Raw genomic sequence first — 144,179 nt, 5'->3', positions numbered from 1 at the left:
TAAATTCTCTTTTTTCATGTAACATGTTCATAGATTCTGGGGATGAGACTGTGGACATCTTTGGGGGAAAAGCCTTTTGCCTACCATTACATTCTATGGAGTTTCTTCAGTTTGAATAATTCTATATTCATAGGAAATCTAAACTTGATGGCAAATATTTTCTATCCTTAAACCAGTTGATTCATGATTTTTAAGAAACAAAGAGAAAATGCATTAACACAAAGTTTATAAATTTGCATATTTTATGTGTTTAGAATTCTGTGTATTTACTATTCAGGAAAAAAAAAACACCTGGATGTTTTTACCTTGGTACATGAATGTGTGTGACCATACACACACACACACACACACACACACACTCACACACACATCCCTTCCCTTTATCTTCTCATCATTAGGAAGATAAAGAAATAAAGAAGCACGTCTCCTTTTAAGAAAAAAACAACTCTGTTTACAACACCGGGCTTGTCCCATTAGAACTGTAAATCTAATTCAAAATTTTCCCTTCATTTCTTTGTTAAACACCAGTGCAGATAGGATTTTCAGTACTGTGAGGAACCTGTGAGTGAAACAGATTGAGTTTTGAATCCACAAAAAGTCATTTTTGCCTTTACCTTTGACTTATTTAGAAACTATGGACCAAGAAACTGAAGTCTGGTTGAGTTACAACAAAGGTGTTACTACTGTGAGAGAGCATTACAGTAACCAAGTTATAGTCACAGTTCCAATGTCACAGTTCTTGCATTATAGCTATAATGTTACAGCTCACAGATTACAACAAAGCTCCAAGACTGCAATTTCAAATAAGACAAATTCAAAAAGCACTTCAATTGTATGCCTTAGGAACTGGGCAGGGGCATTCTTGCCTAGGCAAAAGACACTGGGCTAGTCCTTACTCAGGTTCACTTTATGCAAATAAAGTTTCCACCAGTGCAGTTCTGAATGGTGGAAAGTTGGTCAAGAGATGATTTCAATCCTGGGAGTGGCTTGCCAGCCAAGTTTCAGGATCATCTGAGGCTGACATTCCCTAATATCTGAGGTGCCTGGATGTGCTCAGGCTGTAAGATCAACAGTCTCCCAACTTAGTTTGGTTTTTATCTAGACTCAGGATGCTCAGTTTTCTTTTTTTTTTTTTTTAAGTAAATATAGTATATTCTTTAAGTGTCAAAAAAAGAAAGGGCCCCTGATGTAATGCAAAATGTGAATTATAGCACAAATATCACCTAACTCCCCATAGCTCATACACATACATATGTATGTGTATATAGATACATATATATTAATTTATATAAATTTTTGTCAAGATTACCTAAATTTATATTTAAACCTCCTGGCAAGCATAACTATCAGCTGGCTCTCCTCAATGCTCTTCTAATCTCTGAGTACAGTTCAGCTGCTTGAGTCTGTCTATTGCTGGCGAGGATCATGCCAAGGAAGTGGACTTGATTCCTTTTTCTCCAGTTAAAAAATAGGAGAAATAGGGCCTCCCCGGTGGCGCAGCAGTTGAGTGCTGGGTTGCGAAGCTGCCCACAGCCTCTGCAGCACTGGTTCGATCCCCAGCTGCTCCCTGGTCACCGGGCGAGGGTCCCACATGGCGCACAGCCTAGGTGAGTATGCTAGTTTCACTTACATATATTGTGAAATAATTCCCACAACAGGTTTGGCTCATATCCACCTTTTTTTATTCTTCTCTTAGATATTTTATTTCTTTGTTATCATAAATGCAGCCTCTCTTTTCTTTATTTTCTTACCATTAATTTTTGGACAGTATTTTATTTCTCCCCTCAAGTATAGTTCTCATACCATAGTACCCACGGTCAACCCCACAGTCTGTTGTGCTCTTCCCTCCATCTTGTCTTACAGATACAATAAAAAGAAAAGTGGTGGTGGGAATCGCCTCAGGATGAGAATTCTTAGAATTATTGTCTTTACAACTTATGTATATACACGCAGCAGGATTAGTGACAGCATGTTAGAATTCCATCCCTAGTACTTACTCATCTCATAACTGGAAGTTTGTACCTTTTGATCATTTTTCTACAATTCTCCCTCCCCCACTCTCTACCTCTGAGAACCACATCTAATGTTTTTTCTATGATGTTTGGCCAATCTATAAGGCTGCCTTTCTCAGAGGATCTCCATTTAAAAAAAAAAAAATGCCCTCTACCTCAGAACCATAATTTAAAACAAATAGTCCAAGTCAAAGGGAAGAAGACTTGAAGTGCTATTTTGTTTGCTTTTCAGAAGGAAATGAGCATAACAGAATTAGGCACTATTCATATTAGTCAAAAACTGGCTGAAAAAAAGCTGTGTGGTGATTCCTCAATCTGCTAAACATGGAGCTTCCCTATGATCCAGCAATTCCATTCCTAGATATTTACCCAAAGGACACAGAAACATTAATTCGAAAGGGCACCTGAACCCTTATGTTTATAGCAGCACTATTTACAATAGCTAAGCTACGGAAACAACCCAAATGCCCAAAAATAGATGACTGGATCAAGAAGATGTGGTACATAGACACAATGAAATATTACTCAGCAATCAAAAAAGATAAACTCATGCCATTTGCAGCAACACGGATGGAGCTGGAAGGGTGAATTATAGCACAAATATCACAAAATTCAGCAAAATAAGCCAGAAAGAAAAAGAAAAATACCAGATGGTCTCACTCATAGCAGGAATTTAGAAAACCTAAATAAGGGACCAAGAAAAAGACTAATTATAATAAAGTAAAAATCAAAATCAACAAGCAACTATAAACCAAAGACACAATACAGGGCAGGGAGGAGGAAGTAGGATCAAAACAAGGGTGGTGGGAATTGTATGGGGACTATAACCAAGAAGAAAATGCATACATTGGGCCTCCCCTGGTGGCTCAGTGGTTGGGTGCTGGGTTGCAAGGCTGCCTGCAGCCTCTGCAGCACCAGTTCAATCCCTAGCCGCTGGGCGAGGGTCCCACATGGTACGCAGACCTTTCCTGCTGTGCCCGCTGCACCCCTCAGCAGTGTACTTTGTCAGTCTGCCTGCTCTGCTCTCCCCTCTGGCTCTGGTGAATTCTCTCACCCTCCTGCGCTTCTGACTGTGCCTAGTGCTTGTATAAATAAATAAATAAATCTTAAAGAAAAAAAAAAGAACTTGGGCCTCCCCCGTGGCACAGCGATTGAGTGCTGGGTTGTGAAGCTGCCTGCAGACTGTGCAGCGCCGGTTCGATTCCCGGCCACCGGGGGAGGGTCCCACATGGCTCGCAGACCTCTCCTGCCGCCTGCTGCTCCCCTCAGCAGTGTACTTCGTCAGTCTGCCTGTTCTGTTCTCCGCTCTGGCTCTGGTGAATTCTCTCACCCTCCCGCGCTTCTGACTGTACCCAGTGCTTGTATAAATAAATAAATAAATAAATAAATCTTTAAAAAAAAATCTTTTAAAAAAAAGAAAATGCACACATTGTGCAAAAATGAAAAATTATGTAAAAAATATATAAGATTAAAGAAATAATAATAATAAAAATTTAAAAACTGGCTAAAAGTCATTAACGGTGAAATTAATGATAAATTCTGGTATATTCATGAAATATGCAAAATATACGCTATGTACACTATCTATGTAAACAAATAAAAAATGGCCAAATATCTGCAATAGTCAAGGATACAAATATAATATTGGGAAAATAAAGAACACACACACACACACACACAAAAAAAATCCCTACAAATCTGATTGTAAAACTCAGGCTCTGAGAGAGGAAAGGGGAGAAGGAGCACAATGGACTATGGTGGAGAACAATGGGTGCCTTGGTGGTGGGTGTGGTAACATAAACCTGAAGAGGTAGGGTGCTGTATTTCTGAATCATATACAGTGTTTTAAACCAATGTTGCCTTAATTAAAAAAAAAAGAATTAAAATAAGAGAAGTAAAAAAGGAATATATGCTATAAAATTCTACTTCTACCAATCTCAAAACCATTCAATGACAATAGAATTCATAATGGCATCTGCCTCTGAAGGAGATGATGCGTGGGAGGGGATATGAGGTATGTTTCTGGGAAGGTGGTCATTCCTTGATCTTGAGGTGATTCCCAGTGTGTGTTCTCTCTAGATAAGTGAATCAATTATACACCTGTGAATTGGCCATTTTTCCATGTTACATTTCAATTTAAAAGTTTTCTTTGAAAAAAAATTACCTGAAAGAATGCCAAACCACTAAAGCAAATTCATTTTCTTTCTGTGATTTAAGTAGTTTCTTAGGCTCATTAGAATGTGACATTGGTTGAACAAATTTCCTACATAAAATTAAGATGTAGTTATTCATTCATCCATCAAAGATGTATTTAGTGCCTACTATTATACGCAGTCAGATGTAGCAATGAAATACACCCAACTCCTTACTTTCATAGAGCCAATATTCTGAAAAGGAAGGGAAAAATTTCTTGCTCTACTTACCTTACAATAGCTAAGGGAGGTCATGATAAGCTCCTGCTATTCAAATGTGATTTGTATACCCACAATATTATCACTGCTTGGGAATTTGTCAGAAAGGCAAAGTCAGAACCCACCCTAGACCTACTGAATTAGCATCCTTTAAATTAGTCAAACTTTAAAGTTTAACAAGCACTGCTATAGTATTCTGTGAATCATAAAATGCTGTCAAATGTAGGCTATTATTATTATTTGACATGCTTACCAGGAAACTGCCACAACCCTGCTTTATAGATACATTCCTATACCAGCAAATAAGGGATATGAGGGTGAAAAAACTCAAGTCTACTCCCAGCTTAAAAGCTGTTCTTCCCAGAATAGAACAGAATAGAATAGAAATGTTACCTTGAAGTGTTTTCTTCTGCTATTGGTTCTTTAACTCAGCCTCAATCCTCCAAGTCAATGATCCCTACATCAAAAGCCCTTCTGATTAAAATGCTATTGATGAAATTTATTGCTGAGTTTTTCAATTGGTTCAACACCATTTCCTGGTTATTCAACAGCGAGCACAGGAAGAGTTCTTTGCTAAGGCAACAACATGCTGAACAATACAGATTTTAGATTTCTGGAGTTATATTGGTAAGCTGGTGTGTCCCAGACTCATTTTGTGTCTTTCATCTCCTGGCTAGGAGAGTTAAGGAATTTTTTTTGGCAGGCTATTTGATGGATCTCTTGCTAGACTTGTTCCAACAGTGTTTTTGTGGAAATGCGAGCTTATGAAGCAGTTGATTGCTAGGAGAGGATGTTGTTCTGGGAATAGGGATTAATCAGGCCTTCAACGCTCTTATTAGAGAAAAAATACTTGTTGAAATTGTTGCTACATAATCATCAGACAAAATTTAATGTGCTACAGATTATTCAGCTATCATATTAAAATGCAGTTGGGATTAATTAAGTCTAGGGTAGAGCCAATAATTCCTCATTTCCCATATGCTCGTAGTTGATGCTGATGCCGCTGGTTCCCAGGTTTCACTATGAGCGGTAAGATCCCTTCCTACAGGAACCACGCAGTAATAATGAAACACTAGGCTCCTCCAACATACACAACAGAGTATTCTGATAAAAACTGAAGTTACCAAAGTCAGAGAACCCCAAGATTCTCAGAACCGGTCTCTTCAAAAAGCCCCACTTTTGCATGAGGAGTATTTTGAGCTAAGAGCAGTGAAATCCCTTGAGGCTGAGAAGAAGCTTCTGCCCTCCCCTAAGTCCTTCTCTAATCAAAGAGAACCTCATGTTCTAAGCTTTTCCCCTTTCCTAATCAGAGAAGCAATCACTGCTTCCCCTTTTATTCAATTGTAAGTTTATCAATGAACATGTCTTCCCTATTTAAGAAGTTCATCTTTGCTCTCAGAATAAGGATAAAGTGACCTCTCCCCCCCCACCCAATCCCCCGCCTCACACCAGGTCCCTAAAGGCAGGATAAATATCTCTCATCAGCTTACTATTATTTAGAATTGAAGACCATGTTATTTCTCCATATGTATTATATTAAAATTTGGTCTTCTGTCTGATGTTAATTTAGAACTCATGTGGGATGGGTGAATTTTTCTGTACCCCAACAAACCAAGGTGAGTTCTTTACTGACTCTTTAAGAATTTAGAAATTAAAAAATCCATATTAAAACCTTAAGTATACATTCAGCATAAATTATTTATATAAAAACAGTAAGGAATTGCATTAAAATATTAGGATTTGGTGAGATTTCTTTGCTTCTGTTTTCTAAATTTTTGTAAATAAATGTCAATTTTATAAGATGAAAACAATAAATACCAGTTTTTAAAATATATTTTTTTCAAACTATCCTAATTTCATGCTAAATACTCTGACTACTGAGTTTAGTTCCTGACTTTTCCATAAATATCATGAAGTGTAACATTTTCTCCCTACTTCTTTTCTCCACCTCCCCAACACAGGGCTAACAAGAGGTCAAGTTTATAATGGACTCTAAATGTGTCCAACATTACATTTTCTTTTTTTTAAAGATTTATTTATTTATACATACAAGAGCTGGGGTACAGGCCAGAGATGCGGGGAGAGAGGATTCACCAGAGACAGAGTGGGGAACAGAACAGGCAGACTGACTGAAATACACTGCTGAGGGGAGCAGCAGGCAAGTCAGGAGAGGTCTGCTGCACCATATGGGTTGCCCCCAACATTACATTTTCTAAGGTAAAGAATTACTTTTTTGGAAGGATGGAGCACAATGGACTATGATGGACTATGGGTGATTTGGTGGGTGCATTATGAAGGTGAAGGGGGTTTCCTAATAATACCTCAATTTAAAAGGGTTTTTTTTTAAAGAATTATTTTTTCAGTTTAACTATCTTAAATGGTAACAACTACACATAGTTTCGTTAATAGTAAATAACTGCTACTCTTTAAGAGCCTTTTATAATGAAAAAGCCTTCTTTAGAAAAATTTGGGCTTCCCAGAAGCACTTCATGAATATCGTCTTTGATAAGTTTATGATTATCTTAAAGCAAATGAAAAACAAAAACTGGTTCATTTTCAAAGTCTTGAGACAAAAAAGAAAATTAGTTAAACACAGATCATTGTTGATGATTTCCTTCTACGACCAAGTAGAAGAAAAACCACAAGTATGACTAAGCCATCTGATCAGATCTTGTTCCCTTAAGCCACTCCCTTACGTCACCTCTAAAGCTTAATGTTTTTTGAGCACTTACTATGTGCCAGGGACTATATTCAACATATTAGATGGAGTATCTCATTTCACCTTCACAACCTATTTTCATTATTTTACGTGTGAGAAAACATTAGAAAAAGTAACTTGTCTGCAGATATACAGTAAGGGAAGACAAGGAAAGAAGAGACTGCAAGGCTTGTGTCTCAGTGACACATTCTAGAAATAAATGAGCATATCAAGAATACAGTATTTACCAAATCTTCTTAGAATTTATATTCTAATTTTCTAAGCTCATAACTAATTTCCAATTTATTCATTAACTGTTTTCAATTATACTCATTCACTTGTTGTGTAACTAGTAATTAACTGTAACTTATTCACTGGAAACTCCAAAGACTCATCTATTTTCCTAAATTAAATTTCTATATAGAATCTTACAATTTTCTCAATTTAAAATAAAAATTGAGTAGAAATTGTAGGGTAATGCTAAAAATCAGACTTTTCTGCCCTCCCGCCATCAGGATAGATGAGGGGACCCTGTGATCCTGAATGCATGCCTGATGGCGGGCACCTGAAGTGGGTACACCTGCGCTAAGACTGTGCTTTTTAAGGGCGGCGTCACAGGGACGCAAGAAGCCGAGAAAGCAGCAGCAGAAGCCAAAGAGAAGCTGAGAACGCTAGACAGCCCAGATAGAGTGAAGATTTGCTGGGGGCTGGGAGGACTGCCAGCCTCCCAGCCCCCCAGACCCCCTGCCTGCCACATACCCGCTGAACTCCAATAAAAGACCTGCAAAAACCCACTGAGGACTCTGACTCCTCCAGGACTCTGACTCCTCCTTTACCCGGTCTGCATGGGATCAGAAAACCTGCACTGTGGTTCTTCCTGCCTTTACAAAATATTCAAAGAAGAAAGGGTGCTACTATTGCTTATCTCAATATCATCACCATCCGCATTCTACATATCTGGTTTTCCATTCCATTCCATATTATAATTTCCATTCCATATTATAATTTCCATTCCATATTATAATTTTTCTCATTTGTCTTATCCTTAAAATGTAAGTTCATTTTGGGTGGAGATAAGCCTTTTCACTTGAAAATAATAAAGCTTCAGAATAAAAGACCAGAAGAAAAAAATACCCTCAGTAGCAGTTGTTTCTGGGTTGCTGGGAGTATGGATAATTTTCATTTTTTCTATATTTTCCAAATTTTCCACACTAACTAGAGGATTATGCTTGTGACTAGGGGAAATTATTCTTTTAAATCACTTTAACCATCCTTGTCTAGAACAGTAAATGCTAATTTCTACCAAACTTCTCACCATACTGAAAAATATTAGAAATGACACCTGTGATAAACAGAAGTAAAAGTCTTACAGTAAATCCAAGGCAAGAGTCGCACATGTTAGAGGTCTTAGTGAGAGGGGAGCCAAAGCAACTGAGAGAAAGAAGTGTTTGAAGCAAAACATTTTAGCAACCTCACCATAGCTCCCGTATCCAAATGACCCAAGTTCATAAACTGGCAGATGGTTTTCCACAAGTTCAAGTAATAAAACCTTACTGTGCCCCATGTGAGAACTGCAGGACACCTGTAGGGTAAGGTAAAAAGTATCAGGCTTTTCTGCCATCCCACCATTAGGATTGATGATGGATCCTTGCAGTCCTGAATGCATGCCTGATGGCGGGCACCTGGAGTGGGGTGTGGGCATAGGTAGATGGGATTCACCTGGGCTAAGACTGGGCCTATAAAGGCAGCATCACAGGGACGCCAGCAGAGAAACAGGAGAGCAGAGAACAAACAGAAGAACCACAAGGGCAGCAGAGAACCAGCGCAGCAGAGCAGAGACCACCAGAGAACACGGGAGAGCCCAGATAGAATGAAGACTTGCTGGGTACACCCCTGCCTGCTGTGTACCCGGTAAAATCCCAATAAAAGCCTGAAAAGCCATTGAGGGCTCCAGGACTTCTCCTTTGCCCTGTCTGCTCGGGTCATAGAAAACCTGCCTTGTGTCATCCTGCCCTTACAACACCCAATAACGACACGACTCTGTCACTGGGTGATAGAGATGCTGGGGCCATTTGTAGTCCAGAGATACTTTTCTAGGTGGTGTGATACTTCTGAAGTTTTGCCCGTGTACCACAGTGTTTTAAGCAAACACTGATAATAAAAGGTACTAAAACTAAGCAGTTGAAGAAAAATCTTTTTCTTTCCATCTCAGGGAAACTTGGAAACTAGAACAACTTGGGTTTTTTTAACAAGGATTTATTCCTCTAGTAGTATTATTTTTAAATAGGTAGAAATCATTGCTGTCAGCTTCCCTATGCTCTAGTTATTGCCTTCTGACATAAGCAATTAACTAGTGACATCACAGTGCATTGTTTGGGGTGTATTTATCATCCAAGTGTTGCTGAGAGGACAGATGATTGAGAAAATGACAGAGTAAAAGCTGAAATCTCTTCCTGTGTGTGAGTCAGAGGAAATCGCTACCATCTTCACAGGCCCCTGAGGGAGCACTCTGTGAACTGCAAAGCACAGGGGCAGATCCCCAGCTGTCCCTGCAGAGCTATCCTGAGATGGCTGCTTTGAGAAAGCTTCTGCTCCCAGAAAGGCTGCTTAGAGAGCGGTTGAGCGCTGGGTTGCGAAGCTGTCCGCAGCCACTGCAGCACAGGTTCCATCCCGGCCAGCCAGTGAGAATCCCACATGGTGCACAGACCTCTCCTGCCGCCCGCTGCTCCCCTCAGCAGTGTACTTTGGTCCTTCTGCCTGCTCTGCTCCCCGCTCTGGCTCCGGTGAATTCTCTCACCCTCCCGCGCTTCTGACTATACCCAGTGCTTGTATAAATAAATTAATTAATTTTTTAAAAAATTTAAAAAAAAAAAGGCTGCTCAGAGGCGGAGCCAGGCCACAAGGCAGAAATTGCTGTTGATAGACAAAGGAAACAGAGGGCCAGTGCACCCTGAGATGAGGCTCTCTAAGGAGTAGTAAAATCTTCTCTAATACCTCTGGGAGGTGGGATGGAATTACAATTTGATGGAAGCTCTTCTTTATTTTTTTTTAAAGATTTATTTATTTATGCATACAAACTGGGGTACAGGCCAGAGGTGCGGGGGTGAGAGGATTCACCAGAGACAGAGTGGGAACAGAACAGGCAGACTGACTAAAATACACTGCTGAGGGAGCAGCAGGCAAGACAGAAGAGGTCTGCCTCGCCATGTGGGAATCTCCCTGCCCTGGCAGGGATTGAACTCATGCTGTAGAGTCTGTGGATTGCTTCATAGTGCAGTGCTTAACCTCTTGTGCCACCAGGGAGGCCCGGAAGCTCTTCTTTAATCCCTTCTGGAAATAAAGTTCCCTCTGAGCCAGACTCTTAAAAAGGTAGCTCAGTGAATCCTTAAAAGATAACCATTAAAAGCGTGATGTCAAGATTTATAGACTGAATGATTGGATCCAAACGCCACTTGAAACAGTGATTCGACAGTTTCTTAACTCTCTCAATCTCAGCTACCTCATCTGTGAAATAAATAATGGTACGTAACTCATAGAAATGTTATTTAAACAGATTAAATGAGAAAATGTTAATGAAGTACACAGTGCCTAGAAAATGGTATTTCTAATACCTAATAGATAGCTATTTCTAGTTACTAATTTGTGTGTGTGTACATTTGAGATGACAGGTAGGTGGGAAGGAAGGAAGCAAGCAAGCAAGCAAGCAAGCAAGCGAGCCCCTATGTATCTAATGACAAAGAAAAATGAGAGGCATTATGGTTTGAGTTTTGGACTTATTGAAAGTAATTAATAGCATGTGGAATGTTTTCTTATGAGTCCAAAATATGAGCCCCCAATAATTAGTCTGAGTAATCATGTATCCATGATAAAATTATCTCTGTTCTAAGTCAGTGTTTTTTCAAACTCACAGAGAGTCAATTTAAGTAAAATACTGGGCAAGTTTCCATCTATTAAATAAATTGCACAGAACAGAGTTTAACAGGCAAAGGAAAAAGGTTTTTATTTAAGACTATTGAAAAAGGGATCAAGTTAACTTGCTTAGAAACAAAGAAGCAATTTTTATTTTATTGATTGACGATTGGTTTACAATACTACTTACTATTTAGGAGCATATCTTCATGCATCAATAAACTTATGTAAACCCCACACTCACTACCAAAGTTCTTGCACAGTTCACCACTAAGTTAAACCTCTCCACCCATCCTACCACTCCCATTTCCTTTGCCTCTAGTAACCACCTTTTTTTTCTCAGTCAGTTATTTTTGCTGTGTTTCCTTTGTTCATTTGCTTTATTTACATTCCACATAGACTGAAATTATCCTCTATTTGTCTTTCTGTTTTTTACTTCATTTGCTTATCATCACCTCAAATAACATCCATGTTGCCACAAATGACAATATTTCATCTTACTTTTGTATATGAGAGTAGTAATCCATTGAGTATAAATACCCCATTTTCTTCATACTGTCATCCATCAATGGAAATTTAGGTTGTTTCCATGTCTTGGCTGCTGTGAATAGTGCTGCTAAAAACATGGAGCTGCATATATATTTTCAAATAAATGTTTTTATATTCTTTGGACAAACAACTATAAATGGAATTGCTGGATCATATGTAGTTCTATTTTTAATTTTAGGGGGAATCTCCTACTGTTTTCCATAGAGTTTGTACCAAATTTAAATTCTCACCAATAGTGAACAAAATTTCCTTTTCTCCATACCTCACCAAGATCTGTTTCTTGTCTTTTTGACATAGACCATCCTTCAGGTAGTAGTTGATAATGTGGTCTTGATTTGCATTTCTCTAATAATAAGACATCCTGATTTTTTTTTCATGTGCTAATGACCATCTGTATATCTTCTTTGCAGAAATGTTTATTCAGATTTTCTGCCCATTTTTTGATTGGGTTGCTTGGCTTTTTGTTGTTATTGTTGAACTGCATGACTTTTTATATACTTTGGATATTAACCCCTTATTGGATGTTTTATGTACAAATATCTTCTTTCAATCAGTACACTGCCTTCTTTTTGTGGTGATTTCTACCAATGCACAGAGTTTTGTAGTTTGATGTGGTCCCATCATTTGTTTTTTATTTTTATTTCCTTTGACGTTGGAGTAGAAATCCCCAAAGGCATTTCTGAGGCCAGTGTCATAGAGTGTATTGCTTATGTTTGCTTCTAAAAAAATTATGGTGTCAGGTCTTACACAACTCACGTCCAAGTCTTTAATCTATTTTGAATTAATTTTTGTGAGTTATTAACAGTGTTTAAACAGTTATTTAGTTTCATTCTTTTGTTTGTGGCTATCCAGTTTTCAAACACCATTTGTTGAAGAGACTTTCCTTACTCCATTACATGTTCTTAGCAACTTTGTCTCTCTATATAAACACATACACATATATGCCATTGGTTTGTGTATCTGTTTTTATTTCAAAACCATACTGCTTTTAGTATTCTCACTTTTAGTATAGTTGGAAGTTCAAGAGCATGATACCTTATTTTTCTTCTTATTTCTCAAAATTACTTTGACTATTCAAGGTCTTTTGTGGCTTCATACAATTTTGTATTATTTGTTCTAGTTCCTTGACAAATATCATTGGAGTTTTTATAGGGATTGCATTGAATCTGTATATTGCTTTAGGTAAGATGGTCATTTTAACAAGTAATCTAAATTAGAAAAGAAATAAAACTATCACTATTTACAAATGACATGAAAATATACATAGAAACCCCTTAAAGTCCACAAGAAAACTACCAAAAACTATGAGTACAGTAAAGTACAGGATACAAAATCCATATACAAAAATCTATTGCATCCAACAATCAGAAAAACAAAATTTCAAAAATAATCCTACTTATGATCACATCAAAAAAAGGAGAAATACCTGGAAATAAGCTTAACAAAGGAGGTAGAAGGCCTCCTTCGTGGAACAAAGAATTAAGTCTCAGCACTGGGAAGCTATCACCAGCCACTGCAGCATGAGTTCAATCCCCGGCCAGGGAATTAACCCACATACTCAGGGTGTCCTTTCCCCCTAACAAGGGGACCTCTCCTGTCTCGCCTGCTACTCCCCTCACCAGCGCATTTTAGCCAATCTGTCTCTGTTCTGCTCCCCACTCTGTCTCTCATCCCCCATACCTCTGGCCTACCTCCCAGCTCTTGTGTGCATAAATAAATAAAATAAATCTTTTAAAAAATCGTTAAAAGAAATAAATGACACAAAGGAATGGAAAGACATCTGTGCTCATGGACTAGAAGAATTAACATGTTTTTTTTTTTAAAGATGGAGAGTTTTTAAGTGCTGGGGTGAGCAAATGGAAAAATACTAAAGGATGTTAAGAGGGAGATGGGTCACTGATTAGGCCATCTGTGTTTGCTAACTGACACATCGATGATCAGCTCAGGCTCCGTCCCCCGCCCTCCCCACAGAGACTGGGAGATATGGTGCTATCTTTCTTTTTTTTTTTTTTAAATAATATTTTTTTTTAAGATTTATTTATTTATTTATACAAGCACTGGGTACAGTCAGAAGCGCGGGAGGGTGAGATAATTCACCAGAGCCAGAGTGGGGAGCAGAGCAGGCAGAAGGACCGAAGTCCACTGCTGAGGGGAGCAGCGGGCAGCAGGAGAGGTCTGCGCGCCATGTGGGACCCTCCTCTGGTGGCTGGGGAGCAGCCGGGGATCGAACCGGCGCTGCAGAGGCTGCAGGCAGCTTCCCAACCCAGCACTCAACTGCTGCACCACTGGGGAGGCCATGGTGCTATCTTTCTTTTTTTTTTTTTTTTTTTTTTTAAATGTTTTTTTTTTTTTTAAAGATTTATTTATTTATTTATACAAGCACTGGGTACAGTCAGAAGCACGGGAGGGTGAGAGAATTCACCAGAGACAAAGCGGGGAGCAGAGCAGGCAGACGGACTGAAGTACACTGCTGAGGGGAGCAGCGGGCGGCAGGAGAGGTCTGCGCGCCATATGGGACCCTCCTCCAGTGGCCCGGGAGCAGCCGGATATCGAACCGGCGCTGCAGAGGCTGTGGGCAACTTCGCAACCCAGTGCTCAACCGCTGCGCCACCCGGGAGGCCCGGTGGTGCTATCTTTCTTGATAATTACATTTCAAAGGGTAACTCCAGGGCCTCCCTGGTGGCGCAGCGGTTGAGCGCTGGGTTGCGGAGCTGCCTGCAGCCTCTGCAGTGCCGGTTCGATTCCCGGCTGCTCCCCGGCCACCGGAGGAGGGTCCCACATGGTGTGCAGACCTTTCCTGCCGCCCACTGCTCCCCTCAGCAGTGTACTTCGGTCCTTCTGCCTGCTCTGCTCCCCGCTCTGGCTCTGGTGAATTCTCTCACCCTCCCGCGCTTCTGACTGTGCCCAGTGCTTGTATAAACAAAAACAAAGGAACAAGCAAATAAATAAATAAATAAAACATGCCTCTATTTAAAAAAAAAAAAACAATCAAAGGGTAACTCCCAGGTCCTTGAAAAAGATGTACTGGATGATAGAACAGATAAGAGACTAGGAAAAGATTACTATCTCCAAGGAGCAATGAAAGAACTCTAAACTGCAATTTTTCTAAAGTAAATGCTCTAAGAAAAGGATGGTCAGTGATCTGTTGCCAGGAAGAAGCCTGTCTAAAGTTTAGTCAAGCCAAGGGAAACATTAAGGCCTTTTGGGTCCTATTCCCAGTTTAACATGATCAGTCTTGATTCATTCAAGAAAGGGAGTCACCTAAGGCACATTTCCCTGTGCTATCTTGTGCCATGTGTCCAAAACTAGATCACCACCCACATTTGTGACAGTCTGTCTCCTTTCTTATCTGCCTGTACATTCCCACCATTTGAGTCATTTCTATGTCAGACAACAAAGGTGGGTGTACAGATTGGAGGGGGTCACTGTTACAATACTGGCATGATTCGAGGGCAGCAGTGAAGACCCTACTTGCATCTCTATGAGCCCTGCTGTCAGGGCAAGGCCCTCAGCAAAACTGTGAGGAGACAAAGGTTCTCCAGCTTCACCTTTTTTCTCCAGCATCCCTTGCTGTCTCAGACACCCTGCACTCCCAGAATTGTTCCTCTATTTTTCTTTCCTCCCCCAAAAACTTGCACCCGATTTTTATACTAAAATGTAAAAAGGCTGCCTAAAAAATTACAGGAAGCCAGAATGCTTGCATACTAGCCAAATCTTCAACTAAATGGAATCTATTATTCTAATCTACAGTGGGTTGGAATTTTAGAGCACATTCCCCTGGATGCTGAAACTAGTCCCTCCCACAAAAGAAACAAAGGGCAGAAAAGCCCCAGTGGGGGCCCAGGCAGCTCTCCCAACCTATTCCAAGGCCTGGACAGCCCTCAAGCAGCCCAGTGCCAGGTCAGGTGCCAGGTCATGGGGGAGATTGGAGTTCTGGAGATGAGTGTGGAAGGACAGCAAAAGAATATGTCTAACAAGAGTAAAGTCGTAAAGGTCAATGTTTCTTCCTTATTACTCTTTCCTCAGATGAGTTCTAGAGCTGAAAAAATAGGGGGCCCAAACAAAAAGAACACTGCTGTTCAACTTTTTCCCTCAAGCATCAATAAATCTTCTGACCTCAAAGCTATTTTGTGAGAGGGAATTTACCTTAGTCCAAATACCACAACAATTACGTTTATATCTACTCCTGCCAGCAATGGCAGTTTTAATGTCCACCCCCAGGATATGGCTTAACATAGGTGGTTAATAAATGTAAGGAAGGGAGAAAGTGTCCGGTATATAAAAGTATTATATATATACTAGCTAGCTGCTGTTGTTGTTGTTGTTGTTGTTGTTATACCACAGACTTGATTGTCAGGAATCTTTGGTAAAGTCAGAATAAAAATGTATCCCAGTTATAGCTGCTAGGTCCACACTATAAAACAGAGGAACTCAGTAAATTTTCATAAAGGAACATAAATTCTGTTCTTAATAGAGACTTAAGATAGGAGAATGGCATATTTCTAGGGACAGATTCCCTAAGAATGCTGGTCTTGGTATTTGTCAGCCCCAGAAGACAACTTATTGTGGTTACCTCTACCCAACACCATAGATACACATAGGATTTGGATGGAAGAGTTCCAGATTCTGATGTTATCTTTTAAGGTATTTCTTGTAAGAAATTCATTAATAAAAGGAACATAAAGTTCCATGATCCTTGAGGGACAGTCCCCCTTGATTCTTGTCAGCATCCCTGAAAGCTAGATTTATTACACAACACTGAGATCCCGGAATAGCAGTTCTGCTTCCTGGGGAAAGCCACCTCCCAAAAATCATAATAGAACTGTTGATACTTAAGGGTAATTTGATGCTAAAAGCATCACAGCAGGGTGGTTTTATTCTTTCTTAAAAGAGAACAGTGCAGTAAAGATAGTTTGTGTTTATGCCTGACCAAAATCTTTCACTTCCTCTCACAGAAGAGAAACAGATGTTTAGGGCAGGGTTGGGGACAAAAGTGGCGGAGATGAAGGAAATAAGCAAAATAAAGTCATAGGTCAATTTCATCTTTAAAACATCGGTCAATTCTTGTTCTCTCCTGAAGGTGCTTAAAACTTCAATACAGAAAAATCTCTTCCTCTTCATTCACACATTGTTTCTGTCCTACATACTTCATTTTTACTTTAAAGGCACGAATATAATCACAGCCATTTTTTCCCAACAAACGGTGCTAAAACAATTAAATATCAATGAGTACACTTAGTCCCTTACTTCATACCATACTAAAGGTTAACTCAAAATGAGTCAGGGCCCTCCCTGGTGGCACAAGGGGTTAAGACGCAGCCTAAGATGCTGTCCGCAGCCTCTGCAGCATGGGTTTAATTCCCAGCCAGGGAGCAACCCACATGGTGCAACAGACCTTTCCTGACTCACCCGCTGTTTCCCCTCAGCAGTGTATCTCAGTTGATCCAACTGTTCTGTTCCCCACTCTGTCTCTGGTGAACCCTCTCACCCCCGCACTTCTGGCCTATACCCTGGTTCTTGTGTGCCTAAACAAATCTTGAAAAAAAAAAAAAAATGAGTCAGGCCTCACATGGCCTACTGAATGGAAGAGCTAAAGCTATACAACATTTAATAGAAAACCTATGACACTTTGGGTTAGAAAAAGTCTTCTTAGATATAACATCAATAGCAAGATCCATAAAAGAAAAAAAACTGATAAATTGTATTTTACCAAAATTTAAAAGTGTTGTACTTCATAAGATACCATTAAAAAAATAAAAAATATATCTGATAAAAGACATGCAGAATATATTAAAAAAAACACTTGTAATTCAACAATAGGGCAAATGACCCAATTTAAAAATAAACAAAATGTTTTAATAAACATTTCACTAAAAAATGATATATGAATGGTCAATAAGCACATGTAAAAATACTTAATGTCATTTGTCATTAGGCAAATCCAAATTAAAGTTGCAATGACATAATCACACCATAGCTACTAAAATAGCTATAATACTTTTGGCAAACAATAGCAATTGTTAGTGAGGACTAGAGGAACTAGAACCCTCATACCTTGTTGGTGCAACATATAAAATGGTACCACTACTTTGGAAACACTTTGACAGTGTCTTTAAATATTAAATATAAATTAACCATAAGATCCAGCAATTCTACTCAGAGGTGTCTACACAAGAAAAATAAAAACATTCATCCACACAAACACTAGTTTGAGAATGTTCAGGGCAGTATTATTCACAATAGACAAAACCTGAAAACAATACAAACACCCATCAACTGGTGAATGGATAAACACAGCAGTGTATCCACATAATGGAATATTACTCAGCAATAGAAAGGGGATGATATACTGATATATGCTACAACATGAATGAAACTTTACAAATTTTATGTTTAGTGAAAGTCAATCACAAAGGCAAATCTATAGATTTGGGGAGGGGAGGGATCTTTTTCAGATGATAAATATATTCTAAAATAGGGTTGTATTGATAGCAGCACAACTCTCTATCTTTACTTAAAAAATATTGAATTGTACAGTTTGAATAACTGGTTTTTATGATAAATTATATCTCAATACATTTTTTAAAAAGAATACACAAACCAAATTAAAAAGCCCAGCAAGTATTAATATAAAAAATATATTAGATTTTTAAAAAATGAGTTTAAAACTGATCTTCTTAAGAGCCAAGCAGAAGCAAATTCAGACATATGGATAGTTAGGTAACTAGAGTCAGTTTTATGCTCTTGCCCAGTTTATGACTTTAACAGACTGGACTAAAAGCAACCATATAAGGAAATAAGAGTTTTCGTAGCAAAGCAGCTTTGGATCTGTCCTCAAGTACAGTGAAGTACAGGGAAGCTCTACATTTCTGCCCCTTTAACTCAAAAAAGATATTCTTGGCCTGCAGGATTTCTAGGAGAGAAGCAGACAACCATCTGTACCTGCCACTTATGAAATTTAATGTAGCTGCTATAGAGTCATTAATTTGAAGCAGAACTGAGCTCCATGGCTTGGTGTTGGGTCCCAAATACACACTACTGCCCTAATATCTCTTAATCATAACTATACTTAACTGTTCATTAACCCAGTGTAGCTCTGCTTCACAGAACCCATTCTGAAAAGGGCATGCTTTGCCATGTGCAGCAACATGGTTGGAGCTGGAAGGGCTTATACTAAGTGAAACAAGCCAGAAAAATATAAAAATCGGATGGGGTCACATACACATGGAATACAGAAAAAACAAACAAAGGATCAAGCAAAGACAAACTCTAAAAACCAACCTGTGAAAACTGACCATTGATTTTTGGCTTTCATTCCTCTTTGGGAAGAGGAGTGAGGGGGTGAGCACAGGAGGATCAGGGAGGCAGGGCAGAACAGATGGACTATGGTAGAGGACCAGGTGCTTTGGCAGTGCGAGAACTACAGTGACTACTACACCTGGGGGGAAAGAAAACCTATGCTGTCAAAAAAAAAAACCCAAAAAAACTAGCAAGGATATAAAATAATGATACTTCAATAATAATAACAAATAAAGAAATAAATACCCTCCAACTGGAGGGAAAAATATTCAAAGAAATTGTGACTGAATTTGAGAAATAAATAATATAACAATGGCAGAAATAAATATAACTAAAAGTAAATAAATAAATAAATAAAAATAGGGCCTCCCTGGTAGTGCAGGCGGTTGAGCACAGCACTGTGAAGCTGTCTGCAGCCTCTGCAGCGTCAGTTCGATCCCAGCCAGCCGGGGAGAATCCCACATGGTGAGGCAGACCTCTCCTGTCGCACCTGCTGCTCCCCTCAGCAGTGTATTTCGTCAGTCTGCCTGTTCTGTTCCCTGCTCTGTCTCTGGTGAATCCTCTCACCCTCCATCACATCTGGCCTGTACCCTGGTTCTTGTATAAAAATAAATAAATCTTAAAAAAAATAAATAAATAAATATAGAAGTAAATAAATAAGTAAAATTGGCATTCTTGACACTGAATTGTTCCTCCTGATAGAAACAAACCATTCCGTGTTGAGCAACCTATGGTTTCATTAAGAAGAAAGCTAACATTGTATCTGTTCCATACTATATTTTGAGCTCATCTTTTAAGTCTTTGGCACATCTATCCCAGGCTTGAACTTTAATGTTATTTAAAAAAAATGCTAAACTCTTTGTTCCATTTTAGGACTCTCTGAGATGTAAGTCAAGCATCTTAAAACTTCAGTCCACATTTGCCTTCATTAATCTCCTCAGCCAACAGGAATCTCACTGTTACTGATCTCACCCAAGCCACTAAAAATTCCTCTGTTGCTCAATGTAAGAGACATTGCAGTTATATTGTGGGGCTGCTCCTCCCACCAGTCCTGGTGACCAGGCTGAACTCCTTGAAGCGTCCTCATCCTTCACCTTCCAGAACTATCCTGGTTTTCTTCCTTCCTGAGGCTGAGCCCTCCTCAGATGCCAACAGCTATTGCCATTTTCCCTCCGCCCAAGTTACCTCTTTAACTTTTACCCAGAATGTAGCACAATGTTAATATTGAGTTAACCTCAATTTTATCAACAATTTTATCAACAACCTCAATATTATCAACAATACTTGATATACTGTTTCAAACAACGCAGTGGTTCCCAGCCCTGGCTACTTATTAAGTTCATCAGGAAATTTTACAGGGCAAGCAATACCCAAACTAGTAGGATTTATGATTTAGTTGGTTGTAGGTGAGCTCCAGGCAACAGAATTCTCCAAACGCTTCAGTAACTTTGCCACCCCATATTAGGACTATAGGAACTGGAAATTTGCAAAATGCATAACTGTCATTTTAGAACCTAACCCTGCTGTTAGATTTTAGGTGGAACTTTAGAATTCTGAGACAACTTTGAGGATCTCCTTAAAATTTTAAAAGTTGTTTAAAATCAGTTCATCCACAGTCATGCAGATACACATTCCCAGATTACACTTACATTCAGTCAGCCCAGAGCCCAAGGCACGAATCAAGTGACAGATTTTGTTGAACAAGTGGCCCTGGTGTTGCAAGCATAGGAGAGTTTTCTTCCCCTCCCTTCTGAGTCTGCCAGGATTCTTGGGAGTGCCTCACCTGCCCCACCCTCCCATGAGTTTCCAAGAACCAACAGGCCCAAACTGTTCCAGAAGCTCTGGCCTCCCCTGTCCCTTGTGCCTTGGGGGTGCAGTCTATGAATGCTTGGCTCACTGAGGCCTGCTGAGGGAGGTGGCTCTCACAGGGATGGCATGACCAGAGAAGAACATTCACACAGAGGCAGTTTTGTTTCAGGTATTTAATTATTTGACTGTAGCTGTGGTTTTTGAGGGTTTCAGGTGAAGAGGTAGAAAAGGAGTTGGTCAAAACAGGTCTATAAGGGTAGAAACAAAACCACCATAAAAAGCTGTGAGAGCCAACCACACAAAGAAATAATTCCATCCACCCAGCCCACCTTTTCCTCTTAAACTTTGCTGCACCACATCCACCGCCCACCACTTATTCTAGAGGAGGAAGAAAGGTCACAAAGAGAGATAATATTTCAAAACTATATCTTGAAATGTGACCAACCTATTATTGTAAGATAATCTAGACAATCATTTTAGTAGCAAGGGGACTAAGCCCTTTAAGTCCAAGCAGTAATGGAGAAAATTCTGGGAATCTCGTGTTGCCAGGATATTTGGGAGGATGTTCCCTCTCTGCCAGATCCTGTAGAGCCTCACCAGAAAGGGAGAAAAATATCTGCCAAAGTTTAATGCTTGGAAACTTGGACCTTAATCCAAAACTCAAAAAGCAAGAGAGAGAAAAGGTAGTACTTCTGTATTTCAGTGGCCAGTTATATATAAGGAAAGGATATCTTGAAAAAATGGGCTGTGTTTTGTGTTCCACATTGGGAGTGGCTTAAGAGTCAATAATTTATGCTACTATTGGTAACAATTAGAGTCATACATTTAACTGGAATGCATTAGAGGAATGGATTAAAGAGAAAGAAAGGCAAGGGGCAAAGAAAGGACACAGCAACTATTTGCAAAAGGCAGCAAATTCCATCAAAGAGTGATGCTTGTTAACATATGGCATTGGCTGTTTGCCACAAGCGAGGCTGCTGTGCTCGTGATATCAGCCATGTTTGTCCCCCTTCTCTACTATGAGAAAAAGGTAAAAGTTGCTTTGTGCAGGAGAGTGAACTATGAATAGTGGTTGACCACTATGGGAGATTTCAGTTCTTATTTTCAGAAGGGCAGCCTGAGAAGGTGCTGAGATCCTTTTGCTCTGTAAGTCCACAGTCAAAGCAACTGCTGCTGACAGCACCAGAAAGATCAAGTTAGAGCTATTAAGATCCTTTCAAACCAGATTGTTAAATGACGGCATCAACAAAGATTATTGAATTTGTCTTTCTACCCTCAGTAAACAGTAAACCTACCACATTTAAGTCTTGCTTCTTTGTGCTGACTTAACTTTTCAATATAAAATAAGTTCACTGACAAAGTTTCAGGATCTATGAATTATGTAGACAGAGATAGGTTTTCTGAATAAGAGAACTGATTTCTAGAGATCTAGATTAAAGAGAACTAGATTAAAAAGAAAGCTAAAGAGGGCCTCTCCGGTGGTGCAGCGGTTGAGCGCTGGGTTGCGAAGCTGCCCGCAGCCTCTGTGGTGCCGGTTCGACCCCTGGCTACTCCCCGGCCACCAGAGGAGGGTCCCACATGGCGCACAGACCTCTCCTGCCGCCCGCTGCTCCCCTCAGCAGTGTACTTTGGTCCTTCTACCTGCTCTGCTCCCTGCTCTGGCTCTGGTGAATTCTCTCACCCTCCTGCGCTTCTGACTGTCCCCCAGTGCTTGTATAAATAAATAAATAAATCTTTAAAAAAAGAAAGAAAGAAAGCTACAGAATGGAGTCATCCAAATAGGAAAATTAAATAGAAAAATAAATATGAAACTATAGAAAAATCCAGAACCCCATCGAAAACTTCCTTTCTCCCTAATAATGACCAAGGGACCTCCTTCATAAAGAACCAGAGTGCCCCAACATTCTACTTGAGTAATCCCTACTTGACTCATTTTCCCCCAAGGGTAGGGAGGGCAAAATTAGAGTAAGGTGTTTGTTCGGTTTCAGCCACACTTTTAAACTTACCTAGCTCACACTCTGTGTGGGTTTTATAGTCAGCTGCCTCTCCTTGGTGATTAATGGAACTCCACTGAAACTCCTGTTCTCTCCTCCTCCCACTTGGGGCGAGTACCAGTGATTCTCAGGCTAGAGCTGAAAGGCCAGTCTGAAGAAGGCTTATGTGATGAAAGTTGACAAGGTCATGAAGAATAGACACCATGCTCACAGTGGGATCCCAGAATAAGTACTCAGAGACCTGAAGAGCAACAGAACGCTAACACCCTTATCGGATCTATTCTTAGAGCAAACAAGGACTCCAAATTTTACCCTCTCTATACTTGCTGTGGACCACAACTCACCCTGCACACATCCTTGGGTATTTCTACAAACTGATCCTGGTTCTTCCTTGACTGACTCGTTTTGGGGGGGTCCAAATATACATTCCCTCATATATACAAAGTTATGTGAATAAAATTCAAAGCCCTCCAAAAGCCTCCAGTCCTTGCCTCTTTCTCCAGTCTCATTTCCCACAAACTCTTGCAAATAATTCAACACAAAACTCCATTTTATATTTCTGCTTTTTCTTCTTTCCAATATTTGATCACCTGATGAATCCATACTATCTAAATATGTTGTCAATCCTGTATTTTTCCTGAGTTAGAGTAATAAGGGACCCATTACCCCATCTGTGAATAGTCATGAGAAACTGGCAGGATCTTCTTGTTCTGATGTTGCCATATGCAACAACTCTCCTACACTCCTCTAGATATCAATTTTTGTGGAGAATTAATAAAGCAACCTCTCTCCAAACTATTGTGATTAGTCCTCTTTTATACAGAGACTAGATGATGGAGGAAGACTTATGGTAGTGCTCCAAGGAGAAGACAGTTCTTTAGAAGGTTCTAGATAGCAAAGAACACAATACTGTTGCATTTGATCCTTGTATCCATGCAAAAACATAACCACAAATCCTGTCTGTCCTGTCCATTCTGTTCCCTAAATATCTTTCAGAGGTGACCCAGACTTCTATTTCCTTTCTTCCTCTGCCTTAGTGCAGTCCTTCAATCCTCACCTGGGTTTTCATATTAGAATCTTTACCAAATAGCTAGATAGCCTTCATCTTGTTTTGCTTTATCCTCCCTCTCCAAGCCCCTCCAAAGTTCATTCCCCACTGCTCCAGACCTTTCCAAATGACAATCCAATCCTGTTACCTCTGTGATTTCATTAATTTGGAGATTCTCTCCATCTACACAAAGCCCAGCGTCCTCTGCATAGTACACAATGCTCTGCCCCTCTCTCTAACAACGTTACCCTCTAGATCTCGAATTTTTGAAAATGACTAATGATATATAATACTTTCCCATACATTTTATACCTTCCCCTTTGGAATGCCCTTTTGAACTTTGTCTATTTGGTGACACTTATTTTGTGCTTTGATAAATATGTCTATTTGTCTTATGACCTATGGAGCTGTCCTCCATCACCCAGATGCAGAATTGATTACTCTCTCTTCTGAGTCACAAATTAACCCTGTACTTCTGAAACAGAATTTTTTGAGTGCTTTGAGATAACTTCATTATGTCACTGGCTCCTCTAGCAAGCTGTGAACTCCACAAGAACAAGAAAGCCATCCTATGGATGTTTGCATATTCATTACTTGCACAATGCATTCTTGTTAACCTATATATCATTGTTCAATAGGTGAATGAGTGAATAAATGAAGGGGTGGGGAAGAATATATGTCTGTTATTATCCCATTTAACAGACAAAACTGGGCTAGATGATAATCTTACAAAACTGAAAGCATGTAAACAAAAAACTTAGAATCTAGTACTTAAATTACAAAATAGAAGGCAACACAATTCTAAGGCAGCTCAGAGAAATTAATTTACAATTGGGTAGATACGGGAATTGTCACTGTATAGATCATGAAGGACAAGTAGGAACTCAGCAAGAATGAAAAGGGCCACATTTTAAAACTTTTCTAAAATGAAGGGATAATAAACAAAAATCAAAGAAAATAAGGAGGAAAGGCTAATCCATAAAGAATGATATTGGCAGGGCCTCCCCGCTGGCGCAGCGGTTGAGCACTGGGTTGCGAAGCTGCCCGCGGCCTCGGAGGCGCCGGTTCGATTCCCGGCTGCTCCCCAGCCACCGGAGGGAGGGTCCCACACGGCACGCAGACCTCTCCTGCTGCCCGCTGCTCCCCTCAGCAGTGTACTTTAGTCCTGCTGCCTGCTCTGCTCCCGGCTCTGGCTCTGGTGAATTCTCTCACCCTCCCGCACTTCTGACTGTACCCAGTGCATGTATAAACAAAAACAAACAAACAAATAAATAAATAAAACATGCCTCTAAAAAAAAAAAAAAAGAATGATATTGGCAAAGTTGGTAAGTATTGAAGGAAGGTGTAGGGTCAGGAATGGGCCACAGTGCAGGTTTTCTGATCCAGCAGACCGGATAAAGGAGGAGTCAGAGTCCTCAGTGGCTTTTGCAGGTCTTTTATTGGGATTACCAGGCACATGACAGGCAGGAGCACATGGCAGTCCTCCCAGCCCCCAGCAAATCCTCACTCTATCTGGGCTCTCTGGCATTCTCTCTGCTTCTCTTCTTCTTCTCTCGGCTTCTGCTGGCGTCCCCGCCACGCCGCCCTTAGAAACCCAGCCTCTCAGCCCAGGTGTACCCACTTCAGGTGCCCGCCATCAGGCCTGCATTCAGGACCACAGGGTTCCCTCATCTATCCTAATGGTTGGAGGGCAGAAAAGCCTGATACTTTCACCTTACCCTACAGAAGGTAAAGTAATTCACATAACCAAAGTTAATGGAAGTATCATAAGAAATAATTCTATAGAGCTAGTTCAAGTTTAATCAGGCAGGACCTTAACTTTTGACTCTACCTGAGAAGATTTTAGAATCAGAAAATCACTTAACCAGGCACAGTTTTTAAAAGTTGCATCTCGTAGTTTTTTACAAAAGAAATTGGAGCAATAAGATATGGGACTCTTCAGGTAGGCTATTCTCAGCTTATTTTAGCACAATTTATGTTACTCAGTCTGGTCATCCACCTCACTTGACTTCAAATGACTTTCAACTGTTTTAAAAATCAATTCTACTCTAACGATTAAAACCTAATACACTTGAAGGTAGAAAAAACAAAGGTTCCCAAAAAGTTAAATCCCCAAAACTTGAAAACGGCAGTAAAGTAGAAATATACAGTCCTTTTGATGGGTACAGCCTGCACTGGCATACACAAATTCAGTATTATGTTTGGCAAAAAGATTTATGTCATATTACTTTATAATCAATAATGGATATGTATATAAAGTATACAATGTATATAAAGTGTGTGTGAATCTGTATAGAAAGGCACATATATACATATATATACATACATATATATCAGATAGAGATAAGAGTAAAAGAAGAGGAAAGTAATGTGTTGAATGTGAAAGCTTTCATAGCTCTCCATTGGCAACTAGCAGCTCTTATATTTCAGATAAAAGTATCTGCCATTTGGTTACCAACCAAAACCAAAGTAATGGCTTTCACTTGCAAAATAATCATAAAACACCATAGAACTTGCCTTTTCCCTCATCACCTGCCTAGCCCAATTCTATTAATGTAAAGCATGAATTTCAGTTGTAATAAATACTGATACCGGAATTGTCAGGCCTAGTTTCCCAGCCAGGAACAGATCCCAGGCTGCAGGGGCATCGCAGAGCCCCAGCCACTAGACCCCCATAGGTTGGTGTCTCACGAAGCCACCGCAGGAACTTCGCAGACTCTCAGGCAAGCAAGCGAGAAGAGGCAGGTTTGTTTAGAAAGAAAAAGTTTATTGAGGAGAAAAAGAACAGAAATAAAGTGGGACTCCCAGGCCAGGAAACCAGGCCTGGGAGGGGCAAGGAAGCCAAAATGGAGTTGTATCTCAGGGAATATATACCTTTTTTCCCTCATTATTCTAAAGCTCCACCAGTCTCTTTGTGATTGGTTAGTTCTCATCTGTCTCACTTAATTTGCTACTGAGTGGGGGATCTTCACATTCCTTATCTAACAGCTTTCTCTTTCCCCATTTGTTACATCTTTATCTTTATGGCTCAGTCCTCTGGATGGGCATCCCTGCATTGAAGTTAAACAGCTGCCCTTCTAAGTTGTCCATAAATTAAACCATTCTCCATTTCTCTAGTCTCTACCTCCCTTTATCACCTGAAGAAAACCAGGTGACCATCATTAACAATATTGTCCGTGGTTCTGGGATGTTTGTGCTTCCTAGTGGAATTGGTTACATTCCCTTGGTTGTCCTTATCTCTGAAGCCTCCCTAAATTCTTCAGAGGTCCCCTTCCTGCACTGTCCCTAAAACTGCATAATTCCTAGCTTGCCCTGTGTCTCAATACTATGGGGGGAAAGTAAATGTGTTATAAATAGAATATTATATTTTATACATACCTGTATAATGTTGTGTTTATATGTATGTATTTGTAGGTATTTATACATCCATGTTAATGTTGCTATTATTCATATCCAGGCTTTTTCTATGACAAAAAAGTGAACAATATTTACCAGTCTTTCAGGATCAAAAAGTTTAAATAATTTATGTAGCCAAAGCTGCAGCTCCGTAGGCTTCAGTCTAAGTGTCCTATATTGTTTCTCTAGAACTGAGGAAAATCAGCAGTGGAAAAGTACAACTCTTTAAATAGTACCTTATTACTTAAAATTTGTCTCATTATCACAACAGGGAACAGGTAGAATGGCCTTTGTTTTTCCAACCATTTTTTATCATGAGTTGCTCAGCAAGATTCTAGAACAGCCTTCAGGGAATCTCGCTGTCAAAATTGTAGACTCATGTGAATTGTAGTCTCCTAATTATTCAAATCGTTTGCTTTCAGTAATGCAAATATCCTTTTTTGTATTAAATAACACATTTCCTGCTTCTTTTTTTTCATACTCAGCAGTTTCTTAACTACAAGACAGTTTCCCTTTTCTGACTGCCCTAACATACACGTCCAGCAACACAAGAGATGCCATAAAGCACTGTCCTAATTAAAACAATGCCTGGAATCAAGACCTAAAATACCAATGACTGGACTCACCAGTCAATAGGAGCATTTCCTCTGCAAAGGAGATGATGTTGTACAAAAGATAAAGGAGAGGATTATTAAAGATAAGATGAACCATGTCACGATCTGATATTAGCTTTGCCACTTCTCCTGACCGCAATTTCTTCATTCTCCAAATTGAGATAACCTGCCCACACAGGGTTATTGGGAGGAGTAAACTAAACCATGCATGCAAAATCAGTTTGTAAAGAGGTTTATATGTTATTGTTATCATGGCGAGAAGTTACCAACTCAGGATACCTCTTCCAATTAAACCTACACAGGGCGGGCCTCCCCTGGTGGCGCAGGCAGTGGTTGAGCACAGGGCTGTAAAGCTGTCCCCAGCCTCTGCAGCACCGGTTGCATCCCTGCCAGCTGAGGAGCAGCCCACATGGTGCGGCAGACCTCTCCAGTCTCACCCGCTGCTTCTCCTCAGCAGTGTATTTCAGTCAGTCTGCCTGTTCTGTTCCCCGCTCTGTCTCTGGTGAATCCTCTCACCCTCCCGCATAGCTGGCCTGTACACCAGTTCGAATAAATAAATCTTTAAAAATATATAAATAGGGCCTCCCCGGTGGTGCAGCGGTTGAGCGCTGGGTTGTGAAGCTGCCCACAGCCTCTGCAGCGCTGGTTCGATCCCCGGCCGCCGAGCAAGGGTCCCACATGGCGCGCAGACCTCTCCTGCCGCCCGCTGCTCCCCTCAGCAGTGTACTTCGGTCCTTCTGCCTGCTCTGCTCTCTGCTCTGGCTCTGGTGAATTCTCTGGCCCTCCTGCGCTTCTGACTGTACCCAGCGCTTGTATAGATGATAGAGAGAGAGAGATCTACATAGGGCAGGAGAGCAAGAGAGGAGCTTGCCAAATTGTGGAGAGAGTTGGGGCCAGAAGGATGAAAGTAAGACTTCAGAAAAGAGTTCAGGGGAAGCAATAACTGTCCTGCCACACAGAGGTGAAGGAAATGAAACAAGCTAAAGGTACTTACTAATGTCACCAAGGCTGAAGTCAAGGGCTGTTACCGCGCATCCCCTGGAGGCAGGGCCGGTGAGGATGAATGGCCGCAGGTGAAATACGGACAAAGTATGGTGGGGGTGGAGACTGATAGGAATTACGAGGAACTGCAGAAGCAGCCCCCAGGGCTCAGCTTTTTTCAGGGCTTCAGCATCCTGGGCGCAGCCATTTCTGCCCCCGCCATGCACATGTCCCAGAGGCTGCCGCGGCCTCCGAAGGCCTTGGAGCAGCGTCCAGCAGCCAACCCCAGAGAAGGAAAGTTCAGAAGCTTTGCAGGTCGTGAGCAACTGAAACTGTTCCCAGCTTTGCTGCTCATATAGCCTGGAGGGGACCGTGAGACCCAGAGCAGACGCCTGGCTGAGCCGCACGTGAGTTTGCGTCACTTGTTGAGCATTTGGCCGCTGCAGCTGCTGCTTCCAAATTCGTGTGCCTGGCGCTGGGGACACTGCTCGGCAGCTCTGGCGAGCATCTCCTGTGGTGTCTTCTGCTGTGGTCCTCATACTTGCATCCCGTTTGGCTGCCAAGTGCTCCAGGCCCGCAGCGCAGGAGGAAGCCATCTTGGCCACCTTTTGCTTACTTCAAAGCGCTGGATGCTGCTTTGGGTGAGATAAATGGCGACTTGTGGCCTCGGTGACTCTTTGTTTTCCTTTGTTTCTTAAATAATCCCATTATTTTTTTTGTTCCCTGAATCTGAGCGGTCTTGTAATTTTGCATGGTGAAGAACCCAGACAGTTATGGGTAAACTATTAGGCAGTGTCCTGAGCCATTTTATTTATTTTTTTTAATTTTTTTTAATAGAGGCATGCTTTTTATTTATTTATTTGTTTGTTTGTTTGTTTGTTTTGTTTTTATACAAGCACTGGGTACAGTCAGAAGCGGGAGGGTGGGAGAATTCACCAGAGCCAGAGCGGGGAGCAGAGCAGGCAGAAGGACGGAAGTACACTGCTGAGGGGAGCAGCGGGCGGCAGGAGAGGTCTGCGCGCCATGTGGGACCCTCCTCCGGTGGCCGGGGAGCAGCCGGGGATCGAACCGGCGCTGCAGAGGCCGCGGGCAGCTTCGCAACCCAGCGCTCAACCGCTGCGACACCGGGGAGGCCCTCCTGAGCCATTTTAGTGCTCCTTATTGCCCGGCTTTGTAACAGGGGGGTCCCCAGGGAAAGGGGAGGTTCCTGGTTTCCTGCCCCACCCAAGGGAGGGTGGAGCTGAGCAGGGAGGAGGAGAAGCTGGAAAGGGGACTGGAGGAGGAAGCAGAATGGAGAGCGAGGAGACCTGGAGGAGGCACATGGAGCAGGAGGCTTGTGAAGAAGCTGCACTTGCTTCTCAGCCTGGACTTGAACCAGGGACCTTGGGGACATAGAAAAAGGAGATACTTGAAACAGATGTGGGTGAGAGACCCCTGAGGAGGTTAATAATGGCAGCATTTATCATGATTTTTGCTCTTTTCCTTCCAGACTTATCTGGCCATTTCTGACCCTTTGTTATGTGTCACCATCAGGAGGTGCCTTGGACTTGGGGCAAACTTTTGGGCCTCAGTGGTCCTGCTTTGGTCCAACCCTGTTTGGCTGGGCAGTTATTCACAAGAGCATGGGTAACTTTGGGTGCTTGATTTAAAACTTTCTTTTTCTTGTCTTTGTTGCACATCAATTTTATTATTGTTCCTTTTCATTAAAGGTCTTACACACTAGAGTATGTTTTGTGTTGATGCGGTGAGTGGCAGGACCTATTTAGAGTAGGCAGATTTGGGGGTTCTGGGGTGCCCCTCACCCTACCCTGTAGCAGTATTGTAACAGGGTGGTCCCCAGGAAAGGGGGGGGTTCCCTGGGGACCACCCTGTTACAATATCACTAAGTGTTAATTTGCAGAAAAGATAAGATTTGGGTCTGGGTAACTCTCATGCCCATCTCTGACAATGCAGTTGCCTCTTTTTCTTAATATACCTGTCCTTTTAAAATCTAAACAAAAAAAAAGATTTAGGTCTGCATGTTTTAAAGTATTATCCTGTTCTGTCAACATGAAGCCATATATTCCAGAGGATACAGTGAATCAAAATAAAGGAATTCACAAAACTAAACTAAGGTGAACCCTAGAAATATGACCATGGAACTGAGGCTACTAGAAAGGGAGGAAAAAGTAGATTGGGGGGTGGGAACAAATCAGGGAGGGGGCCCAGTGATCTATGGAGAAGCACGGTGGGTGCTTTGGTGGTGAGTGTGGTGGATTAACATGCATCTGGAAAGGTGACTTGACTCCCTGAATCGTATATACTATTGTAAACCAATGGTACCTCAATGAAAAAGATAATTCCAGAATGCTGAATCTAATACCTCTAAGTTTCCTTCTTCCTTATAGTCCATAAGTCTCTGATTTGATTTTTGTGCCATTTGTTTATCAAATCTAAATGTAATTTTATCTTATTATGTTAAGAATAGTACAATTTCTACCAATTCCTTCACTCCCAGAAGTGAGGATATAGTTGATAGAAAATTGTTTTGTCAGTTTCATGAACTACAGTAATCCCCTGTCCTGGGAACAGGTAACATTCAGGTTATTAAGATATGCTGAATCTTTTCTGCAGCCTGACACAAGGCTTAGGTTTGTTGTACCCTCCCCTTCCCCCCACCCTTTTAATTCTGCAGGATCAAAATAGCATGTGGGAAATGGTTGCTTAAAAGCTCTCTCTGGAAAGTTCATGCTAGTCAACCATATTATGTAAGTTAGTCATTATTCAACCACCACCCCTCCACTAGACACCACTAATTAATTCCAGAGCTTAAACAGCAGAAAGGTGCTTTTAAAAACCTAAGACGTAACCTGCCTGTTAGAGACCTGAAGCAAACCTGTTGAATTGAACCAACCTTTTGTAATTCAACTCATAGCAGAAAACAGGTTAAAAGACAGTATGTCCATAAGTCTTTGCCTCTTTAAGCAGCTATGCATCTTTTATCCTTGCTCTGCCTCTACCCTCCTTGTACAAACACCATGTCCAAACTTTAGGTTGGCACCACCCTCACAACCATGGTGTAAGTCAGAGCGGGAAGATGCAGTGATGCAAGCTCAGTCCACCCCACCACACAGAGCAGTGCTCCTCAACTCATTTCACAAACGTAACTTAAATTCTGCTGTAATAAGCAAGCATTCCACTGAACAGCACCATGACGCCTTCTCGAGTGCTACCTTTGCTCTCTGCTCATATGTGTTTGCCACATGATCAAATGGACTTCCAGACATTGAAAATAGATGAGGTTTGAGACAGAAAAATCCCAGTTGGAGGAACCTGTTTTTATCTAGGTGTACTGGTTTGTCAACAAATTCAGAATGCTGGTAGTTCCTTTCAGAATGATCATTTTACTCTGTTCAGCTGCAACACTCCAAGGAAAGAGAAGGGTTTGTTCTTCTTTTTAACTTCCCAGGTTCCACTCAAACCAGAATGACCAGGGGTAGAAACCAGGGATGTCTGTTTTAACAAACTGCCTAGCTGATCTTAGGAAAATACAAGTTTGAGAAGCATCCCTGAAGCCTAAATTGGTGATAGAACAATTTGGAATCACAGTGTCAAACACTTTCTTTAAAACTTAGATCTTTTCGGGCCTCCCAGGTGGCGCAGCGGTTGAGCGCTGGGTTGCGAAGCTGCCCGCAGCCTCGAAGCTGCCCCCGCAGCCTCTGCAGCGTCGGTTCAATCCCCGGCTGCTCCCCGGCCACCGGAGGAGGGTCCCACATGGCGCGCAGACCTCTCCTGCCGCCCGCTGCCTGCCTCAGCAGTGTACTTCGGTCCTTCTGCCTGCTCTGCTCCCTGCTCTGGCTCTGGTGAATTCTCTCACCCTCCCGCGCTTCTGACTGTACCCAGTGCTTGTATAAATAAAATAAATAAACCTTAAAAAAAAAAAAAAAAACTTAGATCTTTTCTAGAATATATGACTGTCCTAAGAGATGACAGTTTCCTTTCCAAAGAGTTCCAAGCTTATACTAGCAAGCTTTCAACAAGGAGGAGGCAGACCCCACCCAGACCCTAACTCCAGCCTTAAGGAGATGAAGACAAATCTAGAGATTGTGTCCTCCCTTCCCTCCCCGGACCTCCCGCCACACTCCTGATAAACCCCTGGCTTGTCACAAATGTGGTTGCTTCATACTAAGAATCATATTCTATGTTAGGGTTTTGTGTTGTTTTTTTTTTTTTTTTCAGAATGAAATGACATAATTAGAATATTTTTAGGAGATTTGATGTCTTCACTATCACAAGGAAAGATTACCTCTCCACTTACATGGCAAATGTGTTGAATCCAAACCCCTTGGTACTAAGATCACTGGGGTGAAAGTCCATAAGATTAATATGACACTGAACACAACTGATAAAGAGTTAAATGACTTTGTGTCCTGGAGCCTGAGATAGCCAGAGAGAGCTTTGACTTCTCTGAGCCTCAATAGAGAGGAAGTTCAAAGCCAGTTAGCCACTAATGGGAAATTCATGTTCACTTTCAACATCCCCTGTTTTTCCCTTTTTACTTCCACAGTTGCAAGTTGAGTTTCTATACGCAAGCAGACAACCGCCAGTAAGACCAGTTGAAACAATGCCAACTGGCCAAAACAACACACAGATAGATACATGGTAAGTGGCTGATAGAGGTCTCATGAAAACTTCAAATGGACACATAAAATAGGATCATTAACTTTTCATGAAATGGGAGCACACCTGATTTCTAGGACACAAAAATATTGATAAATTTTTTAAAGATTTATTAAAATTGGTAAAGCACTCAGGTAATAATACAGTAAAAATGTTATGCATTTATGCATTCAAAAAATATTTATTGAGGGGGTCTCCCTGGTGGTGCAGGGGTTAAATACAGCGCTATCAAGCTATCAGCAGCCACTGCAGCATGATTTCGATCCCACACTGGCCAGGGAACTACCCACATGGCGCAGCAAACCTCTCCTGCCTCGCCCGCTGCTTCCCTCAGTAGTGGATTTCAGTAGATCTGCTCTACTCTTCTGCTCCCCACTCTGTCTCTGGTGGATCCTCACCACCCGCACCTCTGGCTTGCACCCCAGTTCTTGTATGCTTAAATAAATAAATCTTTTTTTTTTAATATTCATTTTTATTTATACAAGAGCTGGGATACAGGCCAGAGTTGCAGGAGGGTGAGAGAATTCACCAGAGACAGAGCTGGGAGCAGAACAGGCAGATGGACTGATTCCCGGCCGGCCAGGGAAAATCCCACATGACGAGACAGGAGAGGTCTGCCTCGCCATGTGGGATTCTCCCTGGCCGGCCGGGAATCGAACTGGTGCTGCGGAGGTCGCGACAGCCCCACAGCGTGGCGCTGAACCCGCTGCGCCACCGGGAAAGCCCAAATAAAGAAATCTAAAAATATATTTATGAGCACTTAGTGTATAGCAGACATTGAGGAGTCAAAGATGAATAAGAACTAGACTCAGCCTCAAAGAGCTTGCTTTGCTACTAGTAAGTGAGAGACAAATGTGTGACCATAGATTTGCAATAAGGAATTACAGGTATTATGGCAAGTAGGTAGATAGGTAACTGTGGAGACCAAATAGGAACTATTCAAATGGCCTTGGGGAAGAAGGCAAGCAATTGCTGGGTTGCCTAATAATAAGTCAGTATTCACTGAACAGATAAAGTCAGGGAAGACTCTCAGGGTAGCATGAACAGAAATATTAAGGCATAAAAATGTACAATACATTTGGGAAATACAGAAAAATTTGGGAAACTGGAACACCATTGAATTCAAGGGACATGACCCAATGAGGGTGATTCTGATATAAACACATAGAGTTGTATACTAAAGCAATGAATTTTATTGTATGTTATTTATTTTTAAATAGGAAAGGCAGCAACAGCCCTTCTGTCCCACTGTGACTATATATATGAGTGTGTCTGTTCGCCAACCTTCTCCCTTTGCAAAGCAACAGAGGCAGCTCTCCTCCCAAGGCTGGCCGTCTGTGGCGAGGCAGGCCTCTCTTTTAGCAAACCTGTCTCAGGACAGCTCTTTCTACCCACTTGTGCCTGTGCAAGTGTCTTTTACTCGCCTCTCCCTTTTTATAATAAACCTGACCTTTTGGATATAAAAAAAAAAAAATAGGCAAAAAAACCAGCAACCCTCAATGACAAAATCATTCATAGCCATCTATGAAGGCTGTTTACTCGTGGATTTTCATTCACTCAGCAAATAAGCCCTGAGTGCACCCTCCATGCCAGAAACCGCTGCTGAATACATGGAGGGAAACAGGCTCTATGGGATTCCCGGTCTAGTGGGGAAAATCCATCAAAGTAAATACTTGGTGTAAATTCAATTACAATTATGAGTTAAAAATAATAATAGTAACCCGTTATGAAAGCCTATAACAGGCGTCCCTGAAATAGTAATATTGAAACTAAGCCCTGAAAGATAAGTTGAAGTTGATTGAAAGTGAGGAGGGGCAGTTAAGAGGAAGGACAGAAATTGGGAAGACTCTGAGGCAGGAACTCTCACATCCTAACAGACGTAGCTGTGTTCCAGTATAGCCTTGTGAACTTGACCACTCACTCACACATTGACATATTTTCTCTCTCTGTAAGACCCTATGTAATGCTATATAACATTTCTACAATGCAAATTTGCAAAAACTTTCCTATAGGTTTCCCATATTTACTACTTATCACATGTCACCTCAAAAAAATGATTTAACCTACTCTACTTCAATTTTTTCATTTGTATATAAGATTATTAATCAGTAGTTAATATTAAAGTACTAATTAGTTATTGCTTGAATATAGCTACTACAAAGAGTAAATTGGTTAGTAAACATAAAGAACTATTAAAGAACAGTACTAGAATATTACCTATTCAACAATAATACTAAGGTAGTAGTAGTATTCTATTATGTTTAAAGACCCAGTTTCTGTTACTTATAAAATGCTATTAGATTCAATTTTTAGAAATAGTATAGAGAAACTATACTTTATTCCTCTATACTCATTTCTGTGAATGGAGCCAGTATCCTAAGGCACAGGATGGTATTCATGACTATTAACAATGCTTTTCAGCCCAAAAAAGAAGCTTTGGGACCCCTTCTGGCTAACTCCATTCCTATTTGCCTCATTTAATCCTTAAAAGCACACCTTGCAAACTTTCACTTCCAGACATGATGGAGTAACTGATATTGTACTAGCCCTTCTGACACAGTAAATAAAATTGGAGATAATACATGAGGTAAGTGTTTTTAAGCGCTGGGCAACAACAAAAAATAAAACACAAAATTGCAATCACTGAAATGGAAAGATTAATAAATTCAGCTCTATGATATCTCTGGATCACCATCTGGCACTATTACCCAGCCAGGAATTAGCAAGCTAGAATCCAACAAAAGAGAGCACAGTGGTCCTGCTGAACTGAAGAAGCAGAAAACAGAGCTCAGGAAAGCTGAAACAGTCAGAATCTTTAGGGCAACGCACCAGAAAGTAAAGAAGGTATGCTGGGGATAAAGAAAAGGGAGAGTCTCATGTTGTGCAGAAGTTTCCATATGAGTCCTTGACTCAAAGCTAAGACACACAAGTTCCTGGTAATACTACCTGAAACCTGTAGTAAATACAAATAGCAGTTGCTATAGAGGCAAGAGAAGACTAGAGATAGTAGATATCAAACAGTCTGAATGGACATTGAAGTTCTGGCCAAGTCAGAGTGGCAAAACCTTGTTATCAACTTATTAACACAGCACACTTGTAACCAAGATACCAGAAAGATTAGAACCATGCCCTAGGTTAATGTCCACTCTAGACCCACCCTAACAAAGTCTAAAACCAAACCTTTAAAATATCTGCACAGAAGAGAAAATTTGGAAGTTAAGATCTGCCAAGAGAGAAGGACTTGGGAAACATTGAAATGTCCGAAGACATACTCCAGCAAAGCATACAGACAAGTCTATAGAAGTGCAGGTAGTAAACCAGTAAATGAGCTGTCTAATAAAAGAAAATGTAACACTTCAAAGGAAGATAACAAAAGCCCAGAGTCTATATAACACGTCAACAATATACAATTTAAAAAAATTACTAGGCATGAAAAAATAGGCAAATGTGATTCATAGTCAAGTGGAAGGTACCAGGCCCAACATTACTGAGGTGGTAGATTTAGAAGACAAAGACTTTAAAACAGCTACTAAAAATATGGTTCAAAGAATTAAATGTGTGTGTGTGTACTTATGCACGAAGAGTTAAGAAAATATGGACTTAGAAAAAGATAGTAAATCTTAACAGAGATTAACGGTGAACTACAGAAAGAGCTATAGGGAAACTAGAACTGAAAACTACAAAGACAAAAACAATTCACAGTAGATCATAGATGAAAGAAGAAAGTCAGTATAGAAAGACATGTATAGAAATTATGCAAAGTGCAAATTATACATGTACAAATTATACATGTATACAAAGACATGTATAGAAATTACCCAAACTAGTGAAAGAGGAAAGATAGATTGAGGAAAAATAAGCAGATTTTTAGAGACCTATCAGACAATAGTAATGATCTAGATAGGTGTAATTAGAGAACCAGAAAAAGAAGGTAAGAAATGGGACAAAACTGATTTTCTTAATGACAGAAAGGCAAGTCATAGAGAAATTTTATAATACATATATCTAACAAAATATATGCAGAATATTTTTAAAAACTCTTACAACTCAATAATGATAATGCAATCTACTTATTTTAATGGGGAAAACACTTGAATAGATACTCCATGAAAGAAGATATATGAATGGCTAATAAGCACAAGAAGAAGAATTCATCAGAAATTACAAATTAAAGCTACAAAATAGTACCATTATACATCCATTTAAAAAAACTAGTATTTAAAAAAATTGGCAATACCAAATATTGAAAAAGGTGAAGAACAGTTGGCTCTCTTATGCATTGCTATTGGGAATGAAAAATGGTACAACTACTTTAGAAAATAGCTTGACAATTTCTTTTAAACATACACTTACCATCTGAGCCAGCTACTATATGCCTAGATATTTACCAAAATGGAGTACAAACATATCCACACAAAGACTGTTCATAGCAACTTCATATAAACAAAGATTAACTTCAAAGAGGGACTGTAGGAAGGAACTTTCTGGGGTGATGAAAATGCTCTCTCTTGATTGTGGGGATAGTTACATGGGTATATGGGTTTATTGAACTATATAATTAAAATGTATGAATTTTATTGTATGTAAATGATACCTCACAGAGTTGATTTTTAAAAGAACACTTGTCTAATGACCCTTCAAATTATAGGACTTACCTTCATCATCATCATCTGGTAGTGAGTAATTCAGCAATAAATTTTATAAGGAATGAGTTCTTTATGAATCACACACAGGCACCCAAGTGAACAGCTAATCATTCATTTGTGTTAAATGTGCGTGACTGAAGAAACAGCTGCCCGTTAAGCTGAGTCTGCCCATCAGCTCAATTCTAGGCTGCAGAAGAAATTGTGACTTTAGTTCTCATTTTCCTAAGCACTCTCAGTAACTATTTGTTGGCAGTTCTTGAAGTAAGTGTCCACATTTGTTTCATAAACTAGTTTTACCATGTGGTATCTTAACTAACACAAAGCTTAAGGGTGTACATTTGCTACAAAATCTGTCCCAGTCTCTCATAGTAGAAGCAAATGCTTAGAGCCTGACTACAGAGCAAACCAGTGCTACTGCTCATCACAAAAACTGTCCTAATCTCCTTCGAGGACCCTCTTACAGACATTTTTGAAAACAGACCATAAAGAATCTAGACTTTCCTATCTTAATAACTTCCAGCTATCAGATAAATACTTGGGAGATAAATACTTGCAGTGGAAAATTGATGGACAAGAACTGGCAATGATCACAAATGCTAAGACAAGTCCCTCTATTTGTTGGAAAAGTTTCCTTACTGATTTAGAGCCTTAAGAATAGCAGGGTGCTGGCTTCAGCAGCACACATACTAAAACTGGAGTGATAAAGATTAGCATGCTCCAGTATAAAGATAACACGTGAATTATGAAGCAGTCTGTACTTTTATATGTGGAATCTTAAAAAACTAAAACTCAGAGAAGAAAACCAGCTACTGCATGCCTACTACAAGAGGCTAGGGGTGGAAGAGTAATTGAGTGAATGTCAAAAGGTACAAACTTCCAGCTATAAGATAAATACTTAGGAGGTAAAGCACAACATGGTCACTATAGTTAACACTGCTATATTTAAAAGTTGTTAAGAGTAGATTTGAAAAGCTCTTATCACAATGAAAACAAAAATTTTTGTAACTTCATGGATCATGGATGTTAACTCAATATTGGGAAGTATATTTATTTCAGGTCATTATGCAGCATGATTCCCTTATACAGTGCTGTGTATCAAGCATATCTCAATAAAACTGAAAAAATAGCAAAAAAAATGCATAAGATGTAACTGAGCTCAAACCCTGTATGATGTTATATTAGTTTTCTATCACTACACAACAATTACCACAAACTTAGTGGCTTAAACCACCACCATTTATTATCTCAGAGTTCGCCAGCTCAGAAGTCTGGGTGGACATAGCTGTATTCTTTGCATGGGGTATCACAAAGCTGTGTTGGGCTTTTATCAGGTGGCTCTGGAGAAGAATCCACTTCCAAGCTTATTCAGTTTGTTTGCAAAATTCAGTTTTTTGGGGCATGTGCGTCTTAGGATTCTATTTTCTTTCTGGCTATCCAGGAATTACCTCCATTCCTTGGATCATGACTTTTTTTTTTTAAAGATTCTATTTATTTTTATACAAGAACCGGGGTAAAAGCCAGATGCACGGGAGGGTGAGAGGATTTACCAGAGACAGAGCAGGGAACAGAACAGGCAGATTGACCGAAGTACACTGCTGAGGGGAGCAGCTGGCAAGTCAGGAGAGATCTGATGCACCATGTGGGATTCTTGCCAGCCGGCCATGATCGAACCCGTACTGCAGAGGCTGCAGACAGCTTCACAGTGCGGTGCTCAACCAACTGCGCCACAAGGAAGGCCCTGGATCATGACTCTTGCCCCCCATTTTTCAAAGTCAGTAAGTTAAATTCCTCTCAGGCTTAGAGTCTCCCTGACTTCCTCGTCTGTAAACTGAAAACTCTCTATTTTATTCCCTCCTCTCCCAAAACTCTCTATTTTTAAATAGTTCATGTGATTTGTTCAGGTACACCTTAATAGTCTCCCTAGCTTAAGTTCAACTAGTAGAAGCTTTAACTACATCTGAAAAATTACTTTTGTCTCACAACATAATCACAGGAGCACACCGGGGGTAGAGATCTTAGAATTCTACCTGCTACACTGATACTAGATTCTGTTCAGCATCACTAACATTATTTGTATCCCAAGATAGACTATCTACCAGACATTTTTTATTTGTCTTTAAAAATAAGTGCTACACTCTGGTTTCTCTTTAAACCATATATATACTTTGCCTTTTAAAAATAAATGCTCCCTAATATCCAAGGTCTATAAAGGATTGATAAAACTCAGCAACAACAATAAAAAAATGGAAATAGTCCAAAGAAGACACACAAATGTACAACAGACACATGAACAAATGCTCAATATCATCTATCATCAGGAAAATAAAATCAAAGCCACAGTGGATACCACCATACTCTAGTGAAAATGGACCATGTTAAAAAAACAAACAAAAAGCAGGAACAACAAATGTTGATGAGGGTATGGAGACAAAGGAAACTTCATACACTGTTGGTGGGAATGTAGACTCTCCAGGCCCTATGGATGAACCTTTGATGAAGGTTCATCAAAATACTAAAAATAGATCTACCATATGATCCAGAAATGCCACCCCTACTTATCTACCCAAAGACTATAAATCACTTATAGAATATAAACATAAAATCACTAATTCGTAGGGATATATGTACTGCTGTGTTCACTGCAGCCCTATTTACAATAGTCAAATTATGGAAACAACCTAAATGCTCATCAACAGAGCAGTAGATTAAGAAGATGTGGTGTATATATATAGGCAATGGAATACTATTCAGCTATAAAAAAGAAGATGAATTCTTTTTTTTTAATTTTTTTTTTATAGAGGCATGTTTTATTTATTTGTTTGCTTGTTTTGTTTATACATGCACTGGGTACAGTCAGAAGCGCGGGAGGGTGAGAGAATTCACCAGAGCCAGAGTGGGGAGCAGAGCAGGCAGAAGGACCGAGGTACACTGCTGAGGGGAGCAGCGGGCGGCAGGAGAGGTCTGCGCGCCATGCGGGACCCTCCTCCGGTGGCTGGGAAGCAGCCGGGGATCAAACCGGCGCCGCAAAGGCCGCGGGCAGCTTCGCAACCCAGCGCTCAACCGCTGCGCCACCGGGGAGGCCCAAAAAGAAGATGAATTCTTGTCATTTGAAACATGGGTAGAACTAAAAGGGATTATGCTAAATGAAATAAATCAAAAGGAGGAAGACAAAAAGGAATTGATAAAACTAAACCACAACAAACCCTAGAAATATGACTGCAGAATTCAGGTTACTAGAGGGGAAAGGAGGGATAAGGTAGGAACAAAGGAGCAAAGGGGCCCAATGACATAGGGTAAAGTAGGGTAAAGGACTATGGATGCTTTGATGGTGGCGTGCTTTTGATGACATACATTTAGGAGGTGTGAACCTGTTCTAAATCATAAGCAGTGTTGTAAACCAATGTTACCTCAATAAAGAAAAAATAGAGTTATAGAAATAACAATAAATGCTAGTAGAGTCACTTTCCATATTGAAATAATTAAGACAGACTTACAACAGAAAAAAACCAGATGGGGCCTCCCCTGATGGCAGAGCGGTTGAGCGCAGGGTTACCAAGCTGCCCGCAGCCTCTGCAGCATGGGTTTGATCCCCTGCCCCGGCGGGGGTCCCACATGGCGCGCAGACCTCTCCTGCCACCCGCTGCTCCCCTCAGCAGTGTACTTCTGTCCTTCTGCCTGTTCTGTTCCCTGCTCTGGCTCTGGTGAATTCTCTCACCCTCCCACACTTCTGACTGTACCCAGTGCTTGTATAAATAAATAAATAAATAAATAAATCTATAAAAATAAAATAAAAATAAAAAGAACCAGATTTAAAATTAAAGGAACTGCATTCAAATCCCAGTGGTTATGGAAAGGGAGCAATAAGTATGATCTGGGGGAAAAAGCGGAGTTTTCTCAAAATACACAGAACTTGGACAACAAGAGCATTAGTAGAGATAGGAATAAACAATGTATCACTGATCAGTGAGGAGATCCACTTGACATCAGTTGGGGAAGAGTGGAAGATTAGACAGACAGGGAAGTTAAAGTAAAGGTGACTTTGTAAACAAGAACAAGAGTTTGCATTTGATTCAATAAACAATGTTAAGTCTTTGTAATCCTTTCTATAAGACTCAAATGGTGGGGGATTTTTGGATTGTGAGAAAAATGAGATCAGAGGAAAAACTAGAAAGCCATGAGGAACACAAATTGCTTTCTACATACATGCTGACTTTCCACAATGACTAGGGTAGCCTTTGACATATTCCAGAGAAAAATAAAGGAGAAGAAACAAGAATGGCAAAATATTGAAATGAACTTTCATGTTAGGTGTTCTCTGCATGGAATAGCACACAGGGATTCCATGTATTATTCGCCCCACTTTCATGTGTGTTTGGTTCCCATAATTGAGAATTTCAAGATGAGATAATTCTGGATTATCTGGATGGGTCATAAATCCAATAACAAGTGCCCTTATGAGAGATACACAGAGAAGAGACACCAACATTGGTAGAAGAGGTGGAAGCAGAGTTTGAAGGTATCATCCATGGATATCTTGGAATGCATGAAGCTGCTGGAAACTGGAAGAAGGAAGGCGAGGTTCTCCTTTAGAGCTCTTGGGGACAATACTTCAATTTCAGAATCCTGGCCTCCAGAACTGGGAGAGAATAAAATTCTTACTTTAAGCCACCAAGTTTGTGGTGATTTGTTACATAACCCAAAGAAACAAGTACACCTAAATATTAAAAACCAGAATGACCTTAGAAAAAGGATCTCCCCTTCAAAGCTGTTTTTTATAACACAGGATCTAACATGCTTTGCATGTGGTTGGCATTGATCAGTTTGATGCTTCATCCCCCTGGGGCATTGCAGAAACCCATTCTATTACCACCATCCGACTACATCCCAGCCACAGTCACTCTCCCAAGTCTGCATTTCCTAATGATTTCATTTAAATTACATTAAAATCAACTTTACATACAGCAAAAGCACTGAAAACCCTGGAATTCTGATTCAGGATATTTGGGGTGGGGCCAAGGCATTTTTGCATATTTAACAAAGGCCATAAAGATGTTGATGTCCACCAAACACTGAAATCTTAAAGCTAGGGCATTCTGCAGCTAGACTAGTTGTCTGGCTATGATCATCCCGTGAGCCTCTTGGGCTGATAGGCAGGGGATGGAAAGAACAGGGAGCATAGAACTAACTGGCAAAGAACTCGCATAAGAAAGCTAGTGAGGGCCTCCCCGGTGGCGCAGCGGTTGAGCGCTGGGTTGCGAAGCTGCCCGCAGCCTCTGCAGTGCCGGTTCGATCCCTGGCTGCTCCCCAGCCACCAGAGGAGGGTCCCACATGGCGCGCAGACCTCTCCTGCCGCCCGCTGCTCCCCTCAGCAGTGTACTTTGGTCCTTCTGCCTGCTCTGCTCCCCGCTCTGGCTCTGGTGAATTCTCTCACCCTCCCGCGCTTCTGACTGTACCCAGTGCTTGTATAAACAAAACAAACAAACAAATAAATAAATATAAAAAAAAAATGCCTCTATTAAAAAAAAAAGTTTAAAAAAAAAAAAAAGAAAGCTAGTGAGAGCAATCTACGCTCCCTCCGCCTAGAATTGTGCCATCCATTGAACGTTTCTGGATCTACACAGATCCCGAAGATGAAGTGGGGTTAATATTCTCATGATTAGAAAATAAAGTGAAACCAGGCTTGAGTATATATAGCTAAAGTATTTCTGAATTAAATCCTATGATTCATGCAAATGACAAAATGTTTATTCACTGAGTGTAGAATGTGCTGAGAAAATTTAAAAGGCAGCCAAAAATTAAATTTAATTTAAGAACTATATATTGACTGTCTACTACTTGTCACATACTATGCTAGGTGCAGTATCTCTGATGATGAATAAGACAGTCCCTCCTCTCAAGGTCAAATCCAGGGGACTACAGGAAAATCAAAAATCAGATAGTCTGATTATAACCAACATACAACCTTGTACCTAGACCTGATTCAGAAGCACCATGGAAAACTCAGCCAGCAACTGATGTTGATTTCTCACTGACATCACATTCAATGAAGAACTGATGTTATCAGAAAATGGAAGTCAGAGATACTGAGCTCAAGTTGACATTAATTAAAGATAAGAATTTGAGGGAATTCTATCTTCCCTGTGTGTGTGTGTGTGTGTGTGTGTAGAAAGGTAGTAAATGTTAGATTATTTGATGAACAAATAAAGCTGGAAGACTGTGATCTGTGACACTTGAGGGAATTCCTTAGTGAAATGCCAAACTATAACATTAGTTAGTCCTTTGCAAAGAGGGACTGCCTGACTTTTTAACTAGGTGTAACTGTGCTCCTTCTCATTAAGATATGGTCAATGTCATTGTTAAATTATAGGGCTAATTTCATAACTATGCCAGTCATTAATTCATTAGTACTCAATGATACAACTCTGGCTCAAAACACCACTTTCTCCAACAACCAATGATCCCAAGATTGGGATACATTCACTTACTCATTTTATCAGCATGAGTTTCTACCATATGCCAGGCACTGTGCTAGGCACTGAGATTGCAGCAGTGTGTAGTCTGCTTTTGTCATGCATATTCTTTAAGACATGAACCCCACTGAGGCAGATACCACTAAGCAGTCACCACACCCTCCTGCCAAACCCCCAGATGGCCTGACGATGTTTCTCAATATGCTACTCACAAAAATATTACCAGAGGTAGAACATACAAGACTTATTGCCATCTGGATGCTGACTACACTGAATCACCCATGATTTCCTCCAGAATTCTACTGCCTTCGTTCATTTCATTTCCTTTGTCTTGCTCACATCTCTCTCCTCTCCTATGAATGTTGAAATCAGTTCTTCTGAAAATACAGTTCAATGTTCTACCTGGAAGTCTCCCTAGTTTTCCCCATTTGGATGTAAATTCTTCCTCTTCTGAATTTGTATTCCTTCCCCTTTCTTATGGTATCTAATAAGGTGTATGCCATGTCTTCCACATAAGCATTTAAGGGTAAAAATTAGGCTTTACGTCCTTGAATGCCTCATAGTTTTACACACCAAAAAAAAAAAAAAAAAAAAAACAACCCACACGCTTGCTAAGCATTTGCTTAATGGATTATGAGAGAACTTAGAAGAGACACACAAGCTCACTTGGGAAAAACTATCTGAAAGGACCATAGAGACCTTGTGAACTGGGATGTAGAAGTGAAACTGAAATCAAATGCTGACTGTAAATTGCTTAACTTGTTAAATGTTTGCTCTATTTTTTTTAAAAAAAGTTTAAGTATTAGCTTTAAATGTAAAATGCATAGGTGAATTTTTTTTCCAGGGAAAAAATTAGATTTTCACCGAATTCTCAAGAGATTATGAATTAGAAACCAGAATATATGTGGAGTAATTGACTGATACAGACAGAGATGTTGAGATGTTTCTCACACATGACAAATGGCTTACTGGAAAAGTAAAGGATTCATTTACTGCTGTTCCCATGTTTATGTTTCTCAGGATGATCCTGTAATATCCAAATTGTTTTTCTTATGTTTACTGCTCCCACAAAATAAAAAATGAAAAAAATAGTCATAAAGAATTAGTATTTTTAGCATAAAAGCTTCTAAGTAATCAACAGTATCTACTAAACTTCCACATTTTCAGAACCTAATAAACCTCTTCTAATGAACATGGCAAAGAGTTTTCTGATATTGAACTGTTGTAGCTACAGAAAGCCTGTTCTCAAAAAATGCAAATTTAAAAAATATTAGCTAATTTAGAGGTATTTAGATTGGTAACTCATGATATTTTTTCAACCTAGGGAAATATACAGGACTAGGAAAAGAAATGCACCATCCTTAAAACAATATTAATGAATTAATTTTTATTTAAAATCATGCATCAAATATTCTGTGTGAATGGAATGGTTTACAATCACAGTCATATTTACAGGTACCAAATAACTATAATTAACTTTTGTCCACAAGACATACTGGGTCAAACAATGTGATCGATCCATAGGGTATCTTTTCAAAAAGGATTTAAGTACTCTGTTACAAAAATCATCAGTCAGTCAGTTGCTTGTGAGACGTCTCAATTAAAAAAAAGTTTTTAATGAATCATATTTATTACAAAGAATTAGTGTGCAATCAAAGGCAAATAGGTTCTTTAGGATATGCCAGAGGTAAGCAAAATAATTAATATTAAGGTTACTTAAAAAAAAACTAATTTTTTTCTGAATGGTAATACAAATCATCATGTTGCATTATGATTATTTGACAGAAAACCAGTAAGATACACTTCAATAGTAATTTTCTGTTGTTCCTATGAAAGTAAAACGAAGTTCCAACAGAGCAAGTAAATTATAAGTTCCAGAAAGTAGTCTAAAAGAAGTGTTCTTTTTTAAATGCATCCAATTCCCTGCAAATGGCGTTTCATTTCAATGCATGAGAAAAAGCATATTTACAGTTCAGAGCTCTGTCAGTCATTAAGGGAACAACTCTCCATCTGCTTCATCTACAGACATTAGTTGGGTGGTTACACTATTATAGTTCCCTTGAATATACATAATTTTTTAAGATAATGACAATTCACTGCTCTTTTCTATTTTATTGATTTACACATTTCAAATATGGCATGTTAATAACCAAATATATACAAATATTTTAAAAGACAAAAATAACAATTATATACAGTTTACAAAAATCAAATTTATAACGATAGCATCTTTCATCTAGTCCAATGACTAGAGACTTTCCAGTACCTAATAACTGCCTAGGTACTGCATCAGGTCAAATGAAGCTTCAATACTACATCCAGATTTATGTTTCTCCTTTCAAATGCTTTCATTTTTCTTTTTCAAAAAAAAAGTTTACAATTTACCTGCTTTTAAACTGGCAACAGCTTCGTGAGCAATGCCTTATGACACAAGTCAATGCCTTTTCTTACCAAAAGCTACTGTTAATAGAAGTCAATTTTACCATTCAGATTAAATTTCAATGTCTAGATCCCAGATACCTGGGCATGAAATACTAAAATCTGCCAAGAGGAATTAGATATTTTTCGTACTTCCTTTTAATATAACTCACTATATAATAGTGAACTAAATATGTTTGTTTCATAGAAACAACTTACATTTGCCAATACAAGACAAATGGTCTATGTACAGATACATTAGGACTGCCTAACTGACAGTGAGTGTTGCCGACCAGGCTCCAAGTCAATGGAGCTAATATGGTGGAGCTCTCTGCTGAATGGACTTTCCCTTCAGGATACGCCGGATCTGGAATGAAATAAATTGGTTTGTAAGGTTTTTTTACAGCCAAAATACCGTATTTCCTTCAGAGTCTCATTCCTTTCTTACATACACCAAATAACTCCTGTCAACTTGTAAATATTTGAAGAAATAAGTAACAGTATATGTCAAAATTTTAAGGGAACTTAAAAAAAAATACTTTAATTCCTTCTCAAGCTTATTATAGATCTCTATAATGATCTTTGGGTGCAAGAAAGTAAAGCATCTCCATTAAAAACTATCTGAAGTTGAAAATTTCCCAAAGGCTTAAAAAAGAATTATATTCTTTTCCTAATCTTTATTCTTGCTATTTGTGAGAACAGCTAGTACAAGGCAGAAATTATGGTATATTTTAATCATTGACCTGTCTTGAAGTCAGCCTCAACAACCCAAAATCCAGAATCCACACTAGTAAATCCTGGATACCCTTTGAATCAAAATTTAACTGCCATGCTATCCAAGAATTAAAACATCTATGCATAGCTTCACAGATCACAGGAAAGCTCCCAGGCTCATTCAGAACCTAATGATTGATTTTATATCCTAGTCTGACAAATATTATCTATCTCTTAGCCCACAGCAAATTAAAAGACTGTTGGGGTAGAAGATACAATTGATAGCTGCTTTACTTATCAACCATTGTAGAGGCAAAGACCCCTACTCTCTCTCACACATGCACACACACACACACACACACACACAATATGAAAGCAGAAACAAGTGTAATTTGAGAACAATACAGTTCAGTCAAATGGCTCTCCACACTCACTAATCCCTGACAACATCACAACAGGTCTGCACTCCTCAATTAGGAAAGTAGAAGCAAACTCCAGGTGGTTCCTGTCTTTAGAACATTACTTGATTCTCAATTTCCTCAGTTGCCAAGTTTTTGTAACTATTAAATGGTATAATGCAAGTGAACTCTTTACAAATTACCAGGAGATTAATTTTAAGTTATAAAAAGCTCTACAAATATATATCACTATAATATTAGGATCAAAATGAGTTCTTATATTTCACATACTTTATTTTCTGGTTAATAAAGTATATAATGATCTCCTCACAGTCACAATCACCCTCATTTTCCCCAGAGAAAGATTTCCATCAGAAATATTTTAACTTTTTAAAAGACTCAGTTCTTGTTTCAATTCAGTCATGTGAAACTATTCAATCCCCAAATATATGATGAGTAAAGCATAATTTTGTTTAAAGCATACAATACTTCCGGGTTCTAAATTACATTAATAACTTTCCCATTTGTTATTATCACTTAGTAGCTAGGAATAACTTGAACAGCTGATGTTTACTGAACTTGCTATGTGCCTGGGACTATTCTGAAAACTCATTAAATACCCACAGTATTTGAAGGCTCAGCACTTACAAAACTCAGATGCTGTCTCCTTGCTATCTGCAGGGACCTTAGTACCTCCTCTGATTAGCTGCCAAACCTCAAACCATGCTGATCTACTCTAAACCCAAGCTTAACTCATGGAAGAAGAAACAAGACTACCTGACCTCTAAGTATTTTCAGTCCATGGATAAATCCTCAAATTTCTTAATCTTCCTTTGGAAACGAAGCAATTAACTTCCAAAGTGCCACAATGACCCCTGTGATGCCCAGATGGTAACAGAGCCCACCTAAAGTGCACCAGGTGGCCTCTGTCTTGCACAAGCTCATCTCCCTTTATGTTTCAGACTGAGCACCCCTCCCTTCTGTGGTCCTCACCTGTTCTCCCACAGGGCCGTCAGGAACCAAATGCACTGGTTGTTCATTCTCCAAGTTCCGTGTACTTGGGTCTGCCCCCTTCCTCATCAATAGGCGAACTGCATCCAACTGTGTCACCCGATACTGCAGGCTGGCAGCAACATGGAGGGCAGTGTTTCCATTGTAAGCCTGAAGACAAAGACAGGAAATGACACCCATCAGGAAGAGGGACTTTCATGAAAACAGTTCAAAAACCTGAAGGAGTAATGAAGGTCATTCTAATTCTTGTGGTTATTGAAGCTTTCTATAAGTACCTTTGCATTCACAAAAGACAGGCAATGAGGCAGCTCCAAAAAGAGGCGAATGAGTTCCAGATTTGCTTCTTCAGCTGCCAGATGCAGGGCTGTACGGCCACTTTTACGATCCTTGTCAAAGGCAAGAGGAAAAAAAGAAATAAATATCCAGATGCCGTGATGAAGATATGCTCTTTACCCTGCCTCTCTAATGTCTGACTCACCCTTTGAGTCTCATTTTGAATGATCTCTTTTCCACAAACCTTCCTTAATCAAACTCAACAGAATCTCTCAATCTCCCAATTGAGAATCCTCTTCAATTCTCTACTAATTTGCCTATTTGCCTCCTATGAGTCTATCCTTACATACTAGATAGTCATAATATGTGGGAATATAGATGATACTGTTTTATATGCATTGTAATATAATGGAATAAACCATTTATCCTATGTTATGCTTCCAGATTTGACAGCCACTCTGTAGACTTCTGGTAGAGTAAATTCCCCAAGGACCCAAGAAGTTTATCAATTAGGTATTTCCACCCTCTATTTCCACCCTCCATCTCCACCCCTAAAATTCAGGGCCTTGTCCATAAGAGACACTTAGTAATTGGACCTCACAGTAAAAGGGAATAAATTATTTCCAGTTTAAAAAACAAGATTAAAGCTCTGATCCATCAATCATGAAGCAAAAAGCACTACCTTTATTATCAGTGTATCAAAATGGAAGCCAACATAGTATCAATGTCAAGCATTTTCTTCTTCTTTTAAACAAAGACTAATTTACAACTTTTGGGTAATAATCCAAATTAAAAGTAAATTAAGCAAGCTTCTTAACTATCCACGCATCACTGCTCTTCTAACTTAAAAAGAGAAAACAGTTTTAATCTATACTAGGGAACAAGGTTTTTGACTATGACCATGTTTCTCCTCCATCCCATCTCCAAACACTTCTGTGAATTTACCTTAGCTTCCACTGCTGCTCCCATTTGAATCAAACATTTAATAGTGTCAACCAGACTCTTATTCTTCAGTAAAAGCTCCTGAACTTCAGGTGAATGAGGTTGTTGGTTTCTCTGGAGCTCATGCACCACAGCATTATGGGCCACAACTGCACTGTGCAGAGGAGTCAGGCCTAGAAAAAAGTATAATAAAGCAATGGTCAAGTATCTCATCAAGTCATTTTATCTACAGAATGTTTTAGCTTTAATTAACTCCCTTCCTTCTTGGTATGAAACTTAATAACCTGAAAATGAATAGGCCCCATTCTCACAATGGTTCTTCACCCAATAAAGTTTCAGTATCTTACCATCATAGTTAGTTGCCTCAAGATCCACAAACTGATTGCTCCTTACTGCTCCCTTCTGAATTGCCTGCAAAATTTAAAAACAGACATTGTTAGCAAAAGACAAGCTAGACAAATGCTTATCTATTAGTATTCCAAGAACTAAAGAAGTCAACTCAACATACTGAATATTCTAACAGGCAACCTACAACCAACTTCTCATATTCAACCCTTATGTCTCTTTGACAGAAGCCTGACTTACTGTGCCTTACCTGAAGCACCTGGGAGTGACCTTTCTCAGCACAAACATGTAGAGGGGTTCTTCCCCAGCAGTCAGTGGTGTTCACCTGGGCCCCAAGGTTCACCAGATCCTGTACAATAAGATGCTGATTGGCAGCCACTGCCACTTGAAAGGCACTCTGTGGACATTTAGAGGAAAAAAATATTTTTTTAAAGTGATTAACACTATCATAACAAGGAATATGAACCTAAACTAAAACTGAGGGGAAAACCCACATAGAAAAAATAAATCCTATTAATAAACAATATACTGTAACACAAGGAAACTAAAATAAGCTTAGGGTGCGGTTTATTATACCCAGTTAGCCTTTGGTCAAACAACTACAAAGTTAACATTAATAACTTCAAGGTTAATGGTGGCAGAGTCAATATCTCCAAGTTAATATTAACTAAACTCTTGTAGTCCTGAGCTCTGAAATGATCTACCCATAAAAATGAGCCTGGTCATTATTCTCTTTACCAGGACCACATCTTGACTATTTCACTGTCAAGATTCTCACCTGTCCATTGTGCTCTTTAATATCCAACATATGAAGCGCATTCATCTTTCTGGCAAGCACGTAAGACAGTGCCCTTCTTCCTTGGGCAACAGCAATATGGAGGAACCTGTGAAACAAGGAAAAGAGATAAATACTTCTGATTTCATTAAGTTAATTTTTTTTAATCTCCTTTAGTCCCTTTTTTGTTATGTTGGTGTACACAAATGAAATATGATAGAGCATAATCTGTCTTCTGCTAGGTTGACAACACATCTGAGTTGCAACAGAATGAGGTAGGCTACCAGAAATAAGAATGCCAAGAACCATGGTGATCACTTTAAATCTATTATTTCTAACATTCATAAAAACCCTGGGAGGGAGCACAAGGGGTTTAGTCTCCAGCACTATGAAGCTATAGGCAGCAACTACAGCATGAGTTCTATCCCTGGACTGCCAGGGAGCTACCCACATGGCATAACAGACTGCTCCTGTCTCATCCACTTTTCCCCTCAGCTGTGTCTTTCGGTCAGTCTGTTTGTTCTGCTCCCCACTCTGTCTCTGGTGAATTCTCTCACCCTCCAAACCTCTGGCCTGCACCCCAGGTCTTGTATGCATAAATAAAATAAATCTTGAAAAAAAAAAAAAAACCCTGTGAGGAAAGTAGTATCATTTTACATGTAACAAACTAAGGCATAAATAGGTGAAATAATTTGCCCCAGGCAACAAAGATGTGAATCTAGATTAGGATTCAATCTACAAATCAATTATTTATCACGATCAATTAATCAAGATCTATTGTTTGTTCTACCCATAACCTATGCTGATCTTTCAAAACCAGCTATTCAAAGAAGACAGATTTTTATTAATGTAAAACAGATACTTTGTTCAGTCAGGAAAACTCTTTCCTGAAATATGAGCTATCAGTGAATAGCAGCTTCTACCTAGTCATATTGGCTAGCCAGCCACTTAGTAAGGTCTAATTTGGTATACTATAAAGAAATTATGTGTCTTCTACATCCAATGAGTATGGCCTACCAAACTGGGTACACGAGACAAAGGGAAACTTACGTGTCACCATCTGCATCCTTTGAAAGTAACTGGTCCTGGGAGATATTTGCCAATTTGCTTTCTTCTTGCTCTACTTGCCACTGAAAAAATGACTTCCCTAACTGTGTGGTGGTCATTGGATTTCCACTGAGGTTCTGGAATGGCAGTGAAGTGCTTAAAGGCACAGAGCCCGTATCATGTCCTGCCAGAGCCTCACAGGCCCCGTGTGGCATCATGTTGAAGTTCTGCAGATGGGCATCACTTTGTGGCTGAACACTGGGGGAAGTCTGAATTGGAACAGTGATATTATCAGATTCCCCATGACCACTCAGAAGGGCAGCAAAACTTTGGTTTGCACAGAACTGTGGTCCCTGACCATCTAACAGGTTTGGTTCATAGTTTGGGGACTGAGACGGTCTAGAGTAAGGACTATATTCCAGAGTTGGGTTGTGGGTGTACTGCTGCACATGCTCCTGCTGCTGCTGCATGTTCTGGTTCTGTGAAGAATACTGGTACATGGAAGCCTGATCCATCATGTACGGGTTGCTGCTGACTTGGAATGGTTGTTGTTTCTGAGGTGCAACAAAGATCTGCCCTCCATGGAAGTCTTGACAGTTCTCTCTGGGGGAGCTCTGAGGGACTACCACAGGGCTCGCCCAGTTAACTTGGACAGTATTGAGGGAAACTGGGCTGCACTCGTTCTTAATGTTGATAATGTTCTGAAGCAGATCCGCACTGCTATCCTGTTTGGATTCACCGTGATGAACATCTTCCATGCTCTCCCCAGGTGTTGGTGTTTGAGGTGGTGTCTGGAAAAAAAGAGTAAATTTCATACTCCCGAAATTATTTCTGGAATAATTTCCAAATGGTAGTCAGGGGAAAACAGTGAGATACTTACCAAAAATTGGGTATGTAACAGAGCTGTCCTTTTACAAGATGGTCCATCAGACAATGAATCAAGTCCTTTCCTTTTTCCACTATTTGATACCTCGTTCTTCAATTCTGTAGCCAGAAAGGTAACATGGAGTCTGTGTTCATTTTATTTTTACAAATTTTACCCATATTCATACAAGCTACTCCACTCTAAAGCCCTCATAGTATGGTTAAAAGCAACTCTTACCTATAAATTGTTCTCTGTTCACACCTTGTGCCTATAAGGAAAAAAATTCCAATTTAGTTTACATAAAATGGTTTCCTGCCTAATATACATCAATAATAGACCTATATCTACCACTCTAGAGTGCCCCATAAGCCTTAGATACAATTATTCTAACAATATTTTTCATCTTAATTTTTATCCCATCATCGGATGGTTTCACTTATAACAGGAATATAGGAGAACCAAATAAGACATCAGTGTAAAAAAAAAAAATAACAGTACAAAACACAACAAAGCAAAAACAGACAATTATAAACCAGAGACATACTGCAGGGGAGGAGGAGGGAGAGGGATCAGAGGGAGGGAGGGAGGAGCACAGGGGACTGTGGTGATGCTGCATGGGTGCCTCGGGGAAGGAAATTCTATAGGGACTCAAACTGAGGGGGTGGGAGGAAGCAAATATTGTCTAAAAAAAAGATAAAATAAAAAAAATTTTTATCCCATCTTGCAACTATCCCCATTTTCTCTCGTCAATTCATATTAATAAAGCCATTTGAGCTTTCTCTCTCTAGTCAAAATGTTCCATTTCAATTGAACCCTGTTTATGTCCTTATCCCCAGAGTGCCTTCATTTATTTATTAGATTTCTCTTGTGTACGTACCAAGTACTTAAGTACAGGTGACAGAAATAGAATAGACAGCAAGAGACACATGCTCTCTGTACTGGGGACTTTGTGGTCTACAGATGAAATTTAGGGGACCTAGCTTAGCAGAAGTAACAATCCTGAAAAACTTCCCTCCCCCCAAGACCAAAACAAAAAAACAGGTGTTACCTTCAGATCATCCACAGCTTGGCCAGACGTCTTCTGTTTATTACTTCGGATGTGCAGCAGGAGTTCCTTCACCGAGTTCTTCACACGAACACCTTGAAAGGGTCCTCTCTGCTGCCTTCCAACCCCCATATGGGGCTCAACTGTTCAAAAGAAAACCAATTAAATCTGTCCCAATTGATCTATCCCAATTAAATCTGTTCACAGATACAAATCTTAATAATCTCAAAAACATAGCTTTTGACTGTATGAAATCTCCAACGGGCAGCAAAGTCATTCCAACTCACTCTGGTCAACAGCCTTACATGTCAGCCTTACTCAAAGGTTCTGCGTTGCCCAATACCATTTCCCCACATAAGAAATTAAAACTCATAAAAATGTCCTAGGTGTCCCCAGAGCCGAAAGATAAAACCCAAATTAAGCCTATGTTGCTCCGTCCTATCCACCCATGATACAGGATCATAAATGCTTTCATAAATCTATGATTATTCTTGACTTTCAAAAAACCTTGGACAGCAAAGGATAAAAAATGAACTAACTTTTCAAGCCAAAGGTTTTATTTCCACATAAATATTTTAAGTTGATTGCACTCACACAAGCAGACACAAATTTCCTCCAAAGATCTCAATGTACCAAAGTCTAACAATTCACAATGTCTTAGATTTTTCTCTATTCCCTCAGTTCAGCTATGCCAAGAAAACTGCTTAAATTCATTGCGCTAAAGCACATTTCCACACACACTGGATTTCCCCTCTCCTACTGTTTCTGGAATTGCTCACATAGATCTTCTAAAGGGAAATCATCTCATTTTATATTTAAACTTTAAAAATACACTGTAATATGCAGAGCATGAGTACAGCATTCCACCTCTGACCACTACTACGTCACAACCTCCTGGGATGAGCTGAACACAAAATAAACATGCAAAAAGTCAGGAAATGAATAATTTGGCCACTCTGTAGAAAGGGGGGGGGGCGGAGTAAGAAGATTGGGCAAGAAACAATGCCTAATTTGAACATATACACCATAAATATATGAAACAAACAACTTTGTGATGGGGCAAATTAAACACTTAGGCAGTTTCATGCTTAAGTGTTAGCTAAGGTCTCGCAGGAATCTAACAGCATTTCTCCGGAATGACAGCAGTTAATAAATCAACGTCAGAAGGAGAAAAATGCAGTCTCAGAAATCCCCTATGACTGTGGCAAACTAAGGAACTAGCAAAATCGTTCTAGTCAGATGAAAAACAAATGTGGGAGAAAAGGTTCTATGCACGCACACACACACACACAAACACATTTCATAGCACTTGCTACCGATAACATACAGAGAGCACCTTCTACAACCAAATGGCTTAAATCCCTCCTTTAAATGAAAATTTAAATTTTTAAAATAAAACAACTAGCGCTGCAGTGGCCAGCAGTGGGGAACATAATTGTTACTCTCCAACATTTGAGACTATCTATCTACACGTTCTTTAATCTACCCGCAGTGGCATCCTGTTTTCCCCCAAATTATGCAATTCGGTTCGTTAAGAAACTAACCAATTCGCCACCGAAAAAAGGAAATATTATGCCTTTCTGTGCTAGATAAGGCTCAACCATTTTAAAGCACACTGAAGAACAAAAACAAGACCGCAGATACTTGGCCTGACTTCCCCGACTCACATCACAAACCAAGGGCGTCTATAGTGAGTGAATTTTCCGTCCAGTTTCATCTTACATCTTGACACTATCGGTTGCTCTTCTTTACTATGCTAGCCTTTGACTGAAAATGTCCACACAAACTTAAGAAATAAGTCGTGACCAGAAACTGTACTCAGACCCTGATGGACAGCTACAGCCTGTCACTAAAATAGCCACAAGAAAAAATGACAACTACGTCAGATCCAGCATCTTGCCATATTATATGAGTTATAGCTCAATAAAACTGGGATGGGAGGGTTTGAGGGGGGACTTTGAGAGAGAGAGAGAGAGAGAGAGAGAGAGAGAGAGAGAGAGAGCGCTAGTGTGGTTCATCCCCCCATAAGTTAGACTCTTGCTCAGAGAAGCGTTGCAAGCGACGAGGCCAGCTGCAGGCCGCCGACTTCACCCCAAACGCCCCGCAAAGCGCAAGGCCCCGGGGGGTCGCCCACCGTGGTACAGGGTGGCTCCCCCCGGGCCGCCCGGCCAGCGACCCGGCGCCCGCACCCCTCCCGGCCGGCCCGCGGGGACGCGCGGGTACCTAGTAGGCGCTCGGCGCGGGCGCCGCCTCTCGGCCGGGACTCGACCGCCCCGCACGACGACCCCGACGAGGCGGAAGAGAAGTCGGAGGAGTCGGAGCCCGGGGAGCCGGGCGCCGAGGGCCCCGACGACGAGTAGCTGGCGTCGCAGGCGCCCGGGGCGGCGGCCGGCGGCGACGCGCCGTAGAAGTAGGCCAGGTTGAGCGGGCTGGTCATGAGGCCGCCGTCGCCGGCCGCGTCCAGCAGCCCCTCTGCGCCGCGGCCGTCGTCCAGCAGCTTGTCCACGATCATGCTCCCGGGCTCGGCGCTCGGGGCCCCGGACACCTGCGCCACCGGCTCGACGCGCGGCTGCCGCTCGGCCTGGCGGGCACGGGGGCTCGGGCACCTGCCTGCGGGAGGACGGCACGGGCGCGCCCCGAGCCCCGCCGGCTATTTAACCGGCCCTTCCTCCGGGGCGGGGAGAGGGCGCCGCCACCCCGCTCGCCTCCCCAGGGCCCGCGCCATTGGCGGCGCCCGGGCCGCCCCCCGGCCCCGCCTCCGGATGCGCCCGTTTCCAGTAAAATGTACAGGATGAGGCAATGCGCCCTCCGCCCTCGCCCCGCCCGCCCGTCCCCGCCCAGAACAACCGGTTGCGCCCCGGCCCTTCACCTGGAAACTCCCACCGAGCGAGGCCTCCCGCCTTCCGCCTCGCGCCTTCCGGGCCCCGGGTCGCGCCCGCTGGGAGAAGCCAGGGCCGGCCCTGCCCTCGGCGCGCTCCCGGCCGGCCCCGGCGCCGGGCCTGGGGCTTCGGGCCCGAAGTGGGAGGCGAGGAGGCTGGAAGGCAAAGGAGGGAGCGGGGCGGCCCGGCCGCGGGGCTGAGGAGGCCGGGGAGGTGCGCGCTCCGCCGCCCGCGCTGGCGCTGACAGCCCAGGTCGAGGCGTCGCTAGAATGTTCTTAAGGACCGTGTCCTTCAGCACCCAAGGTAGTTAGCGTTTGCCCAGCATTCCTTTTGGCAGGGTCCAAAACTGAAAAAAGATGGTGGAGCTACTTTTCTGTCCTCAAATTATAATCTGGACAACTATTTTTTCTTGCTTGGCGCAACCTGAGAATAAAAAGCAGTGCCCGCCCCCCCTGTCTCCTTCAATATCGGAACAGTCATCTTAGGAAAATGATAAATATGCAAACACCTATGTGTGCTTACATACGTGATTTTTTTTAATTCTACGAACTTCACTTTGTGTCTGATAAACACAGGATTTTTGCTATTCCCATTTTAAACGAGGGGTTTACATAATTTTTAAAATACAAGTTTTTCGCCAAAACCATGTCTAGGTGTCTACAGGAGAGAAAGAATGATTATGTCTGTCATTTCAAGTACTTTATAATCTTGTAGGAATGATAAAAATATAGTACACACATGCTATACATGCTATATATATATATATATTTTTTAAGATGTATCTATGCATACAAGAACTGGGGTACAGGCCAGAGATGTGGGGATGGGGGTGAGAGGATTCACCAGAGACAGAGTGGGGAGCAGAACAGGCAGACTGACTGAATGCAATACACTGCTGAGGGAAGCAGCTGACGAGACAGGAGAGGTCTGCTGTGCCCATGCTATATATTTTTAATGGAATATAATTGTCATGAGGACTACAAAGTTCAATGAGTGTCCTAAAAAAAGAAAAAAAAAATCTGATGGAGGACAAAAGGAGGTGATGAGGGAAATCTTTGAAAAGGAGGTGGCATTTGAGATAGACCCTTAAGGATGGATGGGATTCCAACCCGCAGCATTTACAGGAAGGTGGAACTGCAGAGAGAAAAGCTGTCAGTCCCTTTTAGTATAAAGGGAAGGTAACATTAAATGTAAAGTGTAACTTCATGCCTTTGGGTGGAGCATCTCCAGTGACCTGCTGCGACACTGGGTCATTAATAAACAATGAGTGTACTTGAAAGAATTTGGAGCAGGCAAAATTCTGAAAGCAGCTTCGAAGGGTGAGTTGAGGGTCCCAGAGCCATGAGGAACCCTGTAGTAGAGCGGGAGAGGGCTGGCATGACCCTGGGCAGAGGCAGTGGTGAGAGGAGAGTAAATGGAAAGAAAGCAAGGCCAGGAAGCATTGTTAGGACAGAATCTATAGGTCTGGCCCAGGCCTGGACCACTGAAGAGATCCCTAGTCTGGTAATGGTTTAGGGTCAGATGAACATAGGAGAATGTTCCAGAAGGGAAGGGGAGTGGTAACGTGCTTGAGTTGTTAGTTAGAATTAATAGGTGGTATAAAACCCCTGTGAGGGTTCCAAAGTAAGTATTTCCTTGTTTCTCACAAGTATTATATTACCCCCCAAACTTCTGGCTGCTCACCTCCCTCCTTCCAACTTTTGGATTTGGGTAACTTAAAAAATTAGAAGGAAACAGCTCCCTTAATATATCTGTAGAAAATACAAGGTACTAGTAATTGCAATACCTCAGAAACAAAAATCACTTAAAAGATGCTCTAAATGAGGGTGGAGGGAAGCAAATATTGTTTAAAAATGAACAATGATGTAAAAAAAATTTTAAAAACTAATTAATAAAAAAATTACTTTGATTTAAAACAAAAAAAAGATGCTCTAAATAGATGTTAGGCTTTCTTAATATAAGCTACTTTTTTCTCTCCAAAAACATATTGTGTATATAATAAAAGCCTTAAATACTCATTCAAATAAATTCATGTACATTTTTATACAATTAATTCCCACTAAAATTATTTCCAGCTTCACTTGGTATATAAACAATCAAATTTCAAATTCATGGCCTTTGGAGAATTTTTTTTTTTTTTTTTTTTTGCATAGAAGGACTGGGGTGTAGGCCAAAGGTGCAAGGGGTGAGAGGATTAACCAGGGACAGAGTGGGGAGAAGAACAGGCGGAGTGACTGAAATATACTGCTGAGGGGAGCAGCAGGTGATACAGGAGAGGTCTGCTGCACCATATGTGGGTCAGCTCCCTGGCCAGGGATCGGGAACGAATCCAGGCCATAGATGGAGCTGAAACTTAACCCTATGCCACCAGAAAGGCCCTCTCTGGAGAACTTGATGTTTATAAAGACTCATGTTTCAAAATAAACATTAAACGTTTTCTATGAAATATCATAGCCATAGTACTGTTTGAGAGGACCACAACCTCCAGTTTCCAGAATCCCTCCCAAACACAATCGATAGTGGTTGTTGATATCACTACAAAAATTAAATTTAAATGTACCTTGTTTCATTTAAATTGTTGAAATACAAACTCAGTTTAGTCTATTAAGCTGAATGACATGACACTGCCATGGTTCTAATTAGACATGGCTGAACAGTCTCTCTGCGGGAGACAGAGGACTCTAAAAAAGCTGACTAAGGTCAACAGCTAGCACCAACTTGTTAGCCATATGAGTGAGCTGTTTTGAAAGCAGATCCTCTAGCTCCATTTCAGGCTTTCAGGTGACCACAGTACTCACCAACATCTTGACTATAATCTCATGAGTGACCTTGAGCTAGAATGCCCACAAAGCCACTCCCAGATTTCTGGCTATAATTGAAAAAATGAGACTTTGAGAATTGCTCAAGGTAACACTGCTCATCACAGGTAGGGAAAAGATTAAAATGCCTCTGAACTCTAATCTTTTTCTCTAAAATGAGACTGGGACACTTATTTCCTCAGAACTCAGTTGTGCTGTGTACATCTAAAGATATAGGAAAAGATGAAAATGACAATTCTCTGATTTATAGAAGGGAGAAATCCAGATTCCAAAGCAACTACAAGAAACTAAATAAAAAATAAAAATATAATGACGCTAATTTCTCCTCATTTTTATAGATGTTAATAATCTACCTTACTGTGTCTTATACAATGGAACATTTAGGATAGTCTTGTGGTAATGAAGTTATAACACCATTTTGAGACCAGTCATTCAGAGTTGTTAAAGAGGTACTGAATTTTTTAATGAAGATATAGTAGCCTTTTGCAAAGTCCAAAATTATTTGGTACAGCTTTTCAAACTTGGAAAAGCCAATGAAGTGTTTACAAGGTAAATTATTGTACTGCATTGCCGAAGAAGTAAACATCATCATAGATAAGAGACCTATTAAAATCTGCCTGGTAGGTTTACTTTACTGAATGCCTTCTAGATTAAAAAAAATAAATCAATATGTTGGCACTGCCACTTTCTAATGATATAGTAACTCAACAAGTTAAGCTGATTTAACTGGAAACATGAAAACTGGTTTTATATGCAGAACTGTGCTTTTGCTTTGGAAATGGGCAGGTCTATTTAGAAATAGACAGAACCTGCTATTTCCAATGTATTTATCTGATCTAAGGACCCAGCTAAATCATCAAAGATCATTTATATGAATACTTGTCAAAAAACAAGATGCTGCAACATTCAAGGTGTCCAATATTTTTTTTGAATTTTGCATCTTGGAACAATTGTGTTGACATTTGCACTGATAATATAAAGCAATAGTGTATAAAACTGCTGTGCCTTATAACAAATCAAGACAGTGGCAAAAAAATGAGCCACAGTCATTGTATTCTTCACCACCAACCACTTGCAGAAGGAAAAAAATTCCCTTAAAAAAGTCATAGATGCAACAATAACAATTATTTTATTAAAAACTGACCCTTGACATATATATATATTCAATATTCTATGATGATTGTCAGAAAAAGTGCTTAATCTATTAGGTTAAATGATATGATATTCCTATTTCTTCTAATCAAATCTGTACTGTTTGAATTGTGAGCTGATCTAGTCCCTATTTTTCATGGAACACCACCAGTTTTATTTGACTGACAAACTGTGGCTATTCAGACTTGGGTATTCGCAGATATTTTTTATAAATGAACAAAGTAAGATTGTCATGTCAAGGAACAACCAGCAGTATTTGTTGCCAGTGATAAACTGAGCCTTTGAATGAAGATGAGAATTTGGGAAGCTTCTAATACCCTGAGCTTGAGAGCTCCAAGTTTTTTGTTTGTTTGTTTATTTATTTATTTATTTAAAAGAGTTATTTATTTATTTATACAAGCACTGGGTACAGTCAGAAGTGAGGGAGGGTGAGAGCATTCACCAGAGCCAGAGCGGGGAGCAGAGCAGACAGAAGGATGAAGTCCACTGCTGAGGGGAGCAGCGGGCGGCAGGAGAGGTCTGCGCGCCATGTGGGACCCTCCTCCGGTGGCCGGGGAGCAGCCGGGGATTGAACCGGCGCTGCAGAGGCTGCGGGCAGCTTCGCAACCCAGCGCTCAACCGCTGCACCACCGGGGAGGCCCGAGAACCATCTTAACTTTTTTAAGATGTTTTTGAGGAGATCAGTGGTGATATGTTATTAACAACTAAGATTTTTAATATTATGTAATGAAATGTAGCAACATTTAGAAAATCTGCATACCTCAATGCACTGTATTTCCAAATGTATAATGCAAGACAATACAAAAGTCGCACCAGGTAAAGAAATCTATTTAAGGTACAAGATATACCAATCAATATTAATGTATCAGAGTACAAAAAGTTCACTGATACAGCTTCAGAATATACATTGCATTTATCATGTGAGGAACTAATGTTTATTTTGGTATAATTTTAAAAGATATTCACAATTATCTGAAAAAACTATTAAAATATTTCTTCTTTAACTACGTATCTATATAAGGCCAGATTTTATTCATGTACTTCAAAACAACATATTGCAAAAAAATTAAATGCAGAAATATATGTAAGAATCTTTTATAAAGCCAGATATTAATAGAGTTGTAAAATTGTAAAGCAATATTTTTCATCTCACTAAATGTTTTTTTCTGAGTTAGAAAATATAGTTTTTAAAAGAAATTAGTAAGTAAAGATTTTTTTAATGGTTTTTATTCACAGAATTTAGTCAATATACTATCATCCAAACTAATAGTTCCAGAATGACTAATAATTTTTGAACTCCTGGTTTTGGAAACATCCTCTCCTCTCCATCTATATTTATGGTAGGTATCTAAGATAGGCCTTTCTCTCTCACCTGGGCCAACTGATTATTGATTGCTCATCCAGTTTTGCTCACCTAAAAAATTCATCCTCTTGGTGCCTCCCCGGTGGCGCAGCGGGTGAGCGCTGGGTTGCGAAGCTTCCCGCAGCTTCTGCAGTGCAGGTTCGATCCCCGGCTGCTCCCCGGCCACCAGAGGAGGGTCCCACATAGCGCACAGACTTCTCCTGCCGCCCGCTGCTCCCCTCAGCAGTGTACTTCGGTCCTTCTGCCTGCTCTGCTCCCCGCTCTGGCTCTGGTGAATTCTCTCACCCTCCCGCACTTCTGACTGTACCCAGTGCATGTATAAACAAAAACAAACAAACAAATAAATGAATAAATAAATAAAACATGCCTCTATTAAAAAAAAAAATTCCTCTTGACTAGCCATCAGCATACCATCTCTACAACCAAGGAAAGAATTCTTCTACTCAATTTAAATATTCTCAGCAGCTCCCTGTCATCTTTAGCATCAGTTCAGTCTTCTTAGGATGGCAAGTATCCAAGCCCTGCCTCCCTCACAAGCCTCATCTTCCTCATTACCTGCTCTAATATCAAACTAAATACAGTTTCCCACAGCTCTGAAAACTTGATTCTGCTATTACCTCTGCACAGAATGCTCCCTTATTCTTCACCTGGCCAATTCATTTTCAACTTACCAGGACTCACATGAACATAGAACAACCCTGGAGCCTGCTCTGACCCTTTTTCCCTCACCCCCAGCTCCAATCTTTCACACTCAGTCTGTCCTCTTCTGTGTCCCAAAAACAAACTTCCATCACGACAATTACATTGTATCAAGGTTATCATTTATGAGTCTTATATCTACCAATATTCTGAGTGGATCTTGTATCTGCCAATAGTCTATGTGATATTTGTAGACACTATTGCTTATTACTAGATATATTTAGTTCTATTGAGACTCATATACTTCCCAATAGGACAGCTACGACATCTGATCTCCCAGGCTATGACTAACTACAGACAGCTGTAGTTCCATAAATTACTTCCTTACAAATGGCATAACACAGTTTGTGTGTTTTTGTCTGGAAAGACCAAAAAGTTGTCTTCAGAAATAATTTTCTAGGTTCTGTTTGCAGCAAATTAGTAGCATCTGATGTCAAAGTACAGTAGACCCTTATATTTCTTCTGTTGAGCAAATTTGTCAAAGCAGGTAGCTATACCTGTCTAGTAACCCAGTCATAAAATGAATTAGCAAAAGCTTGACACATCTTGGAACACTTTCCTCAGTGCTGACAGAGTGAAACAAACATTGCTAAGTACTGTATGTATGGTATGTACAAATTTGAATATTGTGAGCTGATTGTGTCAAGGCAAAATTAATGCTGGAGTGACACTGGAAATCTCTTTCTAGAGCTTTCTCTTGCCTGGAAGTCATGTGCTGCTTTGTCCCACGAATTTTTTTTTAAGATTTATTTATTCATGCATACAAGAGGTGGGGTACAGGCCAGAGATGCGGGGAATGAGAGGATTGGGGGAACAGAACAGGCAGATTGACCGAAGTACACTGCTGAGGGGAGCAGCGGGCGAGTCAGGAGAGGTCTGCTGCACCATGTGGGTTGCTCCCTGGCCGGCCGGGCATCGAACTCATGCTAAAGAGGCTGCAGATTGCTTCATAGTGCAGTGCTTAACCCCTTGCGCCACCAGGGAGACCCTGTCCCATGAATATTTTCAGAACATGTCAGGGGACTCACTTATCATGTGAAGTAACTCCACCACTTTCCAATAAGGGCATAATGTCTGTCCTCTGATTGGTGGGCAGAAGGGACTCCCTGTCAGGTCACACAGCCAAATATACCAATCAATCAGGTGTCCTTAATCAGACTGAATCATTACATCATTACAGTACACTGAAATAACTTCTAGCCCAGCAACAGGCTGAAAGCCAAGTATGTAAATTGGAAAACAAAACTAATTTGTCTTCCCCTTTAACACCTCACTTCTTAAGAAATGAATGGCTTTTTTTCCCACTTAAGAAAATATTCACGGGCCTCCCCGGTGGCACAGTGGTTGAGCGCTGGGTTGCGAAGCTGCCCGCAGCCTCTACAGCGCTGGTTCGATCCTGGGTTGCTCCCCGGCCACCAAAGGAGGGTCCCACATGGCGTGCAGACCTCTCCTGTCGCCCGCTGCTCCCCTCAGCAGTGTACTTCGGTCCTTCTGCCTGCTCTGCTCCCCACTCTGGCTCTGGTGAATTCTCTCACCCTCCCATGCTTCTGACTGTACCCAGTGCTTGTATAAATAAATAAGTAAATCTTAAAAAAAAAAAAAGATATTTCAAAAAAAAATATTCACATACTTTAAATATGTATATGATTTATGCAAAACCATATGATCTGTATGATGGAGTAATGGTTAGTGTTGGCCTGAAGAGCCACCTGACACACCACACTCTCTGATAAGTAATGATCAAAACTAACACAAAACATGCACAAGAAACCAGCACTTCCCTAAAATTCATCCTTAAAATACTCTTAGCTCATGAGGGTGTATCCTGGTTTCTATTTATATTGATGATCATTATTCATAATAGACACAGAATGATGTAGGTGAGGTTCATGCAAAAATGCAGTGCATCACAAGCTCTGCAGTTGCTTCTACTGTCTCTGCCTTGTGACAAATCTAAGACTTCATTTCCACACAGATGAATGAAATCACCATCACAAGTACTGAATGTGAAAATACTGTCAATTCTTACCTGTTGTAAAGAATACTACAATCCGAACTGACTTAATTAAACAGAACAGTGAAGAAGGAAAAGTATCTTCTTCCAACTAACCCTTTTCCTCTTTCCTTTTATACACTGGGGTTTTGTTGTTGTTTTTTCACTCTTTTCCCCACACAAGTCTGTAGATACCAGACAGTAACAGTCCAAATACCCTTCCCTACATAAATTTCTACTATAAAACAGACAACTTCCATCCTCTGGAAAGTTAGGTCAGCTTCCAGGAAGAAAACTGACAAACTGATTCATATTGCAATGCAAATAAATGATAACTTCATTACTTGTCATGGGATCACTTACTTTTTAAGGAAAAAATCTGAAGGCAATTAATTGACCACTAAGGACTGAGATTTTCATAGTTACATTTTGGGATCTGAAGTAATTAAGGAAAGATAATTTTTGGCAGAAGACCCTTCACTCTTCCTTTATATCAGACATTGGCCTGCATGCATCTACAAAGGCATGAAGCTAAAAAATTTCTGGGCACTATTCTACTTCTCTTTAGGTACTGCTTTAAACCTTCTTCTTTTCTGGAAGAAAAGGTTAAATTTGAAAGGTGGATTATTTTGAAATTAATATCTCATTATTATTTAAATTGTACTTTTAAGTGCTTAGTATATAGTATATAGTTGCTTAATAAACATGTTTATTAGACTGATTTATAAATTGATTTACATCATCCATCTTATCTCAGGCCATAAAACCTAAAATTTTTATTATTTGGGCCATTACAGAAAAAGTTTGCCAACCCCTATTTTAAGTTTGCCAACCACTATAGTGTCATGGCTTGCAGCCTACAAACTCAGCTCTGGTATTCATCAGCTAAGTGACCTTGGACGAGTCCTACAGTCTAAGCCTTACATGTTAACTGGGATATTAGTATTTAAATCAAATGGTTAAAATCACAAGATCATATGTAATGTATGGAAAGTATTTCATACATCCTAGATGCTTAATAAAATTTAGTTCCCTTCCTATTTCCATAATTTATTATGATCATTCAATAAATCTCTATCGTGTATGTGTGTGTGTATGTGTGTGTGTGTTTGCAGTGTGTGGCTGTGGGGAGCAGGGAAGGATAGATTACAGATTGGACAAAACCCTATATAGTCATACACTGTGTCTGAATACATTGGCCCTCACAGTACTCACACATGTGTATAAGCAAACTCATTAGGAAGGAACCCAATGTAATAAAAAAAAAAAAAATCGGGCCTCCCCTGGTGGCGCAGCTGTTGAGCACTGGGCTGCAAGCCTGCCCACGGCCTCTGCAGCACCGGTTCGATCCCCAGCCACTGGCGAGGGTCCCACATGGTGCGACATACCTCTCCTGCTGCGCCCGCTGCTCCCCTCAGCAGTGTACTTCTTCGTCAGTCTACCTGTTCTGTTCCCCGCTCTGGCTCTGGTGAATTCTCTCACCCTCCCGTGCTTCTGACTGTGCCCAGTGCTTGTATAAATGAATGAATAAATCTTTTAAAAAAAAATCATAATTGTAGAATTTACAAGTCAGAAAAGTATTATAATGAACAGATGCACTAAATCGGCCAGAAGTTTCAATAAACAGGTTCTCCTGTTAACATCCTTCCATTGTTCTCTATTTCAAACAAGCATGCTCAAAATTTCAAATCCATTCTGGATTTTACACTTACACTGTTGCCTTGCGGAGTTTCTCCTCCCATTAATGTCCCATTAATCTCCTCCCATTAATCCCATCCAATTTAACAGTTCCATAAAATTCTAGCAAACAGGCTGTGATAAAAAGCAGAGTAGGATAGGGCCTCCCCGGTGGCACAGCGGTTGAGTGCTGGGTTGCGAAGCTTCCCGCAGCCTCTGCAGCGCTGGTTCGATTCCCGGCTGCTCCCCGGCCACCGGAGGAGGGTCCCACATGGCGCGCAGACCTCTCCTGCCGCCCGCTGCTCCCCTCAGCAGTGTACTTCGGTCCTTCTGCCTGCTCTGCTCCCTGCTCTGGCTCTGGTGAATTCTCTCACCCTCCTGCGCTTCTGACTGTACCCAGTGCATGTATAAACGAACAAATAAATAAATAAATAAATGCCTCTATTAAAAAAAAAAAAAAAAAAAAGCAGAGTAGGATAGAAAAAACTCACCTTTTATGTTCATGAGTTCTGTTCACTTTAACTCTAAGAATCTGAACAGTGATTTTTAACCCTTCTTCTTCCCCTAGCACATCTGGGAGGAATAATATTCTCCCATCAGTGGTGCTCACTGGCCATTACATTATTGAAAAGGAGGCTGTGTGGGCCTTGAAAACTCATCCATAGTGATTTTGATAATCCTTTAAGGAAAAATTCCCATCTGTCAGAGAACTATTGCTTTACATTACTTTACCCAATAATCCCAGTGCCACTATACACTTCAGACTGAAACGGAGGCAAGACTTAGTAAGTCTTCACCTGTATAGAATACAGGAGGATTCTGATTTACTTTTGATTATGATTCCTGAGGGAAAAGGAGGTATAAATCCTTATACCTATATTTTATGAGATGTCATATCCTAACCAGCCACCCTCCTGGAAAGAATTCTGGAGAAATATTATAAATTTACACATGTGTGGACTATAGGCATGCACATGGGTAAAAGAAGATGTGAATATTTAAATACAGGTATGGTGAGTAAAGAGAAAAGAGACCTGACTGAAGCCAACAAGTCCATAAATAATCTGTGGAAATTACAAAACAAACAAAAGTAGATGCAAATTAATAATCTGATAAAAGTAATCACATTATGACATGCCTGGATTAATAAAAAATTTGTACCTATATTCTCACAAAGAAATGTTGTTGCAAAGAAAGGACCAGATGATCTTCATTTGGGGAAAGTACAATTTAAGGGAAAACACAAATAGAAACAAAACTAAGTTTTTAAGTTTTATATTTCAAGATTCTCAAATATATGTTTCTGTGTTCATTTATCTAAAGACATTTGTTAAAGAACAAAATTTTACTTAAACTATTTTAAGTACTTAAACAAAATACCTTGTAATCTATCATTCATTTTAATTTTATTGATCATGAAAGTTAACCTATTCATAGATTCATTCAATAAGCATTTACTGAATACCTACAGTGTTCTGGACACTCTTCTAGGTATAGGACTACAGTACCAAATGAAAAGATAGTCTGTACTTTCATGGAGCTTACATCCTCATGGGAAAGACAGACAATAATCAAGTAACTATATAAATATAATACCAGATGGTGATGATGTGCTAAGGCGAAAAATAAAGCAAGGGGAGAGAGCCAAAGGTGTTATCTGAGCTAGAAAGGTCCTAGAAAGCATCTGTTATCTTCAACCCATGTGGCAACACAGTGTGTGGCCTGAGAATTCTGTCTCCTTTTTTGAACTCTCAGCAATCTTCCCCATGCCCATAGGTTCAACTATAACCTGTACGAGGACTCCAGATTCCTATCTCCAGCTCTACCTTTTTCTCTGAGTTCTAATGACATGCTATCAGGAGTATAATTGATGGGCCTAAAACCACACTTGGCATAGCCCCCCCTTTATTCTCCGCCCCTGCCAAAAACCTGATTTGTGTTTTTAGAGGACTTTAAGATTTGACTCTTTTAGTTCCTTCATATGTTATAGAAAAGTAATTAGTTCCTTCTCCAAAATACTCCTACCTATCCCTTAGTCCTCATCCTCACTACCATCACATTAAAAGCAGCTAGAAATTTGCTTGGGAAAGCCACAATATTCATGTTTCCCCCTGCTCAACCACAACTGGACCTTATGAACTCCCATATTAAAACTAAATTTCTATGCCTGGTTTTCCCATGCTTTAAACTCCAACTGCGTAAATCTATCTGTTGTAGTCTGAACTGTGTGTGTACCCCCTCCCCAAAATTTATATGTTGAAATCTTAACCCTGAGTACCTCAAATGTGACTATATTTGGAAATAGGGTCTTTAAAGACACACTTAGGTTAAAATGAGGCCATTATGTTAGGCCTTTATCCAACCTGACTGGAGCCCTTATTAGAAGAAGAAATATGAGTGTCCATGTCAGAAAAAAGAACATATGTGACACAAAAGAAGACAGTTATATGCAGGCCCAAGAGAAAGGCTTCAAGAGAAATTCTCCCTGCTGGGACTTTATTCTTGGATTTCCAGCCTCCAAAACTGTGAGAAAACATATTTCTGTTATTTAAGTCAATCAGCCTATGGTATTGTGGTATGGTAGCCCCAGCAAACATACACATTATATTCCATTAAACTGCCATTTACTATTCAACATGCAGCCCTTATGAATGATCCCAGAAAATCACACACTAATTCTTACCCCAAACTTTTACCCAAGCTAGAATTCTTGTCTGTGATATTCTTCATCCCTTACTGAAAAGCATAGAGTTTTGAAGTCAAACAAAGGTGAGTACAAATCCAATTCAATTCACTTAATAACCATGTAGCTTTAATTAACTTCTCTGGAGTATATCAGCTACATTCACTCAGGGTTAGGCAAAAGGAGATAGTGTATACAATAAGCCTAATACAATTCCTGGCACACAATGTGCACTCACTCAATGGTGGTAGTTGTAATTATTATCCATTATTCAAAGTCCTATTTAATACCTGATTGTAAACACTCTGAGACTATAAGCACCAGCCCAGCTTGAAGAGAATATAGGAGAAGAGAAGAATCATGGGGTCAAATTTGAGGCCCTACCCGTGATGCCTGGATGACACCTGAGAACACTGGAGTTAATGTGACAGGCGATAGGGAATTATTCAGAGGTTTTGAAATGGGTAAAAGCATGATTAAGGTAATAACTTGGGAAAGTGGCAGTTGGGTGCAGGTGATCAGGATACACACCCTGCAATAGTCAAAAGTAACAGGTCATGCCTATACAAAGAAAACTATAAAACACTGTTAAAAGAAATAGAAGAAGACACAAAGAAATGGAGAGACATCCCCTGCTCATGGATTGGAAGAATAAACATTATTAAAATGGCCATCCTTCCAAAAGCAATATACAGATTCAATGCTATTCCAATCAAAATTTCAATGTCATTCTTCAAAGAAATAGAACAATTATTGATGAAATTCATATGGAATCACAAAAAACCCCGAATAGCCAAAGCTCTCCTGAAAAAAAAAGAAGGGAATGGAGGCATCAGACTCCCAGACTTCAAACTATACTACAAAGCCATAATCATCAAAACTGCATGGTATTGGAACAAGAACAGACATACAGACCAATGGAATCGAATAGAAAATCCAGAAATAAACCCACAGATTTATGGTCAACTAATCTTTGACAAAGGAGCAAAGAATATGCATTGGAGCAAAGAAAGTTTGTTCAATAAATGGTGCTGGGAAAACTGGGTCGCTACATGCAAAAGAATGAAGCTTGACCACTACCTCACACCATACACAAAAATCAACTCAAAATGGATTAAAGAACTAGACATAAGACCTGAAACCATAAAATATATAGAAGGAAATATAGGCGAAACACTACGTGATTTGCACATCAAAGACATCTTTACAGACACATCACCCAAAGCAGTGATAGTGAAGGCAAAGATAAACAGCTGGGACTACATCAAATTAAAGAGCTTTTGCACAGCAAAAGAGACAATAACAAAAACAAAGAGAAACCCCACCAACTGGGAGAACATTTTTGCACCCAACACTAATGATAAAGGACTGATCACAAAAATCTGCAAAGAGCTGATGAGACTCAACAACAACAAAGAAAATAATCCAGTCAAAAAATGGGCAGAAGAGCTAAAAAGAAACTTCTCTGAAGAGGAAATGCAAATGGCCAACAGGCATATGAAAAAATGTTCAACATCACTTGTCATCAGGGAAATGCAAATCAAAACTACCATGAGATACCATCTTACACCAGTGAGAATGGCACATATTAAAAAAACTAGCAACAACAAATGTTGGCGAGGGTGTGGAGAAAAAGGAACTCTTCTGCACTGTGGTGGGAGTGCAAACTGGTCCAACCACTGTGGAAAGCTGTGTGGAGATTTCTGGACCTACTAAACATAGAGCTTCCATATGATCCAGCAATTCCACTCCTAGGTATTTACCCAAAGGACACAGAAACATCAATTCCAAAGAACACCTGCACCCCTATGTTTATAGCAGCACTGTCTACAATAGCTAAGCTTTGGAAACAACCCAAATGCCCAAAAATAGATGACTGGATCAAGAAGATGTGGTACATATATACCATGGAATATTACTCAGCATTCAAAAAAGATAAACACATGCAATTTGCAGCAACATGGATGGCGCTGGAAGGGATCATGCTCAGCGAAATAAGCCAAAAAGAAAAAGTAAAATACCGGATGGTCTCACTCATAGCAGGAAGCTAGAAAACTTAAATAAGGGACCAGGAAAATGAATATAAGAAAGTGAAAATCAAAATCAACAAAAAACTATGAACCAGAGACACTTTTAGGGGGGCGGGGGCGGGAGGGGAGGGATTGGGGTCAGAATGGGGGGCTGCAATTGTATGGGGAATATAACAATAAAATTTATAAAAAAAAATATGCATGAAGAAAAAAAAAAGTAACAGGTCATGAAAGAAAAAGCTAGAGTGGTGTCAATAGGAACAGATGGGGTAATTGTTTACGGAAATGTTTCAGACTTATCTATAGTATTGGCAACAGAATAAACAAAGAGATTGAGAAAAGAGTCAGAAGTAACTCTAAGGGTTTGAGAGCAAAGAGAGTTAACATCATGAACAGAAATATAAATGTCAGGAGAACAAGAGTGGGGGAGGCATTGAGTTTGATATTAACCTTCACTCCTTTCCCACTGCATTTCACTCTATATCTGCTGGTTGACTTGGGCATTCTCTGTGCCTTTCTCGTGCAGTAAAACTTCAAAAGGGATTTCAAAATTAATTCACTTCAAGACATAAGCAGTAAACTTTCTTAAAGGCTATTTGCAATTTAAGAGAGGGCCAACCCCATGAAATTCAGATAGTTGACAAATATAAATGAGATATGGGGTGGAGAGAGCATTATTATTATCACCACATATCACACCTGCTACCTGCTATATACATTATGTCCAGTTACAATTTGGCATCATGTCCTCAATTTTGACATTAGGGTTGTGCTTAAGAAAAACCTTTCAGATGTATCTTTCAGATTGGCAATAGAATAAACAAAAAGAGAAAAGAGAAGTAACTCTTAGGGATTCTTATCTTTAATTCTGGGTGATGTTCAACAACCACAGGAAAACAACAAAATTGTTTTCAATGGTTATTTAAAAGATATGAAAAAAATCAGCAGGGATCAACAGGACTGGGAAGGGCTGTGATATATTAATGTCTGCTATCTTTCAGACAGTCCAATTCATCTACCATATAATAGAGATGTCAAGGATAAATTTGGCAGCCCTGGTGATTATTTCCAGTTTCCTCCAACCCTTGTCTTCCATCTCTAATTAAATCTATTTCCTTTATCCTTGAGAGAGGTATAATATAGAAAGTTCTTCTAATTCTCAAAACAGTTTTTCACGTACTAGAAAATAATTCTTTCACTTTTCCTCCCATTCTGGATTATTAGTTCAACCAAAACTCAGAGCGTAACCATGTGCTTACACTACAAATGGACAAGAATAAGGTGGAGGGAAGAAGGGGTGAAAATCTGAACTCACATGATTCCTTTCTTCCACATGTTCTCAGTTCAGTTCATCTTCATTCACATCTGAGGATCACCTCTATTTAACCTTTATAACCAGTTCTTTTAAACTCCACACAAGCCTAGATTTCTTTTAAATGTGATATACATTTTCAGCAAGTGATACACATTTTCAAAAGGATCAGATCCATTTGGAATCTAGTTGTATTACCTCTAGGATTCTCATAGGAGTTACTCCCAGACATGCATTTGCTTGCTAGTGTTTAGGTAAGGCTGATTTGTTTTAGTAGTCTTGGTGCTGAATCATTCAGCAGATTATTTACTCTGAACCGTATCATTTTCTGTCACACATTCATCAAGTTCCTACTTTTTCAATGCATTCTGCCTAACACTGACCAAAATGAATTTTAAAAAGAAATCAAGGTACAACTGCTGTAGAAAATGGTGTGGCAGCTCTTCAAAATATCAAAAATAGAATTGTCATACGATTGAGCAATTTCACTTCTAGGTATACACACAAAAGAATTAAATGCAGGGACTAGAAAACTGATACTTATACAACCATGTTCTTAGCTGTCTTATTCATAATAGCCAGGAGGTGGAAGCCACCCAAGTATCCACTGAGGGGTGAGTGTATAAACAAAACAGGGTCAGTACACACAACAGAATATTATTCAACTTATAAAAGAAGGAATTCCTGAAATGGATTAACCTCGAGGACATTATGCTAAGTGAAATAAGTCAGTCACAAAAGGATAAGTACTTTATGATTCCACTTATAAGAAGTACCCAGAGTTGTCAAATTCATCCAGACAGAAAATAGAAAGATGGTAGCCAAGGGGGAAGGTAGGTATAAGTAGTTGTTCAATGGAGGTGGAGTTTCAGTTTAAGAAGATGAACATTTTTCTGAAATATTAGTAGTGATTATTTACCATCATTTTAGTAGTGATGGTTATAAAACAATCTAAATGTATGTAACGCCATTAAACTGTGAGTTTAAAATAGATAGGTTGATGGGCCTCCCTGGTGGCGCAGGGTTAAAGACAGCGCTGTCAAGCTATGGCCAGCCATCGCAACATTAAAGTTTGCAGAAGCACTGCCTTAAAAGACAAATACTGAAAGTTTTCTTTAATTCATCAGAGCATTATATTTTTTAACCATCCAAGTAGACTTATTATTCCACTTACCTTCTGTGATTGAGCCTATAGGAAATGCAAACCAGAAAAGGATCAAGTGAGATTTTTAAAAAATCACCATATGCAAATTTCTATCCTGGGGGCTATCTCTGAAAGAAGTTAATTCAGGTAGTTTACCTTAACTCACCCTGCAGTAGCAGGAGTGGTAGAGAGCAGGTGAATGAGTTTGCCAGGTATCTGCAGATCTTCTTTTCAGAAGAAGCAGTAGTGGGCCCTTCACCAAAGGTGAGATTAGGAATGTTCTTCCAAGTCTTAGCTTTTCAGCACAGAAAGAAATGTCCTGAGAGGATCAAGGTAAATGAGGAGAATTTCCCCTTTCTTAATAAGCCCTGCTGTTATGCCCAAAACTGGCTTAGTAGAGACTCTCTCTCTCCAAACATAGCCTAATCACTCCCATCATCTTTACAATATAGCTTCACTCTTTGAGGTCTGACATATTTTCCCTTGGTCTTCTTAAAATATGAAGAGTTATATGGTTATCAGCTAAAATTTATCAGTTAAATCTAAACAAAGAGTAGAGTAGCCAAGTGTGAGCCAGGGAAAGGGAAGAACCTAGTAAAGAAAATCAGAGCCCTGGAAAGACTGAAGTTTCCCCATTGTAGCTCTCCTATAATCCCAGTGGCATGGTGAAAATGACACTAGCGATGGAGACTAGCCCCCTAAGATTTAAACCCAAGCTCTGACACTTACTATCTAGGGGAACTTGAACCCTCTGAACTTCAACTTCCTCACATATAAAATAAGACTATTTACTCTTACCACAGATGCTATTATTAGGGCTAAGTGAGATCTTGCTAGTCATATCCCAAAACAAGTGTTTAATAAATGCTAACTCCGGACTAACTTCCCCAAAGAACAACAAAATATTTCATCCACAAAGATGGAAAAAAAGCTTTATCTCACAGACAGTCCCAAGCTAAAGGAACAGGAAGCGCTTTAATCAGAAACCACATATGTTAGCTTGAATAAGTATCTTCACCAAGTTGTAAGGGTGTGATGCTCTCTGGGTCTATTAAAGATTACACAAGCCTGAAACTGTCAGTGCAGAGAGCTGAATTCCCCTCTTACACGTATTCATGTGCCCTCCTCTCATGAAAAATAGTGGAAATTCAAATTGGTTAAAAAGACGCAAAACCACCAAAAAAACCTTAGCTCATAAAACATCACAGTAATCTGCCTATAAGTAAAATTCCTAGTAACTCTGAGGCATCTTCAAAAATGAATTGACTTAAGAGATCCAAGATTCTTAGAAATCTTAGAAAAACATCCCATTGCCCGTTTTGACTATATCAGCCAAGGCCTAGGTAACATCTAGGTTCTACTTAGTTAGAAATATCCACCTTTCTGGCGGACAATGGATGCTTTGGTGGTGGGTACACTATGGTAACAACACCTGAAGGGGGGGATCCTATACTTCCAAAATACCAACAATATTAGCTCTCTGGGTAAGCCAATATTAGCTCAATAAAAAATAATAAATTTAAAAAAGAAATAGCCACCTTTCTCACCCTTGAGAGTTCAGCATCAGGCCCAAGAAAGTCAAAAGACAACGTTTAGCCTCCTGATCTTCCTGTTAACCTAAGAGGGGGAGAAAGTCAAGAGGCGACCAGATCAGAGGCAGCTATGAGCCAAAAGGAAAATGGTTTTCTCAGGAGCAATTGGTTGCAATCTCACAACAATTAGAAAATCTTCCCTCTATGTAGTGTTTTCCATGGTTCTTTAACTTTTGAGAGGGCTTTCTGACAGCAGAACCTCTTTCAGGACAAAGTATAAATTGAAAGCTTTGTCTGTAATTTCTCAGTGAGGAAGTCTAGATCCTGACAAGCAAATTATGCTGACCAAGGTCATTTTCTCCATGCAGGAAGAATCCTGAAAAATGGGGCCTCTGTGGTGGTGCAGGCAGTTGACCGCCGCCGCACTGTGAAGCTGTCCACAGCCTCTGCAACGCGGGTTCGATCCCGGCTGGCCTGAGAGAATCCCACATGGCGAAGCAGACCTCTCCTGTTTCATCTGCTGCTCCCCTCAGCAGTGTATTTCAGTCAGTCTGCCTATTCTGTTCCCAGCTCTGTCTCTGATGAATCATTTCACTCTCCCGCGCATCTGGCCTGTACCCTGGTTCTTGTTTAAATAAATCTTAAAAAAAAAAAAAGAATGCTGGGCCTCCCTGGTGGTGCAGTGGTTGAGGGCTGGGTTGCGAAGCTGCCCGCAGCCTCTGCAGCGCCGGTTCAATCCCCGGCTGCTCCCCGGCCACCGGAGGAGGGTCCCACATGGCGCGCAGACCTGTCCTGCCGCCCGCTGCTCCCCTCAGCAGTGTACTTCGGTCCCTCTGCCTGCTCTGCTCCCCGCTCTGGCTCTGGTGAATTCTCTCACCCTCCCGCACTTCTGACTGTACCCAGTGCTTGTACAAATAAATCTTTAAAAAAAAAAAAATGCTGACAAATGTTTTTAACATTATATGAGCTTTGTTCCAATTTGTAGTGCTAACTCATCCCAGAACGGGTCAACTTTTACTACTCGAACCCTAACCTACTATGTCTTCAGCCTCGGCAAAATGATGTTAGGTAATGGAAAAGGTGGTGGGTAATACATTGTATTGTGAAACCAAATGAAAAGACATCATGGTTTTCTGCATGGACAGATGATCCATATGACGGAAGTGAGTAAGTCTTGGTTTTTTTTTTCTCCTTTTATTGTCTAAACAACGTGCTAAGAAAGGGGAAAAAATTCCACCTGACTAGACAATATTCCTCACTGAGAAATTAGATACCAGATTTAAAGTGAGGGAATACCAAGTGCTTAAAATTTACATAATAAATGTCATCTTCTAGGGGGTACCCCCACCCCATGACAGTTCATTAATCCCCATGGAAATAATGTCTAATCCAACCTAGCTACCCCAAAATGTGCTTTCATTTTCATAAACTCCCTTAAAAATACTTTACACTGATTGTTAAAAATTTGGGGGACAGTCATCAAATTTCAGGTTTTTCTTATTCATAAAATGGTCTTATAATACTTTAATTTTACAGAGGAAATATAAGGATTAATGAGGGCATGCTGTAAAACATTTCAATCCACTCAAATGTATTTTTTCCATATAATGTCTATGCTTAGTAAGAAGTATATACTTCTGAACCCACACTCGAATCTCCTGGGAGAGTTCTGCCTTGGAGTCTCATAGCTGTACATCACTGATTGAGATAAATGGTTATATTAGATTTATGGTACTTTCATCACCCATTCTATCCACCTCCTCCATCAATACCCTAACACTTCAAGGCAAACAGACACGATTCATGACTATAATGAAATATAAAAACATCCTGGATTTTCTTTCCCCAAAAAACTGTCCCCCAATATTCTGCCCCGAAACAAGTATACAAGTATATTAATCAAGTATCAGAAAGTGACTCCAAAGGAAAGAATATGACTATGGGAAATGGGGTGGGGGAATTTAAGCATTTAATATACGTTTTCATACTAAATATCAAATAATAAAAGTATACCTCTGTTTGAAGAGCCAAGTCATTCAAATACGTAAAGGCAAATCAATTGTTTCCAGCTGTAATCAGCGATAAGAACCCAAGTACGTGAGCGCATGAGAAAGATCAGTTTCCTTTTGAGGTTACATGATAAGCAGCAGAAGTTAAAGCAGTCTTTTTCTCTAAGGACTCCATAAGACCTCGTGGCAAGATGAAGCCAGCCCGGGTCTACAGTCCCCTTTATAGGGTTGCTTTCTGTTAATCATTCGAGGGATGGAGGCGGGAGGGGGGGGGAGCTAAGAACCGGTTTTTTAAAATACAGAATATGCTCGAACTCTCGTTTGAACAGGGTTGCGTGGGCAGAGAGGAGGGGCGGAGGGGGCAGCGAGGACTGAGTTCGTGGACTTTTTCTGCTCGCTGGAATTTCCCAGGCCAAAAAGGTACCGACAGAGTCCGGACATTCCCCTTGAGGGCCGCCCCCAAGACCTGGAGTGGAACCGTGTGGAGGAATCAGAAGCAAATCCATAAAGAAAACAATTCTCTTAGTGATGCATTTTTAAAAATCCCTCATAGAATCTGCCGCAAGCATTAGGTTTATCTACTGATTAATTTCTTCTCTTTTTATCTCGCTTTTTCTGTTTGGTCTCTAAATGTATGTGGGGGGTGGGTAAGGAGGTGGCAAGTGAGTACTTTCTACAACACTGCTTTTTAAATACTGCAGTCAAAATGCAGACTCGACATGGTGCACTTTATTAACAAATTAAAGGACCAGGATATAAATAAAGTGATAAGAAGCAGTGATCCTGTAACAGGGGAGAGAGGAGGCTGAAGTGTAGGAAATTTAAACAGACTGAACCATTGCACAACAAAGAATTTTTCCTATGACATTTAGTTTCACTGTAGCTTCTTTTCCTTTTGGGACACTTGCTACTGTAATCTCTGTACTGCTTCCTTTTTCTATTATTATCTTCTTCAGGCAGTTTTATAATTCAGCTTTACAATTAGACAGGAAATTTCTGCTCCACCAGATGAATGAGCACATAGACTTAAAGAACAGCAGCCTGACCTCCTCTCATTTAATGCAGAGTATTAAAAAACAAAATATAACACATTCGTGTTCACACTTTTTAGAAAAGCTCAAATGCATTTTCAACTTAGACTGAAGTTGGTGAAGTGCATCTCCTACTCTTCAACCTTCTCTAACTTAACTTCTGCCCTTAGTAGTCCTCTAATCTAGAATCACCTCTCATTTGCCCAGGATTCCTAGGTGCCTCTAGTACTCATGGACTGCGGTCTCACCTTCAAAGAGGAAAAGAGCACCTTTGAGATCTCATTTACTTACTGCACACTGAAGACTCAGGCATATTCTTAGTGCACTGAGACTGTACTGTAGACATAAACCTTGGGGAGAACGATGCTTATCATTAAAGAGTGAATATGCTGAAATAGAATTTCTGGCATAACCAACTAGCTAATGCTAACAAAATGAATTTACAAAGATGTGAGCATTATGACTGGGGAGAGCTTATTTCTGGTCTTTCCTTGGGTATTTGTTTCCCGGTAGTCTTCTTAGTAATTGCTTTTCCTTTAACAGGCCCCAGAAACAGACTCACCTCCAATATATAATACACAGTTAAAGAAAGGCTCACTATAAGTATTCGTGCCAAGACCCCAATGTATCAATCTGAAAGTTATTATCAGGAAATTAAGCCAGGAAGTCAAGTAGTATTTAATAAGATGATGGCTGTTCAGAATGGTAAAATGGATCCCATTGGAAGACAAAAAGTCTGTTTAATACTTGCAAAAGGTAGGTTATTCTTAATAAGATAACTTCAAACAGCATTACACATCAATCATTTGAGTTCCACAATATGAGGTCTCCAAATGAAATTAATGTCATCCGAAACAAAAATCCAGACTTTGACACAATGAAATTATATATAAGCAATTTTAAAACCTTATTATTACCTAAATGTCCAACCATGTGGCCAATGTATGTAAATAATATCATTACCTGAACTGTCAAGCAAACTTTATAAGTTATCAAAACATAGAAAAATATTTGTATGTTAAATTTAAAAAGCTATAATCATATATTCTCTGAGATTAAAGCTATGTATTTAAAAATACCTCAGGAAAAAAACCCAATATGCTAATGTTCATTGTGTTCAGATGACAGAATTATGCATTCCACCCACAGGTTTTCTTTTAAATTTTAATATTTTTCAGGGCCTCCCCGGTGGCTCAGCGGTTGAGCGCTGGGTTGCAAAGCTGCCCGCAGCGTCTACAGCACCGGTTCGATCCCCGGCCGAGGCAGACGGGCGAGGATCCCACAGGGTGCACAGACCTCTCCTGCAGCCCGCTGCTCCCCTGAGCAGTGTATTTTGTCAGTCTCCCTGTTCTGCTCTCCTCCGCTCTGGCTCTGGTGAATTCTCTCACTCCCGCTCCTGACTGTACCCAGTGCTTGTATAAATAAATAAAATAAATCTTTAAAAAAAAAGTAATTAAAAAATAAAAATTAAAAAAATAAATTTTAGTATTTTTTAAATTATGATTCCTGTATATTTACAATATAAAATACATATTTTTAAAACTATTATTTGGCTTGTTTGCTAATATTCACAATTACATAGTAGTGGCCTAAAATAAAGTTTTCAGAAGAAATTAAAACTTTGTATTTAATTGTTCTGAGATTTTGGTAATATTCCAATTGTCTACACATACACATATTTTTTAACTTCCACAGCCCAGTGTAGAAAAACAAATTTGGAAGACAGAAGTGACTGAGAATATGTCAAGAAACTGTGTCATCAAATATTTAGAACCTTATGGTACTAAATTAAAAAATAACAAAAACTAGATAAGATCACAAGAAATCATTTGCATAAGAGTAGTATCACTCCAAAGCCCTGGAAAGGCAATGTCCTCTTTTCTTGAAATTTGCCTGCAAAGATGACTCTTCATTCTTCTCTAGCAATCCTTGAGAAAATGATCAAGTTTTTTCAAGGAAAAGAAAAGCTCTCCAAATAAAAGGCCTAAGTTGTAGTTGAAATGGACTATAAACTCTCACATACCTTAGTTCAAATCCAAGCTCAAGTTCCTCATCTATAAAATGGAACTAATATCAGCTATACTATTATCATGCTCAGAATTGCTTTGGTCACAGTCCCTTAAGTTATAGACAAGCAATATTATTTCCTTAGTTCTGTCATCTTTCTTCTCTTGTTGGTGTTTCTCAAAATGTAGAAATCACCATTGCATCAGGATCACTGGGCAATTGTCACAAAGGTTGATTCCACAATTCCTAGAGGCATGGCCCCCTAATCCTGCATTTTTATTAAATATTCCAAGTGATCCTTCAACACTCTAAAACTTAACGACAAAAGTAAGCTATCTTATATTTAGCTATTTGGTCCTCTTCAGACTCAGAAAATAATTAAAAATCTTCCCTCCCCGTACACGTTTTAATAAACATGAAGGTGGCCCTCAAGGCTAGGAAAGAAAGATGTTAGACTCTGTTTTAAGTTAAAAACTCAAATTCCTTGACCTATTCTTATAAGAGAGTTATTTTCCATGTGTTGAGCAACTGTCTTCATTTCTAAAATCTCCCTAGCTTCTTCATCATGTCCATTTAAGGAACACTAAAACTAGACTATAACTTATTATGGTCCAAAAATAAAGGATACTTCCTAAATGGTCCCAAGTTTATTTAAACTCATTTGAAGTTAGTTAAATAAAGATGGTCAAGTAAAATTGATAATTTAATTATTTTGAAAGTTAAGAGGAATAGCAGTTTTTCATTTCTAAGCATGAGTGATGTGGATAACTTATGCCCCAATCAAGAAATATCTGTCGTGGATTTCAGTGTCTAACTTGAATTTCTAATTAATTTTCTAATTAACTAACAAATTAAATAACCAAAAAAAAAAAAACACTTGAAATTGGTAGAAATAATTACCACAACTTTATAATAATTATCACTCTTTATATAGAAGTCAATTTTTTAAACTGGCAAACTTCAGAACACAAAAATAAATTTCCATTTATACATTTCCCCCTTCCAGTTCCAAAAGTGGTTATTTTAGAATAAATATTCATCAAGCAAATTTAGCTGAATCAAAGAAGAAACAATCATCCAATGCAGACATCAATTCAAAGCACAAATTTTAGATATACGGCTTTCATACTTTGGTTTCTTTTCTAGATGAAAGCAGGACATTGTAAATTTTCTCCTAGAAAATTCTGATCAGAAGACTGGCTTTTTTTCATGAATTCAGAAAAGGTGAGCCAACAAGAGAAACTCCTGTGACATGGCAATCTTCACTGTGTTACAGGAGCCACTGACTATAAGCCTCATTATGATGATCTCTGGCTGAAGAGGGACCAATTATGCTATTCATGCAGATGAGCTCAATTTCCTTTGCCAGATTAGCTACAAACACTGCATTACCAACCAATCTTCTCCCTTCCATTTGGGTCAGAACATTTTTCACACTTTTAGCACAGTAATCTCTCCTCCCAGGAGAAGTTAGTCAAACACACTTATTAGCATCTTTGGTTACAAGGGCAATATGGTGTATAGATGCTATTAATAATGGTTCTCCCGTGGCTAAGTCAAGATTGGGAAAAATTCTATAGGTAGATATAAATGTAAACTGCATTTTCCTAAGTTTCTTATAAGTCATTATATAAAGTCTAGTACTTTATGCAATTTTGCACATATCAATGGCAGCCGTCTTCTCAAGGAGCCCCATAAATTTTGCGTAATGCAGACAATCGAAGAGGTCACTGAATGAGATTTCTTTAGCCCCCTCCATGGCAGGCTATGTCTCCAAGGGACACACAAAAGACAAGAACATGTCCAGCTGGTTCTTCACAATAACTTCATCTGGATGTAGCTTGTGGGGTAAATAATGGGCCAGGGTCATCTCCCAGGCATCAACAAGATATACTCCAACCCCTGAGAACATCTTCCGAAGGACAGTGTCTAATTGAAAAGTGTACCAGTCGCTGTTGAAAAGGCTCACCTCAGGCCCCAACTCTTGGGCATTGGCTGTCCGGATGACAACCACAGTTTTAGGGCTTCGATCCAGGAGCTGGACTACAGCTCGACGGATGTTCCTGAGTCGCCGGATGTACACTTCCAAGGGAAAGGTGCTAAAATGAGACCATATAGCTATGGCAACCACTGTGTTCTTCCCTCCCACTATGCCATTTAGCTCATTTGCCACATAATGGAGCTCACTGCTAAAGACGGTTGTGAAGCGGATGGGTGGACCATGGCAGCGATATTTGAGCAGGATGCTGTGCTTCTGGTCCACTGCGAGGAAGGGACCCACATTCTTGGGACTACCCAAGTTAAACTCCACTAAATCTGCAACAGAGAAAATTCAAATTCATAAAAATGTTCAAATGTGCTTCTGAGAATAGATTTTAAAACAAATGTACATCAAAAAGGTATACTGCAAATACAAAGGGAGTATCTATTCCAGTACAACTTGGCCCCTTTTGAATTAATGGACCTTTATTTTAATCTGCTTATTATTTACATGACAGAAACATAACATTATAAGTAATAGCACCAATCACTAATTTTAAACCTATCTCTATAGTCCAGAAGCAAAATAACCTGTTTATGTCTATTAGGCCAAGAAATCTTCACGTTTACGCTGAGTGTTGATTATCTAAAAAGTTTATGTGGTATTTACACTTCATTGTTCTAATGGATAAATATTATTTCTTCCAGGACAAGGCCTGTAACTCCTGTTTTATGAATAGATATTAGTAACTAATACCTCCCTTTTGCAATAAGCATAAGAGAGCAAATCTGTTTCTTTTGATTTTCAATTTTACATTAATGGATGAATAATCACTTCTTAAAGAACTTCTACCTGTGATAAAAGTAATAAAGATAGCCACACAACTCAGAATTCTCTTCTCTCCCTTTTCTCCATTGAAGTTGTGCTTCTAAGTCCTGCTACTCTATAGTCGTCTGTAGGTCCCAGGAACCTGCAGTTATAACCCTTTGCTATTCTTAAAAACTTTCTCTGTACAACTCATCACTTTACATATGTTACATGAGGAAGAAGAATCTGCCTCATTTCCCTAAATATACCTATAAATGCCTTTACAGGACGGACTAGGTAACTTCTGGCAATTCAATTCCACTAACCTATTGGGTTCTCACCACTATATAATGCTCAAGAAGATAGGTCACAGCCCTTGCCCTGAGGGCATTTACATTCAATTTGAAGAAATAACATTAAACTATAGTTATGCTGTATTCTTCTTAACGGTTAAAGGTTTCACTTTTTCTCCACGAAGTCCCAAGTTCCTCTTCTAGATTTTCCTACTTAATTCATTACAACTTAGCATTTGGCCCCAATTAAGTTGAATAAAAGCTCAAGCTCCCATCCTCTATTTAATTAAAATCAAGCACCAACACAAGGCTTTACTGGGTGAAAATATGTTGCAAAGGGTAGGGTGGAAAATAATCGAGATACTCAATGTAATTGTTGCTGCCAAAGGAAATACTGAGCTACCTCATTAAGAACCAGGCAACTATGGGGTCCTCCCTGGTGGCACAAGTCATTAAGTCTCAGCACTATGAAGTTATCAGTAGCCACTGCAGCACGAGTTCTATCCCTGGCCAGGGAGCTGACCAACATGGCCAGCAGACCTCTCCTCTCTCGCTGGCTGCTCCCCTCAGCAGTGCATGTCAGTCAATCTACCTGTTCTGCTCCCCACTCTGTCTCTGGTGAATCCTCTTACCCCCTGCACCTCTGGCCTACACCTCTGCTCCTGTATGCACAAAATAAATAAAATAAATCCTTAAAAAAAATGAATCAAGCAACTATAGACCCCTGCAATATACAGCCAAGTCAGCAGTCAACTGAGCCTCGCATCATGCCGTATAAATTACTTCCACTCTGCTGATTTTTTAGTTTATGCTTTATCAACTAGAACTAAGCTATGTCTGTTTCAATAAAAACAAGCAAAACAAAAACTAGAATTAATTTCCACTCTTGGGGTTCTTATTTACATCCTCCTTTCCTTCTAAAAATTAAACTTGAAGCTAAGTTGATGTAATAAAAGGAAAAAAAAATCACAATCAACAACACACAACAAACCACATACAGTCAAAATAACAGTTCCCACAGAAGAATTTATCAACTCTCTAAATTGCAAGTAGGGTTGTTATTCCTTATCCTTGGGATCTACCCTTGTCACCCATCCATACTACTTTCAGGAAGAGAAAAAGACCAGTTGTGAATAAGGGAGAGTCCAGCCCTCCAGTGAGTGGGGTTTTATTTTGAGTCTGGAGAGCAGCCCCAGAGCCAAAAAGTGAAGTCAAGAAGCTGAGTGTGCTGAGACTCACCCTGACTCCATCAGCAGTCAGCTCCATCTCAGGGTCACACTAATGGAAGGACCAATGGATGACAAGGGGATGGCTTTGATTCATGAAGAGTCAGTGGTCCAGATTCTGCTTAAATCTATTATTATCATGAAGTTGAAACAAAGAGAACTGGAAGATAAACAGCTAAAATACCCACCTGTATCTTATAGCCCAGAATACTGGAAAGAAAGACACCTGTGAGGTGATATGGTCTAGCTGCCTTATCTCACACATGGAAAACTAAAGCCCTGAGAAGTGAATGACTTGTCCAAGGTCACACAACTTGTCAGAGGTATGAATTTCTAAGAGAACCCAGGGCTTTCATCAATACATCACAGCCTGCCCTCAGCCCCCAACCCTCACTGATAAGAAACTATTACACATCTCTCCAGGGTTAGCACACCTCTTCCAAAGAAACAACTGCTTCATCACCTTTCTTCATGTAACTTAGTAGTGCTTATTTCAAGCTGATTTCATGTATGGGGGGCAAGAGTTATTAAAAAAAAAAAAATACCAACCTGGAACAAATGCAGTAAGGTATTCAAACCATTGCCTGATTGTTGAGTCACCAAATAAATACACCACTTTTCTGTGTAAGCATTCTGTAATGTTGTCAGGGTCATTAAACTGGCGCATCTTAAATTTTCTGGGTCTCCATTGATCTTTGTAGTAATACCCAGAAGGAAAAGTTCCTAAACCTTGAGATAGCTCTAAGTTAGTTTCTGTGAAAAAAAAAAGGGAAAAAAAAAAAGATATTCTGTAATTCTCTCCCATAAACAACACTTGAAAACACAATTATGCCATGTACTTGTTAGCCTGGTAGCATAAGGATGCTATTTCCTGGCCTCACATCTCAAAGAAATCCCAGATTTTCCCCTCGCTACAAAAAGTTCTCCTTTGTCCAAAAATGAGAAGATCTGAAACTGGTATGAGGTTACTGGTGGGCAGATGGGAAAAAGAGGACTTTGAACATTTCCTCTGATTATGAATGTCTTTTATCAAATCCAAAAATAAAGGCAGGCAAAAACTGAGAAAATGTGTGAACATAGGAATTATCAAGCATTAACCAGAACAGAACAGTTTGTCATGCAAATGCCTAAAGAAAGTAACAACCTACATTCATATTTTGTATATGCACAGTAATATTGCTTCAGTGTTTATCAGCCCACTAAACAAAGTTTTATTTTTTATACTTTTTTAAATTTATTTTCCTACATCATTGTTAATTTGGGGGCAGTATTTGATCTCTCCCCTCACGTGCAGTGCCCACAGTTCTCCCACCACCACAGCACCTGTGATCCATCTCCACAGCCCCTTGTGCTTCTCCCTCCCCTGTTTCGACCCTTCTCTCTCCCCCGCCCCTATCACAGATCTATGGTCAGCTTGCAAGTTTTGTCTTTTTCCTGATACTTTGTTCAGTTTCTCTATATTCCACATATAAGTGAAACTATCTGATATTTATCTTTTTCCTTCTGACTTATTTCACTTAGCATAATTCCTTCCAGCTCCATCCATGTTGCTGCAAATGTCATGAACTTATCTTTTTAGATCGCCGAGTAATATTCCATTGTGTACATATATCACATCTTCTTGATCCATTCATCTGTTTTGGAGTATTTGGGTTGTTTCCATATCTTGGCTATTGTAAACAGTGCTGCTATAAATATAGACGTGCAAGTTTCCTTTCAAATTAGTGTTTTTGTGTCCTAGAGGTAGAATCCTAGGAGTAAATCCCTGAACCATACGGTAGATACATTTTTAGTGTTTTGAGGAACCCCACACAGCTTTCCATAGTGGCTGGACTAGTTTACATTCCCACCAGCAGTGTAAAGCTGTGAAAGGAAAGTTTTAATATGTGGGCCCTACAATCAAATATTAATTCAGAAAGCCATCACTTAATTGAGAGAATAAACCAATGACATATAGTCTAAAGAACTATTTCCTACAATAAAGAAAGTTCATAAGGTCTTCATGCATAATGAACAATATTAAAAATATATCAGCAGTGTTACTCGTGGATGTAGCCTGAATGTACACAGTAACACAAGCACTAGGACACCTTTCATAGGGAGAGTCAACATTCTTATGCCATAATACCTCCCTTGGAAAAATGCCACTGAGGAAACAACATGCTTTATGCTTTAAAGCAGACAGAGGTGACTAATATTTCATGTAAATTTACTTTGTTTCAGACACTTTTCTAAGCAATTAAATGTATTATCTCACATGATGTGCACAATAATCCTTTAAGGCAGGTCTTATTATTACCCCTGCCTTTCAGAACTTGACCAAGGTCTAAGAGCTAGTTAAATGGTAAAGCCAGGACCTGATCCAAGCAGGTGTGCCACAAAGTCCAGGCTCTTAACCACTGTGCTACGTGTCTCTCAAAAACAGATGTTCATAGATGTCAACCATTTTCTTCTAAGCTTTCCCCCTGAAGATGTGTGCTTATTCATTCCTAATATTTACTCCAAGATATAACCTTCAAAAGATCAAATATCAGTATTTTGTATCATTTCCTAATATTATATATCCTAATGTTATATATCCTTATATATCATTAGGTTCAAATCTTGATCATAATGCAGTAATTCCACAGTTTCACCTATTGAACCACAATTTGAAATGCAAATGTTTATTAAAAGTCGGAAATTTAAAATTTAAGTGAGTCTTCAATTTGTGACAAGTTTCAGTTTTTTTGACTTCTTGATATCACCCATATTACTTAAAATTATTTTGGTTTTATTCCTTCAAAGGTGTCTTATTTGAAAAAGAATACATTTTAATCATTTTTCTTAAGCACCTACTAATTCATGTTAAAGCTGCACAGGCCAGAGAACTCCAGAGCAGACACCTTGGCCCCAAAGAAAACATCTGCTGGAATGGGAATTAAAAGCAATGTTGAAATTACAAATTTTTTTCCCATGGTTAATTCAGTATTTGTGGTTGTTCTGTGTCAAATATATGTATAAAGAAAAGTGCATATCACACAGGAAACAATTACCATTTCCATTCAATGTTAATTATATTTACTACCAGAGTTAAGTCAAGCAAAGCAAATCAATTACTGAACCTGACATTAATTCTTTAAACATACAGTGCTAGATAACAAAACTTATTTTGAAAGTGAAATGCATGTACCTACATTGCCCTCTTATGGTCAGATGGCGCAAGGACATTTCCTAAGTCTTAATATGATTTTAAGTAGTTTGAAGTCCACCTGGAAATGTTTTATATGTTCTAAACATTCTATACATTTTTTGATATAGAATCCATCTGGACTTTATTTGACACATAATACATATGGCTACAGGAACAGCAAGCTGAAGAGACAAAGGCAAAAAAGACGCCATTCTAATTTATAATTAACATGAGGGCAAGTCATTAAATGAATAACAAACAATTAAGTGAGAGGAAGAATTCTTTTTAGTGCCCATTTCTTTGGATTTCCCACTCTTTTGTCCAACGGACAAATGTGTTTTGAGTCTGCAAGAGATGCAGTGGAAGTAAAAAGTGGTTACAGACTCCTCGCAACGGTACACTCTTCAGGAGCAGTGGAAGCCTGGTTAGCTTGACATTCAATGTAAAGATCCATAAGGTGGCAGATGGCACAATTATCAGCCACAATATTCCAGGCACAAAGGGCTACTGCATTCTACCTTTTCACTTCAAAGGCTTCTTGCCTGTGTCACTGTTGGTGCCTCTCACAGTATCCCATCACCGCCACCACTTTGGAAACAAATGGTCTTTCTTCCTACCCACATTTTATTTCTTGATGTGGGTAGAAGTTACTTTCTTAAGTTTTCTATTGTTATGTAAGGAATCATGATGCAATTAGTGACTTAAAAACAAGAGACATCTGCTATCCCACAGTTCTGTAGGTCAAGAGTCCAGGGCTTGGCTCAGTGGAATTCTTTGCCAGGGTCTCAAAGGTTGAAATCAGGGTGTGAGCAGAGGATTGTGCCTTTCTGAGATCTCTAGAGAATAATCAGCTTCCATGTTCTTTCAAACTGCCAGTCAAATTCAGTTCCTTGTGGTTGTAAGAGTGAGTTTCTCATTTCCTGGCTGATTTTCACCCAGGGAATGCCCTTCAGCTCCTAGCAGCAGCCTACATTCCTTGTCATGTGACCGCCTCATCTTTAAAGCCAACAATGAAGAAATTTCCCTCTCATGTAATTCCCACTTTCAATTTCTTTCTTCAGGAAGAAATTGGCCCCTGTTAAGAGCTTGTCTAATTAGGTTAAATGACTTTTTTTAATAAGCCACCTTTGCAATAACACTGAATCATGGGAATAATATCCCATCATATTTACAGATCCTTCCCATACTTAAGGGAAAGGAATTATATTAAGGCATGGCTCACTGGGAATCATCTTGGAATTCAACCTACCACAACAACAAAGATAGATATAAATATAAAGTTCCATTATACCACATATTTACAATATGTATACACTACAAATATGAAATATATTGCACTAAATAAAAATATTAGAGATGTAGGGGCCTCCCTGGTGGTGCAAAGAGTTAAGACGCAACCTACAAAGCACGCAACCACAGCCACTGCAGCACGAGTTCGATCCCCGGCCAGGGAGAAACCCACATGGCACAGAAGACCTCTCCTGACTCACCCACTGCTCCCCTCAGCAGCATATTTCAGTACATCTGCCTGTTCTGTTCCCCATTCTGTCTCTGGTGAATCCTCTTATCCCCCTCCCCCCACACCTCTGGCCTGTACCCCAGCTCTTGTATGCATAAAAATAAATCTTCAAAAAAATATATTAGAGATATAAAGAGATTAGTATTTACCCTATTGCTATTAGATCTAATCTTATCCCAAACTAAATAAGCTAATTGCCCCCCGACCAAAAAAAAAAGAATTCCAGTTTAGTAGTTGATGAGGTTAGAAGTCATCATGGTCTTTTAGCCATTAGGCTAGATGGTCTAGGGATGACAGCACAGGGGCTAATGAAAATTCAGAAATAATCCTGATGCTGGGAAAGCCTGTCAAAAACCAGTCACTTGCACTTAATAAGGTAGTCTAGTCTAATTAAAAGCTATTTCTCTTTTCTGCTCCCCACTCTCTCTGTGGTGAATTCTCTCACCTCCTGCACCTCTTGCCTGCATCCCAGTTCTTTAAAAAAAAAAAAAAAAAAGAATATCTGCCCTTGGTTTCATATCCTTGAGTGCCTCCTGCTGGTCACTACAGTAGCTGCAGTGAAGTTAAGCTACAAAGGGGTTCCATGATATATAAAGCAATTGCCCTTCTCTCTTCTTTCAAATTATCTATCTGCTCCAAGACAGTTTTTTTTTCGAAGTCAAATTATATTGTTCCTACTCATTCCTGGTTGCTTCCTCTCATTTCCTCCTCTAAAAATCCATTAAAATTTTCACTTGTTGCTAAATCCGTCTTCTCTATAGACAGAACAATGTATCACAAATCCACAACTACTTCCTGGCTAATCTCCAATACCTATCTGGTACAGGTAAACCGTCCAAAGCTCCTCCCATTGACCATGGCCATTGGATACCCAGGAACATCACAGATGGGAGAGATCACAAGCCAGACAGTTGCAGTTGAGAGACAGAAGGACAGATTCAGTAGTAGGATTGGGCCCCTGGAGGAGTCCAGCATGAGAAGAGTGAGATGTACAATACCACTGGGGGATAACATGTCCACTAACATCTTAGTTATGGGGTTGAGGCCTAGGCAAATAAAAGATTAGTATTTGTGCTGACACTGCACATATGAATCTTTTAAGATTATTGGCTCATTTGGCTTCCCTGGTGGTGCAAGGGTTAAAGTCTCAGCGCTCTCAAGCTATAGCTAGCCACTGCTGCAGGAGTTGGCTCCTTGACCAAGGAGCTCATCTACATGGCGCAGCAGACCTCTCTAGTCTTGCCAGGTACTCCCCTCAGCAGTGTATTTCAGTAGATCTGCCTGTTCTGCTCTCCATTCTGTCTCTGGTGAATCCTCTCACCACTCCCCTACCCCGCACCTCTGGCCTATACGGCAATTATTGTATCCATAAACAAATAAAATAAATCTTTAAAAAAAAAAAAAGGTTACTAGTTCACTGAGTTCAAGTAAATCAACACAGTTCTTTGTTAAGAAAAATTCGGGATTTCTTGAGGTACATGATAGTGGGACCAGAGACACACAGATATAGACTGGCTATGTCTAGGCCACAGACAAATGTTATTTAGCCCACACAATATTTTTAAAGCTTTGGGCTGGATAACAATCCTTTTGAAATCTGGAGATAGCACACCTTAAAATTAAGATTTCTGATTTTTCAAGGGAAAAAAAAATCTACATATCTTGCCGCACTGTGTCTACATTTCTACATGCAAATGAGGAGAGGCCATCTCTTCAGATGTTCCTTGGCCTTTGGCTCCTTCCTTACCATTCACACAAGGGATGTATATGGCCAAAACCCACTCTGCTGGATTCATGGGATCTATATATCTAGAACCAATGGCATGTGTGTTTGCTCTGTCTGCTCTGTGGTAAATTATTAATATGCATTCAGAAGCCATATAAAAGGACCTTGCCTGCCATCTGCATAAGCCTTCTTAATAAGGTGAATCTTTCCTTTCTAAAAGTGACTAAAGCTAATTTATGTGTATAAAACACATACATTACTCCTCTGAATTATGTTCTTTTACTTTTAATAATAATCTACACCAATTCTGATTAATTAGAATCACCTAGCAGGTTGTTTAAACACGATTGCTGGTCCCCAATCCCTACCCCCCAGCATTTCTGATCCAGTAGTCTGAGATGGGAACCAAGAATTTCAATTCTAATAAGTTCCCTATAATGCTGATGCTGCTAGTTCAGAGTCCACACTGACAATAAATGTTGTTTACTGACCCAATAATTTTGATTTTAAAAATTTCCATGACAGGGCCTCCCCGGTGGCGCAGCAGTTGAGCGCTAGGCTGCAAAGCTGCTGGTTTGATCCCTGGCCGCTGGCGAGGGTCCCACATGGCGCGCAGACCTTTCCTGCCGCACCCGCTGCTCCCCTCAGCAGTGTATTTCATCGGACTGCCTGTTCTGTTCCCCGCTCTGGTGAATTCTCTCACCCTCCCATGCTTCTGACTGTACCCAGTACTTATATAAATAAATAAAAAAATTTCTGTGACAATTTTATAAACATTTCCTGAATATCTCTAGAGCAGCCACATTCAACAACTTCCTGCAATGGTGGCGATAGTCTATAAAAAATGGTGTCCAAAATGATAGTTACTAGCTGCATAAGGCTACTGAACACATGTGACTGAATAATTTTTAACTATTTAATTCATTTAAATTTAAGTATGCACATATTGCTAACAGCTACCGTATTGAACAGCATAGCTCTAACGATCTTGGAGAAGTCAAAGAGTAAAGGGAATTAGAGAAGAAAACAACTTTCATATGACTGCAAATGGTAAAACCCAAAATTATGCACATGAGGCCTAACTGACTGATTTTAATCAGTCCTTTCAGTATTCTCATTTGTATCCAGAAATAACCACACATATAAAAGGGAGGAAAAAAGGTTTGGTAACATCAGTAAAACTAAGGCGCCTCGGGCCTCCCTGGTGGTGCAAGGGGTTAAGCACAGCACTGTGAAGCTATCCACAGCCTCTGTACCACAAGTTCGATCCCCGCCGGCCAGGGAGCTACCTACATGGCGCAGCAGACATCTTCTGTTTCACCCGCTGCTCCCCTCAGAAGTGTATTTCAGTCAATCATTTGTTCTGTTCCCCACTCTGTCTCTGGTGAATTCTCTCACCCCCTGCACCTCTGATCTGAACCCTGCACCTCTGTTCTTATATGCATAAATAAATAAATCTTAAAAAAAGGAAACAACCTCAGAAGTCTCAACCCATTTAGCAAGAAAAACGACAAATCATAGAGCTCATTCTCTTTTACCTTTCATTCTCCTGGGAATCACAGTCACCCAATCAGGTCCACTGGAGTTAATTGGCATTTTGATATTGACACCACTTTAAAAGGAATAAAACAAGCACAAGCTGAGATTCAGAAACATTATTTTCCATTCTGTATCTTTATTTGCAAATAAAAATGGATATGATTTCACATTAAGATGAAATATTCTTATAAATATTAATCAACACAATTAATCACTAATAAACTAGGTCTCTTGTATCAGGCTATATGGGTATATAAAGGTAACAAGAATTAAATCTAACTTTTAATTGCTTAGCACTAAGAGTGCAAACTGGAAAATGACAAATTCTGGTTTGAATTACTCCCCATGGACTCAAAGAACGGCTCACACTGATGAGACTGTCTATTTTATCACTACCTAGTTTTCAAGTTGCAGTCTATGCAGTTTTAATTTACACATCTGATTCCTTAGCTCTTGCCTAGAACTGAATTGACTCCTACAGGGAACACTCTCCCCCAGCAAATTCTCTTGCTGTACTTGCTCATCTTTACTATGGCTCTGTGGTGTCTGTTTTCCTTACTAAAACATGTACTCACTGAAGACATGAATTAAGTCTCGTTCATCTTTGAGTTCAGCATTTAGCATATGCACCAATGATAAATGTTTCAAGTGTGATAAGTGTGTTATATTATATATTGGAAAAAGTCCATGTTCTGAGGAGAGGGAAACTCGTGGGATACAGTGCCACAATGTCTGCAACCTACCTCAAATGATCCACAGGGGAAAATCATATACAGACACATGCATATAAATACATACACATACAGGGAAGAGGCAAAAGTGTCAAAATATTAACAATGATGAAACTAGTTTACAGATGTATGAGGGTTCACTGTTATTTTTCTGGAAGTGTTTCTAAAGAAGTTTTTTCCATAGAAAGTTAGGGGGAAAAATTTAAGTTATGCTAAAATAAAAGTAAAACCTTTTATATACTAGGCTCACTCTTTCAAAAGGCCTTACCTTATATTATTGAGATTTTTTAAGTTAAACACTATTATTCTTTCCAAAACCAACACTTGCTTTTTCTTAACAGTAGGGAACCAAGGTTATATTAGAGTAATTGTCCACATTAATTTAGGGAAACGAAGACCAAAGCTCACCTTCTTAGGCCTTATAAGTCATCAAGGGAAAGAGGTAAAAATGGGTATCAGCTTAACATATTCTGGCCATGAGCTCAAAACAGTATATCCAAAGATCCCACAAAAGATAAATTTCAATCTTTTTATTTTCAGTTAGCATTGTGCAAAATTTTAGAATTTTAACAGAGTAAATGAAACAAAAAATAAAATCAATCATGACTGTCAAAATGTTTGATTTCCAAAAACATATATACACTTAAATACTGTTTATCCAACACAAACGTCCATGCAAGTAGAATTTTTTTTTAATAATTCTACTTGAAAGTACCATCAGTCAGCCTCAACAAGGATATACTTAAAGAGCTGGAATGGACAGAAATTATTTTATCCTTCAGCATCCACAGGTTTTTTGTTTTTTGTTGGGAAGATGGGGAAGATTTGGTGTTAAAAATACTTTAAATTTTTACATTAATTTACTTCTCCAACCTTCCTCCTACTTTTTCTCATCTCGGAATCTGAGTAAATTACAAACTATGCTTCCTCCACTTTGCTAGGCCACTAAGTGGACTGATAGCACAACTCTAAAAGGAAGCAACTGAGCAGTCTTCACACATAGGTAAAAAGTGCACAGAACTAAAATAATACGCTCACAGTCAAGTAGGGTCTGAGAATTGAACCCAGAATTAAAACCAAACCTAGTCTTTTTACACTGAGCTATACAAAAAAGTAGGCAGTATTCTCAAGAACAGCACAGTAAATATATGGAATAGTACTCTCTGCTGGCCTTCTAAAAGCAGGGCACGAATCTATCAACTGTGCACTTACATTATTCTCACCAAAGCTAATTCCAGGAGAAGTGAAAAATCAGAGGGAATACTTTAGGAGCTCCTATATACCACGTATCTTATGATAGGAACTTTTCTCCCACCAAATAATGAGTGGACATAAAACATACTTTTTCAGGGGACCCAGATATACTCAACAAAAAAATTCATCAGGGACACTAAAAAATTTTTTCACAAACTAAAAATCTGTATTTTCTTATTCACTACCTCTTCTGAATTGTACCAAGTTCACAGGGACATAAGAAGTACACAAGCAAAACAATAAAGTTACCTAAACAGAAAAATGTCTAGGATAAGGACAATACAAAAAGCACTTAAATTTACTGCCTCGAACAAAGAACACATACCTCTGGAAGAAAGCATTCTCTGCAGCAGTCAGGAGACCCTTCAGGTATCCACCTTTAAAATGGTTAATTCTGCTGCTACAAGGGAGCTTCTTTGGTTTGAAACAGAACCAGGGTTCTCCAGTGTACAGATCTGTAAAGTTACACAGGGGCTGACTCCCAGGAAGACACACGTTGCACTCCGTGGTTTCAGAAATTCTTCCTGAACGAAAGAGACTCTTGAAATAGACCCTGTCTGGTTTTTCTTCCTGTAGGTGCTGAAGAACTCTGATCCCTTCACTGGGGTGGACTAGAGATATAGATACTTTAACTTTTCCTGGCCAGAGCAAAGTAAAAAAGACTTTGTAAAACCCATTTTGGTAATCTATCACTCTGCCCACAGCTCCTGCCTGTAGCTTAGGGGAGTGGATTCTGGCCTGCAGGTAGTCTCCACCATACTTCTTGGGCTTTCTTTGAAAATCCTGTACATGAACCAGCACTTCCAGCTGGCTTCCCACCTTAAAGAATGCTGCAGAGTTCAAAATGACAAAGTAGCTAGAAGAAGGGTCAGTGCTCTTCAAAAACGGGACAAGGCCCACATCAGGGACCTGCCACTGCAAGGCAGCCAGCAAGGAGTCCTCCTCCACACGCTCCTGGCTGGACAAGGTCTGGTGCTCATAGCCACAGTAAGGATTCCGGCTAATTCCTGTCACCCCGGAGGAAACAAACTGTCCACTACTGTCGATGAATGTGGCTGAAACAGTCTCATGGTCCAAGTACTAAAAAGAAAGACAAACAAGAGATATCACAGCTACAATAAAACTCCAACATTCAGCCACAGAAATCTCTATTTCAGCTTAAATTTTAAAAACCACTTAGGATGACACTGTTTCAAAAATTAAAGCTTGGTAGTTTTCAGGGCTATTACTGTAAGACAATGAGAACTAACAGGTGGATTAAAGTCACAGAGGAACCCCCACACTTTTATGAGTTTTACCTGAATGAGCTTGACCAGGTTCACATGGCATAAATATCAAAGAAAAATCTCGCATACATCCAAAAGGGGAAGACAAAAAAAGGAACCATTTTGTAATACACCAAAACATTCTGTTCTGCCTAAAAAGGCTTGTCCTCAAGAGAAACTCTTTTACCATGGCCTAACATACTACTGTCTTATCAGAGCCTAACATATTAATGTCTTAGCATCCAACCTCAGAAAGGGACATGTCTGACTCCAGCACATCCTGCTCAACTTAAGGGATAGTGGGGAGGATTAAGAAGCACTTTTGAGGTTCACAGCTCAGGAGCACTGACTTAACTACAGGATTAAGACTTAATTACAGGACTGTAAAATTTTTTACCTCCCCCATAGCTTATTAAAAGTCACACCATACCACATAATATCTAGTTATCAACAAAAAATTGTAAGACATACTAAAAGGCAAAAAACAAAGTTTGAAAACACATAGCAAGCATCAGAACCAGACTCAGATATGGTAGGGATGTTGGAATAATCAGACCAAGAATTTTTTTAAAATACAGTTACTATTCTCAGTGGACAATAAGCAACAATAATGGGCAATGTAAGGAAAGAGATGGAAATTTTAAGAAAGTATTGAAAAGAAATGCCAGAAGGAACACAGGATTTTTTTAGGGCAGGGAGAATATTCTGCATTATATTACAATAAGGATGTATGTCATTAGACATTTGTCCAAATCCATAGAATGTACAACATTAATACTAAGGAAAACAATGGTCTCTGAGTGATTATGATATGTCAATGTAAAGAATGTACCACACTGATGAGGCTATGCATATGTGGGGGCAGGGAGTGTATGAAAAGTCTCTGTAACATTCCTCTCAATTTTGTTTTCTATCTAAAACTTCTCTAAAAAAAAATAATCCTTTAAAAATCAAAAGAAATGTCAGAGATCAAAACACTGTGACAAAGTGAAGAATGCCTTAGACTAGACATAGTTGTAGAAAGAATCTCTGAGCTTGAGGATATGTCAATAGAAACTTCCAAAGCTAAAAAGAGAAAAAAGAATGAAAAAACAGGAACAGAATAGTCAAGCGCTGTAGGAAAACTATAAAGGTATGTGATGTACATAATGGGAATACCAAAAAGAAAAGGGAAAAAAGGAACAAAAGAAATATATGAAATAATAATGACTAAAAATTTTCCTAAATTAATGTCAGACACCAAACCACAGTTCTAGGAAGCTCAATGTTACCTCAATTTTTTTTTTTTTAAAGTCATGCTTTAAAAAAATCCATTTGCTTTTTCATTTTTGCACAATATATGCATTTTCATCTTGGTTATAGTCCCCATACAATTCCTACCCCTCCTTGTTTTGATCCTACTCCCTCCTCCTCTCCCCGCCCCCATAGTATGTCTGTGGTTTATAGTTGCTTGTGGATTTTGACTTTTACTTTATTATAATAAGTCTTTTTCCTGGTCCCTTATTTAGGTTTTCTAAATTCCTGCTATGAGTGAGACCATCTGGTATTTTTCTTTTTCTTTCTGGCTTATTTTGCTGATAATAATAAAAAATAAATAAAATAAATTTTAAAAAATTAAAAAATAAAAAAATCTATTTGCTCTTGATGCTTGAGCATTCTTCATCAAGAGATTTAAAGAGTGTCACGTTCTAAAAATTTACAAATCATAATAATGTAAATCAGCATTTTTAAAGAATTATTCCATAAATATGCACATTAGCCTTAATTATAGCTAGAACAATAAATATAAATATTATCAAATCTGATAAAGCAAAAGTAATGTAGCTAATAGAAGCCAAATATAAAATAATTCAGGAATGCTTTTCATCCTCATTTACAGACACTCACTGTCTAATATGACTAGGGAAATAAAAGGCTTAATATATTACTTAATATGTCATAAAGGTAATAACAACAGAAATGAAACTAATTTTACAAATTCTGGAAAAAGAGTGACAGAAAGTATGAGTTAGTAGAATATCTCATCTTTCATTATCTTAACAGTACCTATCATTAGCATTTACGTGTTTGAGAATACACTTTTAAAGACTTTACGTGAATTTTTATGCTCACTTTATAAACAAGGAAACTGGGTAAAAAATGGCTTAATAGGGCCTATCTGGTGGCACAAAAGGTTAAGACGCAGCACTATGAAGCTATCCGCAGCCACTATAGCACAGGTTGGATCCCTGACCAGGGAGGTGACCCAAATGGTGCAGCAGACCTCTCCTTACTCACTGGCTGTTGCCCTCAGCAGCGTAATTTCAGTTAATCCGACTATTCTGTTCCCCTCTCTGTCTCTGATGAATCCTCTCACCCCCGACAACTCTGGCCTGTACCCCAGTTCTTGTATGCATAAATAAATCTTAAAAAAAAAAAAAAAGAAGAAGAAGAGCTTAATAGGCAGACCGCCCTGGTGGCACAGGGGTTAAGTCTCAGCACTATGAATCTATCAGCACCCACTGCAGAGGAGTTCGATCCCGGGCTGGCCAGGGAGCTAACCAACATGGTACAACAGACCTCTCCTTTATACACTACTCCCCTCAGTAGCTGCTTGTTTTTAATTATTTGACTCATTAGTACTAATTATACATGCATCCTTTTATCTTGATTTGCTAGTTTACCTTGTATCTTCGGATGCTTGCACAAGAGACAGGGTAGCCTGGATGGTCAAGGAAGTAGACCTAAAGTCAGACAGCTTTGGTTCAAATCTGGTTATCTTAGGCAAATTATGAATTATTAAGCCATTTTTTAAGAGTTATTTATTTATGCATACAAGATCTGGGGTGTAGACCAGAAGTGCGGGGGTGGGGATTCACCAGAGACAGAGCAGGGAGCAGAACAAGCAGTATATTCCTTAATATTACAGCCAGCTTGAATCGAGTTTCCATACTTGCAGCCAAAAGCCCTAATACACTAGTATTGCTTTTATTAATCAGAAATACATATGGGCCTCCCCTGGTGGCGCAGGTGGTTGAGCACCACATTGTGAAGCTGTCCGCAGCCTCTGCAGCACGGGTTCAATCCCCACCGGCCGGCGAGGTTCCCACATGGCGCAGCAGACCTCTCCTGTCTTGCCCACTGCTCCCCTCAGCCTGTTCTGTTCAGTCTGCCTGTTCTGTTCCCCGCTCTGTCTCTGGTGAAATCCTCTCACCCTCCCGTGCAATTGGCCTGTACCGCGGTTCTTGTACAAATAAATAAATCTTAAAAAAAAAAATACATATATATGTTTAAATATCAATGTATAAGTTAAAAACAAGTAAGGAGAGGTCATGCTCAAAAAGGCCTTATCAGAGAAATACTAAATATTTCTCCCTACTCCCATTTTCTCTGGATATTGTTACACACACCCTCATATTATGTGATATTTTAAATTAAAATGGAGTCTGTGCTTTGTAGAAAAATGCTAAGATACTCTAATCAAAAGAAGAGTATAATCAGGAGCAGAAGCATAGAATGGAAAAGGGATTAAGGGTTAGGAGACTGCCAGTATTCAGGGTCTTTCTCACTTCCTACTTCCTTCTTTTCATCCCAAGTTTCCTTATCAATGATCATCACAGTTTATTAAATATTGAACAGTTTAAAAGTCAAGACAACATTCTCATCCTGGACAAGATGACCTTTTCAGATAGGGAAGATGCTGCACCACACTCCACCAAAAGACGTATTTATTATTGTCAAAATTAGAATTGTCTCACACCATTCATCATTGCCAGCTCCCTTTTCCATTGCCATTCAATTTTTCTTTTTTTAAAGATTTATTTATTTATTTATACAAGCACTGGGTACAGTCAGAAGCACGGGAGGGTGAGAGAATTCACCAGAGCCAAAGCAGGGAACAGAACAGGCAGTCCGATGAAATACACTGCTGAGGGGAGCAGCGGGTGCGGCAGCAGAGATCTGTTGTGCATGTGGGACCCTCGCCGGTGGCCAGGGATCGAACCGGCACTGTAGAGGCTGGGGGCAGCTTCGTAGTCCAGCGCTCAACCGCTGCACCACCAGGGGAGGCCTATTACTATTCAATTTTTATTTGTGCAGATAATTAGAGCTCTTAGATGACAGCCCAGAAATTTCCAAGAACTAAAATAGGACTAGCAGGGGAATTTTCTAGCATACTTTCCTGACTATAATAACATTAAAGATGTGGGACTCTGGCCTACCTTCTTAAGTCCTCATCCTAGATGTACACAACTACCTTTTTTCCACTATTCTTACATTCAGGTTGTTGAATGTGGTGAAACAAAAACATACACTCACAAAATCAATGCACGAGAGTGGCACAAACACTTAAGGTATTTTTAATATGCACATAACCCTCCTGGCCTCCACTTTCCACCTGTCTATAGGCAAGAAATTCCTCAGAGTCCCACTCTCCAGCAGTAACTGTTATCTACACTGCCAACCATCATGGTATCTTACCCTCTTTGGTCATAAAGAGGAGTACAGCTTTTCCTACAAAATTAATAATGAGAACACTCACGATGAACTATGCCCCTCATTCCACGTATGATTACAGGCTCAACTGTATTCTAAATCTTCCTTCCCTTGGTCTACTAATCCTTCTCCTCTTTAGATTCTCTATTATCTCTTTCCTCTGAAATTCAAATTCTTTGGAATTTCACTTCCAGTCAAGATAAGGTGACCTTTGGTTGTCCTTTACTTAAAGCCATGAGCGTGTTTCCATGCTGAGCAAAGAGAGGGAAAACATGGAGCATGGTGAAACACCTAAGTGGAGAAGATAGAACTAAGAGCCTTAAAAGAGTCAGGTGGTTAGAATCTACAGGACAGTGTAGCAGAAAGAGAGCTGCACAGAGAGTGCTTAGGAGATCTACAGGGGGGCCCACTCCAGTGTTCAACAGAGGACTAAGGACCATATATGTTTGATGAAACAACTGGGGAAAGAACCACCTAAAAACATGAAAGAGAATGGTAACCTGAGCTCCCACCAGGCCAAGATGTTTGGGAGACACAAACATTCAGTCTACAATAAAAGCCAATGAGCAAAGAAATACTGTAATTAAGTTAGACCTGTAACCTGCGAAGTACCATGAGCCAACAAAATAAAAAGGACAGCATCATTTTATATAGAAACTACTCCATAAATTTTTCAGATAATGGCAGAGGGAAGAAAAGGAAATTACTACCTACCTTCTTAGTGCCAGGCACTTGTAAGGAATTCAATAAGACATGCTTCACGCCCCTGAATGCCATACAGCAGTCTTCAAAACAGATTCATCATCCCCTGCCGTTCCCCCTGCCCGAAATAATCCAGCTTTTTACCAGGAGAGGATCTTACCCTTATCATTCGAAAGCTCCTGTAGAGTCATCTGCTTTCCTTTCTTAGAGCACTTTTCAAATTTCTAATTACTTTTATTAATATTTTATATTCCATAATTATGATTACATATTTTTTTCTCCCATACACATTTAGAAAATGAGCTTCATTAGTTAAGAAATCATGTCTATCTTGTTCATCACTGTACCGGTGGTAACTAGCATAGTAAATACTTACTAAAAAATAAAAACAAGAACCATGACCAGAATAAGTTTCCTAATGGTTAATACTTCCTAGGCTAGTCAGCTCCAAATCCCTAGGCTTGGTTGCCTTAGTTATGAAGGAGTATACTGAGTACTCACCTCTACCTGAGTAACATTGATGACCAGAACCACCACCATCAACACTGCAAGCAGACAGCAGAAAAGTCGTAGTTTGAAGAAATTGAACCACATTGTCTGGCTGTATCTTGATCACCCATGGCCGACACCATGCTACCTTCACTCCTCAGAACTCCATATCTTTGTTCTTCTGAGCTGCACACAAGCTATTAGTTTAATTTGCTCCTTTCCTTAAGAGTTCTTCATACAGAAGAGATGATAGGGTTGATTTAAGAAGCACATTTTTTTCTTCAAAGGACACCTTCAAAAGGAAGGATACAAAAAACAGGTCACCGGGGCCTCCCTGGTGGCACAGGGGTTAAAGACAGCATGCAGGCCAGGGGCAGACACAGCAGATCTCTCCTGTCTCCCCATTGCTCCACTCACCAGCGTACTTCAGTAGATCTGCCTGTTCTGCTCCCCACTCTGTCTCTGGCAAATCCTCTCACTCCCTGCACTCTGGCCTACACCCCAGTTCTTGCCTGCATAGGTAAATAAATCTTTAAAAAAAAAAAAAACACTAAAAGCTTTAAAAAAAAAAAAAAAACAAAACAGGTCACCAATTGCTTTAGCCTAGGATGGACTTTTTTTTTTTTTTTTATAAATTTTATTGTTATATTCCCCATACAATTGCAGCCCCCCCATTCTGACCCCAATCCCTCCCCTCCCACCCCCGCCCCCCTAAAAGTGTCTCTGGTTCATAGTTTTTTGTTGATTTTGATTTTCACTTTCTTATAGTTATTCATTTTCCTGGTCCCTTATTTAAGTTTTCTAGATTCCTGCTATGAGTGAGACCATCCGGTATTTTTCTTTTTCTTTTTGGCTTATTTCGCTGAGCATGATCCCTTCCAGCGCCATCCATGTTGCAGCAAATTGCATGTGTTTATCTTTTTTGAATGCTGAGTAATATTCCATGGTATATATGTACCACATCTTCTTGATCCAGTCATCTATTTTTGGGCATTTGGGTTGTTTCCAAAGCTTAGCTATTGTAAACAGTGCTGCTATAAACATAGGGGTGCAGGTGTTCTTTGGAATTGATGTTTCTGTGTCCTTTGGGTAAATACCTAGGAGTGGAATTGCTGGATCATATGGAAGCTCTATGTTTAGTAGGTCCAGAAATCTCCACACAGCTTTCCACAGTGGTTGGACCAGTTTGCACTCCCACCAACAGTGCAGAAGAGTTCCTTTTTCTCCACACCCTCGCCAACATTTGTTGTTGCTAGTTTTTTTAATATGTGCCATTCTCACTGGTGTAAGATGGTATCTCATGGTAGTTTTGATTTGCATTTCCCTGATGACAAGTGATGTTGAACATTTTTTCATATGCCTGTTGGCCATTTGCATTTCCTCTTCAGAGAAGTTTCTTTTAAGCTCTTCTGCTCATTTTTTGACTGGATTATTTTCTTTGTTGTTGTTGAGTCTCATCAGCTCTTTGCAGATTTTTGTGATCAGTCCTTTATCATTAGTGTTGGGTGCAAAAATGTTCTCCCAGTTGGTGGGGTTTCTCTTTGTTTTTGTTATTGTCTCTTTTGCTGTGCAAAAGCTCTTTAATTTGATGTAGTCCCAGCTGTTTATCTTTGCCTTCACTATCACTGCTTTGGGTGATGTGTCTGTAAAGATGTCTTTGATGTGCAAATCACGTAGTGTTTCGCCTATATTTCCTTCTATATATTTTATGGTTTCAGGTCTTATGTCTAGTTCTTTAATCCATTTTGAGTTGATTTTTGTGTATGGTGTGAGGTGGTGGTCAAGCTTCATTCTTTTGCATGTAGCGACCCAGTTTTCCCAGCACCATTTATTGAACAAACTTTCTTTGCTCCAATGCATAGTCTTTGCTCCTTTGTCAAAGATTAGTTGACCATAAATCTGTGGGTTTATTTCTGGATTTTCTATTCGATTCCATTGGTCTGTATGTCTGTTCTTGTTCCAATACCATGCAGTTTTGATGATTATGGCTTTGTAGTAGAGTTTGAAGTCTGGGAGTCTGATGCCTCCATTCCCTTCTTTTTTTTTCAGGAGAGCTTTGGCTATTCGGGGTTTTTTGTGATTCCATATGAATTTCATCAATAATTGTTCTATTTCTTTGAAGAATGACATTGAAATTTTGATTGGAATAGCATTGAATCTGTATATTGCTTTTGGAAGGATGGCCATTTTAATAATGTTTATTCTTCCAATCCACGAGCAGGGGATGTCTCTCCATTTCTTTGTGTCTTCTTCTATTTCTTTTAACAGTGTTTTATAGTTTTCTTTGTATAGGTCCTTTACCTCTTTTGTTAGATTTATTCCCAAATATTTGATTTTTTTTGTTTCAATAACAAAAGGGATGGTCTTTTTGATTTCTTCTTCTTCAGATTTATTGTTTGTGTATAGGAAGGCTACTGACTTTTGCGTGTTGATTTTGTATCCTGCCACTTTACTGAACTGATTGATGAGTTGAATTAGCTTTTCTGTGGAGTTTTTGGGGTTCTCTATGTATAATATCATATCGTCTGCAAATAGTGATAGTTTGACTTCTTCTTTTCCTATTTGGATTCCTTGGATGTCTTTCTCTTGTCTTATTGCCCTGGCTAGGACTTCCAGTATTATATTGAAAAGCAATGGTGAGAGTGGACATCCTTGTCTTGTTCCAGATCTTAATGGAATTGCTTTCAGCTTTTCACCATTGAGAATGATACTGGCTGTTTAGCCTAGGATGGACTTAAAGGAACGACACCTCTTCCTTATCCTGATGGAAGGCCCCAAGTCATAAGAAGAAGGCAAAGAGCCAGCGCACAGTACCATTCCCTGGGAAACAAGGACAGCCATTCTTCCCTATGACAGGAGACAGTAAGCAGCTTCTGAGCTCCCAGCTCCTCTACCACATATGTGGTCCTAATGCTCCTTCAACTGAGTAACAAGGCAAAGGAGAAAAAAATACCTACTCTGACGATGTAGAAGAAAGTTAAGCTTGAGGGGTGACAGGACACCTAAATCCTCCATCACACCTGCTAGAGGCAGAGTTCATAGACTGCAGCAACTAACTGTGCTGCCATGTAATGAATTCAAAATGCTCTCCCTAGCTGCTATTTTTATATAGGTAAGCACGGAAGTACTAGGATTTTGTTCCAGCAAGGCTTTCCAAGGAGGGCAAGGATGAGAGGTAATGGCGGAAAGGGTACATAACCAAAGTAGCCAGGATCTCAGAAGACTTCAGCTGCATCAACAGTCCCCACAGCTTCATGTTAGAGCTGGCCAGCACCACCCCCCCATCCTTACTCCTCTACTCCACCTGTCTGATCCATTCTAATACCTCAACGATCAAGACAAAGCTCCCTTCTCACCAGCGTCAAGGGGAGACAAGGCTAAGCTAGTCCAACATGCTTTCATACATACTTAGTATTCCCACAGCACTCAGTATTTTCACCTCTCAGCTGATCTCTTTATTTGTGTATATTTCTTGTCTCTCTGACTAGAATATACCAACTATGACTATATACTTTTTAAAATACCAGAAAATTGTATGTTAAAGTATCTGAATAATAATGCATTGTATTGTTTTTCCTATTCACTCATAGTACTAGAGTGTTACATGAAATACACTGATTCAAAAGTTCACACAATAAATAGTTATGAAGGTCTACGCTGTCCTACACACTTTACTAAATGTGAGACAGTTCCCCTGAAAAGGCTTAGATTTGTGTAGATAAGAGGTAGTTCTTCTCCTAAAAAAAAGAGGAAAAAATTCACCCATCCTAGCCATCTCCCCAGCCAGGGACTATGAAAGATTGCATTTAACCATTTCATGGAGACTTCCAAAATCCCCTCTCCAACAGCCAGACAACCATCCACCCAGAAAGTACCTAAAAATTCTGGAAAGGAAATGGCTGTGAAATAAAGGAAATAACCGAGACCCCAACTGCTCCTTTATAGAAACCCTTCTCAAAAAGTTGACCATAATAATTATAGGTTTCCCTGATGGCTAGACAGGGAGAAAACCAAAGGTGATCCTGCACAGGAATTCAGACACCAGTAGTTTAGAATAGGTCAGTGTAGTTCAGAGCCAGACAGCACACAGCAGTAGTCAGTGGTACAAAAGGATGACAACGGAAGCTGACCCCAGAGCTAAAAAAGCTACAGTGCTATATAAGCAGTAAAAAATATGCGAAAATTCCCTCAAGGCTAGGGATTTATAATGACAATCATCATGGAGGGTCATGCCAGGGAAACACATGACTATTCACAATGAACAAGTAAAGCAGAGATTGCTGCAATCCATTGGTACACCTCAGTAGATGTAGCATGAAGCACATTAAAGAGATTTCTCTGAAAAGACAAAGACTAAAATGTCACCTTGGGACTGTTTTGTTTTTCTTTTATCTGTATGTTCTAATTTTTCACTAGGAAGTAATTAAAAGTAATTAAAGGTAAGACATAAGGAGACGGAGGCCTTAAATAAGATACGGAAAATTCAAATTAAAATGAAAGATTTCAAAGTTAAAGAAGAAATCTTTAACAGGTTTCAGTCATTTTCTTACAAATATAAAGTTGAGGCACTATTACATGAAAGAAACTTGCAAAAAGAGCATAAAATATGATATGGCATCTCAAATTGCCTTAGAACTTAGTGAAAACAATAGTACTACATAGGAATTACTCTAGAAATACATTACCTAGATCAACCAAAAAATAGAGCTGAAATGTAATTTACCTTTTTTGGGAAAAGTCCAGTGCCCAAGAAGAGATGCTTATCAGAAATAAGAAATAAGAGTTTTCATCTAACTTTCTGCCCAGGGTAAAGTCCTGAATTCAAGCAATCACCACAACAGCCCTTATTATTTTCTTGCCACATTCGAAGCATAAGTTGATGTTTTTTCATTTTTATACCATTCTTCGTGCTGCAAGAGATATGGTAAATGAAATAAAGGTTAATGATTACTGAAAATGAAATTAAGAAAACATTTGAAATTAAGAGTACAACTTTATATCAAAGAAATGGACATAGATTTCAGTACCAGATAGAAGGAGTGTAGATGTGAACATTTTTATCTACTAATAAAAAAACAGTAAATGGCTATGAACATGGACTTAAATATGACAAATCACTCAGATTGGAGCTGAAGGTCAAAACTTTATAACTGAAAAAAATACAAGCCAAAGATAAAAAGCCTTGTTACTTTCTTAAAGACACAACTAATCATGTATTCAAGGATCCATCCTACACTGTAGATAACAAGAGGTATACAGATCTATACATATCTATAAGTTACAGCTCTATGAAGACTCCAAATTTGAGCAGTCTTGTTTTCAAATCTTTACGAAGTGTCAGTCCACAACTTATTCATGCTCCATATTTACATTCAAAGAACAAGCAAAAAATAAAATGGAACAGTCTTGTACTGCTTTGCCAGATTTTGATTAAGACTATTTACCAGCCAATCTAAATTCTTTATCACCTTCAGCCAACAACCCTAGACTGTTATTAGGTGCCTGACTTCCCATCCCTATCTTACAAAAGAATTACAAAATGATGGCTTTTAACACTTGGAATTACAATTGCACATTAACACAAATAAAATACCTTAATTCAGTTTAAAAAAAAAAAAAGAATTAGGCAGTAAACCCATCCTCTTGGAAGAAAATGTTCTTGGATAACCATTTCATGAAGACAGTATATTAGAAGACAACCACACATCTCCAGTCTCTGGAACTGTCCCCTGACTGCTCTCACCTGTTATCTACATAAATATAATTGCACTTGTCAGAGCAAGTGGCTGAAATTTTTATTAAGAATACATGGCCTGTATTCTGAATTTACATGGAATACACCCAAATGTAAATGTTTATATCTCAAACTTTTCAAAGTGCAACTGTATTTCATAGGATGTTGAAGAAGCTTTTGCATGTAAGGTAACAGAGCAGGGTCTAGAGAAAGAACTGGGAACACTAAGAACAGGGCATGACAATGATGGGTCAATCCTCCAACAAAGACGAAGCAAGGGCAGATGTCTGCAGGATTTTTTTCCCTAGATTCCATTTCTCTTTCATGTACCCATCTCACTTGCCCAAAGTGCTGACTCATCTAGGCCTCCCCTTAATCTTTCAAAGAAGTGAACCAAGCTATCATGGGGGGGGGGGGGGGGTGGGGTGGGATAAGAACGGGAAAGGCTGAGAAGCAAACCAGTTTTAAAAAGTCACAGTGTTGCTAAAAAGGGGTGAGGTAGGGGTATGCTGCTAGGCCCATTGTGTTCAACCTCGCATGCACATTAATACCAACTCCGACACTTTTAAAGCTATCAATGCCTAGATGAGACCAATTGAATCAGCATCTATGGGACTAGCGTCCAAGAAAAGGTACCCGGATGGTTATACAGGCAGGTTCTGGAGAACCGCCAGGACAGGGTGGCCAGCGGGTGTTACCTGCATCAGTTGACCAGAACTTCTGTAATCTATCCCTTTGTTTCCTTTCACAGTTACAAATAACAGTACTTTATCAAGCCCAGCCAGCCCAGGAGATTAACAGACGAGGAGAAAAGATACCAAACACAGTGCAAGGAAAAAAGAAGCCAAGCATTAGGAAAGCACAGTGTGCTGCCGCCTCCACTGCAAGGAATCCAGTCAATTAATTATTAGGGTCTGGGAGTCCCGCCAGCTTCAAGCACCCACTGATGTTCCACACGATAATTAACCACAGTGAGGAGGGGACGCCTGTCAGAGAAGTATGATTCTTGTTCTTTATCCTTAGAAAATGTGGCCACAACCCTCCTTTAAATAATGAAAAGCAGGGGAAAATTTGCATACACACAAATTTCGTAGAAGAGAACCCCTCTGACCCCCGTCCTTGTGGTCTCTGATCAAAGCGGAGATGGGCGACCGCCAGGGTCTCCGCAGCGCACCTCGTAAAGTCACTGTCGATTCTGCCCCTGCAGCCTTTATCTGAGGTCCCCGAACGGCAGCTCGGACGCACCGAGCAGCCGGCGAAGGGGAGCGCAGCCGAGAAGCGCCACCCAAGCAGCGACCGCACCGGAGGTGGGGGCCGAGGACGGAGGCGTCGCCGAGCGCCCCGCACCGGGACAGGGAAGGTGTTAGGGGGGACCGGGGTCCTCAGCGGGGGCCGGGAGGTCCCGGGTCCGCGGTGCAGCAAGTCGTGAAAACTGAAGGAGGAGGACGTTGCTGCCGGTCCCGCGCCCTCCCCGCCCACACCGGTCCCGGCTGGGGAGACGCCGGCCTGCGGCCGCGGAGCCGGGGGCTCCGGCCCTGCCTCCCCCCGGCGCGGAGCCTCCCCGCCGCGAGCCTCCGGGGGGCGCCTCCACGGCTCCCGGCCCGGGCTTCGGGGACTCGGGGCCCGGGCGTGTGAAGAAGGGGCTTCGCGGCCGGAGGACAGACGCATCAAGAGCCGGGCAGAGGGTCGCTCGGGCAGTGCCAGGGCAGGGCCCCCCGGCCAGCACTCACCTCCCGGCCCGGCACCCCGCGCCCCAGCCTGTCGCCTCTGCCCGAGGCTGCCGGGCCCCGGCTTCCTGGCCCCGCTACGTCGCCTCACCCCCGACCCCAGGCGATGATTGGCCGGTCTCGGGGAGGGGCGGGCCGAGGGTGCTGACTGACAGCCGCCGGAGGAGGCGACGCGGAGTTGGCGCGGGTCGGGCTCGGCGCCGCCGGGGCCCCGCGCGCCCTCCGCGGGGCCCCACAGCTGAAGCCCCGCGGCCGGCGGCCCTGGCCGCCCTTGGGACCTGGGGGACCCGGGTGCGCATCGCCTTTGGACGGCAGGGTTTCATCAGGGAGCATCCGTTTCAAGACAGCATCCTTTCTCTCTTGTCGGCGAAAGGAACCAAACCGGAGATGCCCCCCGTGGGGCCATCTTTCCTCTCAGTGGTGGAATTTATTGTTCCTGCACCAGAGATTTGCCGAACTGTCACGGAGACGGCTGGCCCTGAACTCTTGCTGGAAATGAGTCGACTTATTCTGTTCGCCCTTGGAGAAGCCTCATTCTAATTAATTACTCTCCCCTGTATGACGTAGGTTTTCTGGCAAAAATACTTGTATACTTTTTCTCTCTCCCTTCCCCTGCTCCCCCCATTCTAGGTTATTGTATTTTGGACATTCTCCTGCCCGGCAAAACGTCCGCAGTAGCTATGAGAAATTCAGGAACGGAGCTGAGTCCTTGGGAGACAGCAGCACTTGCTCAGGAAGACGGACTTGAAGCACAATGGGAATAAACCAGAATTATCTGAGCACAATCCAGACTTTAAAAGTAGATCCGCGCCAGCCTATTGTTTCAGAATTGAGTAGGAAGAATTACTATAAATTACAACAAACATTATTTTTACATTTACTGACCACAATGGTCTCTACGTGCTCATTCAGATGTTTTCATAGCAGGACTACATGCATGGGTGACCAGCCCCAGGAATGGAATAAATAGGGTTACATAGGGCAATCTCTTCTGGAGTAACTACTATAATGTTTCTTCTTCTTCAAGGAAATTTAGCCCTCCTGGACCTTCTGTAGTCATAAAAGTTGGCTTCCATTGCTTCCCATATGATAGATAGAAACACCCCCCCCCATATGATAGATCTCTGCTCTGATTAAGTCCTGTCACTCAGTAGATAACTCCTCACCACCAGTCTTTCACAGTTTGTCTGTCTGATAAGTGGCAAATACTTAAACAGGACATGCTGACTTCTAAGTCGCGGTTTTGGACTATGTCACGGAGACTTAATAGCCCCCACTCACATGAACACTCATAAACCTGACATTTGAGTGATTTTACATATATTTTACAGCCATTAGAGTCACAAACAAGAGTGGTTAGGGCAAACAAGGCATGCCCATCACTACTAGTTTTTAGGCCAAAAGTGCGGGGGTTGAGAAGATTCACCAGACAGAGTGGGGAGCAGAACAGACTGATCTATTGAAATACACTGCTGAGGGGAGAGTGGGCAAGACAGGAGAGGTCTGCTGTGCTGTGAGTCACCTCCCTGGCTGGGATCGAAGTTGTGCTCTATTGGCTACAAATAGCTTTATAGTAGAGACTTAACCCCTTGTGCCACCAGAGAGGCCCCAGCACCAGTAGTTTAAAAGACACAAATTGCTTGTCAAGAAGCTATTTAATGTGACATTTGTCTAAAGCACCCTTTGGTATCTCTGGTACCATTTGGGATCAGGGTGTCCAACCCTGACAGAGAATGCAACAGCTGTGGACCAAGCTTCTACCTCTACAATCTGGGAAACACTGATGGTGCTTTTCTCAACAAAATATACATCCATCCCAAACCTATTGTCAGGTCCATGCTTTGGAGTTAGCATAATCCTCTTTCTTCTTCAGGGGCCCTAGGAAGACTGAGAGGCAGATCTGAATCAACAGTAATTCAATTGAAGGAATTGCACAAGCAGCAACGAAAAATGCTGAAGATGCCAGGAAAAGATTCAACAAAGGGTGTTGATGGTGCTGATGGGGTCAGCCGTGGCACAGGAAATACTGCCAGTGATTGGGGAGTAAATGTGGGTGCCATCCCAGGACTTAGTTTAATTTATTTAATTTAACCTCATCAGGGCCTCCCTGGTGGCGCAAGGGGTTAAGCACCGCTCTATGAAGCAGTCGGCAGCCTCTGCAGTGATCCTGGCCAGCCAGGGAGCAACCCAATGGAATAGCAGACCTCTTCTGACTCACCCGCTGCTCCCCTCAGCAGTGTACTTCGGTCAATCTGCCTGTTCTGTTTCCCACTCTGGCTCTGGTGAATCCTCTCACCCCTGGCATCTCTGGCCTGTACCCCAGCTCTTGTATGCATAAATAAATCTTTTAAAAAAATAATTTAACCTCATCAGTATTTATGTTTAAAGTAACTGACTATAAAAAGGAACCATATATACCTGTTGTATTGGACTAGCATTGCATTTTTATGATCTCATTTAACCTTACTTTCCTCCTTAAAGGTCTTAACTTCAAATGTAGTCACAATAGGATATGTGAAATTTCCAATGTGTTAACATATGAATTATGGGGGATGCAATTCAGTCCATAATACCAACAGATCCTTATTGTGCCAAATGAGAAGGCTTCTTCTATACTTACTCACCTAACATTTTCAGTGCCTATTGCTGATCAGCATCTGACAGTATTTTTTTTTTTAATAAAGTTTCTTTTTCTTTTTCTTTTTAAAAGATTTGTTTATTTATTTATTTATTTATTTATACAAGCACTGGATACAGTCAGAAGCTCAGGAGGGTGAGAAAATTCACCAGAGCCAGAGCGGGGAGCAGAGCAGGCAGAAGGACTGAAGTATACTGCTGAGGGGAGCAGCGGGCGGCAGGAGAGATCTGCGCGCCATGTGGGACCCTCCTCAGGTGGCTGGGGAGCAGCCGGGGATCGAACCGGCACTGCAGAGGTTGCGGGCAGCTTCGCAACCCACCGCTCAACCGCTGCGTCACCAGGGAGGCCCAGCATCTGACAGTATTATCTATATTTATCTACCCAGAAATTCATTGAGTATCCTGGAATGTAATCTGTACCAATAAAACCAAATTTGGATTCCTTTTATTTTCATAAAAGGCATTTATCCCTTTATATCATAAGTAGATTACATTACTATAAATTAACTTATATAATGACAATACTCCAGAACTTCCTTAGAATTCTACCAGCAGTTTGTTTTTAATTTCAATTGCCCATTAACGACAACTAATAACCACCATTACTATTAATCACTGTAACAGAAGAATCACTCAAAGTTACAAACTTTTTATTTAAAGTTAAATTTAAATACAAATTAAATAAGCACAATATAAAACACGAAGCTTTCATAAACCATAACCACTTTAAATTATTCACTATTTCTACAATAAAATTAAAGAGAAATCTAAAAATACCCCAATAATCAAATTATCTTTAAGCTCTTATGTCAACATTAAAATTATTACAAAACATTCAAAGAAATTTAATTAGTAAATTAAAGCAACTAGAGTGATTCCTGCTATCTACTAAAATCAATTATGGAATTAAAATTCAGTATGATTTATAATCATTCACAAATTAAAAGCACTTCATTTTAAAAAGACAATTATATCTATTTCTAGCAAAGGTTGTGAGGACTACTTTGTTTACTTGACTTTTAAACCTAACATGGCACGATAGGTTTGATCAGTGAAAGCAGTATTAAAAATGTTTCCAATGTTCCTTTCTGCTTTACTTCATGAATGAGGGGGTTATACATATAAAAATTAAAACAATAAATATCCATATATATATATATCTAAAACACTGAAGTCTTTCATTTGTGAATGAGAAACTGACCAGACTCATATTTTCTCTTTTTACATGTCTTAATTCTCCAAGATCAGGTTTTATATTTTATATTATTTTCAGAAATCCAATTCTAAGAATTTGCACCAAAAAAGTACCAAGGGAGATAGTGCGTCTTAAGCCCATATTGTTTATGAAAATAATGGAATTAGATTTAAATAGATAACAGGAAAGACACTATTATGGTGTTTGTACATTTAAAATAATCCAAATAAAACAAATGAAAGGAAAATTCATTTCCTACACTCAAGAGTGGTACCCAGATTATTCAAAAATAAAGTTATCTGCATATACACAACCATGTGACTAGATAAATGAAGATTTTCCTAAAACATGCATATTATGAGGCCTTTTATAGTTAAACTTACAGACCCACTGTGCATGTATCAGCTGTCATAATTAGTTTTCTGCACATCTGGAGTTAAAACTTTAACATCTGTTGTTCTATAAAACTGAAGATGGAATTTAATCACACTCATCATTTCACTAGAAATTTTTATACACCTCAGCAATCTTATACTTTGTTATTAAACAAATGAACTCCAAGATGTAGTTATTTTTTAAATTTTTTTTTATTTCTACTCTTACTCTTTAAAACAAATCATATTTCTTGGAAAATTTCATTTAGGGATCTGAATAACTTATTTTCTCCAATCAATTTTACCTCAAGGTATAGAATTCTAACTCTTAGAATTTTTTTCTCTTTGAAAGAGAATGGAAAATATGGAAACTTCCTTTCTGGCTCACTAAATGTAAAGATTAGTAAACAGTATGTAAAAAAAATTGAAATACAATAACTACAGTAACTAGCAATAAGATCAGATAAGTCATATAACTTCTTAGGACGTAAGACTTAGTTTCATCTTTAAGACAGAGATTAGAACAGACAATTTAAGTTTCTTTTCAATTCTCACATGTTATGATTCTGTGCATCTGCAGGAATAATTAATATACTAAATTTTCCATAAATCAAGCAAACTAATATGAACTTAAGTAGCACAGTTCAACCGAACCTTTCTGTTACAAAAATTGTGTTAAAGCTCAACTTCCCAAACTTTTATTAAACCCATTCATTTCCTCTTTAACCAGACCAATAAATAGTCCAGAGCTAAGACCAAGTATCGTAGTGACATAAATTATTTTTAAATTACATTGTAAACCTATTGAAATATATTAAGTCTATTCAAGTTTCCTATATTCTAGTTCACATTATTTTCATTCTAACTACATTCAAATAATCTGTACAGTTAAAGTAGGGGCTGTTTAGTATTTTTGCACTTCAAATCACTAATAAAAGTTATACAGAATGAAGAGCAGAACATTAGTTATTATCATATTCTGATTTTTAAGTAAAAGATGCTAAATATTCATTGGCTAGAAAAACAAAGCAAAAGCAAAAAGGGAACTCTAGTGACAAATGCTAATGTTCAAAATAATGTAGTTGTCTAAAGAAATGAACAAACAAAACAAAAAAGAAAACAAGCCCTTAGACTGACAACAAAATGATGTTTTACAAGAGGGGAAGGGGATGAGGGGTAGCTGGGAGGAATGGGTAGAGAGAGTCAACTGGATACTGGTGAATGGTACTAGAACTTTGGTGGTAGGTGTGGCTATCAAGGTAGAAGCTACAATTCTGAAATTTATATAGTATTGTAAACCAACAGTAGAGACAGCAACTTTAAATGAAATGATACTTTAAATGAAATGAAACTTTAAACTTTAAATGAAATGAAACTTTAAACTTTAAATGAAATTCTTTTTAAATAATAACTTAGTTGTGTTTTGTCACTTTCAAAAACAAAAAAGAAAGAGGAAGAAGATATCAGGAGACACCTATGTAGGTAATACTGAATCATGACACTTGGAGCTTTTATGAGAAATGAATGTACCAATTAGTAACATTTCCGTAGTAGTGCAGTACAAGTTATTCTTTCTTTGTGTAACTATGGGAAGCAAATGAGGCACTTAACCGTAACATAGAAAAATAAGATATATTTAAGGAGAAATTCAAAATCATTCATAAAAGATAACTAGCATTGTTCAAAAAGTAAAAAATTCTGTCTGTATTTAACATGCATTCAATGTTACACGTGCTTCACTAGGGAAAATCCTTTTGAATGTAAGAGTGCTGTTTTGTTTATAAGAAACAGAAAATATTTCTCTCTAAGAGATTCTGGATTTCTGAAAATGAAATCCATGCCTTTTCAACCTGAGTGATAAAATTTATAAACCAAGAAAAATACATCCTACCCATATTGGAGAAATAGTTTTTGACGAACAATAGAGTATAACATGTGACCCCTGACTTTATTCTTGAAGGATCAGAAGTTTTTATTTTATATAACTTCAAGAGGAGAAGCTTGTGACTGTAACAAAATAATGAGTATATATTTAGCACCTAAATTTTGAGAACACTTAAGTATTGCCATAGTTTTAAACAGTAATATGTCCATAGACAGGGAAATCAGATATGTGTGTTTCAATGGCATTAGAATATTCTCAAAGATTAAAACACCAAGCTTGCAAAAATTATCCTTGATTTGCAAACTTACCCATCTATAACACCCATCTATAATACCCATCTATAAACGTACCCATCTATAACACTGAAACACAATATTATCATTTCTGCTTGAAGTTAGAGACACATGTTCTTATAAACAAATAAAGTGAGGTTTATTTTCTTAACCACCATTACTGTCTTTCAAATGTGGCACTTTTTTCAGAGATTCAGACAGAAAATAGTCCTGTTTTTAAAAAGCCCCTCATAGCCTGCCACTAGTATTATTTTAAATTTACTTCACTATGAAGCAGAGGTCAAAAGTGAAATAAATGACAATTGACCTTCTACTAAAATACAAGAGCAAATATACAGCAGAAACAAAGACGAACATCTATTAATTTCTGGCACATACTGGCACATAAATGTTTACTTGTAGGGTAAAAAATTACTAAACGAAAGGGAAAAAATATGCTTGTCATGTCATTACTCCAAGTGAACGGAGCCTGTCTCTGCTCTCTTCATAGCTAAGAAAAAATTCTTGGGTTGGCTCTTTAAATAAACTTGATTTTAATCTGGATGGAACACTGTTTCATAGGTTAGAGCTGATACATGATAGTAACTAAAGTTTTCCATGAGACAACTCAATTATTCCCACTGAAAAAGTCTATAATCTTACCTTTCCCTCTATTTTTGCTATAAGAAGGTTTTCCCTCAGTCTAAGGGAGGAAAAATGCTTAAAAATCATGTTTTTACTGCAAGGAAGCTGGCAAATTTTAATAGTTCACTCTTCCCTTACTTGCCACTTATATTCAATTTAACAAATTGTATTCCTTACTACAAAATTAATTTCCTCACAGAAGAATCAAAATCTAAGTACTTATATCTTTAAGGTAATTCTTCCATCTTCTTTAAGATATTCTAGCTTACTTCTGAAGGAAAATTACTTCAGAACAGCAACACTGTTGATGCAATCTGGTTGTTAAGAAAGAAAGTGCATCTAGCTTTCAGTATAAATATTTGATGCATTACTGCTAAGCAAAAGGTAATAAAATCAAAATAAAGATGCAGCTCTGTATCTGGTATACAGAAAATATCAGACAAGAATACAAATTCTATATAAATAGTAACAGAATTGGGAGGAATATTCCCCTTCAAAATGCAACTGAAATTATTAAGGAAAAATTAAGGGACTTCTGCTTCCCAAGCAACCAGTTACGCTACACAGTAATACCAACATGTAACACCTGAAATGTAGAATCACATTCAGACTGCTGCTTTTGATCGTCTGCATTTAATTCACAGTTCTCTGGTGTCTGGCTGATTTCAGCTTGCAAAGGAGAGAGGCCATGAGCATCATCTACAGAGGCATTATCAGACAAGGCATCTAACTTTTCAGGGGAATGAGCTATGCAAAGTTTTTCTCCTGTCCCTTCATCGAAATTTGTCCTCTCATCAGCATCTTCTAGCTGTTGAACTGAAGTTAAATATTGTTCAAGCAGACTATTTTCCTGCTCATTGTTTGAGTTTTCCTTACTCCATTCATCATGCTCTTCACTAACATCCCCTAAATCTGACTCTTTGCCATATCTGACTGTGTCAATGGAATTCCCCATTATGGAACTTTCACTGCCTTCTGTAGAACTTTTTTCAAAATCCAAAGAATCCTGCAAACCATGAACTTGTTCTGTTAGGGAGGAATGAAAACCAGAGTCTGGAAATTCAGGTAAGGATTTCTCTTGAGGAGTTTCATCAGGAGCAATGAACCAATCAGAATTTTGATTAGAAGAGGGTTCCTGACTTTGGGTGAACAATGGAAGTTTAGATGGTTCCAGAGTACTTGATATAGGACTATTAGTATGCCAAGAACTGAGACGCTGATCCACCGCCTGCTGCCAAGCTTGTAAAGATCTTACCTATAAACCAAAGGATACAGTTTGGTTACAAAAGAAATCATGCCTATTTTACGATTGTCCAATAAGGGTTTTTTCCAACATTCATGACATTGGTGAGTGACACATGGTAAAACTATAGTTAGAAATGACCTGACTCCCTTTAGCATTCCCAGGCTCAACCAGGCTGGCCCATGTAATATATGTCCTTGCTAACAAAATGACCGCACAAGGAGCATAGGAATGGGGTAAAACAATCCACTTGCTTCTATAAAAAAAACAATGAAAAGTACAATAAAGCTCCAGCTTAATACCATACTGAGACCTACAGAATAAGAGATTAGAACTTAGCAATACTAATTGGATTCTCTAAAATGTCTCCTTTTAGATATTTATTTGGGAGAAGAGTTTTTAAATATTATCTAACAACACAGTATACAAAACTCAAAATATCCTAAGTTCTAGATAATAAGAACTTTATATTTTCAAAATATAAAATCTCCAATTTTTACTGTAATATCTGCAACAAGAAATCAATATAGAGAATTTTTTTAGTTTCCCTTTGACCACCCTCCAAGTTAATCACTGATAGTTATCTAATATGTATATCATCTTAGACCTTTCATCATGTATTTTCAAAGACACAGGGACTGCTAAAAAACCAAGCAGGTCTGGATAGCTTTTACCATGAAGTGCAACCCTAATTTTAGCAATCTGTTTTGTTGTTTTTTTTTTTTAAAACCACTCATCTTTATTGATAAAATAGGCTCCTATGCAGTTTGAATTATCTGACACAAATTTAATGTTCTACTAAAAAAAAAAAGAATGGAATAAAAAACTGTTATATAACAGTCTTTAAACACCAAGTTCTTAAAATTATATCAGAACAAGAAGACCAAGAATTATTTGTTTATAAAAATAATTATTTATCAAGTAATGTTCAATAATAAAGCTGCCTAAATGACCTGCCTCACATTTAATCTCAACTGTGTAAGTTATTTTCTTTAATTCTGACTTGGGATAAAAATTACGTGAATGAATGTGCCATCAAACAAAGGGAAACTTTCCCAAAAACCAAAGCTGCGATATAAGAAAAGTTAAAAAATAAGTTGGTCATTTATTTATAAAATATCAACTAAGGCCTCCAAATTAGAAATCTATTTCATGTTTGTGCCTTTCATTTAGTCTCATCAACCCTAATTACTTTAGAAAAATTCTGAAGTGAAAAGCAGTTTTGAATTTCACAATATATCAAAGTACACATTAAAATTACAAAATAATGTAACAGTTATTTAACAAATTATATACTCAATTTTCTGTTGTGATAATTTTTTATATATATCTAAAATAAATTAATAGACACTATACCTAGGGCCTCCCCGGTGGGGCAGTAGGTTGACCACTGTGCTATGAAGCTGTCTGCAGCCTCTGCAGCTCAAGTTTGATCCCCGGCCGGCCAGGGAGATACCCACGTGGTGCAGCAGACCCCTCCTGACTCGCTGCTGTTCCCCCCAGCAGTGTCTTCAGCCCGTCTGCCTGTTCTGCTCCCAGCTCTGTCTCTGGTGAATTCTCTCACCATCCCGTGCCTCTGGCCTGTACCCCAGTTCTTGTATAAATAAATGAATGTTTAAAAAAAAATAGACACTATACCTAATATAGAAAACAAAACAAAGGGTAGCCTGAGACAGCATTTTCTGCTCGTTCATTCCTTGGTTAGGACAGTCCCAGTGACATTCAGAGCCTGTAGGATGCTCTCCAACTCTTCCTGACTCAGATCACTACTGATCACTAATGCTGATAAAGACATAGTTTCCCTCAAATCATCTTTCCTAAGATTCAAAAATGATTCTCAAGTTATTTGAAGGAGGTCTTTCAAGCCTTTGTTTTCTTGCTCAAGTTGAAATATGCAGCCCTGCTGCTTGTCAATTTCAATGGCTTTCCTAAACACTACTGCCATTTCACTTATCTGATCTACATGTGTTTGCAGTTCCTTGGAGTGCTCCCCTTCTATCTTCAATAGACAGAAGAGCATCTTTTTTGCTAGCCATTAACAATCAAAATAATTTGCTCATTTTTTTTATAGAGGCATGTTTTATCTATTTATTTATTTGTTTGTTTGTTTTGTTTACACATGCACTGGGTACAGTCAGAAGCGCGGGAGGGTGAGAGAATTCACCAGAGCCAGAGCAGGGAGCAGAGCAGGCAGAAGGACCGAAGTACACTGCTGAGGGGAGCAGCGGGTGGCAGGAGAGGTCTGCGCGCCATGTGGGACCCTCCTCTGGTGGCCGGGGAGCAGCCGGGGATCGAACCGGCGCCACAGAGGCTGCGGGCAGCTTTGCAACCCAGCGCTCAACTGCTGCGCCATCGGGGAAGCCCAATTTGCTCATTATTAAAAATAAAGTTCTAAGTCAGAACTTAAAAATAATAATAATAATAATTTGCTCATTATTAGTTCCAAGGCAGATTGGTGTTCTAGGCATGTATGTAATTCTTTGTTCCACTGTTGTAGTTCTGATTTGTCTATTTTGTTGCTGGAGTCCCATAACTAATGTGGAGCGTGGTCAATGTCTTATAACTTCATTAAGTTCTTGAATTTCTTTCTGATACTGCTCATGGATTCTACCTGCTTGTGGTAAGCTATGGTTTGTTCGATCAGACTGCTGCCTGGTCGTTATCTGTCAATATTTCCACAAGAGTTCTGGTGTCAGCAAGTATATTCTCAATTGTGCAACTCATATCTAAAGGAAAACTGTGGCCTTCATACCTCAGTCATCCCTCATCGCTACCCAAGGGAAGAGCCTCCTTCAGTGGGCAGGTGCAGAAGCTAGCAGCAGAGCAGCGGCAGCAGCAGCAGCAGAGGTGCAGCTGGGGAATCAGAAATGCCTAACCCCATTCAGGCCCAAGAGGATACTGCCTCTACCACCTTAGACAGGTGCTCCCAATTTTTTTTTTTTTTTGAAGATTCATTTACTTACTTATTTATTTATTTATTTATGTATTTATTTATTTATTTATTTATTTATACATGCACTGGGTACAGCCAGAAGTGCGGGAGGGTGAGAGAATTCACCAGAGCCAGAGCGGGGAGCAGAGCAGGCAGAGAGATCGAAGTACACTGCTGAGGGGAGCAGCGGGCAGCAGGAGAGGTCTGCGCGCCATGCGGGATCCTCCTCCGGTGGCCGGGGAGCAGCCGGGGATCAAACCGGCGCTGCAGAGGCCGCGGGCAGCCTCGCAACCCAGTGCTGAACCGCTGCGCTACCGGGGAGGCCCCCAATTTTTTTTAATAATGGCATTTTGAGATCTCTCCATGTCAGTTCATACTATTAAAAGATTTCTGTTTTAAAAAATCTATTATGTCACATTGTTTTGTAAAAATATTTCCAAGGAAAAGAGAAGAACACTTTATCAGTGCAATTTGTAATCTATCAAGATGCAGTTCTCCTGCCCGTCTGTGGCTATGCAGCTGTCTCTTTTCACCAACCTTGTCCTTTTGCAAAGCAGTAGAAACGGTCTCCTCCCAACACTACCAGCCTGTGTGTGTGCAGGCGTCTCTTTTATCAAATCTATCCCTTTTGGTGGTAGTTCTTTCTGCCTACTTACATCTTTGCAAGAATCCTTTATTTACTTTCCCTTTTTATAATAAACCTGCCCTTTTGGATAGATATATCTGGAAATACATGTTCATAATTCTTTCATGTCAAAATAAAAAAATCTTTTTCTTCAGGTTAATATAACAAAATTCACTGTCCGGGGCCTCCCCAGTGGTGCAGAGGTTGAGCACTGGGTTGCGAAGCTGCCCGCAGCCTCTGCGGCGCCGGTTCGATCCCCGGCTGCTTCCCGGCCATCAGAGGAGGGTGCCACATGGTGCGCAAACCTCTCCAGCCACCCGCTGTTCCCCTCAGCAGTGTACTTTGGTCCTTCTGCTGCTCTGCTCCCCGCTCTGGCTCTGGTGAATTCTCTCACCCTCCCGCGCTTCTGACTGTACCCAGTGCTTATACAAATAAATAAATAAATCTTTAAAAAAAAAAAAAAAGTCAAAGTCATCATTAAAAAAAAAAATCACTGTCCAAATGCAGTGAGACGCAATCAACAAAAATCACATCCTTAACCTTGAGAAACAGTACTTAATATGCCTAACTTTATCTCAATAAATCTAAGTAGCAGGAGGGGTTTACCTGGTTCCAGAGGAATTTGACAGCCTCTTCTTGTACAAGCTTTTTAATCCGTTCTTCATCTCTTTCTTTTTTTAACCTATAATAATTCAAAATCCATTACTGAGACAAAGGCAGGGTGCTTTGATTTGCACTTCTTGTTACAACTAATAAATATAGGGCCTCGCTGTGAAGCTGTCCGCAGCCTCTGCAGTGCGGGTTCGATTCCCGGCCAGCCAGAGAGACACCCACATGGTGCGGCAGACCTCTCCTATCTTGCCCGCTGCTCCCCTCAGCAATGTTTTCAGTCCGTCTGCCTGTTCTGCTTCCCGCTCTGTCTCTGGTGAACCCTCTCACCCTCCCACACCTTTGGCCTGTACCCCAGCTCTTATAAAAATAAATAAATCTTAAAAAAAAAAAACCAAAATACATGCTTTTTAACTTTTAGAATGTCTAGGATGAAACTTTGACTCAACATTGAAGCTAAACAAAATATGACTGAAATTCAGATTATACTGGTTCTACAAAGTATTTCCAGTGACTCTCTGGCCTCAATTTCCTAACCAAATACACCAAAGGGGCAGCGACAGAAAGATGTGTTTACTCAGTCTCTCCAGAAACAGTTAAGGACTAGGATCACAGCTTAAAACACCCTCTTCTAAGAGACTAATGGAACTAATCCCATCAAACTTCACTCCTGGTTGGCATGGTCCCTGGCAAAACTTTTGCTATCATCAACACCTCCTCATCCTGTTTCCCCTTATTGATTAAAGTTTTACTCTGGGCTCACTGATGCCCTTTTCATACATACATGAATAACAAATCTAAAGTTCCTGAATTGTTCAGGAAAGTTCCTGAATTTCTCCTCAGCTGTCACCACCATTATGTTCTGAACTTCTGAGTTAAGTCTCCCTCCAATTTGTCCAGCTACCAAGCCCTTCTCCTGTGTCATCTGGGAACTGGAATAAGCAAACTCCTACATATACCCCCAAATGTACCGTTATGAATATTTCCTCCCAAATATCTTCTGCTCCCTTGCCCTTCTTTCTCTCCTTCTACCATATCTACCTGGAAACAAACCATTCCTAGCTGAACCAAATTAATCATGGCTGAATCAGAACAGACAGTTGAAAAATGATGACAACAATCACACAACTTGACCTGTCATTTTGCACTTTATGCTTTTCTTCACACTGGTCAGCCATCCTCCATCCCCTTTATAAGTTTACTTTTCAAATGAATACTTGAGACCTTTCTCCCTAAACTTCCTGTGTTTTCTCCTCGTTTTCAAGTGTTGATCGTGTCTTATACATTATTGAGTAAGGAGGAACATCCATTAGTCAGAACTTCCCCATCCCCACCATCAAAATGACAACCTTATAGGCCACTGCTTCTACCTCAGGCCACTAGCTCTATGTGTGTACTGCCTCCCTTCTCTCATCTTCTCAAGGACTTCAATTCTGTATTTCTTTCTTTCTCTGCACCATCAGTTATTTCCTCTTTATTGAACCATTTCCATCAACACATAAACATATCTATAGTTTCCATTACAAAATCTTCCTAATTCCAGATTGTCCTCCAGCAACTACTCCCTTCTCTTCCTCATAGCAATGCTTACCAAGAATGCTGGCTGCACTTACTCTTCACCTTTCACTCATTATATAACCCATTTCAAGCTATCTTCATCTTACTAAACAATTGAAGCTACTCTTAGGAAACTTGTTGGGCAGTAAAGCCTTAACTCAGCAGGATTGGGTTACTCCAAAGTTAGGACTGGCGTTGACTAACTCTTAAGAAATAACCTTCAAATACTTGAAATATCACACCTGAAAAAGAGTATTTTGTATCATTGGGGCCTTGGGCCATATCAGAGAGTTATGCTAATGATGTGTTTTCTGGTGAATACCTATTTTGTTAAATGGAGCCCTGGGTCACAAAGCATCAGTATGACCGCAGTAGGAGCTAAGGTCTGAAAAGTTAAGGTCAGTCACACAGCAATTCAAGGACTACATTACTGACCACCCAATAAAACCCTGTCAAGGATTAAGTGAGCTTCCCTGGTTAGTAATATAGCAGGTCCTCAAATAACATTAACATATAATGATAATGTTGATGAGAAAAAAGCAATCCCAACCAAATTCGAAGTAAGGAGGACCTGCTTTACTATACATTCATCAGACTGTTTCATTTAAAGTCACAGTTTCCAAGAACGTACAGGTAACATTAAGTGAGGCCTTCATATAATACTTCATATGTGTTGGCACATAGGATGTAGGAAAATCAAACCCTGTCTATACAACTTCCTAGGAGAGGACAAACAGAAGCTTGTGCCAGGTCTCTCCTGGATTTGACCACCCCCAAACCAATTAAACAGCAACTAAACAAGACTTCTGACCCACCTTCTTATTTCATCAGTCAGGCAGACGATGTGTTCTTGCATTCTACGCAGACGGATTTCATAACGCACATCTTTGGCTTGAGTGTTGTAGTTCCTGGCATAAAAGCCCCGCCAACAGGCCTGAAGCTTGGTGGCAGCTTCATTCAATTCCTGCAGGGCAACTTTATCTTTTCCCAGAGCAACAGATCTCTGGGTTAAAGCCCTGCAGGGAAGTTTCTCTGAAGCTGTTTGAAACACAGTTTCTTCACTGTCTATCTGTGTACAGAAGACATTGTGTCCAATTGACTCAGGAAAAGATGCAAGATTTTGGGTGTCATCTTTCAAGATAGCACTGCTGACTGTTGGGTCAGGACATGGTAACAGTTTCTCTTTTTCATCTACCTCAGTAGTGACTGCATTTTTCATCATTTGAACAGAATTCTCATTTGCAGCCCAGAAAGGCTTTTCCTCTTTCTTATCCATGTCCTGGTTTCGCAACCCTTTCACAGATTCATCTACAATGCCATCATCTTCTAGACACAAGTTAATACCTTGTAACCTCAGCTCGACTGTAGGTGAAACTGGAGAGAGTCCTGATGCAACTGGCATAAAAGTAGACTCTGAAGAAAGAAGACTGCAGTTCAACTTGTCTTCATCTGTCTGAATATCTTCCAAGTGCAGGTCATTGCGAGAATATCTTGTAGTGTGCACAGAGGCTGGAAAGTTATTCTTAACAGCATATAACTGATCATCACTACTGCTTATCCCAACCCAAGAATTGACTTGAATGACAGGTTCTAGAAAATCAACAGAGTGCCATTTAAACCACTAAGTACATAACAGTTTGTTTTTATTTAATATCAGGCTTATTGAGGCATAATTTATATATAATATTTAAGGTATTTAAAGTATAAATTGTGGTGATTTCATATAAATATATATTGTGAAAGGAGTCCCCTATCTAGTCTATTAATACACTCATAACCTCATATATTTACCTTTTTTTTCTTGGGAGTAAAGAAGTATTTTTTAAATTACATCTTTTTAATGAAAGCTAATCCCTGAAATATAATAAAATGACTACAGTAATTTTCTTCAACATGACTAAAACATCAAACCAAATATCTTTAAGAAAATGAATTCTTACAATGTCATTAGAATAATCAAAATATCAGGTCAATATAAAAGAGAGTAGTCCTCTGAATGTTTTTTAAAAATAGAAACAGTAATATACCCATAAACACACATACACACATGTAAACATACATATTTATAGTATATATATGTATAAACATATATGTAACATAAGACTCAAATGATTACTTAATAAAAATTATAAAAATATGTTCTTTTCTTCTGTTTTAGGATACTTAACATATGAAATGACTTGGAGAAAAAGGGTCAGAGATCAATTAATTTCATACCATTTTCCTGGACTATCTGGCAATCTTGAACAGGGCTTGAATGCTCGGGTACAAGGGATGCCCTTGTTTCAGTAGGAACAAGGGAAGACAACTCTTCATTTTGGCTTTGGTTCATTAACTGCCTCTGGTGAAACCTAAAAATCAGTAACAACTAATGTGATTTAACACAAACCAAAAAAAAACAAACAAGGTTTAACACTGTCAAAAAGTTAGAAATTTACATGTTTTCAAAGTAGATGACGAAATTACAAAGGCTCATTTGAAACCACTGGATATAAAAGGAGAAAAAACTTACTTTTAAACTGCAGAGACAGATACTCTCACATGCATATACACATGTACAAACATTCAAAAAGAAGGTCAAAAAAAAAAAAGGTCTCTGATAAAAGAAATGACAACTAAATGCTTCTGGCCATATTCCCTAATATTAATATTTTAAAACCCATATGAAACACTTACATTAGAAGGACAAATACATTTTTAAAAAATCCTACTTCCCCAAACAGCTTGACTCTCCATCTCAAAACATGCTTAGCAGAGCAGCTTCTGTGAAGCAAGCTGACCTGCACTTTGTGACTCAGCTCCCCTGCAGGACTGCTGCAGTAATAAGGGGCCCAACGGCCCAGAATTGTGGGTTACAAGTACTAACCCACAACAAAGACAGGCATTTTCATTTGTGATTTTATCAGCTGCTACACATAAATGAGCTTACCTTTGTTTGCTCAGAATCTTCTCCAGTTTGGCATCCTCTGCAGTTTGAAGACCCAGTGTAGAAGTGAGAGGACAGACTGTAGCCAGATACTGGACAAGCTGGATGTGCTGTCCAGGGCGATATGCTCTCCCCTTACCTTGACTATAGAGCCATTCAGCTTTCAAGCTGGAATTGGGGAGACATAAAGAAGAGAAAATGACACTAGGGTAGAGAAGCTACATTTTTGAGCAACAGTGATCTTCCTTCTTACTTTACCTTTATAACAGCACTGGATATTTTTCATAAATAAAATTCACTCAGATTTCTAAAACTTTATCCTTGATTCACTCCCCTTATTCAAATAATATTTTAAGTCTTTTCTTTTCTGCTTAGGAGCACACATTTTCATAGAACTTCACTAATGGTTCCAAATATTTTAAAATTATTTTCAAAGAAGCAGTGAGTATTCCCTCCATTCTGTCAATTTCTATTCATTCTGAAATTTCCAAATACATCAATTGTGTTTAAATCCATTTGTTTATAATGATAACTTGAAAAAAAGTTAGTTACAGATGGAGGATACTAATGAATGATAATCTTAATTCATTATTTTAAAAAAGCTGCTAAGTAAAGGATAAGAACTAAATATAATTAATTAGGTCTTTCCTATGCAAACTATACCAATTGGTAACCAAATAGATAGTTCATTAAAAAAAAAAAAGTATTCTAGCTAATAAAAACTGAATGACAGAATTAATATTTCATTCTACAATTCTCAATGACATAACAGATTTAAGCATTGATCATTAATGGCTACTAATGACACAAAAGACACCCAGCTATTTTATGCCTCTCAACTGAACCTACAAAGCAGCTGCCTTCCCAAAAGTCTGCATCTTGACCAAACCTTCACATCCAGCTACTAACTTACAGGTAATACGAAAGAGACAGTAGCATGTCAAAGGACAATGGAATGTAACCAGCAAAATAAACACAGTGGGAAAATGAATAGAATGAATCACTTGATTTCTTCAAAAGCCAAAAAAAGAGAAAAAAAAGAAAAGCAAAGAAAATACAAAAGCGGAGGCTCTTACAGACTAGGTGATCTAAGAGTGTCATCTTAGACACCTAGCCAAATGGAGCCTTCAAAGGACTCCAGCCCCATCTGTAATCCAGCTGCAAGCACATGAGACTCTGAGTAAGAACCACCCAATCAGCACCAGAAACCCAGGGAGTAATAATAACAAACTGATGTTGCAAGACAATAAAAAAGAACAAGAAGGAAATGTAAGAGATACATTTACCAATTGCATTATAGCATGGAACTAATATCTGGTGTTAAGGAATTGTTATTTTTTTTGAGATGTATAATATTATTGCAGTTATTTCTTTAAGAGTCTATCGTTTAGGATATATGCTGAAATATTCATTGATTAAATGGTAGGTAAGCTGAGTTTTGCTTCAAAATAATATAGAAGAAAGGGGAGTAAAGATACAGATGAACAAGGTTAGTCATGGATTGATAATCACTGAAGTTGAATGATGGATTGACAGGCACTCTTTATACTAATATTCTGCTTACTTTAGCACCAACTATAAGACTTATCCCATGCAGTATACACTGTCCGTAATCCTCACAGCACCCTTGAAAACTAGAAAAGAAAACTAAGGCTCACAGAGGCTAAGTAACTTGCCAAGGCCACAGATAATGTGTGGCAGGTGAAAAGCTTAAGCTTTTTTTTTTTGTTTCTCCTGAACAAGTCTTCTCTCTCTTCCATGTCTTTTTTTTTTTTTAATTTATTTATTTATGCATATAAGAGCTGGGGTACAGGCCAGAGATGCGGGGGGTGAGAGGATTTACCAGAGAAAGAGTGGGGAACAGAACAGACAGTTTGACCGAAGTACACTGCTGAGGGGAGCAGCGGGCGAGACAGGAGAGATCTGCTTTGCCATGTGAGTTGCTCCCTGGCCAGCCAAGGATCAAACTCATGCAACAGAGGCTGCGGATTGCATCATAGTGAGGTGCTTAACCCCTTGCACCACCAGGGAGGCCCTCTTCCATATATCTCTTTACATTAAATCTTATCTCTGCCTATCTGACCATTTGTGCCTTCCAAAGATGAAAATTGTAGATCTTTAGAAAGGACAGAAAATCCTAAATAACCAACACACAATCTTGTGTATGACTGTACTAATGATCTTAATCTCAAAATGCATTTTAAGAGAGTTGGCTTATTAATAACCTATAAGCTAGAAGTGATCTTCTCAGTAACTTCCATGATAGCTGTGATGTTAAAGAGATCTTATTCACCTTTCCTTTTGAGAAATCACATATCCATCCAGAACTCTGAGGTTTAAGCACCAGCTGACGATGTACGGCCGATAGTCAAACCCTGGAATGGAAGGCGTTGCCATCACACAAGGATTGTTCATGATTGACAATTGTTCCAATTCAGTTAAGGATGCCAAAAAAGATATCTGAAACAAAGGACATTTTTGTTGAATGAAATAGGCTATTCAGTGTCAAACACAGGTCTTCCACTGATTACACATCTTTGGTAGTTAAAAATATAACAATTTCTCTCTTGTTCTGGGACGCAGTAAGTAACACTCACATTATCCACCGACTTCCAAAATTCCAACAATATGGCCATCTGTCCTTGCTGCACTAAGCCCCTTAGGAAGTTTCAGCACTATTTCTTAGCAGAGAAGTGTATTTTGAAAACCTAACAGCAGCCAGGGAAAGAAATTGTGTGCTTTATTAACCCTTTTTTATTCTAAAGTCCTTGAATATATATGGCAACACTCATTAAAAAAAATTAAGAAACAAGTATGTAAGATGATGATGGGTACTATGGAGAAAGAAAGCAGAGGAGGAGGATAGAAGGTGTCAGGTAAGGCCAGGATGGTTCAGGCTTACTTTATATTTTTTTAAGGTTTATTTTTAGGGGCCTCCCTGGTGGTGCAAGGGGTTAAGCACCACACTATGAAGCAATCCACAGCCTCTGCAGCACGAGTTCAATCCCAGCCGGCCAGGGAGCAAGCCACATGGCATAGCAGACCCCTCCTGTCTCACCTGCTGCTCCCCTCAGCAGTATATTTCAGTCAGTCTACCTGTTCTGTTCCCCACTCTGTCTCCGGTGAAGCCTCTCACCCCCTGCATCTCTGGCCTGTACCCCAGCTCTTGTATGCATAAATAAATAAATCTTTAAAAAAAAAAGATTTATTTTTATTTATTTATGCAATAACTGGGATGAAGGTCAGAGGTGAGGGGGGTAAGAGGATTCACCAGAGACAGAGTGGGGAGCAGAACAGGTGGATCTACTAAAATACACTGCTGAGGGGAGCAGCAGGCGAGACAGGACAAGTCTGCTGAGCCATCTGAGTTAGTTCCTTGGCAGGGGATCGAACTCACACTGTAGTGGCTGGTGACAGCGTGATAGTGCTGAGACTTTAACCTGTGCCACCAGGGAAGCCCATGTTTCAGTCTTACTTTTAAATACAATAGAAAGGAAGGCCCCATGGACAAAGTCACACTGAATAAAAACTTGAAGGAATGAAGGAGAGAACCAAGTAGAGATGTAGGATAGAGGGAGCAATAAAGGTCCAGAAGACAGTGTATTTTAAAAAAGAAAAATTAATCCCTTTAATGTAGCTGTCCCTCTATAACTAATCCCTTCCCAGTGGATTGGCAACTGCAGCATTACAAAGAAAATTAAGCCTTAATGACCCACTGACATCAGGAAAAAGTGTAAAGAAAAATGATCTTCTAGAACCAAGTGTTTCATCTTGCTGGCAGTTTCTTCCGAGATGCTCACAGTATAAAAGTGAGTTCAGGGCCTCCCCGGTGGCACAGTGGTTGAGCGCTGGGTTGCAAAGCTGCCCGCAGCCTCTGCAGCGCCGGTTCAATCCCCGGCTGCTCCCCGGCCACCAGAGGAGGGTCCCACATGGCGCGCAGACCTCTCCTGCCGCCCGCTGCTCCCCTCAGCAGTGTACTTTGGTCCTTAAGCCTGCTCTGTTCCCGGCTCTGTCTCTGGTGAATTCTCTCACCCTCCCGCACTTCTGACTGTACCCAGTGCTTGTATAAATAAATAAATAAATCTCAAAAAAAAAAAAAAAATTCGACCCTTATTAAAAAAAAAAAAGTGAGTTCAGAACTTTCTCCTTCATCTCTCTGGTCTTTTCAGCTTCCTGGATCTCCTAGAAAACCCTTATATTACCTCATTTAAGTCCCGGATTTCATTTTCTGCCAAAGAAAGTATAGCAAGACTTCTGGGTAGATAAGCAGGTACCATTCTAAGAGAGGTGATGATGTTTCCATGTAAAAGCAGGGTCTTGAAAGTAAAAACAGGATGAAAAACAAATGAAAAGATTACAAATAAGTTGCTCTATTTTGACAAGACTGATATAGTATGTAATTTATTATACTTCTTGTCACAGGCAAATCAAAGACTTAATAATAGATGGTCTGGATGAAGTATCTCTTTTTACATCTAAGTTTTTTTTAAGATTAAGAAATTTTAGAGACGTCCAAGAATACATGCTTGATATCATAATTAGCATGTTGTGAGATTTAAGTTATTAAAACTTGACTAATTTAAATCATATTTGTTAATTTTTTTTAAAACATCAAAAATTAAAAACATAAAAATAAAACATCAAAATAGAGGGTGAGAAAAAAGGAAAACATTCATTAAAACTAGTCAGTATAAAGCGAATTTTTAAAAAGTGAAAGAGAGATAACTCACAACCCATAATTTGTAAGTGTATTCTCTTGGTAACTAAAGGCTTAGGAAGGTAGAATGTGCTACTTGCATGGGAAGCTAACTCAAAGTAAGTGAGCAACACTGAAGAATGAACCAAAGATTCTAACACCCAGGATTCTGATAAGACAATCATGCCCTTCATTTCAGGAGAAAAAAAAAAGTTCAATCATCTTAGTTCATCCAAATTCTTTTATCTAGCCAAATGTTTTTGGCAGTATTATCTACATCAAATGTTTAGAACAATTGTTAAAAATTATTTCTGCTAAAAAAATTATTTCTGCTAAAAAAATCAGGAAAATTGAGCTAATCTACTGCTTCGAAGCCTTAATGAGTTCATTTGATGCCAATAATATCCAATGAAGCAAGTGTAGATAAAGCCTACATGTTTTTTGAAGCTGTGATTCCAACCTTTATTTGACACATTCATTCCCATAAAAAGTGCTATGCTACACACTTTTTTTAATTAAAGCAAAGCTAATTTTGATAATTTGGTAATAGCTCTCACTAAAAAACAGCAATCTTAAGCATCAAAAATCAGACTATAGTTTAGAAATGATTACTCTCAACCTCAACAACATGTTGCATACCACATAACTAAAACTGCTAGCACTGACTGGCTGGATATGACAGAAATTTCATCATGTTCAGAGAATGGCAAATAAAAATTAACTTTAACTACAAAGACCAGTTTGAGACAAAGCAGATAAATTACAGATCTATTTTATTAGTTATAGATCTAAAAACAAACAAAAGTCACATATTTAATTTTTATCATGAAAAATGAACATAATCTATTCTTCATATACAGAAGGCCTATCTTAGGCCAGTCAGATCATATTCTCTTGGTATTTTAGTATAAAATTTCAGAAATGACATCATCAGAAAACATGCTTACCTTCAGTGATACTAATTTAGATAGATCACCTATCTGGGGTATATTATTATCTGATAAATCAAGGTGCTGAAGAGCTGTGCAGCTATTGATTTGTTCCATGGCCTATCACAAAAAAAAAGGAATCACATTATTTTATGCACATGAAATCAATCAAGGAAATTCTTCCCTAGTTCCTCAGAGTTGAGTCTCCAGCTTCCTCTGCTTCTTACTGGAAGCAAAGGACCAGGGTTTAGCAGAAGAAGTCAGTGCTAACAGAATTTTGTAAATTATTACATAGCAAGCTTCTACCTCATCATCCCTCTAAAAGTAGAAGGCTACTCAGGGCAATAAGACAAGAGAAAGACATCCAAGGAATCCAAATAGGAAAAGAAGAAGTCAAACTATCACTATTTGCAGACGATATGATATTATACATAGAGAACCCCAAAAACTCCACAGAAAAGCTAATTCAACTCATCAATCAGTTCAGTAAAGTGGCAGGATACAAAATCAACACGCAAAAGTCAGTAGCCTTCCTATACACAAACAATAAATCTGAAGAAGAAGAAATCAAAAAGACCATCCCTTTTGTTATTGAAACAAAAAAAATCAAATATTTGGGAATAAATCTAACAAAAGAGGTAAAGGACCTATACAAAGAAAACTATAAAACACTGTTAAAAGAAATAGAAGAAGACACAAAGAAATGGAGAGACATCCCCTGCTCCTGGATTGGAAGAATAAACATTATTAAAATGGCCATCCTTCCAAAAGCAATATACAGATTCAATGCTATTCCAATCAAAATTTCAATGTCATTCTTCAAAGAAATAGAACAATTATTGATGAAATTCATATGGAATCACAAAAAACCCCGAATAGCCAAAGCTCTCCTGAAAAAAAAAGAAGGGAATGGAGGCATCAGACTCCCAGACTTCAAACTCTACTACAAAGCCATAATCATCAAAACTGCATGGTATTGGAACAAGAACAGACATACAGACCAATGGAATCGAATAGAAAATCCAGAAATAAACCCACAGATTTATGGTCAACTAATCTTTGACAAAGGAGCAAAGAATATGCATTGGAGCAAAGAAAGTTTGTTCAATAAATGGTGCTGGGAAAACTGGGTCGCTACATGCAAAAGAATGAAGCTTGACCACCACCTCACACCATACACAAAAATCAACTCAAAATGGATTAAAGAACTAGACATAAGACCTGAAACCATAAAATATATAGAAGGAAATATAGGCGAAACACTACGTGATTTGCACATCAAAGACATCTTTACAGACACATCACCCAAAGCAGTGATAGTGAAGGCAAAGATAAACAGCTGGGACTACATCAAATTAAAGAGCTTTTGCACAGCAAAAGAGACAATAACAAAAACAAAGAGAAACCCCACCAACTGGGAGATCATTTTTGCACCCAACACTAATGATAAAGGACTGATCACAAAAATCTACAAAGAGCTGATGAGACTCAACAACAACAAAGAAAATAATCCAGTCAAAAAATGGGCAGAAGAGCTAAAAAGAAACTTCTCTGAAGAGGAAATGCAAATGGCCAACAGGCATATGAAAAAATGTTCAACATCACTTGTCATCAGGGAAATGCAAATCAAAACTACCATGAGATACCATCTTACACCAGTGAGAATGGCACATATTAAAAAAACTAGCAACAACAAATGTTGGCGAGGGTGTGGAGAAAAAGGAACTCTTCTGCACTGTTGGTGGGAGTGCAAACTGGTCCAACCACTGTGGAAAGCTGTGTGGAGATTTCTGGACCTACTAAACATAGAGCTTCCATATGATCCAGCAATTCCACTCCTAGGTATTTACCCAAAGGACACAGAAACATCAATTCCAAAGAACACCTGCACCCCTATGTTTATAGCAGCATTGTTTACAATAGCTAAGCTTTGGAAACAACCCAAATGCCCAAAAATAGATGACTGGATCAAGAAGATGTGGTACATATATACCATGGAATATTACTCAGCATTCAAAAAAGATAAACACATGCAATTTGCAGCAACATGGATGGCGCTGGAAGGGATCATGCTCAGCGAAATAAGCCAAAAAGAAAAAGAAAAATACCGGATGGTCTCACTCGTAGCAGGAATCTAGAAAACTTAAATAAGGGACCAGGAAAATGAATATAAGAAAGTGAAAATCAAAATCAACAAAAAACTATGAACCAGAGACACTTTTAGGGGGGCGGGAGGGGAGGGATTGGGGTCAGAATGGGGGGGCTGCAATTGTATGGGGAATATAACAATAAAATTTATTTAAAAAAAAAAAAAAAGAAATAGAAGAAGACACAAAGAAATGGAGAGACATCCCCTGCTCATGGATTGGAAGAATAAACATTATTAAAATGGCCATCCTTCCAAAAGCAATATACAGATTCAATGCTATTCCAATCAAAATTTCAATGTCATTCTTCAAAGAAATAGAACAATTATTGATGAAATTCATATGGAATCACAAAAAACCCCGAATAGCCAAAGCTCTCCTGAAAAAAAAAGAAGGGAATGGAGGCATCAGACTCCCAGACTTCAAACTCTACTACAAAGCCATAATCATCAAAACTGCATGGTATTGGAACAAGAACAGACATACAGACCAATGGAATCGAATAGAAAATCCAGAAATAAACCCACAGATTTATGGTCAACTAATCTTTGACAAAGGAGCAAAGAATATGCATTGGAGCAAAGAAAGTTTGTTCAATAAATGGTGCTGGGAAAACTGGGTCGCTACATGCAAAAGAATGAAGCTTGACCACCACCTCACACCATACACAAAAATCAACTCAAAATGGATTAAAGAACTAGACATAAGACCTGAAACCATAAAATATATAGAAGGAAATATAGGCGAAACACTACGTGATTTGCACATCAAAGACATCTTTACAGACACATCACCCAAAGCAGTGATAGTGAAGGCAAAGATAAACAGCTGGGACTACATCAAATTAAAGAGCTTTTGCACAGCAAAAGAGACAATAACAAAAACAAAGAGAAACCCCACCAACTGGGAGAACATTTTTGCACCCAACACTAATGATAAAGGACTGATCACAAAAATCTGCAAAGAGCTGATGAGACTCAACAACAACAAAGAAAATAATCCAGTCAAAAAATGGGCAGAAGAGCTTAAAAGAAACTTCTCTGAAGAGGAAATGCAAATGGCCAACAGGCATATGAAAAAATGTTCAACATCACTTGTCATCAGGGAAATGCAAATCAAAACTACCATGAGATACCATCTTACACCAGTGAGAATGGCACATATTAAAAAAACTAGCAACAACAAATGTTGGCGAGGGTGTGGAGAAAAAGGAACTCTTCTGCACTGTTGGTGGGAGTGCAAACTGGTCCAACCACTGTGGAAAGCTGTGTGGAGATTTCTGGACCTACTAAACATAGAGCTTCCATATGATCCAGCAATTCCACTCCTAGGTATTTACCCAAAGGACACAGAAACATCAATTCCAAAGAACACCTGCACCCCTATGTTTATAGCAGCACTGTTTACAATAGCTAAGCTTTGGAAACAACCCAAATGCCCAAAAATAGATGACTGGATCAAGAAGATGTGGTACATATATACCATGGAATATTACTCAGCATTCAAAAAAGATAAACACATGCAATTTGCAGCAACATGGATGGCGCTGGAAGGGATCATGCTCAGCGAAATAAGCCAAAAAGAAAAAGAAAACTACCGGATGGTCTCACTCATAGCAGGAATCTAGAAAACTTAAATAAGGGACCAGGAAAATGAATAACTATAAGAAAGTGAAAATCAAAATCAACAAAAAACTATGAACCAGAGACACTTTTAGGGGGGCGGGGGTGGGAGGGGAGGGATTGGGGTCAGAATGGGGGGGCTGCAATTGTATGGGGAATATAACAATAAAATTTATTTTAAAAAAAATAATAAAATAAAATAAAAGTAGAAGGCTACTGCAGGATAAGGAAAAATGTCAGGCTTTTCTGCCCTCCCGCCATCAGGATAGATGATGGATCCTTGCGGTCCTGAATGCATGCCTGATGGCGGGCACCTGGAGTAGGGTGTGGGCATAGGTAGATGGGATTCACCTGGGCTAGACTGGGCTTTTAATGGCGGCGTCATGGGGATGCCAGCAGAAGCCAAGAAGCCGAGAACGAACAGAAGCTGAGAAAGAAGCAGAGAAGGCCGGAGAGCCCAGATAGAGGACTTGCTGGGGGCTGGGAGGCCTGCCAGCCTCCCGGTCCCCCAGCACCCTTGCCTGCTGTTTACTGGGTAAATCCCAATAAAAGACCTGCAAAAAACCACTGAGGACTCTGATTCCTCCTTTACCCGGTCTGCTGGATCCTAGAAAACCTGCCCTATGTCTATTCCTGCCCTTACAATTGGCGTAAGTCGGCAAGATGATCCATGCAGACGGGTATTGGAGCCCTCTGAAGACCTGGAGGGACTAAGGAGTAACAGACTATATGCTTGTGATGATGTGGAAGCGTTATGGCGGCACAGAAGGTGGACACCATCCAGGAGCTGTGGGACGAGACCTCAGCTGGAGGAGAAGACACCCGAGAGAACCAGCCAACGACCCCTGAGGCAGCAAGAATCCTCGGGAAGAGAGGGTCATGATTCGGATCTCGCCGGTGATGATGGCAGGGAGAGGCCTAATGGACCTGGACTGATGGATTTGGACTAACAATCCTGCCAGAAGGCGGAGGACCTTGGCAGGTGTTATGTTTTTTTAGAGAATCTGGGGGTGGCCAATGGGCCTTGGTGGTCAAAAGCAGCCTGTGTATGCCCAGCAGCTAAGCAGAGGAAAAAAAGCCAACTGAGAAGGCAAAAGCTGGTACTGGTGCTAAGTTTGGGAAGCCCTAAGGGGCTGTTAAGCACTAAGTAAGCTGAGGAAGGCCAGTGAGTCTCGTAAAATCACCTGTGGGTGATGCCTGCTCATTGTCGAGTGAGGGTGAGGAGCTGAGGAACCCATCCTTGGGGGATGGGTGGGGAACGTGGCTTGGGGTGGAGCCCAAGCTGAATATAGAGTTTGTATCCAAGGATCCCCGACCCATGTGCTTGTGCAGTGGGTTGGCCTGAGTTCAGGGGTCTGCGAGTCGCATTGGTGGCTATGAAGGCCAATTGTTGGAGTGACTGCAGACAGAAACCCTGAGGGTTGGCGATTACCCCCAACAGAATAGAATCGCCAATCCCAGAGTGAGTGCATCCTGGGGGTGGATGCGGTGTGTGGCTTGTAGCCGAGACTACAGCCAGAGAAGGCCAGAAAGCCTGATGGCTCCTGGCGTGTTACAGTAGATGCCTTGAGTGGTTCCCCTCCCTAGTATGATCAGTGCCTTCAGCAGCAGATTTGGTGGCTCATCTGCTGGTACCAATAATTGTCTTTTGCCACTAGGTTGGGGCCCTGCCTGGACTTATTTGTGTTCTGCTGTATTTTGTTGTTATATTGTGATGTATTTGCTTTTGTGGGCCATGGCTGCATTGTTTATGTTTGCTAAGAAAATTGTATATATATAGACTATATGGCAGAAAACCCTGAGGGGGTGGACTGTAGGGTAAGGAAAAATGTCAGCTTTTCTGCCCTCCCGCCATCAGGATAGATGATGAATCCTTGCGGTCCTGAATGCATGCCTGATGCGGGCACCTGGAGTAGGGTGTGGGCATAGGTAGATGGGATTCACCTGGGCTAGACTGGGCTTTTAATGGCGGCGTCACCGGGATGCCAGCAGAAGCCAAGAAGCCGAAAAAGCAGAGAACGCCAGAGAGCCCAGATAGTGAGGACTTGCTGGGGGCTGGGAGGCTACAGGCCTCCCAGCCCCCCAGCACCCTTGCCTGCTGTGTACTGGGTAAATCCCAATAAAAGACCTGCAGAAAACCACTGAGGACTCTGACTCCTCCTCTACCGAGTCTGCTGGATCCTAGAAAACCTGTCCTGTGTCCATTCCTGCCGTTACAGCTACCAAGGGGTTCATATCACCCCAGATATTCAGAACTTGAAAAAACCTTAGTGATGACAACTGACAGTTGGTATGCCACAAATTTTACAAGTTAAGTGGAGCCCTAAAACCTTGATCCAAATACTGGCTGTGTAACTTTAGGTATGTTACTGAATTTCTCGATCCTTCAGTTTCCTTCATCTATGTAATGGAAACATAATTATACCCACCTGGGTTGTCATAATATTGAGAATGAGTTAAAACCGTTAAGGTGCTTAGAATAATACAGTATAAATTGCTCAATAAAAGTCAGCAATACATATCACTCCAGTTCCCTCACCTAGCATATCAAAAGACAACACACACACACACATACACACACGACAGCACACAGGTATTTACTATCTTATCTCAAATTATAGAGCTATTAAGTGGTGGGAATAGGACTAAGAATTTGATCTCCTGACTTTTAAAACAGTATATTCTCCACTATACCATTAAATATTTACTTAGGGCCTCCCTGGTGGCACAGGGGTTAAAGTCTTAGCATTATCATGCTGTAACCAGCCAACTCAGCATGAGTTCAAGGCCCTGCCAGGGAACTAACCCACATAGCACAGCAGACCTCTGTTGTCTGACCGCTGTTCCCCTCAACAGTGTATTTCAGTAGATCTGCCTGTTCTGGGCCCCACTGTCTCTGGTGATCCTCTCACTCCCTGTACCTCTGGCCTACACCACAGTTCTTGTATGCGTAAATAAATAAAATAAATCTTTTTAATATTAAATACTCAAAGTTGAATTCAGTATGATATAATCTTCTTCCTACTATTCATTCCACAGTTGATCTACTTTTCTAAGTATAATATTTCACATTTAAAAGAATATTCTATCGCACATATATATATTTTTAAGATTTATTTATGTGTACAAGAACTGGGGTGCAGAGAGTAAGAGGATTAACCAGGCCAAGGACTAAATTCTGCTGCAGTGGCTGGCGATGGCTTGATAGCACTGTCTTTAACCCCTGCACCACATATATTTCAACATGAGATTTTTTTTTAAATTTATGTCAATTGAAATTACCCCTGGAGAATGAAAGTGGATACTTTCACATTTTATTCTATTTCTATACTGCCTAAGTTTTTTTTTTTCCTATAGTAAATAATTTTATAAATTAATAAAAGGAAACTTAATTACTAAAAAAAGAGAAACTATTCACCTTGATATTATTTCCTGCCAAATTCAGCCATTCCAAATGTACCAGCTCCTTTAGCCCTTCCACATAGCCAATGCTATTGTGAGGCAAATTTAACACCCGGAGTTGGGTAAGTTTGGCAACACCCATCATCCGTACCAGCCGATTATTAGCCACTGATAACTGTGGAAAGTAGACATATCATTATTCTTAGAAACAAAAGATAAATATATTACTTTCACATTAAGGTAAAGTTAAAAAGATATGCACACATTGTCAAACGCTCCCAAATACATAAACCCAATTTGTACTTATAGGCTGTCTAAATATACTACAGAGTAACTATTACTATATTGTTATTGTTGCTATTCCCAAACTATGCTAAATATAAAACTGGGTGATCAGACCCACACCAACTACTAAAGAGAAAACACTTTTAACACAGCAATGACTTGAGACAATAAGCTCCACAAAAAACAGGGTCCAGTCCACATATTATCTGTCAAATTCTAAAACAGTCCAAGACACACAAGAGGGCCACAATAAATGTTTGTTGAATGAATAAATACATGAACGCGGTACCCCCATTAGGAGGTAAAATCTTAACATATTATTTTGCCAATAAAAATCTTTTTCACTTTAAATAACTTTTTTCTTTTAGAAAATACTCTGAATGAAACATTTATACGTTCATCTTAAGAAGCAACTGTCATGTAAAAACTTGGAACATTTACTGCTTGCCAGTCCTACAAAATTACTTCTTGTTATTTTATTGTTTTATTTTGTTTTAAATAAATTGGTTCTATGTAGCTATTTCCCCATATAGTAATACCTACCTGTATTAATCGTCTGCATTTCTCAAGATTTTCCAATTTAATAATCTGATTTTTATCCAGAATCAAAGTATGAATATCAACTTCACAGGGTAAGTTTGCACTTAATTTCTGTAGTCCCTGCCCTGACCAATTGACCACTGATCCTTGAAACGAGAAAGAAAATTGTTAGAAAACACAAATACAACAGTTGAACATGGGGATGAAATTATACTCATAAAATCTTTATACGTTTAGAGTAAAACAGTAAAAACCGTAACAAATAACAAGATTTAAAAACTAAAGCAATATGGGCCTCCTTGGTGGCGCAGGCAGTTGAGCACAGCGCTGTGAAGCTGTCCGTAGCCTCTGCAGTGCCAGTTCCATCCCCTCTGGCCGCAGAGCAACCCAAATGGCGTGGCAGACTCTCCTGTGTTGCCCGCTGCTCCTCTCAGCAGTGTATTTCAGTCATTCTGCCTGTTCTGTTCCCCACTCTGTCCCTGGTGAATCCTCTCACCCTCCTGCACATCTGGCCTGTACCCCAGATCTTGTCTAAATAAATCTTTAAAAAAAAAAAAAAAAACTAATGCAATCAGGTTCTAAATGACCAGATTAAATTATTCATATTCCCCAGAAATATCAAATGACAACTAGATTTTTGATAATCTACTCATTTCTAAAATGCAGTACTTTGGAATTCTTCACATTTAAATATCAATTATTCCATATTTTGTGATTAGTGATGCAAAATTTAAAAAAAATGCTTATTTTTTATTTTCTTACATCATTGTTCATTTTTGTACAATATTTGATTTCTCACTCAGGTGTAGTCCCCATAATTCTCCCACAACCACAGCACCCTTGATCGATGCTCTTTCCTCCCCTGTTTTGATCCTTCTTCCTCTCTCTTCCCCACTTATGCCTCAGACCTCTTGGTTTGGCTGCAAATTTTGTCTTTTTTCTTACCCTTTGTTCATCTTCCCTAAAGTCTACCTATATGTGAAAACATGCTATATTTTTCTTTTTCTCCTTACTTATTTCGCTTTGCATAATCCCTTCCAGTTCTATCTATGTTGCTGCAAATGGCGTGAGTTTATCTTTTTGATAGCTGAATAGTATTCCATTGTGTATATATCACATCTTCTTGATCTATTCATCTGTTTGGGGCCATTTAGGTTGCTTCCATATCTTAGCTATTGTAAATAGTGCTGCAATAACGACAGGAGTGCAGGTTTCATTTATCGGTGGAATATAGAAAACCCAAATGGTCAAAGACAAACTCTGAAAGCTGACCATATATATCAGTCATCCATGAGGGAGGGGTGAAAAGAGAGAGGGGGTGAAGAGCACAAGGGAATGGGCCTCTGCGGTGGTGCAGCAGGTTGAGCGCAGCTCAGTGAAGCTGTTCACAGCCTCTGTAGTGCGGGTTCGATTCCAGGCTGGCCAGGGAGATTCCCACATGGCACCACAGACCTCTCCTGACTCGCCCGCTGCTCCCCTTAGCAGTGTTTTTGGTCTTCTGCCTGTTCTGCTCCCTGCTCTGTCTCTGGTGAATCCTCTCACCCTCCCACGCATCTGGCCTGTACCCCAGTTCTTGTATAAATAAAAATAAATCTTTAAGGGCCTCCCCGGTGGCGCAGCAGTTGAGCGCTGGGTTGCGAATCTGCCCGCGGCCTCTGTGGTGCCAGTTCGATCCCGGGCTGCTCCCCGGCCACCGGAGGAGGGTCCCACATGGTGCGCAGACCTTTCCTGCCGCCCGCTGCTCCCCTCAGCAGTGTACTTCGGTCCTTCTGCCTGCTCTGCTCCCCGCTCTGGCTCTGGTGAATTCTCTCACCCTCCCGTACTTCTGACTGTACCCAGTGCATGTATAAACAAAAACAAAACAAACAAACAAATAAATAAAAATAAAAACATGCCTCTATAAAAAAAAAATTAGTTCAAAATCATTTAAAAAAAAATAAATCTTTAAAAAGAAAATAAAAGGGACTCCCCTGGTGGGGCAATCGGTTGAGCACCATGCTGTGAAGCTGTCCGCAGCCTCTGCAGCGCTGGTTTGATCCGGGCCTGCCAGCGAGGGTCCCACATGGTGGGGCAGACCTCTTCTGTCTCACCCGCTGCTCCCCTCAGCAGTGTATTTCATCAGTCTGCCTGTTCTGTTCCCGGCTCTGTCTCTGGTGAATCCTCTCACCCTCCCACGCATCTGGTCTGTACCCCGGTTCTTGTATAAAGTAAATAAACAAATCTTTAAAAAAAAAAAAAAAGAGAGAGCACAAGGGAATACAGTGATGGACTATGGGCTAGTGGTAGTGGGAGAACTACAGTGACCGCACCTGAGAGGAGAAATCATATGTTGCCCCAAAACTAGTAACAATATAAGAAAGCATAACGTTTAAAAATTAAAAAGAAACCCAGTATTAAGACAGCATTCCCAAAGCTATCTGAATGTTTCTGGGCTCAAGCCCTCACTTTTGATTTTTTAATAAACTTACTTAATTTTGATTGATCTTCAGTTAATTTTTAGTCAACAGAATCTATGTACCAGTATATCCTTAAGTGCCCAAACCATTTTGAAACTCAGTGCAGTTACCATAGCTACAAAATGGGAAAATATACCTAATTAATCAAATTGATTTGAAATTGAAGAGACACCATCTGAACAGCATTTAGTAGAGTTCCTGGAACACAACACTCAATAAAGCACCTTAGTATACCAGACATTTAAATGTTCACTGGGCCTATTATCCATTGTGGTATTTTGGGTATGTTATTGATTTTTTTGTGCTCTGGAAAATGGGGATGAAAATAATACCTGCCGTGTAATACTGTTTCACAGAGAAAATGAGATAATGTAAGAAAAGCACTCAGAACATAGCCAGCCTCATTAGAACTGTTCTTTGTAAATTAATGTTAACTACTATTGTTCGTTAGTGGACTGGGGAGGTGAGGCAGCTAGAGGGGGCGGGAACAGAGAAACTGCCACTTTCAAACTTATACCCAGATTAAGGTTACTGTAGGAGAGATTATGGGATATTACTCTCCTGGAGGATTTCAAGGTTTTCCCATTGTCTACGGCTTTTAGCGCGGACGGGGGGGGGGGTGAGGGGGGGAATTGTGACAAGGATCAGGAATTCTCTGAGAATTTAATGAAAGCTGTGCACTGTCCTGGGAAAAAGCACAAACTTCACTCAAATTCTAAGGGGTCGACAGACCTCTTAGAACTATGGCTCTCTCCCAGCCCCACCCTCACGATCAAGAAGTTAACAGCGCCAGGTAATGATCCCAAGATCTAAGCACTCTGCTCTGGACCCAGATGGCTGCTGCTGAACCCAGGGGCTGTAACCAAAACAAAGGAGTTGGTCTTAATGCCCGTTGGTTTCCGCCACCGAAGCACCAATACCCGCGCTCCGCTGGGCAGAGACCAAATCCGGTCCCAGAACTCCGTCTGCTGAACAAGAGGTGGAGAAGTGTGGGCTCTGCGTCATCCCCGTCTCATCCCACGACCACCGGACACGTCCAAGAAAAGGTTTAACGTCAGCCTAGGAAACTGTATTTGAGAAAGGGTTTTCTGAATGAACTAAAAACCAAGCGGGCAAGGAGGACGCTTTAAGCGGAAGAGAGAGATGTTGTAAATTTCACTTGGGCACCCAGAAGTCAAAACTAAACACACAGTAAAGGTCACCGCCGTCGGAAACCCACCGCCCCGCAGCCTCCAGAGCGCGCGAGCGCGGGAGCCAGAGCACCCGACCGCACAAAGGACCCTGGGGCTTGTAGTCCCGCTCTCGGCCCTCGACTCCGTACTTAAGAGCTGGGTAGCACCCAGGGACTACAACTCCCGGTGGGCAACGCGCGTCCGCGACGCCCATAACCTCGCATCAAAGGAATTGGTACAGAACTGCACCCCTAAAACCAGGTTTCTTCCCCCACCAGGTAACTATTTAATTCAACTCCATGGCGTTAACCTCGGGCCTCGGGGTGGGGATCACCTTACCTTCTCCGGCAGGTAAAGCCGCATCGACGCGCGCCACCGCCATACCTTCCGCTTACTAATACCAAGCAACCGTCCTCCCCGACTCAGTAGAGCTTGTAGTCTACGGAAGGGAGCCGGAAACTACAGCTCCCAGGATGCACTGCACCCAGAAGCCCCAATTGGCTGCCTACGCCTAATATTGTATAAAGCCAGTTAGAATCTGAGCCGGCTGTGAGCCCAGAAACTCGAGTCAACTATTTGATGGCTCGGTAAACTGTATTATTATATAATCATTTCACGACCTTTGCTAGGCGTTAGCGAAATGTGACGCTTTTGCCATTTGGGTTAATATAGGTCGCTGCTTAATACAAACCGAATGTTAGTGCTCATTATCAGAAGTGTGTGGGAGCTATCCC

The 144,179-nt window shown here is 39.8% G+C and overlaps 3 protein-coding genes across 7 annotated transcripts; all 3 read right to left on the bottom strand.

Moving 5' to 3' along the window:
- Window positions 1-47,226: 47,226 nt before the first annotated feature.
- On the bottom strand, window positions 47,227-56,871 carry NFKBIZ (NFKB inhibitor zeta; the record flags this gene model as incomplete). The annotated part of the gene is made up of 12 exons (XM_084231562.1): window positions 56,552-56,871; window positions 54,332-54,471; window positions 53,521-53,551; window positions 53,299-53,402; window positions 52,422-53,209; window positions 51,375-51,480; window positions 50,847-50,993; window positions 50,599-50,662; window positions 50,255-50,424; window positions 49,312-49,422; window positions 49,019-49,186; window positions 47,227-47,280 (listed from the first exon to the last, which is right to left on the bottom strand). The coding sequence occupies exons 1-12, from the start codon at window positions 56,838-56,840 to the stop codon at window positions 47,227-47,229; spliced, it is 2,172 nt and encodes a 723-aa protein (XP_084087688.1). The 5' UTR covers window positions 56,841-56,871.
- Window positions 56,872-82,423: 25,552 nt separating this feature from the next.
- Window positions 82,424-101,940, bottom strand: NXPE3 (neurexophilin and PC-esterase domain family member 3; the record flags this gene model as incomplete). Of its 2 annotated transcripts, XM_084230978.1 has the most annotated exons (5): window positions 82,424-82,974; window positions 85,515-85,718; window positions 92,921-92,994; window positions 95,232-95,986; window positions 101,848-101,940. In XM_084230978.1, 5 exons carry the CDS (start codon window positions 101,938-101,940, stop codon window positions 82,424-82,426), a joined length of 1,677 nt encoding a protein of 558 aa, XP_084087104.1. The 2 variants fall into 2 exon arrangements, with proteins under 2 accessions (XP_084087104.1, XP_084087105.1); XM_084230979.1 differs by lacking the exon at window positions 85,515-85,718.
- Window positions 101,941-116,863: 14,923 nt separating this feature from the next.
- CEP97 (centrosomal protein 97) lies at window positions 116,864-143,827 on the bottom strand (the record flags this gene model as incomplete). 4 transcript variants are annotated; one of them, XM_084231558.1, is made up of 11 exons in its annotated part: window positions 116,864-117,559; window positions 121,711-121,786; window positions 124,086-124,860; window positions 125,488-125,621; window positions 126,200-126,364; window positions 128,490-128,656; window positions 130,399-130,512; window positions 131,840-131,941; window positions 139,009-139,167; window positions 139,821-139,963; window positions 143,785-143,827. In XM_084231558.1, the coding sequence occupies 11 exons, from the start codon at window positions 143,825-143,827 to the stop codon at window positions 116,864-116,866; spliced, it is 2,574 nt and encodes an 857-aa protein (XP_084087684.1). The 4 variants fall into 4 exon arrangements, with proteins under 4 accessions (XP_084087684.1, XP_084087686.1, XP_084087685.1 ...); XM_084231560.1 differs by having other exon boundaries at window positions 124,086-124,683; XM_084231559.1 differs by lacking the exon at window positions 131,840-131,941.
- Window positions 143,828-144,179: the final 352 nt, after the last annotated feature.

This window comes from Talpa europaea, assembly GCF_964194135.1.
Source record: "Talpa europaea genome assembly, chromosome: 4".
Classification (NCBI taxonomy): domain Eukaryota; kingdom Metazoa; phylum Chordata; class Mammalia; order Eulipotyphla; family Talpidae; genus Talpa; species Talpa europaea.
The sequence above is the reverse complement of the archived record's forward strand: the minus strand, read 5'-3'. Positions and strand labels throughout refer to the sequence as shown.